Source organism: Sceloporus occidentalis, unplaced genomic scaffold (genome assembly GCF_023333645.1).
Source record: "Sceloporus occidentalis isolate IW3139 unplaced genomic scaffold, rSceOcc1.0.p SCAF_2, whole genome shotgun sequence".
Classification (NCBI taxonomy): domain Eukaryota; kingdom Metazoa; phylum Chordata; class Lepidosauria; order Squamata; family Phrynosomatidae; genus Sceloporus; species Sceloporus occidentalis.
In genome coordinates this window covers 127,025,150-127,169,328 of record NW_028316982.1, presented here as the reverse complement: position 1 = coordinate 127,169,328, position 144,179 = coordinate 127,025,150, and positions in this window count along the sequence as shown.

Below are 144,179 nucleotides of genomic sequence, written 5' to 3'. Positions count from 1 at the left end.
TCACACCAAGGATTAAGATCAAGGTTCAAAAAAACAATTCAAGGTACAGAATAAGGATTCAGATCAAGGTTCAGACCTCGGATTCCGATCACGTTTCAGAAGAAGGATTCAGATCAAGGTGCAGACCAAGCAGTAATAGAAAGGTGATCTGAATCCAAGGTCTGAACCTTGATCAGAATCCTTATTCTGTAACCTTGAATTGTTTTTCTGAAAGTTGATCTGAATCCTTGGTTTGAACATTATCTGAATCCTTGGAATGAACCTTGATCTGAATTGTTTTTCTAAACCTTGATTTGAATCCTTGGTTTGAACATTATCTGAATCCTTCTAATGAACGTTGATCTGAATCCTTGGTCTGAACCTTTATATGAATACTTTGTTTGGAAATTGATCTGAATCCTTCTTCTGAAACGTGATCTGATTCCTTGGTCTGAATCTTGATCGGAATCCTTATTCGGTACCTTGAATTGTTTTTCAGAACCTTGATCTGAATCCTTGGTGTGAACATTATCTGAATTGTTCTAATGAACCTTGATCTGAATCCTTGGTCTGCACCTTTATCTGAATCCTTGTTCTGAAACGTGATCTGAATCCTTGGTCTGCACCTTTATCTGAATCCTTGTTCTGAAACGTGATCTGAATCCTTGGTCTGCAGTTTGATCTGAATCCTTGGTCTGAAACTTCCTATTAATCCTTTGTATGAAACTTGACCTGAATCCTTCTTCTGAAACGTGATCTGATTCCTTGGTCTGAACCTTGATCAGAATCCTTATTCTGTACCTTGAATTGTTTTTCAGAACCTTGATCTGAATCCTTGGTGTGAACATTATCTGAATCCTTCTAATGAACCTTGATCTGAATCCTTGGTGTCCAACTTTATCTGAATCCTTGTTCTGAAAACGTCATCTGAATCCTTCCTCTGAACCTTTCTATTAATGCTTGGTCTCCACCTAGATCTGAATCCTTATTCTGAAACGTGATCTGAATCCTAGGTCTGAACCTTGATCAGAATCCTTGGTCTAAACCTTTATATGAATCCTTTGTATCAAACTTGGTCTGAATCCTTCTTCTGAATCCAGGGTCTGAACCTTGAATAGAATCCTTATTCTGTACCTTGAATTGTTTTTCTGAAAGTTGATCGGAATCCTTGGTCTGCACCTTGATCTGAATCCTTGGTCTAAACCTTTATATGAATCCTTTGTATCAAACTTGGTCTGAATCCTTCTTCTGAATCCAGGGTCTGAACCTTGAATAGAATCCTTATTCTGTACCTTGAATTGTTTTTCTGAACCTTGATCTGAATCCTTGGTTTGAACATGATCTGAATCCTTGGAATGAACCTTGATCTGAATCCTTATTCTGAAACGTGATCTGAATCCTAGGTCTGAACCTTGATCAGAATCCTTATTCTGTACCTTGAATTGTTTTTCTGAAAGTTGATCTGAATCCTTGGTCTGCACCTTGATCTGAATCCTTGGTCTAAACCTTTATATGAATCCTTTGTATCAAACTTGGTCTGAATCCTTCTTCTGAATCCAGGGTCTGAACCTTGAATAGAATCCTTATTCTGTACCTTATCTGAATCCTTGTTCTGAAAATGTCATCTGAATCCTTGGTCTAAACCTTTCTATTAATGCTTGGTCTGCACCTTGATCTGAATCCTTCTTCTGAAACGTGATCTGAATCAGAGGACTGAACCTTGATCTGAATCCTTGCTCTGAACATTATCTGAATCCTTCTAATGAACCTTGATCTGAATCCTTGGTCTGCACCTTGATCTGAATTCTTGATCTGCACCTTGATCTTAATCCTTGGTCTGAAACTTGATCTGAATCCTTCTTCTGAAATGTGATCTGAATCCAAGGTCTGAACCTTGATCAGAATCCTTATTCTGTAACCTTGAATTGTTTTTCTGAAAGTTGATCTGAATCCTTGCTTTGAACATTATCTGAATCCTTGGAATGAACCTTGATCTGAATTGTTTTTCTAAACCTTGATTTGAATCCTTGGTTTGAACATTATCTGAATCCTTCTAATGAACGTTGATCTGAATCCTTGGTCTGAACCTTTATATGAATGCTTTGTATGGAAATTGATCTGAATCCTTCTTCTGAAACGTGATCTGATTCCTTGGTCTGAATCTTGATCAGAATCCTTATTCTGTACCTTGAATTGTTTTTCAGAACCTTGATCTGAATCCTTGGTGTGAACATTATCTGAATCCTTCTAATGAACCTTGATCTGAATCTTTGGTCTGCACCTTGATCTGAATCCTTGGTCTAAACATTTATATGAATCCTTTGTATCAAACTTGGTCTGAACCTTGAATAGAACCCTTATTCTGTACCTTATCTGAATCCTTGTTCTGAAAACGTCATCTGAATCCTTGGTCTAAACCTTTCTATTAATGCTTGGTCTGCACCTCGATCTGAATCCTTCTTCTGAAACGTGATCTGAATCAGAGGACTGAACCTTGATCTGAATCCTTGGTCTGAACATTATCTGAATCCTTCTAATGAACCTTGATCTGAATCCTTGGTCTGCACCTTGATCTGAATTCTTGATCTGCACCTTGATCTTAATCCTTGGTCTGAAACTTGATCTGAATCCTTCTTCTGAAATGTGATCTGAATCCAAGGTCTGAACCTTGATCAGAATCCTTATTCTGTAACCTTGAATTGTTTTTCTGAAAGTTGATCTGAATCCTTGGTTTGAACATTATCTGAATCCTTGGAATGAACCTTGATCTGAATTGTTTTTCTAAACCTTGATTTGAATCCTTGGTTTGAACATTATCTGAATCCTTCTAATGAACGTTGATCTGAATCCTTGGTCTGAACCTTTATATGAATGCTTTGTATGGAAATTGATCTGAATCCTTCTTCTGAAACGTGATCTGATTCCTTGGTCTGAATCTTGATCAGAATCCTTATTCTGTACCTTGAATTGTTTTTCAGAACCTTGATCTGAATCCTTGGTGTGAACATTATCTGAATCCTTCTAATGAACCTTGATCTGAATCTTTGGTCTGCACCTTGATCTGAATCCTTGGTCTAAACATTTATATGAATCCTTTGTATCAAACTTCGTCTGAATCCTTCTTCTGAAACGTGATCTGAATCGTAGGTCTGAACCTTGAATAGAATCCTTATACTGTACCTTAAATTGTTTTTCTGAACCTTGATCTGAATCCTTGGTGTGAACATTATCTGAATACTTCTAATGAACCTTGATCTGAATCCTTGGTCTGCACCTTTATCTGAATCCTTGTTCTGAAATGTGATCTGAATCCTTGGTCTGCAGTTTGATCTGAATCCTTGGTCAGAAACTTTCTATGAATCCTTTGTATGAAACTTGACCTGAATCCTTCTTCTGAAACGTGATCTGATTCCTTGGTCTGAACCTTGATCAGAATACTTATTCTGTACCTTGAATTGTTTTTCAGAACCTTGATCTGAATCCTTGGTCTGAACATTATCTGAATCCTTCTAATGAACCTTGATCTGAATCCTTGGTCTGCACCTTGAACTGAATTCGTGATCTGCACCTTGATCTTAATCCTTGGTCTGAAACTTGATCTGAATCCTGGGTCTGAATCTTGATCAGAATCCTTATTCTGTACCTTGAATTGTTTTTCAGAACCTTGATCTGAATCCTTGGTGTGAACATTATCTGAATCCTTGTTCTGAAACGTGATCTGAATCCTTGGTCTGCAGTTTGATCTGAATCCTTGGTCTGAAACTTTCTATGAATCCTTTGTATGAAACTTGACCTGAATCCTTCTTCTGAAACGTGATCTGATTCCTTGGTCTGAACCTTGATCAGAATCCTTATTCTGTACCTTGAATTGTTTTTCAGAACCTTGATCTGAATCCTTGGTCTGAACATTATCTGAATCCTTCTAATGAACCTTGATCTGAATCCTTGGTCTGCACCTTGAACTGAATTCTTGATCTGCACCTTGATCTTAATCCTTGGTCTGAAACTTGATCTGAATCCTTCTTCTGAAGTGTGATCTGAATCCGAGGTCTGCACCTTGATCTGAATCCTTATTCTGTACCTTGAATTGTTTTTCTGAACCTTGATCTGAATCCTTGGTGTGAACATTATCTGAATCCTTGGAATGAACCTTTATCTAAATTGTTTTTTCTGAACCTTGATCTGAATACTTGGTGTCAACATTATCTGAATCCTTCTAATGAACGTTGACCTGAATCCTTGGTCTGAACCTTTATATGAATCCTTTGTTTGGAAATTGATCTGAATCCTTCTTCTGAAACGTGATCTGATTCCTTGGTCTGAATCTTGATCAGAATCCTTATTCGGTACCTTGAATTGTTTTTCAGAACCTTGATCTGAATCCTTGGTGTGAACATTATCTGAATTCTTCTAATGAACCGTGATCTGAATCCTTGGTCTGCACCTTTATCTGAATCCTTGTTCTGAAACGTGATCTGAATCCTTGGTCTGCACCTTTATCTGAATCCTTGTTCTGAAACGTGATCTGAATCCTTGGTCTGCAGTTTGATCTGAATCCTTGGTCTGAAACTTCCTATGAATCCTTTGTATGAAACTTGACCTGAATCCTTCTTCTGAAACGTGATCTGATTCCTTGGTCTGAACCTTGATCAGAATCCTTATTCTGTACCTTGAATTGTTTTTCAGAACCTTGATCTGAATCCTTGGTGTGAACATTATCTGAATCCTTCTAATGAACGTTTCAGAAGAAGGATTCAGATCAAGGTGCAGACCAAGCAGTAATAGAAAGGTTCAGACCAAGGATTCAGATGACGTTTTCAGACCAAGAATTCAGATCAAGGTTCATTCCAAGGATTTATCTCAAGGTTCAGACCTAGGAATCAGATCACGTTTCAGAAGAAGGATTCAGATCAAGTTTCATATAAAGGATTCATGTAAAGGTTCAGACCAAGGATTCAGATCAAGGTTCATTAGAAGGATTCAGATAATGTTGACACCAAGGATTCAGATCAAGGTTCAGAAAAACAATTCAAGGTACAAAATAAGGATTCTGATCTAGGTACAGACCTAGGATTCAGATCACGTTTCAGAAGAAGGATTCAGATCAAGTTTCATATAAAGTATTCATATAAAGGTTCAGACCAGGGATTCAGATCAAGGTGCAGACCATGCATTCCGATCAAGGTTCATTAGAAGGATTCAATTAATGTTCACAACAAGGAACCAGATCAAGGTTCAGAAAAACAATTCAGGTTCATTCCAAGGATTTAGCTCAAGGTTCAGACGTAGGAATCAGATCCCCTTTCAGAAGAAGGATTCAGCTCATGTTTGATACAAAAGATTCATATAAAGGTTCAGACCTAGGATTCAGATCCCATTTCAGAAGGATTCAGATCAAGTTTCATACAAAGCATTCATATAAAGGTTTACACCAAGGATTCAGATCAAAGTTCAGAAAAACAATTCAAGGTACAGAAAAGGATTGAGATCAAGGTTCAGACCGCGGATTCAGATCACACTTCAGAAGAAGGATTGAGATCAAGTTTCAGACCAAGGATTAAGATCAAGGTGCAGATCAAGAATTCAGTTCAAGGTGCAGACCAAGGATTCAGATCAAGGTTCCTTAGAAGGATTCAGATAATGTTCAGACCAAGGATTCAGATCAAGGTTCTGAAAAACAATTCAAGGTACAGAATAAGTATTCTGATCAAGGTTCAGACCAAGGAATCAGATCACGTTTCAGAAGAAGGATTCAGGTCAAGTTTCATACAAAGGATTCATAGAAAGTTTCTGACCAAGGATTCAGATCAAACTGCAGACCAAGGATTCAGATCACATTTCAGAACAAGGATTCAGATAAAGGTGCAGACCAAGGATTCAGATCAAGGTTCATTAGAAGGATTCAGATAATGTTCACACCAAGGATTCAGATCCAGGTTCTGAAAAACAATTCAAGGTACAGAATAAGGATTCTGATCAAGATTCAGACCAAGGAATCAGATCACGTTTCAGAAGAAGGATTCAGATCAATTTCCATACAAAGGATTCATATAAAGGTTCAGACCAAGGATTCAGATCAACGTTCATTAGAAGGATTCAGATAATGTTCAAACCAAGGATTCAAATCAAGGTTTAGAAAAACAATTCAGATCAAGGTTGATTCCAAGGATTCAGATAATGTTCAAACCAAGGATTCAGATCAACTTTCAGAAAAACAATTCAAGGTTACAGAATAAGGATTCTGATCAAGGTTCAGACCTTGGATTCAGATCACAATTCAGAAGAAGGATTCAGATCAAGTTTCAGACCAAGGATTAAGATCAAGGTGCAGATCAAGAATTCAGATCAAGGTGCAGACCAAGGATTCAGATCAAGGTTCATTAGAAGGATTCAGATAATGTTCAGACCAAGGATTCAGATCAAGGTTCAGTCCTCTGATTCAGATCACGTTTCAGAAGAAGGATTCAGATCAAGGTGCAGACCAAGCATTAATAGAAAGGTTTAGACCAAGGATTCAGATCAAGTTTCATTCCAAGGATTCAGATCCTGTTCAAACCAAGGATTCAGATCAAGGTTCAGAAAAACAATTCAAGGTACAGAATAAGGATTCTATTCAAGGTTCAGACCCTGGATTCAGATCACGTTTCAGAAGAAGGATTCAGACCAAGTTTGATACAAAGGATTCATATAAAGGTTTAGACCAAGGATTCAGATCAAGGTGCAGACCAAGGATTCAGATCAACTTTGAGAATAACAATTCAAGGTACAGAATAAGGATTCTGATCAAGGTTCAGACCTAGGATTCAGATCACGTTTCAGAATAAGGATTCAGATATAGGTGGAGACCAAGCATTAATAGAAAGGTTCAGAGGAAGGATTCAGATGACGTTTTCAGAACAAGGATTCAGATAAAGGTGGACACCAAGGATTCAGATCAAGGTTCATTAGAAGGATTCAGATAATGTTCACACCAAGGATTCAGATCAAGGTTCTGAAAAACAATTCAAGGTACAGAATAAGGATTCTGATCAAGGTTCAGACCAAGGAATCAGATCACGTTTCAGAAGAAGGATTCAGGTCAAGTTTCATACAAAGGATTCATAGAAAGTTTCAGACCAAGGATTCAGATCAAACTGCAGACCAAGGATTCAGATCACGTTTCAGAACAAGGATTCAGATAAAGGTGCAGACCAAGGATTCAGATCAAGGTTCATTAGAAGGATTCAGATAATGTTCACACCAAGGATTCAGATCAAGGTTCAGACCTCGGATTCCGATCACGTTTCAGAAGAAGGATTCAGATCAAGGTGCAGACCAAGCAGTAATAGAAAGGTTCAGACCAAGGATTCAGATGACGTTTTCAGACCAAGAATTCAGATCAAGGTTCATTCCAAGGATTTAGCTCAAGGTTCAGACCTAGGAATCAGATCACGTTTCAGAAGAAGGATTCAGATCAAGTTTCATATAAAGGATTCATGTAAAGGTTCAGACCAAGGATTCAGATCAAGGTTCATTAGAAGGATTCAGATAATATTGACACCAAGGATTCAGATCAAGGTTCTGAAAAACAATTCAAGGTACAAAATAAGGATTCTGATCTAGGTACAGACCTAGGATTCAGATCACGTTTCAGAAGAAGGATTCAGATCAAGGTGCAGATCAAGAATTCAGATCGAGGTGCAGACCATGGATTCAGATCAAGGTTCATTAGAAGGATTCAGATAATGTTCAGACCAAGGATTCAGATCAAGTTTCAGAAAAACAATTTAGATAAAGGTTCATTCCAAGGATTCAGATAATGTTCACACCAAGGATTCAGATCAAGGTTCAGAAAAACAATTCAAGGTACAGAATAAGGATTCTATTCAAGGTTCAGACCCTGGATTCAGATCACGTTTCAGAAGAAGGATTCAGACCAAGTTTGATACAAAGGATTCATATAAAGGTTTAGACCAAGGATTCAGATCAAGGTGCAGACCAAGGATTCAGATCAACTTTCAGAAAAACAATTCAAGGTACAGAATAAGGATTCTGATCAAGGTTCAGACCTAGGATTCAGATCACGTTTCAGAATAAGGATTCAGATCTAGGTGGAGACCAAGCATTAATAGAAAGGTTCAGACGAAGGATTCAGATGACGTTTTCAGAACAAGGATTCAGAAAAGGTGGAGACCAAGGATTCAGATCAAGGTTCATTAGAAGGATTCAGATAATGTTCACACCAAGGATTCAGATCAAGGTTCTGAAAAACAATTCAAGGTACAGAATAAGGATTCTGATCAAGGTTCAGACCAAGGAATCAGATCACGTTTCAGAAGAAGGATTCAGATCAAGTTTCATACAAAGGATTCATAGAAAGTTTCAGACCAAGGATTCAGATCAAACTGCAGACCAAGGATTCAGATCACGTTTCAGAACAAGGATTCAGATAATGTTCACACCAAGGATTCAGATCAAGGTTCTGAAAAACAATTCAAGGTACAGAATAAGGATTCTGATCAAGGTTCAGACCAAGGAATCATATCACGTTTCAGAAGAAGGATTCAGATCAAGTTTCATACAAAGGATTCATATAAAGGTTTAGACCAAAGATTCAGATCAAGGTTCAGACCAAGAATTCAGATGACGTTTTCAGAACAAGGATTCAGATCAAGTTTCTTACAAATGATTAATATAAAGGTTCAGACCAAGGATTCAGATCAAGGTTCATTAGAAGGATTCAGATAATGTTGAAACCAAGGATTCAGTTCAAGGTACAGGAAAAAAAATTCAGATCACAGTTCATTTCAAGGATTTAGCTCTTGGTTCAGACCAAGGAATCAGATCACGTTTCAGAAGAAGGATTCAGATCAAGGTGCAGATCAAGCATTAATAGAAAGGTTCAGACCACGGATTCAGATGACGTTTTCAGACCAAGGATTCAGATCAAGGTTCAGAAAAACAATTAAAGGTACAGAATCAGGATTCTATTCAAGGTTCAGACGGAGGATTCAGATCACGTTTCAGAAGAAGGATTCAGATCAAGTTTCATACAAACATTTCATATAAGGTTCAGACCAAGGATTCAGATCAAGCTGCAGAACAAAGTTTCAGATCAAGGTTCAGAAAAACAATGTAAGGTACAGTATAAGGATTCTATTCCAGGTTCAGACCTACGATTCAGATCATGTTTCAGAAGAAGGATTCAGACCAAGTTTGATACAAAGGATTCATATAAATGTTTAGACCAAGGATTCAGATCAAGGTTCAGACCAAGGTTCATTAGAAGGATTCAGATAATGTTCACACCAAGGATTCAGGTCAAGGTTCAGAAAAACAATGTAAGGTACAGTATAAGGATTCTATTCAAGGTTCAGACCTACGATTCAGATCATGTTTCAGAAGAAGGATTCAGACCAAGTTTGATACAAAGGATTCATATAAATGTTCACACCAAGGATTCAGATCAAGGTTCAGAAAAACAATTCAAGGTACAGAATAAGGATTCAGATCAAGGTGCAGACCTAGGAATCAGATCACGTTTCAGAAAAAAAATTCAGATCACGGTTCATTCCAAGGATTTAGCTCAAGGTTCAGACCTAGGATTCAGGTCAAGGTGCACACCAAGGATTCAGATCAAGGTTCATTAGAAGGATTCAGATAATGTTGACCCCAAGGATTCAGATCAAGGTTCAGAAAAACAATTTAAAATACAGAATAAGGATTCTGATCAAGGTTCAGACCTAGGATTCAGATCATGTTTCAGAAGTAGGTTTCAGATCAAGGTGCAGACAAAGCATTAATAGAAAGGTTCAGACCAAGGATTCAGATGACGTTTTCAGAACAAAGATTCAGATCAAGGTTCATTAGAAGGATTCAGCTCAAGGTTCAGACCTAAGATTCAGATCAAGGTCAAGACCAAGGGCGCATATCAAGGTGCAGACCAAGGATTTAGCTGAAGGTTCAGACCTAGGAATCAGAAGAAGGATTCAGATCAATTTTCATACAAAGGATTCATATAAAGGTTCAGACCAAGGATTCAGATCAAGGTGCAGACCAAGGATTCAGATCAAGGTTCATTAGAAGGATTCAGAAAATGTTGACACCAAGGATTCAGATCAAGGTTCAGAAAAAACAATTTAGATAAAGGTTCATTCCAAGGATTCAGATAATGTTCACACCAAGGATTCAGATCAAGGTTCAAAAAAACAATTCAAGTTACAGAATAAGGATTCAGATCAAGGTTCAGACCTCTGATTCAGATCACGTTTCAGAAGAAGGATTGAGATCAAGGTGCAGACAAGCATTAATAGAAAGGTTCAGACCAAGGATTCAGATGACGTTTTCAGACCAAGGATTCAGATCAAGGTTCATTCCAAGGATTTAGCTCAAGGTTCAGACCTAGGAATCAGATCACGTTTCAGAAGAAGGATTCAGATCAAGTTTCATATAAAGGATTCATGTAAAGGTTCAGACCAAGGATTCAGATCAACGTTCATTAGAAGGATTCAGATAATGTTGACACCAAGGATTCAGATCAAGGTTCAGAAAAACAATTCAAGGTACAAAATAAGGATTCTGATCTAGGTACAGACCTAGGATTCAGATCACGTTTCAGAAGAAGGATTCAGGTCAAGTTTCATATAAAGTATTCATATAAAGGTTCAGACCAGGGATTCAGATCAAGGTGCAGACCAAGCATTCCGATCAAGGTTCATTAGAAGGATTCAATTAATGTTCACAACAAGGAATCAGATCAAGGTTCAGAAAAACAATTCAGGTTCATTCCAAGGATTTAGCTCAAGGTTCAGACCTAGGAATCAGATCACCTTTCAGAAGAAGGATTCAGCTCAAGTTTGATACAAAAGATTCATATAAAGGTTCAGACCTAGGATTCAGATCCCATTTCAGAAGGATTCAGATCAAGTTTCATACAAAGCATTCATATAAAGGTTTACACCAAGGATTCAGATCAAAGTTCAGAAAAACAATTCAAGGTACAGAAAAGGATTCAGATCAAGGTTCAGACCTCGGATTCAGATCACATTTCAGAAGAAGGATTCAGATCATGTTTCAGACCAAGGATTAAGATCAAGGTGCAGATCAAGAATTCAGATCAAGGTGCAGACCAAGGATTCAGATCAAGGTGCAGACCAAGGATTCAGATCAACTTTCAGAAAAACAATTCAAGGTACAGAATAAGGATTCTGATCAAGGTTCAGACCTAGGATTCAGATCACGTTTCAGAATAAGGATTCAGATCTAGGTGGAGACCAAGCATTAATAGAAAGGTTCAGACGAAGGATTCAGATGACGTTTTCAGAACAAGGATTCAGAAAAGGTGGAGACCAAGGATTCAGATCAAGGTTCATTAGAAGGATTCAGATAATGTTCACACCAAGGATTCAGATCAAGGTTCTGAAAAACAATTCAAGGTACAGAATAAGGATTCTGATCAAGGTTCAGACCAAGGAATCAGATCACGTTTCAGAAGAAGGATTCAGATCAAGTTTCATACAAAGGATTCATAGAAAGTTTCAGACCAAGGATTCAGATCAAACTGCAGACCAAGGATTCAGATCACGTTTCAGAACAAGGATTCAGATAATGTTCACACCAAGGATTCAGATCAAGGTTCTGAAAAACAATTCAAGGTACAGAATAAGGATTCTGATCAAGGTTCAGACCAAGGAATCATATCACGTTTCAGAAGAAGGATTCAGATCAAGTTTCATACAAAGGATTCATATAAAGGTTTAGACCAAAGATTCAGATCAAGGTTCAGACCAAGAATTCAGATGACGTTTTCAGAACAAGGATTCAGATCAAGTTTCTTACAAATGATTAATATAAAGGTTCAGACCAAGGATTCAGATCAAGGTTCATTAGAAGGATTCAGATAATGTTGAAACCAAGGATTCAGTTCAAGGTACAGGAAAAAAAATTCAGATCACAGTTCATTTCAAGGATTTAGCTCTTGGTTCAGACCAAGGAATCAGATCACGTTTCAGAAGAAGGATTCAGATCAAGGTGCAGATCAAGCATTAATAGAAAGGTTCAGACCACGGATTCAGATGACGTTTTCAGACCAAGGATTCAGATCAAGGTTCAGAAAAACAATTAAAGGTACAGAATCAGGATTCTATTCAAGGTTCAGACGGAGGATTCAGATCACGTTTCAGAAGAAGGATTCAGATCAAGTTTCATACAAACATTTCATATAAGGTTCAGACCAAGGATTCAGATCAAGCTGCAGAACAAAGTTTCAGATCAAGGTTCAGAAAAACAATGTAAGGTACAGTATAAGGATTCTATTCCAGGTTCAGACCTACGATTCAGATCATGTTTCAGAAGAAGGATTCAGACCAAGTTTGATACAAAGGATTCATATAAATGTTTAGACCAAGGATTCAGATCAAGGTTCAGACCAAGGTTCATTAGAAGGATTCAGATAATGTTCACACCAAGGATTCAGGTCAAGGTTCAGAAAAACAATGTAAGGTACAGTATAAGGATTCTATTCAAGGTTCAGACCTACGATTCAGATCATGTTTCAGAAGAAGGATTCAGACCAAGTTTGATACAAAGGATTCATATAAATGTTCACACCAAGGATTCAGATCAAGGTTCAGAAAAACAATTCAAGGTACAGAATAAGGATTCAGATCAAGGTGCAGACCTAGGAATCAGATCACGTTTCAGAAAAAAAATTCAGATCACGGTTCATTCCAAGGATTTAGCTCAAGGTTCAGACCTAGGATTCAGGTCAAGGTGCACACCAAGGATTCAGATCAAGGTTCATTAGAAGGATTCAGATAATGTTGACCCCAAGGATTCAGATCAAGGTTCAGAAAAACAATTTAAAATACAGAATAAGGATTCTGATCAAGGTTCAGACCTAGGATTCAGATCATGTTTCAGAAGTAGGTTTCAGATCAAGGTGCAGACAAAGCATTAATAGAAAGGTTCAGACCAAGGATTCAGATGACGTTTTCAGAACAAAGATTCAGATCAAGGTTCATTAGAAGGATTCAGCTCAAGGTTCAGACCTAAGATTCAGATCAAGGTCAAGACCAAGGGCGCATATCAAGGTGCAGACCAAGGATTTAGCTGAAGGTTCAGACCTAGGAATCAGAAGAAGGATTCAGATCAATTTTCATACAAAGGATTCATATAAAGGTTCAGACCAAGGATTCAGATCAAGGTGCAGACCAAGGATTCAGATCAAGGTTCATTAGAAGGATTCAGAAAATGTTGACACCAAGGATTCAGATCAAGGTTCAGAAAAAACAATTTAGATAAAGGTTCATTCCAAGGATTCAGATAATGTTCACACCAAGGATTCAGATCAAGGTTCAAAAAAACAATTCAAGTTACAGAATAAGGATTCAGATCAAGGTTCAGACCTCTGATTCAGATCACGTTTCAGAAGAAGGATTGAGATCAAGGTGCAGACAAGCATTAATAGAAAGGTTCAGACCAAGGATTCAGATGACGTTTTCAGACCAAGGATTCAGATCAAGGTTCATTCCAAGGATTTAGCTCAAGGTTCAGACCTAGGAATCAGATCACGTTTCAGAAGAAGGATTCAGATCAAGTTTCATATAAAGGATTCATGTAAAGGTTCAGACCAAGGATTCAGATCAACGTTCATTAGAAGGATTCAGATAATGTTGACACCAAGGATTCAGATCAAGGTTCAGAAAAACAATTCAAGGTACAAAATAAGGATTCTGATCTAGGTACAGACCTAGGATTCAGATCACGTTTCAGAAGAAGGATTCAGGTCAAGTTTCATATAAAGTATTCATATAAAGGTTCAGACCAGGGATTCAGATCAAGGTGCAGACCAAGCATTCCGATCAAGGTTCATTAGAAGGATTCAATTAATGTTCACAACAAGGAATCAGATCAAGGTTCAGAAAAACAATTCAGGTTCATTCCAAGGATTTAGCTCAAGGTTCAGACCTAGGAATCAGATCACCTTTCAGAAGAAGGATTCAGCTCAAGTTTGATACAAAAGATTCATATAAAGGTTCAGACCTAGGATTCAGATCCCATTTCAGAAGGATTCAGATCAAGTTTCATACAAAGCATTCATATAAAGGTTTACACCAAGGATTCAGATCAAAGTTCAGAAAAACAATTCAAGGTACAGAAAAGGATTCAGATCAAGGTTCAGACCTCGGATTCAGATCACATTTCAGAAGAAGGATTCAGATCATGTTTCAGACCAAGGATTAAGATCAAGGTGCAGATCAAGAATTCAGATCAAGGTGCAGACCAAGGATTCAGATCAAGGTTCATTAGAAGGATTCAGATAATGTTAAGACCAAGGATTCAGATCAAGGTTCAGAAAAACAATTTAGATAAAGTTTCATTCCAAGGATTCAAATAATGTTCACACCAAGGATTCAGATCAAGGTTCAGAAAAACAATTCAAGGTACAGAATAAGGATTCAGATCAAGGTGCAGACCTCGGTTTCAGATCACGTTTCAGAAGAAGGATTCAGATCAATGTGCAGACCAAGCATTAATAGAAAGGTTTAGACCAAGGATTCAGATCAAGGTTCATTCCAATGATTCAGATCATGTTCAAACCAAGGATTCAGATCAAGGTTCAGAAAAACAATTCAAGGTACAGAATAAGGATTCAGATCAAGGTGCAGACCTCGGATTCAGATCACATTTCAGAAGAAGGATTCAGATCATGTTTCAGACCAAGGATTCAGATCAAGGTTCATTAGAAGGATTCAGATAATGTTCACACCAAGGATTCAGATCAACTTTCAGAAAAACAATTCAAGGTACAGAATAAGGATTCTGATCAAGGTTCAGACCCAGGATTCAGATCACGTTTCAGAAGAAGGATTCAGATCAAGGTGGAGACCAACCATTAATAGAAAGGTTCAGACGAAGGATGCAGATGACGTTTTCAGAACACGGATTCAGATAAAGGTGCAGACCAAGTTTTCAGACCAAGGTTCATTAGAAGGATTCAGATAATGTTGACACCAAGGATTCAGATCAAGGTTCTGAAAAACAATTCACGGTACAGAATAAGGATTCTGATCAAGGTTCAGACCAAGGAATCAGATCACGTTTCAGAAGAAGGATTCAGATCAAGTTTCATACAAACGATTCATAGAAAGGTTCAGACCAAGGATTCAGATCAAACTGCAGACCAAAGATTCAGATCACGTTTCAGAAGAAGGATTCAGATCAAGGTGCAGACCAAGCAGTAATAGAAAGGTTCAGACCAAGGATTCAGATGACGTGTTCAGAACAAGGATTCAGATCAAGTTTCTTACAAATGATTGATATAAAGGTTCAGACCAAGATAACGTTGAAACCAAGGATTCAGATCAAGGTACAGGAAAAAAAATTCAGATCACGGTTCATTTCAAGGATTTAGCTCAAGGTTCAGACCAAGGAATCAGATCACGTTTCAGAAGAAGGATTCAGATAAAGGTGCAGATCAAGCATTAATAGAAAGGTTCAGACCAAGGATTCAGATGACGTTTTCAGACCAAGGATTCAGATCAAGGTTCAGACCAAGGTTCATTAGAAGGATTCAGATAATGTTCACACCAAGGATTCAGATCAAGGTTCAGAAAAACAATTAAAGGTACCGAATAAGCATTTTATTCAAGGTTCAGACCTATGATTCAGATCACGTTTCAGAAGAAGGATTCAGATCAGGTTTCATACAAAGGATTCATGTCAAGTTTAAGACCAAGTATTCAGATCAAGGTGCAGACCAAGATTTCAGATCAAGGTTGATTAGAAGGATTGAGATAATGTTCACACCAAGGATTCAGATCAAGGTTCTGAAAAACAATTCAAGGTACAGAATGAGGATTCTGATCAAGGTTCAGACCAAGGAATCAGATCACGTTTCAGAAGAAGGATTCAGATCAATTTACGTACCAAGGATTCATATAAACGTTCAGTCTAAGGATTCAGATAAAGGTGCAGACCAAGGATTCAGATCAAGGTTCTGAAAAACAATTCAAGGTAAAGAATAAGGATTCTGAAAAAGGTTGACACCAAGGAATGAGATCACGTTTCACAAGAAGGATTCAGATCAATTTTCATAGAAAGGATTCATAAAAAAGTTTAGACCAAGGATTCAGATCAAGGTTCAGAAAAACAATTCAAGGTGCAGAATAAGGATTCAGATCAAGGTTCTTCTGAATCCTTGGAATGAACCTTGATCTGAATTGTTTTTCCAAACCTTGATCTAAATCCTTGCTGTGAACATTATCTGAATCCTTCTAAGGAACCTTGATCTGAATCTTTGTTCTGCTGCTTGATCTGAATCCTTGCTCTGAACCTTTATATGAATCCTTTGTATGAAACTTGATGTCTATCCTTCTTCTGAAACGTGATCTGATTACTAGGTCTGAACCTGGAGCTAAATCCTTGGAATGAACCGTGATCTGAATTGTTTTTCTGAACCTTGATCTGAATCCTTGGTGTGAACACTATCTGTACCATTCTAATGAACCTTGATCTGAATCCTCGGTCTGCACATTGATCTGAATCCTTGCTTTAAACCTTTATATGAATCCTTTGTATGAAAGTTGATCTGAATCCTTCTTATAAAACGTGATCTGAATCCGAGGTCTGAACCTTGATCAGAATCCTTATTCTGTACCTTGAATTGTTTTTCAGAACCTTAATCTGAATCCTTGGTTTCAACATTATCTGAATCCTTGTAATGAACCTTGATCTGAATCCTTGGTCTGCACCTTTATCTGAATCCTTGGTCTGAACCTTTATATCAATCATTTGTATGAAACTTTATCTGAATCCTTTTTCTCAAATGGGATCTGATTCCTTAGTTTGAACCTTGATCAGAATCCTTATTCTGTACCTTGAATTGCTTTTCAGAACCTTGATCTGAATCCTTCTTGTGAAACGTGATCTGAATCTGAGGTCTGAACCTTGATCAGAATCCTTATTCTGTACCTTGAATTGTTTTTCAGAACCTTAATCTGAATCCTTGGAATGAACCTTGATCTGAATCCTTGGTCTGCACCTTTATCTGAATCCGTGGTCTGAAGCTTTATATCAATCATTTGTAGGAAACTTGATCTGAATCCTTGTTCTGAAAACGTCATCTGAATCCTTGGTCTGAACCTTTCTATTACTACTTGGTCTGCACCTTGATCTGAATCTTTCTTCTGAAACGTGATCGGAATCCTAGGTCTGAACCTTGATCAGAATCCTTATTCTGTACCTTGAATTGTTTTTCAGAACCTTAATCTAAATCCTTGGTTTCAACATTATCTGAATCCTTGTAATGAACCTTGATCTGAATCCTTGGTCTGCACCTTTATCTGAACCCTTGGTCTGAACCTTAATATCAATCATTTGTAGGAAACTTGATCTGAATCCTTGTTCTGAAAACGTCATCTGAATCCTTGGTCTGAACCTTTCTATTAATGCTTGGTCTGCACCTTGATCTGAATCCTTCTTCTGAAACGTGATCGGAATCCTAGGTCTGAACCTTGATCAGAATCCTTATTCTGTACCTTGAATTGTTTCTCAGAACCTTAATCTGAATCCTTGGTTTCAACATTATCGGAATCCTTGTAATGGGCCTTGATCTGAATCCTTGGTCTGCAGCTTGATCTGAATCCTTGGTCTGAACCTTTAGATGAATCCTTTGTATGAAACTTCATCTGAATCCTTTTTCTCAAATGGGATCTGATTCCTTAGTTTGAACCTTGATCAGAATCCTTATTCTGTACCTTGAATTGCTTTTTAGAACCTTGTTCTGAATCCTTCTTGTGAAACGTGATCTGAATCCGAGGTCTGAACCTTGATCTGAATCCTTACTCTATACCTTGAATTGTTTTTCTGAACCTTGATTTGAATCCTTGGTTTGAACATAATCTGAATCCATGGAATGAACCTTGATGTGAACTGTTTTTCCAAACCTTGATCTAAATCCTTGCTGTGAACATTATCTGAATCCTTCTAAGGAACCTTGATCTGAATCTTTGTTCTGCTGCTTGATCTGAATCCTTGCTCTGAACCTTTATATGAATCCTTTGTATGAAACTTGATGTCTATCCTTCTTCTGAAACGTGATCTGATTACTAGGTCTGAACCTTGAGCTAAATCCTTGGAATGAACCGTGATCTGAATTGTTTTTCTGAACCTTGATCTGAATCCTTGGTGTGAACACTATCTGTACCATTCTAATGAACCTTGATCTGAATCCTCGGTCTGCACCTTGATCTGAATCCTTGGTTTAAACCTTTATATGAATCCTTTGTATGAAAGTTGATCTGAATCCTTCTTATAAAACGTGATCTGAATCCGAGGTCTGAACCTTGATCAGAATCCTTATTCTGTACCTTGAATTGTTTTTCAGAACCTTAATCTGAATCCTTGGTTTCAACATTATCTGAATCCTTGTAATGAACCTTGATCTGAATCCTTGGTCTGCACCTTTATCTGAACCCTTGGTCTGAACCTTAATATCAATCATTTGTAGGAAACTTGATCTGAATCCTTGTTCTGAAAACGTCATCTGAATCCTTGGTCTGAACCTTTCTATTAATGCTTGGTCTGCACCTTGATCTGAATCCTTCTTCTGAAACATGATCGGAATCCTAGGTCTGAACCTTGATCAGAATCCTTATTCTGTACCTTGAATTGTTTCTCAGAACCTTAATCTGAATCCTTGGTTTCAACATTATCGGAATCCTTGTAATGGACCTTGATCTGAATCCTTGGTCTGCAGCTTGATCTGAATCCTTGGTCTGAACCTTTAGATGAATCCTTTGTATGAAACTTCATCTGAATCCTTTTTCTCAAATGGGATCTGATTCCTTAGTTTGAACCTTGATCAGAATCCTTATTCTGTACCTTGAATTGCTTTTTAGAACCTTGTTCTGAATCCTTCTTGTGAAACGTGATCTGAATCCGAGGTCTGAACCTTGATCTGAATCCTTACTCTGTACCTTGAATTGTTTTTCTGAACCTTGATTTGAATCCTTGGTTTGAACATAATCTGAATCCATGGAATGAACCTTGATGTGAATTGTTTTTCCAAACCTTGATCTAAATCCTTGCTGTGAACATTATCTGAATCCTTCTAAGGAACCTTGATCTGAATCTTTGTTCTGCTGCTTGATCTGAGTCCTTGCTCTGAACCTTTATATGAATCCTTAGTATGAAACTTGATGTCTATCCTTCTTCTGAAACGTCATCTGATTACTAGGTCTGAACCTTGAGCTAAATCCTTGGAATGAACCGTGATCTGAATTGTTTTTCTGAACCTTGATCTGAATCCTTGGTGTGAACACTATCTGTACCATTCTAATGAACCTTGATCTGAATCCTCGGTCTGCACCTTGATCTGAATCCTTGGTTTAAACCTTTATATGAATCCTTTGTATGAAAGTTGATCTGAATCCTTCTTATAAAACGTGATCTGAATCCGAGATCTGAACCTTGATCAGAATCCTTATTCTGTACCTTGAATTGTTTTTCAGAACCTTAATCTGAATCCTTGGTTTCAACATTATCTGAATCCTTGTAATGAACCTTGATCTGAATCCTTGGTCTGCACCTTTATCTGAATCCTTGGTCTGAAGCTTTATATCAATCATTTGTATGAAACTTCATCTGAATCCTTTTTCTCAAATGGGATCTGATTCCTTAGTTTGAACCTTGATCAGAATCCTTATTCTGTACCTTGAATTGCTTTTCAGAACCTTCATCTGAATCCTTCTTGTGAAACGTGATCTGAATCTGAGGTCTGAACCTTGATCAGAATCCTTATTCTGTACCTTGAATTGTTTTTCAGAACCTTAATCTGAACCCTTGGTTTCAACATTATCGGAATCCTTGTAATGAACCTTGATCTGAATCCTTGGTCTGCAGCTTGATCTGAATCCTTGGTCTGAACCTTTAGATGAATCCTTTGTATGAAACTTCATCTGAATCCTTTTTCTCAAATCGGATCTGATTCCTTAGTTTGAACCTTGATCAGAATCCTTATTCTGTACCTTGAATTGCTTTTCAGAACCTTGTTCTGAATCCTTCTTGTGAAACATGATCTGAATCTGAGGTCTGAACCTTGATCTGAATCCTTACTCTGTACCTTGAATTGTTTTTCTGAACCTTGATTTGAATCCTTGGTTTGAACATAATCTGAATCCATGGAATGAACCTTGATGTGAATTGTTTTTCCAAACCTTGATCTAAATCCTTGCTGTGAACATTATCTGAATCCTTCTAAGGAACCTTGATCTGAATCTTTGTTCTGCTGCTTGATCTGAATCCTTGCTCTGAACCTTTATATGAATCCTTTGTATGAAACTTGATGTCTATCCTTCTTCTGAAACGTGATCTGATTACTAGGTCTGAACCTTGAGCTAAATCCTTGGAATGAACCGTGATCTGAATTGTTTTTCTGAACCTTGATCTGAATCCTTGGTGTGAACACTGTCTGTACCATTCTAATGAACCTTCATCTGAATCCTCGGTCTGCACCTTGATCTGAATCCTTGGTTTAAACCTTTATATGAATCCTTTGTATGAAAGTTGATCTGAATCCTTCTTATAAAACGTGATCTGAATCCGAGGTCTGAACCTTGATCAGAATCCTTATTCTGTACCTTGAATTGTTTTTCAGAACCTTAATCTGAATCCTTGGTTTCAACATTATCTGAATCCTTGTAATGAACCTTGATCTGAATCCTTGGTCTGCACCTTTATCTGAACCCTTGGTCTGATCCTTAATATCAATCATTTGTAGGAAACTTGATCTGAATCCTTGTTCTGAAAACGTCATCTGAATCCTTGGTCTGAACCTTTCTATTAATGCTTGGTCTGCACCTTGATCTGAATCCTTCTTCTGAAACGTGATCAGAATCCTAGGTCTGAACCTTGATCAGAATCCTTATTCTGTACCTTGAATTGTTTTTCAGAACCTTAATCTGAATCCTTGGTTTCAACATTATCGGAATCCTTGTAATGATCCTTGATCTGAATCCTTGGTCTGCAGCTTGATCTGAATCCTTGGTCTGAACCTTTAGATGAATCCTTTGTATGAAACTTCATCTGAATCCATTTTCTGAAACGGGATCTGATTCCTTAGTTTGAACCTTGATCAGAATCCTTATTCTGTACCTTGAATTGCTTTTCAGAACCTTGATCTGAATCCTTCTTGTGAAACGTGATCTGAATCCGAGGTCTGAACCTTGATCAGAATCCTTATTCTGTACCTTGAATTGTTTTTCAGAACCTTAATCTGAATCCTTGGTTTCAACGTTATCGGAATCCTTGTAATGAACCTTGATCTGAATCCTTGGTCTGCAGCTTGATCTGAATCCTTGGTCTGAAGCTTTATATCAATCATTTGTATGAAACTTCATCTGAATCCTTTTTCTCAAATGGGATCTGATTCCTTAGTTTGAACCTTGATCAGAATCCTTATTCTGTACCTTGAATTGCTTTTCAGAACCTTGTTCTGAATCCTTCTTGTGAAACGTGATCTGAATCTGAGGTCTGAACCTTGATCTGTATCTTTACTCTGTACCTTGAATTGTTTTTCTGAACCTTGATTTGAATCCTTGGTTTGAACATAATCTGAATCCATGGAATGAACCTTGATGTGAATTGTTTTTCCAAACCTTGATCTAAATCCTTGCTGTGAACATTATCTGAATCCTTCTAAGGAACCTTGATCTGAATCTTTGTTCTGCTGCTTGATCTGAATCCTTGCTCTGAACCTTTATATGAATCCTTTGTATGAAACTTGATGTCTATCCTTCTTCTGAAACGTGATCTGATTACTAGGTCTGAACCTTGAGCTAAATCCTTGGAATGAACCGTGATCTGAATTGTTTTTCTGAACCTTGATCTGAATCCTTGGTGTGAACACTATCTGTACCATTCTAATGAACCTTGATCTGAATCCTCGGTCTGCACCTTGATCTGAATCCTTGGTTTAAACCTTTATATGAATCCTTTGTATGAAAGTTGATCTGAATCCTTCTTATAAAACGTGATCTGAATCCGAGGTCTGAACCTTGATCAGAATCCTTATTCTGTACCTTGAATTGTTTTTCAGAACCTTAATCTGAATCCTTGGTTTCAACATTATCGGAATCCTTGTAATGAACCTTGATCTGAATCCTTGGTCTGCAGCTTGATCTGAATCCTTGGTCTGAACCTTTAGATGAATCCTTTGTATGAAACTTCATCTGAATCCTTTTTCTCAAATCGGATCTGATTCCTTAGTTTGAACCTTGATCAGAATCCTTATTCTGTACCTTGAATTGCTTTTCAGAACCTTGTTCTGAATCCTTCTTGTGAAACGTGATCTGAATCTGAGGTCTGAACCTTGATCTGAATCCTTACTCTGTACCTTGAATTGTTTTTCTGAACCTTGATTTGAATCCTTGGTTTGAACATAATCTGAATCCATGGAATGAACCTTGATGTGAATTGTTTTTCCAAACCTTGATCTAAATCCTTGCTGTGAACATCATCTGAATCCTTCTAAGGAACCTTGATCTGAATCTTTGTTCTGCTGCTTGATCTGAATCCTTGCTCTGAACCTTTATATGAATCCTTTGTATGAAACTTGATGTCTATCCTTCTTCTGAAACGTGATCTGATTACTAGGTCTGAACCTTGAGCTAAATCCTTGGAATGAACCGTGATCTGAATTGTTTTTCTGAACCTTGATCTGAATCCTTGGTGTGAACACTATCTGTACCATTCTAATGAACCTTAATCTGAATCCTCGGTCTGCACCTTGATCTGAATCCTTGGTTTAAACCTTTATATGAATCCTTTGTATGAAAGTTGATCTGAATCCTTCTTATAAAACGTGATCTGAATCCGAGGTCTGAACCTTGATCAGAATCCTTATTCTGTACCTTGAATTTTTTTTCAGAACCTTAATCTGAATCCTTGGTTTCAACATTATCTGAATCCTTGTAATGAACCTTGATCTGAATCCTTGGTCTGCACCTTTATCTGAACCCTTGGTCTGAACCTTAATATCAATCATTTGTAGGAAACTTGATCTGAATCCTTGTTCTGAAAACGTCATCTGAATCCTTGGTCTGAACCTTTCTATTAATGCTTGGTCTGCACCTTGATCTGAATCCTTCTTCTGAAACGTGATCAGAATCCTAGGTCTGAACCTTGATCAGAATCCTTATTCTGTACCTTGAATTGTTTTTCAGAACCTTAATCTGAATCCTTGGTTTCAACATTATCGGAATCCTTGTAATGATCCTTGATCTGAATCCTTGGTCTGCAGCTTGATCTGAATCCTTGGTCTGAACCTTTAGATGAATCCTTTGTATGAAACTTCATCTGAATCCTTTTTCTGAAACGGGATCTGATTCCTTAGTTTGAACCTTGATCAGAATCCTTATTCTGTACCTTGAATTGCTTTTCAGAACCTTGATCTGAATCCTTCTTGTGAAACGTGATCTGAATCCGAGGTCTGAACCTTGATCTGAATCCTTACTCTATACCTTGAATTGTTTTTCTGAACCTTGATTTGAATCCTTGGTTTGAACATAATCTGAATCCTTGGAATGAACCTTGATCTGAATTGTTTTTCCAAACCTTGATCTAAATCCTTGCTGTGAACATTATCTGAATCCTTCTAATGAACCTTGATCTGAATCTTTGTTCTGCTGCTTGATCTGAATCCTTCCTCTGAACCTTTATATGAATCCTTTGTATGAAACTTTATGTCTATCCGTCTTCTGAAACGTGATCTGATTACTAGGTCTGAACCTTGAGCTAAATCCTTGGAAAGAACCGTGATCTGAATTGTTTTTCTGAACCTTCATCTGAATCCTTGGTGTGAACACTATCTGTACCATTCTAATGAACCTTGATCTGAATCCTCGGTCTGCACCTTGATCTGAATCCTTGGTTTAAACCTTTATATGAATCCTTTGTATGAAAGTTGATCTGAATCCTTCTTATAAAACGTGATCTGAATCCGAGGTCTGAACCTTGATCAGAATCCTTATTCGTTACCTTGAATTTTTTTTCAGAACCTTAATCTGAATCCTTGGTTTCAACATTATCGGAATCCTTGTAATGAACCTTGATCTGAATCCTTGGTCTGCAGCTTGATCTGAATCCTTGGTCTGAAGCTTTATATCAATCATTTGTATGAAACTTCATCTGAATCCTTTTTCTCAAATGCGATCTGATTCCTTAGTTTGAACCTTGATCAGAATCCTTATTCTGTACCTTGAATTGCTTTTCAGAACCTTGATCTGAATCCTTCTTGTGAAACGTGATCTGAATCTGAGGTCTGAACCTTGATCAGAATCCTTATTCTGTACCTTGAATTGTTTTTCAGAACCTTAATCTGAATCCTTGGTTTCAACATTATCGGAATCCTTGTAATGAACCTTGATCTGAATCCTTGGTCTGCAGCTTGATCTGAATCCTTGGTCTGAACCTTTAGATGAATCCTTTGTATGAAACTTCATCTGAATCCTTTTTCTCAAATCGGATCTGATTCCTTAGTTTGAACCTTGATCAGAATCCTTATTCTGTACCTTGAATTGCTTTTCAGAACCTTGTTCTGAATCCTTCTTGTGAAACGTGATCTGAATCTGAGGTCTGAACCTTGATCTGAATCCTTACTCTGTACCTTGAATTGTTTTTCTGAACCTTGATTTGAATCCTTGGTTTGAACATAATCTGAATCCATGGAATGAACCTTGATGTGAATTGTTTTTCCAAACCTTGATCTAAATCCTTGCTGTGAACATCATCTGAATCCTTCTAAGGAACCTTGATCTGAATCTTTGTTCTGCTGCTTGATCTGAATCCTTGCTCTGAACCTTTATATGAATCCTTTGTATGAAACTTGATGTCTATCCTTCTTCTGAAACGTGATCTGATTACTAGGTCTGAACCTTGAGCTAAATCCTTGGAATGAACCGTGATCTGAATTGTTTTTCTGAACCTTGATCTGAATCCTTGGTGTGAACACTGTCTGTACCATTCTAATGAACCTTGATCTGAATCCTCGGTCTGCACCTTGATCTGAATCCTTGGTTTAAACCTTTATATGAATCCTTTGTATGAAAGTTGATCTGAATCCTTCTTATAAAACGTGATCTGAATCCGAGGTCTGAACCTTGATCAGAATCCTTATTCTGTACCTTGAATTGTTTTTCAGAACCTTAATCTGAATCCTTGGTTTCAACATTATCTGAATCCTTGTAATGAACCTTGATCTGAATCCTTGGTCTGCACCTTTATCTGAATCCTTGGTCTGAAGCTTTATATCAATCATTTGTATGAAACTTCATCTGAATCCTTTTTCTCAAATGGGATCTGATTCCTTAGTTTGAACCTTGATCAGAATCCTTATTCTGTACCTTGAATTGCTTTTCAGAACCTTGATCTGAATCCTTATTGTGAAACGTGATCTGAATCTGAGGTCTGAACCTTGATCAGAATCCTTATTCTGTACCTTGAATTGTTTTTCAGAACCTTAATCTGAATCCTTGGTTTCAACATTATCGGAATCCTTGTAATGAACCTTGATCTGAATCCTTGGTCTGCAGCTTGATCTGAATCCTTGGTCTGAACCTTTAGATGAATCCTTAGTATGAAACTTCATCTGAATCCTTTTTCTCAAATGGGATCTGATTCCTTAGTTTGAACCTTGATCAGAATCCTTATTCTGTACCTTGAATTGCTTTTCAGAACCTTGATCTGAATCCTTCTTGTGAAACGTGATCTGAATCTGAGGTCTGAACCTTGATCAGAATCCTTACTCTGTACCTTGAATTGTTTTTCTGAACCTTGATTTGAATCCTTGGTTTGAACATAATCTGAATCCATGGAATGAACCTTGATGTGAATTGTTTTTCCAAACCTTGATCTAAATCCTTGCTGTGAACATTATCTGAATCCTTCTAAGGAACCTTGATCTGAATCTTTGTTCTGCTGCTTGATCTGAATCCTTGCTCTGAACCTTTATATGAATCCTTTGTATGAAACTTGATGTCTATCCTTCTTCTGAAACGTGATCTGATTACTAGGTCTGAACCTTGAGCTAAATCCTTGGAATGAACCGTGATCTGAATTGTTTTTCTGAACCTTGATCTCAATCCTTGGTGTGAACACTATCTGTACCATTCTAATGAACCTTGATCTGAATCCTCGGTCTGCACCTTGATCTGAATCCTTGGTTTAAACCTTTATATGAATCCTTTGTATGAAAGTTGATCTGAATCCTTCTTATAAAACGTGATCTGAATCCGAGGTCTGAACCTTGATCAGAATCCTTATTCTGTACCTTGAATTGTTTTTCAGAACCTTAATCTGAATCCTTGGTTTCAACATTATCTGAATCCTTGTAATGAACCTTGATCTGAATCCTTGGTCTGCACCTTTATCTGAACCCTTGGTCTGAACCTTAATATCAATCATTTGTAGGAAACTTGATCTGAATCCTTGTTCTGAAAACGTCATCTGAATCCTTGGTCTGAACCTTTCTATTAATGCTTGGTCTGCACCTTGATCTGAATCCTTCTTCTGAAACGTGATCAGAATCCTAGGTCTGAACCTTGATCAGAATCCTTATTCTGTACCTTGAATTGTTTTTCAGAACCTTAATCTGAATCCTTGGTTTCAACATTATCGGAATCCTTGTAATGATCCTTGATCTGAATCCTTGGTCTGAAGCTTTATATCAATCATTTGTATGAAACTTCATCTGAATCCTTTTTCTCAAATGGGATCTGATTCCTTAGTTTGAACCTTGATCAGAATCCTTATTCTGTACCTTGAATTGCTTTTCAGAACCTTGATCTGAATCCTTATTGTGAAACGTGATCTGAATCTGAGGTCTGAACCTTGATCAGAATCCTTATTCTGTACCTTGAATTGTTTTTCAGAACCTTAATCTGAATCCTTGGTTTCAACATTATCGGAATCCTTGTAATGAACCTTGATCTGAATCCTTGGTCTGCAGCTTGATCTGAATCCTTGGTCTGAACCTTTAGATGAATCCTTAGTATGAAACTTCATCTGAATCCTTTTTCTCAAATGGGATCTGATTCCTTAGTTTGAACCTTGATCAGAATCCTTATTCTGTACCTTGAATTGCTTTTCAGAACCTTGATCTGAATCCTTCTTGTGAAACGTGATCTGAATCTGAGGTCTGAACCTTGATCAGAATCCTTACTCTGTACCTTGAATTGTTTTTCTGAACCTTGATTTGAATCCTTGGTTTGAACATAATCTGAATCCATGGAATGAACCTTGATGTGAATTGTTTTTCCAAACCTTGATCTAAATCCTTGCTGTGAACATTATCTGAATCCTTCTAAGGAACCTTGATCTGAATCTTTGTTCTGCTGCTTGATCTGAATCCTTGCTCTGAACCTTTATATGAATCCTTTGTATGAAACTTGATGTCTATCCTTCTTCTGAAACGTGATCTGATTACTAGGTCTGAACCTTGAGCTAAATCCTTGGAATGAACCGTGATCTGAATTGTTTTTCTGAACCTTGATCTCAATCCTTGGTGTGAACACTATCTGTACCATTCTAATGAACCTTGATCTGAATCCTCGGTCTGCACCTTGATCTGAATCCTTGGTTTAAACCTTTATATGAATCCTTTGTATGAAAGTTGATCTGAATCCTTCTTATAAAACGTGATCTGAATCCGAGGTCTGAACCTTGATCAGAATCCTTATTCTGTACCTTGAATTGTTTTTCAGAACCTTAATCTGAATCCTTGGTTTCAACATTATCTGAATCCTTGTAATGAACCTTGATCTGAATCCTTGGTCTGCACCTTTATCTGAACCCTTGGTCTGAACCTTAATATCAATCATTTGTAGGAAACTTGATCTGAATCCTTGTTCTGAAAACGTCATCTGAATCCTTGGTCTGAACCTTTCTATTAATGCTTGGTCTGCACCTTGATCTGAATCCTTCTTCTGAAACGTGATCAGAATCCTAGGTCTGAACCTTGATCAGAATCCTTATTCTGTACCTTGAATTGTTTTTCAGAACCTTAATCTGAATCCTTGGTTTCAACATTATCGGAATCCTTGTAATGATCCTTGATCTGAATCCTTGGTCTGCAGCTTGATCTGAATCCTTGGTCTGAACCTTTAGATGAATCCTTTGTATGAAACTTCATCTGAATCCTTTTTCTGAAACGGGATCTGATTCCTTAGTTTGAACCTTGATCAGAATCCTTATTCTGTACCTTGAATTGCTTTTCAGAACCTTGATCTGAATCCTTCTTGTGAAACGTGATCTGAATCCGAGGTCTGAACCTTGATCTGAATCCTTACTCTATACCTTGAATTGTTTTTCTGAACCTTGATTTGAATCCTTGGTTTGAACATAATCTGAATCCATGGAATGAACCTTGATGTGAATTGTTTTTCCAAACCTTGATCTAAATCCTTGCTGTGAACATTATCTGAATCCTTCTAAGGAACCTTGATCTGAATCTTTGTTCTGCTGCTTGATCTGAATCCTTCTTATAAAACGTGATCTGAATCCGAGGTCTGAACCTTGATCAGAATCCTTATTCTGTACCTTGAATTGTTTTTCAGAACCTTAATCTGAATCCTTGGTTTCAACATTATCTGAATCCTTGTAATGAACCTTGATCTGAATCCTTGGTCTGCACCTTTATCTGAATCCTTGGTCTGAAGCTTTATATCAATCATTTGTATGAAACTTCATCTGAATCCTTTTTCTCAAATGGGATCTGATTCCTTAGTTTGAACCTTGATCAGAATCCTTATTCTGTACCTTGAATTGCTTTTCAGAACCTTGATCTGAATCCTTCTTGTGAAACGTGATCTGAATCTGAGGTCTGAACCTTGATCAGAATCCTTATTCTGTACCTTGAATTGTTTTTCAGAACCTTAATCTGAATCCTTGGTTTCAACATTATCGGAATCCTTGTAATGAACCTTGATCTGAATCCTTGGTCTGCAGCTTGATCTGAATCCTTGGTCTGAACCTTTAGATGAATCCTTTGTATGAAACTTCATCTGAATCCTTTTTCTCAAATGGGATCTGATTCCTTAGTTTGAACCTTGATCAGAATCCTTATTCTGTACCTTGAATTGCTTTTCAGAACCTTGATCTGAATCTTTCTTGTGAAACGTGATCTGAATCTGAGGTCTGAACCTTGATCTGAATCCTTACTCTGTACCTTGAATTGTTTTTCTGAACCTTGATTTGAATCCTTGGTTTGAACATAATCTGAATCCATGGAATGAACCTTGATGTGAATTGTTTTTCCAAACCTTGATCTAAATCCTTGCTGTGAACATTATCTGAATCCTTCTAAGGAACCTTGATCTGAATCTTTGTTCTGCTGCTTGATCTGAATCCTTGCTCTGAACCTTTATATGAATCCTTTGTATGAAACTTGATGTCTATCCTTCTTCTGAAACGTGATCTGATTACTAGGTCTGAACCTTGAGCTAAATCCTTGGAATGAACCGTGATCTGAATTGTTTTTCTGAACCTTGATCTGAATCCTTGGTGTGAACACTATCTGTACCATTCTAATGAACCTTGATCTGAATCCTCGGTCTGCACCTTGATCTGAATCCTTGGTTTAAACCTTTATATGAATCCTTTGTATGAAAGTTGATCTGAATCCTTCTTATAAAACGTGATCTGAATCCGAGGTCTGAACCTTGATCAGAATCCTTATTCTGTACCTTGAATTGTTTTTCAGAACCTTAATCTGAATCCTTGGTTTCAACATTATCTGAATCCTTGTAATGAACCTTGATCTGAATCCTTGGTCTGCACCTTTATCTGAACCCTTGGTCTGAACCTTAATATCAATCATTTGTAGGAAACTTGATCTGAATCCTTGTTCTGAAAACGTCATCTGAATCCTTGGTCTGAACCTTTCTATTAATGCTTGGTCTGCACCTTGATCTGAATCCTTCTTCTGAAACGTGATCAGAATCCTAGGTCTGAACCTTGATCAGAATCCTTATTCTGTACCTTGAATTGTTTTTCAGAACCTTAATCTGAATCCTTGGTTTCAACATTATCGGAATCCTTGTAATGATCCTTGATCTGAATCCTTGGTCTGCAGCTTGATCTGAATCCTTGGTCTGAACCTTTAGATGAATCCTTTGTATGAAACTTCATCTGAATCCTTTTTCTGAAACGGGATCTGATTCCTTAGTTTGAACCTTGATCAGAATCCTTATTCTGTACCTTGAATTGCTTTTCAGAACCTTGATCTGAATCCTTCTTGTGAAATGTGATCTGAATCCGAGGTCTGAACCTTGATCTGAATCCTTACTCTATACCTTGAATTGTTTTTCTGAACCTTGATTTGAATCCTTGGTTTGAACATAATCTGAATCCTTGGAATGAACCTTGATCTGAATTGTTTTTCCAAACCTTGATCTAAATCCTTGCTGTGAACATTATCTGAATCCTTCTAATGAACCTTGATCTGAATCTTTGTTCTGCTGCTTGATCTGAATCCTTGCTCTGAACCTTTATATGAATCCTTTGTATGAAACTTGATGTCTATCCTTCTTCTGAAACGTGATCTGATTACTAGGTCTGAACCTTGAGCTAAATCCTTGGAATGAACCGTGATCTGAATTGTTTTTCTGAACCTTGATCTCAATCCTTGGTGTGAACACTATCTGTACCATTCTAATGAACCTTGATCTGAATCCTCGGTCTGCACCTTGATCTGAATCCTTGGTTTAAACCTTTATATGAATCCTTTGTATGAAAGTTGATCTGAATCCTTCTTATAAAACGTGATCTGAATCCGAGGTCTGAAACTTGATCAGAATCCTTATTCTGTACCTTGAATTGTTTTTCAGAACCTTAATCTGAATCCTTGGTTTCAACATTATCTGAATCCTTGTAATGAACCTTGATCTGAATCCTTGGTCTGCACCTTTATCTGAACCCTTGGTCTGAACCTTAATATCAATCATTTGTAGGAAACTTGATCTGAATCCTTGTTCTGAAAACGTCATCTGAATCCTTGGTCTGAACCTTTCTATTAATGCTTGGTCTGCACCTTGATCTGAATCCTTCTTCTGAAACGTGATCAGAATCCTAGGTCTGAACCTTGATCAGAATCCTTATTCTGTACCTTGAATTGTTTTTCAGAACCTTAATCTGAATCCTTGGTTTCAACATTATCGGAATCCTTGTAATGATCCTTGATCTGAATCCTTGGTCTGCAGCTTGATCTGAATGCTTGGTCTGAACCTTTAGATGAATCCTTTGTATGAAACTTCATCTGAATCCTTTTTCTGAAACGGGATCTGATTCCTTAGTTTGAACCTTGATCAGAATCCTTATTCTGTACCTTGAATTGCTTTTCAGAACCTTGATCTGAATCCTTCTTGTGAAACGTGATCTGAATCCGAGGTCTGAACCTTGATCTGAATCCTTACTCTATACCTTGAATTGTTTTTCTGAACCTTGATTTGAATCCTTGGTTTGAACATAATCTGAATCCTTGGAATGAACCTTGATCTGAATTGTTTTTCCAAACCTTGATCTAAATCCTTGCTGTGAACATTATCTGAATCCTTCTAATGAACCTTGATCTGAATCTTTGTTCTGCTGCTTGATCTGCATCCTTCCTCTGAACCTTTATATGAATCCTTTGTATGAAACTTGATGTCTATCCTTCTTCTGAAACGTGATCTGATTACTAGGTCTGAACCTTGAGCTAAATCCTTGGAATGAACCGTGATCTGAATTGTTTTTCTGAACCTTCATCTGAATCCTTGGTGTGAACACTATCTGTACCATTCTAATGAACCTTGATCTGAATCCTCGGTCTGCACCTTGATCTGAATCCTTGGTTTAAACCTTTATATGAATCCTTTGTATGAAAGTTGATCTGAATCCTTCTTATAAAACGTGATCTGAATCCGAGGTCTGAACCTTGATCTGAATCCTTATTCGTTACCTTGAATTGTTTTTCAGAACCTTAATCTGAATCCTTGGTTTCAACATTATCGGAATCCTTGTAATGAACCTTGATCTGAATCCTTGGTCTGCAGCTTGATCTGAATCCTTGGTCTGAAGCTTTATATCAATCATTTGTATGAAACTTCATCTGAATCCTTTTTCTCAAATGGGATCTGATTCCTTAGTTTGAACCTTGATCAGAATCCTTATTCTGTACCTTGAATTGCTTTTCAGAACCTTGATCTGAATCCTTCTTGTGAAACGTGATCTGAATCTGAGGTCTGAACCTTGATCAGAATCCTTATTCTGTACCTTGAATTGTTTTTCAGAACCTTAATCTGAATCCTTGGTTTCAACATTATCGGAATCCTTGTAATGATCCTTGATCTGAATCCTTGGTCTGCAGCTTGATCTGAATCCTCGGTCTGAACCTTTAGATGAATCCTTTGTATGAAACTTCATCTGAATCCTTTTTCTCAAATCGGATCTGATTCCTTAGTTTGAACCTTGATCAGAATCCTTATTCTGTACCTTGAATTGCTTTTCAGAACCTTGTTCTGAATCCTTCTCGTGAAACGTGATCTGAATCTGAGGTCTGAACCTTGATCTGAATCCTTACTCTGTACCTTGAATTGTTTTTCTGAACCTTGATTTGAATCCTTGGTTTGAACATAATCTGAATCCATGGAATGAACCTTGATGTGAATTGTTTTTCCAAACCTTGATCTAAATCCTTGCTGTGAACATCATCTGAATCCTTCTAAGGAACCTTGATCTGAATCTTTGTTCTGCTGCTTGATCTGAATCCTTGCTCTGAACCTTTATATGAATCCTTTGTATGAAACTTGATGTCTATCCTTCTTCTGAAACGTGATCTGATTACTAGGTCTGAACCTTGAGCTAAATCCTTGGAATGAACCGTGATCTGAATTGTTTTTCTGAACCTTGATCTGAATCCTTGGTGTGAACACTATCTGTACCATTCTAATGAACCTTAATCTGAATCCTCGGTCTGCACCTTGATCTGAATCCTTGGTTTAAACCTTTATATGAATCCTTTGTATGAAAGTTGATCTGAATCCTTCTTATAAAACGTGATCTGAATCCGAGGTCTGAACCTTGATCAGAATCCTTATTCTGTACCTTGAATTTTTTTTCAGAACCTTAATCTGAATCCTTGGTTTCAACATTATCTGAATCCTTGTAATGAACCTTGATCTGAATCCTTGGTCTGCACCTTTATCTGAACCCTTGGTCTGAACCTTAATATCAGTCATTTGTAGGAAACTTGATCTGAATCCTTGTTCTGAAAACGTCATCTGAATCCTTGGTCTGAACCTTTCTATTAATGCTTGGTCTGCACCTTGATCTGAATCCTTCTTCTGAAACGTGATCAGAATCCTAGGTCTGAACCTTGATCAGAATCCTTATTCTGTACCTTGAATTGTTTTTCAGAACCTTAATCTGAATCCTTGGTTTCAACATTATCGGAATCCTTGTAATGATCCTTGATCTGAATCCTTGGTCTGCAGCTTGATCTGAATCCTTGGTCTGAACCTTTAGATGAATCCTTTGTATGAAACTTCATCTGAATCCTTTTTCTGAAACGGGATCTGATTCCTTAGTTTGAACCTTGATCAGAATCCTTATTCTGTACCTTGAATTGCTTTTCAGAACCTTGATCTGAATCCTTCTTGTGAAACGTGATCTGAATCCGAGGTCTGAACCTTGATCTGAATCCTTACTCTATACCTTGAATTGTTTTTCTGAACCTTGATTTGAATCCTTGGTTTGAACATAATCTGAATCCTTGAAATGAACCTTGATCTGAATTGTTTTTCCAAACCTTGATCTAAATCCTTGCTGTGAACATTATCTGAATCCTTCTAATGAACCTTGATCTGAATCTTTGTTCTGCTGCTTGATCTGCATCCTTCCTCTGAACCTTTATATGAATCCTTTGTATGAAACTTGATGTCTATCCTTCTTCTGAAACGTGATCTGATTACTAGGTCTGAACCTTGAGCTAAATCCTTGGAATGAACCGTGATCTGAATTGTTTTTCTGAACCTTCATCTGAATCCTTGGTGTGAACACTATCTGTACCATTCTAATGAACCTTGATCTGAATCCTCGGTCTGCACCTTGATCTGAATCCTTGGTTTAAACCTTTATATGAATCCTTTGTATGAAAGTTGATCTGAATCCTTCTTATAAAACGTGATCTGAATCCGAGGTCTGAACCTTGATCTGAATCCTTATTCGTTACCTTGAATTTTTTTTCAGAACCTTAATCTGAATCCTTGGTTTCAACATTATCGGAATCCTTGTAATGAACCTTGATCTGAATCCTTGGTCTGCAGCTTGATCTGAATCCTTGGTCTGAAGCTTTATATCAATCATTTGTATGAAACTTCATCTGAATCCTTTTTCTCAAATGGGATCTGATTCCTTAGTTTGAACCTTGATCAGAATCCTTATTCTGTACCTTGAATTGCTTTTCAGAACCTTGATCTGAATCCTTCTTGTGAAACGTGATCTGAATCTGAGGTCTGAACCTTGATCAGAATCCTTATTCTGTACCTTGAATTGTTTTTCAGAACCTTAATCTGAATCCTTGGTTTCAACATTATCGGAATCCTTGTAATGATCCTTGATCTGAATCCTTGGTCTGCAGCTTGATCTGAATCCTTGGTCTGAACCTTTAGATGAATCCTTTGTATGAAACTTCATCTGAATCCTTTTTCTCAAATCGGATCTGATTCCTTAGTTTGAACCTTGATCAGAATCCTTATTCTGTACCTTGAATTGCTTTTCAGAACCTTGTTCTGAATCCTTCTCGTGAAACGTGATCTGAATCTGAGGTCTGAACCTTGATCTGAATCCTTACTCTGTACCTTGAATTGTTTTTCTGAACCTTGATTTGAATCCTTGGTTTGAACATAATCTGAATCCATGGAATGAACCTTGATGTGAATTGTTTTTCCAAACCTTGATCTAAATCCTTGCTGTGAACATCATCTGAATCCTTCTAAGGAACCTTGATCTGAATCTTTGTTCTGCTGCTTGATCTGAATCCTTGCTCTGAACCTTTATATGAATCCTTTGTATGAAACTTGATGTCTATCCTTCTTCTGAAACGTGATCTGATTACTAGGTCTGAACCTTGAGCTAAATCCTTGGAATGAACCGTGATCTGAATTGTTTTTCTGAACCTTGATCTCAATCCTTGGTGTGAACACTATCTGTACCATTCTAATGAACCTTAATCTGAATCCTCGGTCTGCACCTTGATCTGAATCCTTGGTTTAAACCTTTATATGAATCCTTTGTATGAAAGTTGATCTGAATCCTTCTTATAAAACGTGATCTGAATCCGAGGTCTGAACCTTGATCAGAATCCTTATTCTGTACCTTGAATTGTTTTTCAGAACCTTAATCTGAATCCTTGGTTTCAACATTATCTGAATCCTTGTAATGAACCTTGATCTGAATCCTTGGTCTGCACCTTTATCTGAACCCTTGGTCTGAACCTTAATATCAATCATTTGTAGGAAACTTGATCTGAATCCTTGTTCTGAAAACGTCATCTGAATCCTTGGTCTGAACCTTTCTATTAATGCTTGGTCTGCACCTTGATCTGAATCCTTCTTCTGAAACGTGATCAGAATCCTAGGTCTGAACCTTGATCAGAATCCTTATTCTGTACCTTGAATTGTTTTTCAGAACCTTAATCTGAATCCTTGGTTTCAACATTATCGGAATCCTTGTAATGATCCTTGATCTGAATCCTTGGTCTGCAGCTTGATCTGAATCCTTGGTCTGAACCTTTAGATGAATCCTTTGTATGAAACTTCATCTGAATCCTTTTTCTGAAACGGGATCTGATTCCTTAATTTGAACCTTGATCAGAATCCTTATTCTGTACCTTGAATTGCTTTTCAGAACCTTGATCTGAATCCTTCTTGTGAAACGTGATCTGAATCCGAGGTCTGAACCTTGATCTGAATCCTTACTCTATACCTTGAATTGTTTTTCTGAACCTTGATTTGAATCCTTGGTTTGAACATAATCTGAATCCTTGGAATGAACCTTGATCTGAATTGTTTTTCCAAACCTTGATCTAAATCCTTGCTGTGAACATTATCTGAATCCTTCTAATGAACCTTGATCTGAATCTTTGTTCTGCTGCTTGATCTGAATCCTTCCTCTGAACCTTTATATGAATCCTTTGTATGAAACTTTATGTCTATCCTTCTTCTGAAACGTGATCTGATTACTAGGTCTGAACCTTGAGCTAAATCCTTGGAATGAACCGTGATCTGAATTGTTTTTCTGAACCTTCATCTGAATCCTTGGTGTGAACACTATCTGTACCATTCTAATGAACCTTGATCTGAATCCTCGGTCTGCACCTTGATCTGAATCCTTGGTTTAAACCTTTATATGAATCCTTTGTATGAAAGTTGATCTGAATCCTTCTTATAAAACGTGATCTGAATCCGAGGTCTGAACCTTGATCTGAATCCTTATTCGTTACCTTGAATTTTTTTTCAGAACCTTAATCTGAATCCTTGGTTTCAACATTATCGGAATCCTTGTAATGAACCTTGATCTGAATCCTTGGTCTGCAGCTTGATCTGAATCCTTGGTCTGAAGCTTTATATCAATCATTTGTATGAAACTTCATCTGAATCCTTTTTCTCAAATGGGATCTGATTCCTTAGTTTGAACCTTGATCAGAATCCTTATTCTGTACCTTGAATTGCTTTTCAGAACCTTGATCTGAATCCTTCTTGTGAAACGTGATCTGAATCTGAGGTCTGAACCTTGATCAGAATCCTTATTCTGTACCTTGAATTGTTTTTCAGAACCTTAATCTGAATCCTTGGTTTCAACATTATCGGAATCCTTGTAATGAACCTTGATCTGAATCCTTGGTCTGCAGCTTGATCTGAATCCTTGGTCTGAACCTTTAGATGAATCCTTTGTATGAAACTTCATCTGAATCCTTTTTCTCAAATCGGATCTGATTCCTTAGTTTGAACCTTGATCAGAATCCTTATTCTGTACCTTGAATTGCTTTTCAGAACCTTGTTCTGAATCCTTCTTGTGAAACGTGATCTGAATCTGAGGTCTGAACCTTGATCTGAATCCTTACTCTGTACCTTGAATTGTTTTTCTGAACCTTGATTTGAATCCTTGGTTTGAACATAATCTGAATCCATGGAATGAACCTTGATGTGAATTGTTTTTCCAAACCTTGATCTAAATCCTTGCTGTGAACATCATCTGAATCCTTCTAAGGAACCTTGATCTGAATCTTTGTTCTGCTGCTTGATCTGAATCCTTGCTCTGAACCTTTATATGAATCCTTTGTCTGAAACTTGATGTCTATCCTTCTTCTGAAACGTGATCTGATTACTAGGTCTGAACCTTGAGCTAAATCCTTGGAATGAACCGTGATCTGAATTGTTTTTCTGAACCTTGATCTCAATCCTTGGTGTGAACACTATCTGTACCATTCTAATGAACCTTAATCTGAATCCTCGGTCTGCACCTTGATCTGAATCCTTGGTTTAAACCTTTATATGAATCCTTTGTATGAAAGTTGATCTGAATCCTTCTTATAAAACGTGATCTGAATCCGAGGTCTGAACCTTGATCAGAATCCTTATTCTGTACCTTGAATTGTTTTTCAGAACCTTAATCTGAATCCTTGGTTTCAACATTATCTGAATCCTTGTAATGAACCTTGATCTGAATCCTTGGTCTGCACCTTTATCTGAACCCTTGGTCTGAACCTTAATATCAATCATTTGTAGGAAACTTGATCTGAATCCTTGTTCTGAAAACGTCATCTGAATCCTTGGTCTGAACCTTTCTATTAATGCTTGGTCTGCACCTTGATCTGAATCCTTCTTCTGAAACGTGATCAGAATCCTAGGTCTGAACCTTGATCAGAATCCTTATTCTGTACCTTGAATTGTTTTTCAGAACCTTAATCTGAATCCTTGGTTTCAACATTATCGGAATCCTTGTAATGATCCTTGATCTGAATCCTTGGTCTGCAGCTTGATCTGAATCCTTGGTCTGAACCTTTAGATGAATCCTTTGTATGAAACTTCATCTGAATCCTTTTTCTGAAACGGGATCTGATTCCTTAGTTTGAACCTTGATCAGAATCCTTATTCTGTACCTTGAATTGCTTTTCAGAACCTTGATCTGAATCCTTCGTGTGAAACGTGATCTGAATCTGAGGTCTGAACCTTGATCTGAATCCTTACTCTATACCTTGAATTGTTTTTCTGAACCTTGATTTGAATCCTTGGTTTGAACATAATCTGAATCCTTGGAATGAACCTTGATCTGAATTGTTTTTCCAAACCTTGATCTAAATCCTTGCTGTGAACATTATCTGAATCCTTCTAAGGAACCTTGATCTGAATCTTTGTTCTGCTGCTTGATCTGAATCCTTGCTCTGAACCTTTATATGAATCCTTTGTATGAAACTTGATGTCTATCCTTCTTCTGAAACGTGATCTGATTACTAGGTCTGAACCTTGAGCTAAATCCTTGGAATGAACCGTGATCTGAATTGTTTTTCTGAACCTTGATCTGAATCCTTGGTGTGAACACTATCTGTACCATTCTAATGAACCTTGATCTGAATCCTCGGTCTGCACCTTGATCTGAATCCTTGGTTTAAACCTTTATATGAATCTTTTGTATGAAAGTTGATCTGAATCCTTCTTATAAAACGTGATCTGAATCCGAGGTCTGAACCTTGATCAGAATCCTTATTCTGTACCTTGAATTGTTTTTCAGAACCTTAATCTGAATCCTTGGTTTCAACATTATCTGAATCCTTGTAATGAACCTTGATCTGAATCCTTGGTCTGCACCTTTATTTGAATCCTTGGTCTGAAGCTTTATATCAATCATTTGTATGAAACTTCATCTGAATCCTTTTTCTCAAATGGGATCTGATTCCTTAGTTTGAACCTTGATCAGAATCCTTATTCTATACCTTGAATTGCTTTTCAGAACCTTGATCTTAATCCTTCTTGTGAAACGTGATCTGAATCTGAGGTCTGAACCTTGATCAGAATCCTTATTCTGTACCTTGAATTGTTTTTCAGAACCTTAATCTGAATCCTTGGAATGAACCTTGATCTGAATCCTTGGTCTGCACCTTTATCTGAATCCGTGGTCTGAAGCTTTATATCAATCATTTGTAGGAAACATGATCTGAATCCTTGTTCTGAAAACGTCATCTGAATCCTTGGTCTGAACCTTTCTATTACTACTTGGTCTGCACCTTGATCTGAATCTTTCTTCTGAAACGTGATCGGAATCCTAGGTCTGAACCTTGATCAGAATCCTTATTCTGTACCTTGAATTGTTTTTCAGAACCTTAATCTGAATCCTTGGTTTCAACATTATCTTAATCCTTGTAATGAACCTTGATCTGAATCCTTGGTCTGCACCTTTATCTGAACCCTTGGTCTGAACCTTAATATCAATCATTTGTAGGAAACTTGATCTGAATCCTTGTTCTGAAAATGTCATCTGAATCCTTGGTCTGAACCTTTCTATTACTACTTGGTCTGCACCTTGATCTGAATCTTTCTTCTGAAACGTGATGTGAATCCTTGGTCTGAACCTTTCTATTAATGCTTGGTCTGCACCTTGATCTGAATCCTTCTTCTCAAATGTGATCGGAATCCTAGGTCTGAACCTTGATCAGAATCCTTATTCTGTACCTTGAATTGTTTTTCAGAACCTTAATCTGAATCCTTGGTTTCAACATTATCTGAATCCTTGTAATGAACCTTGATCTGAATCCTTGGTCTGCACCTTAATATCAATCATTTGTAGGAAACTTGATCTGAATCCTTGTTCTGAACCTTTCTATTAATGCTTGGTGTGCACCTTGATCTGAATCCTTCTTCTGAAACGTGATCGGAATCCAAGCTCTGAACCTTGATCTGAATCCTTATTCTGTACCTTGAATTGTTTTTCTGAACCTTGATCTGAATCCTTTGTGTGAAAATTATCTGAATCCTTACAATGAAGTTTTATATAAATTGTTTTTCTGAACCTTGGTCTGAATCCTTGGTGTGAACATTATCTGAATCCTTCTAATGAACCTTGATCTGAATCCTTGGTCTGTAGCTTGATCTGAATCCTGGGTCTGAAGCTTGATCTGAATCCTTGGTCTAAACCTTTCTATGAATCCTTTGTATGAAAATTGATCTGAATCCTTTTTCTGAAACGGTATCTGATTCCTTAGTCTGAACCTTGACCAGAATCCTTATTCTGTACCTTGAATTGTTTTTCTGAACCTTGATCTGAATCCTTTGTTTGAACGTTATCTGAATCCTTGGAATGAACCTTGATCTGAAATGTTTTTCTGAACCTGGTTCTGAATCCTTGCTTCAACATTATCTGAATCCTTGTAATGAACCTTGATCTGAATCCTTGGTCTGAACTTTATATCAATCATTTGTAGGAAACGTGATCTGAATCCTTGTTCTGAAAATGTCATCTGAATCCTTGGTCTGAACCTTTCTATTACTACTTGGTCTGCACCTTGATCTGAATCCTTGTTCTGAAAACGTCATCTGAATTCTTGGTCTGAACCTTTCTATTACTACTTGGTCTGAACCTTGATCAGAATCCTTATTCTGTACCTTGAATTGTTTTTGAGAACCTTAATCTGAATCCTTGGTTTGAACATTATCTGAATCCTTGGAATGAACCGTGATCTGAATCCTTGGTCTGCACCTTTATCTGAATCCGTGGTCTGAAGCTTTATATCAATCATTTGTAGGAAACTTGATCTGAATCCTTGTTCTGAAAACGTCATCTGCATCCTTGGTCTGAACCTTTCTATTAATGCTTGGTCTGCACCTTGATCTGAATCCTTCTTCTGAAACGTGATCGGAATCCTAGGTCTGCACCTTGATCTGAATCCTTGGTCTGAACATTTATATGAATCCTTTGTATGAAACTTGATCTGAATCCTTGTTCTGAAACGTGATCTGAATCCTTGTTCTGCACCTTGATCAGAAGCCTAGGTCTGAACCTTGTTCTGAAATGTGATCTGAATCCTTGTTCTGAACCTTGATCTTAATCCATCTAATGAACCTTGATCTGAATACCTGTTCTAAAACGTGATCTGAATCCTTGGTCTGCACCTTGATCTGAATCCTAGGTCTGAACCTTGTTCTGAAACGTGATCTGAATCCTAGGTCTGCAACTTGATCTGAATCCTTGGTCTGAAACGTGATCTGAATCGTTATTCTGAAACGTGATCTGAATCCTTGGTCTGCACCTTGATCTGAATCCTTGGTCTGAACTTTTATATGAATCCTAGATTTGGAGCTTGATCTGAATCCTTTGTATGAAACTTGATCTGAATCCTTCTTCTGAAACGTGATGTGAATCCTAGGTCTACACGATATGAATCCATGGTCTCAACCTTGATCTGAATCCGTCTAATGAACCTTGATCTGAATCGTTGGTCTGAAACGTGATGTGAATCCTTGGTCTGCACCTTGATCTGAATCCTTGTTCTACACCTTGATCTGAAGCCTAGGTCTGAACCTTGTTCTGAAAAGTGATCTGAATCCTCGTTCTGAACCTTGATCTGAATCCTTGGTCTGCACCTTTATCTGAATCCTAGGTCTCAACCTTGTTCTGAAACGTGATGTGAATCCTAGGTCTACACGTTATGAATCCATGGTCTCAACCATGATCTCAATCCGTCTCATGAACCTTGATCTGAATCCTTGGTCTGCACCTTGATCTGAATCCTAGGTCTGAACCTTGTTCTGAAACGTCATCTGAATCCTAGGTCTTCAACTTGATCTGAATCTTTGTTCTGAACCTTTATAAGAATCCTTTGTATGAAACTTGATCTGGATCCTTGTTCTGAAACGTGATGTGAATCCTAGGTCTACACGATATGAATCCATGGTCTCAACCTTGATCTGAATCCGTCTAATGAACCTTGATCTGAATCCTTGGTCTGAACTTTTATATGAATCCTAGGTTTGGACCTTGATCTGAATCCTTGGTCTGTACCTTGATCTGAATCCTGGGTCTGAAACGTGATCTGAATCGTTGTGCTGAAACGTGATCTGAATCCTTGGAATGAACCTTGATCTGAATCCTGCATCTGGACGTTGATCTGAATCCTTATTCTGAACCTTAATTTGCTTTTCTGAACTTTGATCTCAATCCTTGATTAGAACATTATCTGAATCCTACTAATCAACCTTGATCTGAATCCGACTGATGAACCTTGATCTGAATCCTTGTTCTGCACCTTGATCTTAATCCATCTAATGAACCTTGATATGAATCCATGGTCTCAACCTTGATCTGAATCCGTCTAATGAACCTTGATCTGAATCCTTGGTCTGAAACGTGATCTGAATCCTTGGTCTGCACCTTGATCTGTATCCTTTCTATGAAACTTGATCTGAATACCCGTTCTAAAACGTGATCTGAATCCTTGGTCTGCACCTTGATCTGAATCCTAGGTCTGCAAATTGATCTGAATCCTGGGTCTGAAGCGTGATCTGAATCGTTGTGCTGAAACGCGATCTGAATCCTTGGAATGAACCTTGATCTGAATCCTGCATCTGGACGTTGATCTGAGTCCTTATTCTGAACCTTGAATTGTTTTTCTCAACCTTGACCTCAGTCCTTGATTTGAACATTATCTGAATCCTAATAATCAACCTTGATCTGAATCCTTGGTCTGAAACGTGATCTGAATCCTTGGTCTGAACTTTTATATGAATCCTAGGTGTGGCCATTGATCTGGATCCTTGGACTCCACCTTGATCTGAATCCTGGGTCTGAAACGTGATCTGAATCGCTGTGCTGAAACGTGATCTGAATCCTTGGAATGAACCTTGATCTTAATCCTGCATCTGGACGTTGATCTGAATCCTTATTCTGAACCTTGAATTTTTTTTCTCAACCTTGACCTCAGTCCTTGATTTGAACATTATCTGAATCCTAATAATCAACCTTGATCTGAATCCTTGTTCTGAAACTTTATATGAATCCTTTGTATGAAACTTGATCTGAATCCTTCTTCTGAAAGGTGATCTGAATCCTTGGTCTGAACTTTTATATGAATCCTAGGTGTGGCCATTGATCTGAATCCTTGGACTCCACCTTGATCTGAATCCTGGGTCTGAAACGTGATCTGAATCACTGTGCTGAAACGTGATCTGAATCCTTGGAATGAACCTTGATTTTAATCCTGCATCTGGACGTTTATCTGAATCCTTATTCTGAACCTTGAATTGTTTTTCTCAAACTTGACCTCAGTCCTTGATTTGAACATTATCTGAATCCTAATAATCAACCTTGATCTGAATCCTTGGTCTGAAACGTGATTTGAATTCTTGGTGTGCACCTTGATCTGAATCCTTGGTCTGAACATTTATATGAATCCTTTGTATGAAAACTTGATCTGAATCCTTGTTCTGAAATGTGATCTGAATACTTGTTCTGAACCTTTATATGAATCCTTTGTATGAAACGGGATCTGAATCCTTGGTCTGAACTTTTATATGAATCCTATGTTTGGACCTTGATCTGAATCCTTGGTCTGCACCTTGATCTGAATCCTTGGTCTGAAACGTGATTTGAATCTTTGTTCTGAAACGTGATCTGAATCCTTGGAATGAACCTTGATCTGAATCCTGCATCTGGACACTGGTCTGAATCCTCATTCTGAACCTTGAATTGTTTTTGTGAACCTTGATCTCAATGCTTGATTAGAACATTATCTGAATCCTACTAATCAACCTTGATCTGAATCCGACTGATGAACCTTGATCTGAATCCTTCATCTGGACCTTGATCTGAAGCCTAGGTCTTAACCTTGTTCTGAAATGTGATCTGAATCCTTGTTCTGAACCATGATCTGAATACATCTAATGAACCTTGATCTGAATCCTTGGTCTGAAACGCGATCTGAATCCTTGGTCAGCACCTTGATCTGAATCCTTGGTGTGCACCTTGATCTGAATCCTAGGTCTGAACCTTGTTCTGAAACGTGATCTGAATCCTAGGTCTGCAACTTGATCTGAATCCTTGTTCTGAACCTTTATAAGAATCCTTTGTATGAAACTTGATCTGAATCCTTGGTCTGAAACGTGATCTGAATCGTTGTTCTGAAACGTGATCTGAATCCTTGGTCTGCACCTTGATCTGAATCCTTGGTCTGAACTTTTATATGAATGCTAGGTGTGGCCATTGATCTGAATCCTTGGACTCCACCTTGATCTGAATCCTGGGTCTGAAACGTGATCTGAATCGTTGTGCTGAAACGTGATCTGAATCCATGGAATGAACCTTGATCTGAATCCTGCATCTAGACGTTGATCTGAATCCTTATTCTGAACCTTGAATTGTTTTTCTGAACCTTGACCTCAGTCCTTGATTTTGAACATTATCTGAATCCTAATAATCAACCTTGATCTGAATCCTCGGTCTGAAACGTGATCTGAATCCTTGGTCTGCACCTTGATCTGAATCCTTGGTCTGAACATTTATATGAATCCTTTGTATGAAACTTGATCTGAATCCTTGTTCTGAAACGTGATCTGAATCCTTGTTCTGCACCTTGATCAGAAGCCTAGGTGTGAACCTTGTTCTGAAATGTGATCTGAATACTTGTTCTGAACCTTGATCTTAATCCATCTAATGAACCTTGATCTGAATCCTTGGTCTGAAACGTGATCTGAATCCTTTCTATGAAACTTGATCTGAATACCTGTTCTAAAACGTGATCTGAATCCTTGGTCTGCACCTTGATCTGAATCGTTGGTCTGAAACGTGATCTGAATCGTTATTCTGAAACGTGATCTGAATCCTTGGTCTGCACCTTGATCTGAATCCTTGGTCTGAACTTTTATATGAATCCTAGGTTTGGACCTTGATCTGAATCCTTCTTCTGAAACGTGATGTGAATCCTAGGTCTACACGATATGAATCCATGGTCTCAACCTTGATCTGAATCCGTCTAATGAACCTTGATCTGAATCCTTGGTCTGAAACGTGATGTGAATCCTTGGTCTGCACCTTTATCTGAATCCTTGTTCTGAACCTTGATCTGAATCCTTGGTCTGCACCTTGATCTGAATCCTAGGTCTCAACCTTGTTCTGAAACGTGATGTGAATCCTAGGTCTACACGTTCTGAATCCATGGTCTCAACCTTGATCTCAATCCCTCTCATGAACCTTGATCTGAATCCTTGGTCTGCACCTTGATCTGAATCCTAGGTCTGAACCTTGTTCTGAAACGTGATCTGAATCCTAGGTCTTCAGCTTGATCTGAATCCTTTTTCTGACCCTTTATAAGAATCCTTTGTATGAAACTTGATCTGAATCCTTCTTCTGAAACGTGATGTGAATCCTAGGTCTACACGATATGAATCCATGGTCTCAACCTTGATCTGAATCCGTCTAATGAACCTTGATCTGAATCCTTGGTCTGAAACGTGATGTGAATCCTTGGTCTGCACCTTTATCTGAATCCTTGTTCTGAACCTTGATCTGAATCCTTGGTCTGCACCTTGATCTGAATCCTAGGTCTCAACCTTGTTCTGAAACGTGATGTGAATCCTAGGTCTACACGTTCTGAATCCATGGTCTCAACCTTGATCTCAATCCCTCTCATGAACCTTGGTCTGAATCCTTGGTCTGCACCTTGATCTGAATCCTAGGTCTGAACCTTGTTCTGAAACGTGATCTGAATCCTAGGTCTTCAGCTTGATCTGAATCCTTTTTCTGACCCTTTATAAGAATCCTTTGTATGAAACTTGATCTGGATCCTTGTTCTGAAACGTGATGTGAATCCTAGGTCTACACGATATGAATCCATGGTCTCAACCTTGATCTGAATCCGTCTAATGAACCTTGATCTGAATCCTTGGTCTGAAACGTGATGTGAATCCTTGGTCTGAACTTTTATATGAATCCTAGGTTTGGACCTTGATCTGTATCCTTGGTCTGCACCTTGATCTGAATCCTGGGTCTGAAACGTGATCTGAATCGTTGTGCTGAAACGTGATCTGAATCCTTGGAATGAACCTTGATCTGAATCCTGCATCTGGACGTTGATCTGAATCCTTATTCTGAACCTTAATTTGCTTTTCTGAACTTTGATCTCAATCCTTGATTAGAACATTATCTGAATCCTACTAATCAACCTTGATCTGAATCCGACTGATGAACCTTGATCTGAATCCTTGTTCTGCACCTTGATCTGAAGCCTAGGTCTGAACCTTGTTCTGAAATGTGATCTGAATCCTTGTTCTGAACCATGATCTGAATCCACCTAATTAACCTTGATCTGAATCCTTGGTCTGAAACGTGATGTGAATCCTTGGTCTGCACCTTGATCTGAATCCTTGGTGTGCACCTTGATCTGAATCCTAGGTCTGAACCTGATTCTGAAACGTGATCTGAATCCTAGGTCTGCAAGTTGATCTGAATCCTTGTTCTGAACCTTTATAAGAATCCTTTGTATGAAACTTGATCTGAATCCTTGGTCTGAAACGTGATCTGAATCGTTGTTCTGAAACGTGATCTGAATCCTTGGTCTGCACCTTGATCTGAATCCTTGGTCTGAACTTTTATATGAATCCTAGGTGTGGCCATTGATCTGAATCCTTGGACTCCACCTTGATCTGAATCCTGGGTCTGAAACGTGATCTGAATCGTTGTGCTGAAACGTGATCTGAATCCTTGGAATGAACCTTGATCTGAATCCTGCATCTGGACGTTGATCTGAATCCTTATTCTGAACCTTGAATTGTTTTTCTGAACCTTGACCTCAGTCCTTGATTTTGAACATTATCTGAATCCTAATAATCAACCTTGATCTGAATCCTTGGTCTGAAACGTGATCTGAATCCTTGGTCTGCACCTTGATCTGAATCCTTGGTCTGAACATTTATATGAATCCTTAGTATGAAACTTGATCTGAATCCTTGTTCTGAAAAGTGATCTGAATCCTAGTACTGCACCTTGATCAGAAGCCTAGGTCTGAACCTTGTTCTGAAATGTGATATGAATCCATGGTCTCAACCTTGATCTGAATCCGTCTAATGAACCTTGATCTGAATCCTTGGTCTGAAACGTGATGTGAATCCTTGGTCTGAACTTTTATATGAATCCTAGGTTTGGACCGTGATCTAAATCCTTGGTCTGCACCTTGATCTGAATCCTGGGTCTGAAACGTGATCTGAATCGTTGTGCTGAAACGTGATCTGAATCCTTGGAGTGAACCTTGATCTGAATCCTGCATCTGGACGTTGATCTGAATCCTTATTCTGAACCTTAATTTGCTTTTCTGAACTTTGATCTCAATCCTTGATTAGAACATTATCTGAATCCTACTAATCAACCTTGATCTGAATCCGACTGATGAACCTTGATCTGAATCCTTGTTCTGCACCTTGATCTGAAGCCTAGGTCTGAACCTTGTTCTGAAATGTGATCTGAATCCTTGTTCTGAACCATGATCTGAATCCACCTAATGAACCTTGATCTGAATCCTTGGTCTGAAACGTGATGTGAATCCTTGGTCAGCACCTTGATCTGAATCCTTGGTGTGCACCTTGATCTGAATCCTAGGTCTGAAACTTGTTCTGAAACGTGATCTGAATCCTAGGTCTGCAACTTGATCTGAATCCTTGTTCTGAACCTTTATAAGAATCCTTTGTATGAAACTTGATCTGAATCCTTGGTCTGAAACGTGATCTGAATCGTTGTTCTGAAACGTGATCTGAATCCTTGGTCTGCACCTTGATCTGAATCCTTGGTCTGAACTTTTATATGAATCCTAGGTGTGGCCATTGATCTGAATCCTTGGACTCCACCTTGATCTGAATCCTGGGTCTGAAACGTGATCTGAATCGTTGTGCTGAAACGTGATCTGAATCCTTGGAATGAACCTTGATTTTAATCCTGCATCTGGACGTTTATCTGAATCCTTATTCTGAACCTTGAATTGTTTTTCTCAAACTTGACCTCAGTCCTTGATTTGAACATTATCTGAATCCTAATAATCAACCTTGATCTGAATCCTTGGTCTGAAACGTGATTTGAATTCTTGGTGTGCACCTTGATCTGAATCCTTGGTCTGAACATTTATATGAATCCTTTGTATGAAAACTTGATCTGAATCCTTGTTCTGAAATGTGATCTGAATACTTGTTCTGAACCTTTATATGAATCCTTTGTATGAAACGGGATCTGAATCCTTGGTCTGAACTTTTATATGAATCCTATGTTTGGACCTTGATCTGAATCCTTGGTCTGCACCTTGATCTGAATCCTTGGTCTGAAACGTGATTTGAATCTTTGTTCTGAAACGTGATCTGAATCCTTGGAATGAACCTTGATCTGAATCCTGCATCTGGACACTGGTCTGAATCCTCATTCTGAACCTTGAATTGTTTTTGTGAACCTTGATCTCAATGCTTGATTAGAACATTATCTGAATCCTACTAATCAACCTTGATCTGAATCCGACTGATGAACCTTGATCTGAATCCTTCATCTGGACCTTGATCTGAAGCCTAGGTCTTAACCTTGTTCTGAAATGTGATCTGAATCCTTGTTCTGAACCATGATCTGAATACATCTAATGAACCTTGATCTGAATCCTTGGTCTGAAACGCGATCTGAATCCTTGGTCAGCACCTTAATCTGAATCCTTGGTGTGCACCTTGATCTGAATCCTAGGTCTGAACCTTGTTCTGAAACGTGATCTGAATCCTAGGTCTGCAACTTGATCTGAATCCTTGTTCTGAACCTTTATAAGAATCCTTTGTATGAAACTTGATCTGAATCCTTTGTCTGAAACGTGATCTGAATCGTTGTTCTGAAACGTTATCTGAATCCTTGGTCTGCACCTTGATCTGAATCCTTGGTCTGAACTTTTATATGAATCCTAGGTTTGGACCTTGATCTGAATCCTTCTTCTGAAACGTGATGTGAATCCTAGGTCTACACGATATGAATCCATGGTCTCAACCTTGATCTGAATCCGTCTAATGAACCTTGATCTGAATCCTTGGTCTGAAACGTGATGTGAATCCTTGGTCTGCACCTTTATCTGAATCCTTGTTCTGAACCTTGATCTGAATCCTTGGTCTGCACCTTGATCTGAATCCTAGGTCTCAACCTTGTTCTGAAACGTGATGTGAATCCTAGGTCTACACGTTCTGAATCCATGGTCTCAACCTTGATCTCAATCCCTCTCATGAACCTTGATCTGAATCCTTGGTCTGCACCTTGATCTGAATCCTTGGTCTGAACTTTTATATGAATGCTAGGTGTGGCCATTGATCTGAATCCTTGGACTCCACCTTGATCTGAATCCTGGGTCTGAAACGTGATCTGAATCGTTGTGCTGAAACGTGATCTGAATCCATGGAATGAACCTTGATCTGAATCCTGCATCTAGACGTTGATCTGAATCCTTATTCTGAACCTTGAATTGTTTTTCTGAACCTTGACCTCAGTCCTTGATTTTGAACATTATCTGAATCCTAATAATCAACCTTGATCTGAATCCTCGGTCTGAAACGTGATCTGAATCCTTGGTCTGCACCTTGATCTGAATCCTTGGTCTGAACATTTATATGAATCCTTTGTATGAAACTTGATCTGAATCCTTGTTCTGAAACGTGATCTGAATCCTTGTTCTGCACCTTGATCAGAAGCCTAGGTGTGAACCTTGTTCTGAAATGTGATCTGAATACTTGTTCTGAACCTTGATCTTAATCCATCTAATGAACCTTGATCTGAATCCTTGGTCTGAAACGTGATCTGAATCCTTTCTATGAAACTTGATCTGAATACCTGTTCTAAAACGTGATCTGAATCCTTGGTCTGCACCTTGATCTGAATCGTTGGTCTGAAACGTGATCTGAATCGTTATTCTGAAACGTGATCTGAATCCTTGGTCTGCACCTTGATCTGAATCCTTGGTCTGAACTTTTATATGAATCCTAGGTTTGGACCTTGATCTGAATCCTTCTTCTGAAACGTGATGTGAATCCTAGGTCTACACGATATGAATCCATGGTCTCAACCTTGATCTGAATCCGTCTAATGAACCTTGATCTGAATCCTTGGTCTGAAACGTGATGTGAATCCTTGGTCTGCACCTTTATCTGAATCCTTGTTCTGAACCTTGATCTGAATCCTTGGTCTGCACCTTGATCTGAATCCTAGGTCTCAACCTTGTTCTGAAACGTGATGTGAATCCTAGGTCTACACGTTCTGAATCCATGGTCTCAACCTTGATCTCAATCCCTCTCATGAACCTTGATCTGAATCCTTGGTCTGCACCTTGATCTGAATCCTAGGTCTGAACCTTGTTCTGAAACGTGATCTGAATCCTAGGTCTTCAGCTTGATCTGAATCCTTTTTCTGACCCTTTATAAGAATCCTTTGTATGAAACTTGATCTGAATCCTTCTTCTGAAACGTGATGTGAATCCTAGGTCTACACGATATGAATCCATGGTCTCAACCTTGATCTGAATCCGTCTAATGAACCTTGATCTGAATCCTTGGTCTGAAACGTGATGTGAATCCTTGGTCTGCACCTTTATCTGAATCCTTGTTCTGAACCTTGATCTGAATCCTTGGTCTGCACCTTGATCTGAATCCTAGGTCTCAACCTTGTTCTGAAACGTGATGTGAATCCTAGGTCTACACGTTCTGAATCCATGGTCTCAACCTTGATCTCAATCCCTCTCATGAACCTTGGTCTGAATCCTTGGTCTGCACCTTGATCTGAATCCTAGGTCTGAACCTTGTTCTGAAACGTGATCTGAATCCTAGGTCTTCAGCTTGATCTGAATCCTTTTTCTGACCCTTTATAAGAATCCTTTGTATGAAACTTGATCTGGATCCTTGTTCTGAAACGTGATGTGAATCCTAGGTCTACACGATATGAATCCATGGTCTCAACCTTGATCTGAATCCGTCTAATGAACCTTGATCTGAATCCTTGGTCTGAAACGTGATGTGAATCCTTGGTCTGAACTTTTATATGAATCCTAGGTTTGGACCTTGATCTGTATCCTTGGTCTGCACCTTGATCTGAATCCTGGGTCTGAAACGTGATCTGAATCGTTGTGCTGAAACGTGATCTGAATCCTTGGAATGAACCTTGATCTGAATCCTGCATCTGGACGTTGATCTGAATCCTTATTCTGAACCTTAATTTGCTTTTCTGAACTTTGATCTCAATCCTTGATTAGAACATTATCTGAATCCTACTAATCAACCTTGATCTGAATCCGACTGATGAACCTTGATCTGAATCCTTGTTCTGCACCTTGATCTGAAGCCTAGGTCTGAACCTTGTTCTGAAATGTGATCTGAATCCTTGTTCTGAACCATGATCTGAATCCACCTAATGAACCTTGATCTGAATCCTTGGTCTGAAACGTGATGTGAATCCTTGGTCTGCACCTTGATCTGAATCCTTGGTGTGCACCTTGATCTGAATCCTAGGTCTGAACCTGGTTCTGAAACGTGATCTGAATCCTAGGTCTGCAAGTTGATCTGAATCCTTGTTCTGAACCTTTATAAGAATCCTTTGTATGAAACTTGATCTGAATCCTTGGTCTGAAACGTGATCTGAATCGTTGTTCTGAAACGTGATCTGAATCCTTGGTCTGCACCTTGATCTGAATCCTTGGTCTGAACTTTTATATGAATCCTAGGTGTGGCCATTGATCTGAATCCTTGGACTCCACCTTGATCTGAATCCTGGGTCTGAAACGTGATCTGAATCGTTGTGCTGAAACGTGATCTGAATCCTTGGAATGAACCTTGATCTGAATCCTGCATCTGGACGTTGATCTGAATCCTTATTCTGAACCTTGAATTGTTTTTCTGAACCTTGACCTCAGTCCTTGATTTTGAACATTATCTGAATCCTAATAATCAACCTTGATCTGAATCCTTGGTCTGAAACGTGATCTGAATCCTTGGTCTGCACCTTGATCTGAATCCTTGGTCTGAACATTTATATGAATCCTTAGTATGAAACTTGATCTGAATCCTTGTTCTGAAAAGTGATCTGAATCCTAGTACTGCACCTTGATCAGAAGCCTAGGTCTGAACCTTGTTCTGAAATGTGATATGAATCCATGGTCTCAACCTTGATCTGAATCCGTCTAATGAACCTTGATCTGAATCCTTGGTCTGAAACGTGATGTGAATCCTTGGTCTGAACTTTTATATGAATCCTAGGTTTGGACCGTGATCTGAATCCTTGGTCTGCACCTTGATCTGAATCCTGGGTCTGAAACGTGATCTGAATCGTTGTGCTGAAACGTGATCTGAATCCTTGGAGTGAACCTTGATCTGAATCCTGCATCTGGACGTTGATCTGAATCCTTATTCTGAACCTTAATTTGCTTTTCTGAACTTTGATCTCAATCCTTGATTAGAACATTATCTGAATCCTACTAATCAACCTTGATCTGAATCCGACTGATGAACCTTGATCTGAATGCTTGTTCTGCACCTTGATCTGAAGCCTAGGTCTGAACCTTGTTCTGAAATGTGATCTGAATCCTTGTTCTGAACCATGATCTGAATCCACCTAATGAACCTTGATCTGAATCCTTGGTCTGAAACGTGATGTGAATCCTTGGTCAGCACCTTGATCTGAATCCTTGGTGTGCACCTTGATCTGAATCCTAGGTCTGAACCTTGTTCTGAAACGTGATCTGAATCCTAGGTCTGCAACTTGATCTGAATCCTTGTTCTGAACCTTTATAAGAATCCTTTGTATGAAACTTGATCTGAATCCTTGGTCTGAAACGTGATCTGAATCGTTGTTCTGAAACGTGATCTGAATCCTTGGTCTGCACCTTGATCTGAATCCTTGGTCTGAACTTTTATATGAATCCTAGGTGTGGCCATTGATCTGAATCCTTGGACTCCACCTTGATCTGAATCCTGGGTCTGAAACGTGATCTGAATCGTTGTGCTGAAACGTGATCTGAATCCTTGGAATGAACCTTGATCTGAATCCTACATCTGGACGTTGATCTGAATCCTTATTCTGAACCTTGAATTGTTTTTCTGAACCTTGACCTCAGTCCTTGATTTTGAACATTATCTGAATCCTAATAATCAACCTTGATCTGAATCCTTGGTCTGAAACGTGATCTGAATCCTTGGTCTGCACCTTGATCTGAATCCTTGGTCTGAACATTTATATGAATCCTTTGTATGAAACTTGATCTGAATCCTTGTTCTGAAAAGTGATCTGAATCCTAGTACTGCACCTTGATCAGAAGCCTAGGTCTGAACCTTGTTCTGAAATGTGATCTGAATCCTTGTTCTGAACCTTGATCTTAATCCATCTAATGAACCTTGATATGAATCCATGGTCTCAACCTTGATCTGAATCCGTCTAATGAACCTTGATCTGAATCCTTGGTCTGAAACGTGATGTGAATCCTTGGTCTGAACTTTTATATGAATCCAAGGTTTGGACCTTGATCTGAATCCTTGGTCTGCACGTTGATCTGAATCCTGGGTCTGAAACGTGATCTGAATCGTTGTGCTGAAACGTGATCTGAATCCTTGGAGTGAACCTTGATCTGAATCCTGCATCTGGACGTTGATCTGAATCCTTATTCTGAACCTTAATTTGCTTTTCTGAACTTTGATCGCAATCCTTCATTAGAACATTATCTGAATCCTACTAATCAACCTTGATCTGAATCCGACTGATGAACCTTGATCTGAATCCTTGTTCTGCACCTTGATCTGAAGCCTAGGTCTGAACCTTGTTCTGAAATGTGATCTGAATCCTTGTTCTGAACCATGATCTGAATCCACCTAATGAACCTTGATCTGAATCCTTGGTCTGAAACGTGATGTGAATCCTTGGTCAGCACCTTGATCTGAATCCTTGGTGTGCACCTTGATCTGAATCCTAGGTCTGAAACTTGTTCTGAAACGTGATCTGAATCCTAGGTCTGCAACTTGATCTGAATCCTTGTTCTGAACCTTTATAAGAATCCTTTGTATGAAACTTGATCTGAATCCTTGGTCTGAAACGTGATCTGAATCGTTGTTCTGAAACGTGATCTGAATCCTTGGTCTGCACCTTGATCTGAATCCTTGGTCTGCACCTTGATCTGAATCGTAGGTCTGAACCTCGTTCTGAAACGTGATCTGAATCCTAGGTCTGCAACTTGATCTGAATCCTGGGTCTGAAACGTGATCTCAATCGTTGTGCTGAAACGCGATCTGAATCCTTGGAATGAACCTTGATCTGAATCCTGCATCTGGACGTTGATCTGAGTCCTTATTCTGAACATTGAATTGTTTTTCTCAACCTTGACCTCAGTCCTTGATTTGAACATTATCTGAATCCTAATAATCAACCTTGATCTGAATCCTTGGTCTGAAACGTGATCTGAATCCTTGTTCTGAACCTTTATATGAATCCTTTGTATAAAACTTGATCTGAATCCTTCTTCTGAAACGTGATCTGAATCCTTGGTCTGAACTTTTATATGAATCCTAGGTGTGGCCATTGATCTGGATCCTTGGACTCCACCTTGATCTGAATCCTGGGTCTGAAACGTAATCTGAATCGCTGTGCTGAAACATGATCTAAATCCTTGGAATGAACCTTGATCTTAATCCTGCATCTGGACGTTGATCTGAATCCTTATTCTGAACCTTGAATTGTTTTTATCAACCTTGACCTCAGTCCTTGATTTGAACATTATCTGAATCCTAATAATCAACCTTGATCTGAATCCTTGGTCTGAAACGTGATCTGAATCCTTGTTCTGAAACTTTATATGAATCCTTTGTATGAAACGTGATCTGAATCCTTGGTCTGCACCTTGATCTGAATCCTTGGTCTGAACTTTTATATGAATCCTAGGTGTGGCCATTGATCTGAATCCTTGGACTCCACCTTGATCTGAATCCTGGGTCTGAAACGTGATCTGAATCGTTGTGCTGAAACGTGATCTGAATCCTTGGAATGAACCTTGATCTGAATCCTGCATCTGGACATTGATCTGAATCCTTATTCTGAACCTTGAATTGTTTTTCTGAACCTTGACCTCAGTCCTTGATTTTGAACATTATCTGAATCCTAATAATCAACCTTGATCTGAATCCTTGGTCTGAAACGTGATCTGAATCCTTGGTCTGCACCTTGATCTGAATCCTTGGTCTGAACATTTATATGAATCCTTTGTATGAAACTTGATCTGAATCCTTGTTCTGAAAAGTGATCTGAATCCTAGTACTGCACCTTGATCAGAAGCCTAGGTCTGAACCTTGTTCTGAACTGTGATCTGAATCCTTGTTCTGAACCTTGATCTTAATCCATCTAATGAACCTTGATATGAATCCATGGTCTCAACCTTGATCTGAATCCGTCTAATGAACCTTGATCTGAATCCTTGGTCTGAAACGTGATGTGAATCCTTGGTCTGAACTTTTATATGAATCCTAGGTTTCTACCTTGATCTGAATCCTTGGTCTGCACCTTGATCTGAATCCTGGGTATGAAACGTGATCTGAATCGTTGTGCTGAAACGTGATCTGAATCCTTGGAGTGAACCTTGATCTGAATCCTGCATCTGGACGTTGATCTGAATCCTTATTCTGAACCTTAATTTGCTTTTCTGAACTTTGATCTCAATCCTTCATTAGAACATTATCTGAATCCTACTAATCAACCTTGATCTGAATCCGACTGATGAACCTTGATCTGAATCCTTGTTCTGCACCTTGATCTGAAGCCTAGGTCTGAACCTTGTTCTGAAATGTGATCTGAATCCTTGTTCTGAACCATGATCTGAATCCACCTAATGAACCTTGATCTGAATCCTTGGTCTGAAACGTGATGTGAATCCTTGGTCAGCACCTTGATCTGAATCCTTGGTGTGCACCTTGATCTGAATCCTAGGTCTGAAACTTGTTCTGAAACGTGATCTGAATCCTAGGTCTGCAACTTGATCTGAATCCTTGTTCTGAACCTTTATAAGAATCCTTTGTATGAAACTTGATCTGAATCCTTGGTCTGAAACGTGATCTGAATCGTTGTTCTGAAACGTGATCTGAATCCTTGTTCTGCACCTTGATCTGAATCCTTGGTCTGAACTTTTATATGAATCCTAGGTGTGGCCATTGATCTGAATCCTTGGACTCCACCTTGATCTGAATCCTGGGTCTGAAACGTGATCTGAATCGTTGTGCTGAAACGTGATCTGAATCCTTGGAATGAACCTTGATCTGAATCCTGCATCTGGACGTTGATCTGAATCCTTATTCTGAACCTTGAATTGTTTTTCTGAACCTTGACCTCAGTCCTTGATTTTGAACATTATCTGAATCCTAATAATCAACCTTGATCTGAATCCTTGGTCTGAAACGTGATCTGAATCCTTGGTCTGCACCTTGATCTGAATCCTTGGTCTGAACATTTATATGAATCCTTTGTATGAAACTTGATCTGAATCCTTGTTCTGAAAAGTGATCTGAATCCTAGTACTGCACCTTTATCAGAAGCCTAGGTCTGAACCTTGTTCTGAAATGTGATCTGAATCCTTGTTCTGAACCTTGATCTTAATCCATCTAATGAACCTTGATATGAATCCATGGTCTCAACCTTGATCTGAATCCGTCTAATGAACCTTGATCTGAATCCTTGGTCTGAAACGTGATCTGAATCCTTGGTCTGCACCTTGATCTGAATCCTTTCTATGAAACTTGATCTGAATACCCGTTCTAAAACGTGATCTGAATCCTTGGTCTGCACCTTGATCTGAATCCTTGGTCTGCACCTTGATCTGAATCGTAGGTCTGAACCTTGTTCTGAAACGTGATCTGAATCCTAGGTCTGCAACTTGATCTGAATCCTGGGTCTGAAACGTGATCTCAATCGTTGTGCTGAAACGCGATCTGAATCCTTGGAATGAACCTTGATCTGAATCCTGCATCTGGACGTTGATCTGAGTCCTTATTCTGAACATTGAATTGTTTTTCTCAACCTTGACCTCAGTCCTTGATTTGAACATTATCTGAATCCTAATAATCAACCTTGATCTGAATCCTTGGTCTGAAACGTGATCTGAATCCTTGTTCTGAACCTTTATATGAATCCTTTGTATAAAACTTGATCTGAATCCTTCTTCTGAAACGTGATCTGAATCCTTGGTCTGAACTTTTATATGAATCCTAGGTGTGGCCATTGATCTGGATCCTTGGACTCCACCTTGATCTGAATCCTGGGTCTGAAACGTAATCTGAATCGCTGTGCTGAAACGTGATCTGAATCCTTGGAATGAACCTTGATCTTAATCCTGCATCTGGACGTTGATCTGAATCCTTATTCTGAACCTTGAATTGTTTTTATCAACCTTGACCTCAGTCCTTGATTTGAACATTATCTGAATCCTAATAATCAACCTTGATCTGAATCCTTGGTCTGAAACGTGATCTGAATCCTTGTTCTGAAACTTTATATGAATCCTTTGTATGAAACGTGATCTGAATCCTTGGTCTGCACCTTGATCTGAATCCTTGGTCTGAACTTTTATATGAATCCTAGGTGTGGCCATTGATCTGAATCCTTGGACTCCACCTTGATCTGAATCCTGGGTCTGAAACGTGATCTGAATCGTTGTGCTGAAACGTGATCTGAATCCTTGGAATAAACCTTGATCTGAATCCTGCATCTAGACGTTGATCTGAATCCTTATTCTGAACCTTGAATTGTTTTTCTGAACCTTGACCTCAGTCCTTGATTTTGAACATTATCTGAATCCTAATAATCAACCTTGATCTGAATCCTTGGTCTGAAACGTGATCTGAATCCTTGGTCTGCACCTTGATCTGAATCCTTGGTCTGAACATTTATATGAATCCTTTGTATGAAACTTGATCTGAATCCTTGTTCTGAAAAGTGATCTGAATCCTAGTACTGCACCTTGATCAGAAGCCTAGGTCTGAACATTGTTCTGAAATGTGATCTGAATCCTTGTTCTGAACCTTGATCTTAATCCATCTAATGAACCTTGATATGAATCCATGGTCTCAACCTTGATCTGAATCCGTCTAATGAACCTTGATCTAAATCCTTGGTCTGAACTTTTATATGAATCCTAGGTTTTGACCTTGATCTGAATCCTTGGTCTGCACCTTGATCTGAATCCTGGGTCTGAAACGTGATCTGAATCGTTGTGCTGAAACGTGATCTGAATCCTTGGAATGAACCTTGATCTGAATCCTGCATCTGGACGTTGATCTGAATCCTTATTCTGAACCTTAATTTGCTTTTCTGAACTTTGATCTCAATCCTTGATTAGAACATTATCTGAATCCTACTAATCAACCTTGATCTGAATCCGACTGATGAACCTTGATCTGAATCCTTGTTCTGCACCTTGATCTGAAGCCTAGGTCTGAACCTTGTTCTGAAATGTGATCTGAATCCTTGTTCTGAACCATGATCTGAATCCACCTAATGAACCTTGATCTGAATCCTTGGTCTGAAACGTGATGTGAATTCTTGGTCTGCACCTTGATCTGAATCCTTGGTGTGCACCTTGATCTGAATCCTAGGTCTGAACCTGGTTCTGAAACGTGATCTGAATCCTAGGTCTGCAAGTTGATCTGAATCCTTGTTCTGAACCTTTATAAGAATCCTTTGTATGAAACTTGATCTGAATCCTTGGTCTGAAACGTGATCTGAATCGTTGTTCTGAAACGTGATCTGAATCCTTGGTCTGCACCTTGATCTGAATCCTTGGTCTGAACTTTTATATGAATCCTAGGTGTGGCCATTGATCTGAATCCTTGGACTCCACCTTGATCTGAATCCTGGGTCTGAAACGTGATCTGAATCGTTGTGCTGAAACGTGATCTGAATCCTTGGAATGAACCTTGATCTGAATCCTGCATCTGGACGTTGATCTGAATCCTTATTCTGAACCTTGAATTGTTTTTCTGAACCTTGACCTCAGTCCTTGATTTTGAACATTATCTGAATCCTAATAATCAACCTTGATCTGAATCCTTGGTCTGAAACGTGATCTGAATCCTTGGTCTGCACCTTGATCTGAATCCTTGGTCTGAACATTTATATGAATCCTTAGTATGAAACTTGATCTGAATCCTTGTTCTGAAAAGTGATCTGAATCCTAGTACTGCACCTTGATCAGAAGCCTAGGTCTGAACCTTGTTCTGAAATGTGATATGAATCCATGGTCTCAACCTTGATCTGAATCCGTCTAATGAACCTTGATCTGAATCCTTGGTCTGAAACGTGATGTGAATCCTTGGTCTGAACTTTTATATGAATCCTAGGTTTGGACCTTGATCTGAATCCTTGGTCTGCACCTTGATCTGAATCCTGGGTCTGAAACGTGATCTGAATCGTTGTGCTGAAACGTGATCTGAATCCTTGGAGTGAACCTTGATCTGAATCCTGCATCTGGACGTTGATCTGAATCCTTATTCTGAACCTTAATTTGCTTTTCTGAACTTTGATCTCAATCCTTGATTAGAACATTATCTGAATCCTACTAATCAACCTTGATCTGAATCCGACTGATGAACCTTGATCTGAATGCTTGTTCTGCACCTTGATCTGAAGCCTAGGTCTGAACCTTGTTCTGAAATGTGATCTGAATCCTTGTTCTGAACCATGATCTGAATCCACCTAATGAACCTTGATCTGAATCCTTGGTCTGAAACGTGATGTGAATCCTTGGTCTGCACCTTGATCTGAATCCTTGGTGTGCACCTTGATCTGAATCCTAGGTCTGAACCTTGTTCTGAAACGTGATCTGAATCCTAGGTCTGCAACTTGATCTGAATCCTTGTTCTGAACCTTTATAAGAATCCTTTGTATGAAACTTGATCTGAATCCTTGATCTGAAACGTGATCTGAATCGTTGTTCTGAAACGTGATCTGAATCCTTGGTCTGCACCTTGATCTGAATCCTTGGTCTGAACTTTTATATGAATCCTAGGTGTGGCCATTGATCTGAATCCTTGGACTCCACCTTGATCTGAATCCTGGGTCTGAAACGTGATCTGAATCGTTGTGCTGAAACGTGATCTGAATCCTTGGAATGAACCTTGATCTGAATCCTGCATCTGGACGTTGATCTGAATCCTTATTCTGAACCTTGAATTGTTTTTCTGAACCTTGACCTCAGTCCTTGATTTTGAACATTATCTGAATCCTAATAATCAACCTTGATCTGAATCCTTGGTCTGAAACGTGATCTGAATCCTTGGTCTGCACCTTGATCTGAATCCTTGGTCTGAACATTTATATGAATCCTTTGTATGAAACTTGATCTGAATCCTTGTTCTGAAAAGTGATCTGAATCCTAGTACTGCACCTTGATCAGAAGCCTAGGTCTGAACATTGTTCTGAAATGTGATCTGAATCCTTGTTCTGAACCTTGATCTTAATCCATCTAATGAACCTTGATATGAATCCATGGTCTCAACCTTGATCTGAATCCGTCTAATGAACCTTGATCTAAATCCTTGGTCTGAACTTTTATATGAATCCTAGGTTTTGACCTTGATCTGAATCCTTGGTCTGCACCTTGATCTGAATCCTGGGTCTGAAACGTGATCTGAATCGTTGTGCTGAAACGTGATCTGAATCCTTGGAATGAACCTTGATCTGAATCCTGCATCTGGACGTTGATCTGAATCCTTATTCTGAACCTTAATTTGCTTTTCTGAACTTTGATCTCAATCCTTGATTAGAACATTATCTGAATCCTACTAATCAACCTTGATCTGAATCCGACTGATGAACCTTGATCTGAATCCTTGTTCTGCACCTTGATCTGAAGCCTAGGTCTGAACCTTGTTCTGAAATGTGATCTGAATCCTTGTTCTGAACCATGATCTGAATCCACCTAATGAACCTTGATCTGAATCCTTGGTCTGAAACGTGATGTGAATTCTTGGTCTGCACCTTGATCTGAATCCTTGGTGTGCACCTTGATCTGAATCCTAGGTCTGAACCTGGTTCTGAAACGTGATCTGAATCCTAGGTCTGCAAGTTGATCTGAATCCTTGTTCTGAACCTTTATAAGAATCCTTTGTATGAAACTTGATCTGAATCCTTGGTCTGAAACGTGATCTGAATCGTTGTTCTGAAACGTGATCTGAATCCTTGGTCTGCACCTTGATCTGAATCCTTGGTCTGAACTTTTATATGAATCCTAGGTGTGGCCATTGATCTGAATCCTTGGACTCCACCTTGATCTGAATCCTGGGTCTGAAACGTGATCTGAATCGTTGTGCTGAAACGTGATCTGAATCCTTGGAATGAACCTTGATCTGAATCCTGCATCTGGACGTTGATCTGAATCCTTATTCTGAACCTTGAATTGTTTTTCTGAACCTTGACCTCAGTCCTTGATTTTGAACATTATCTGAATCCTAATAATCAACCTTGATCTGAATCCTTGGTCTGAAACGTGATCTGAATCCTTGGTCTGCACCTTGATCTGAATCCTTGGTCTGAACATTTATATGAATCCTTAGTATGAAACTTGATCTGAATCCTTGTTCTGAAAAGTGATCTGAATCCTAGTACTGCACCTTGATCAGAAGCCTAGGTCTGAACCTTGTTCTGAAATGTGATATGAATCCATGGTCTCAACCTTGATCTGAATCCGTCTAATGAACCTTGATCTGAATCCTTGGTCTGAAACGTGATGTGAATCCTTGGTCTGAACTTTTATATGAATCCTAGGTTTGGACCTTGATCTGAATCCTTGGTCTGCACCTTGATCTGAATCCTGGGTCTGAAACGTGATCTGAATCGTTGTGCTGAAACGTGATCTGAATCCTTGGAGTGAACCTTGATCTGAATCCTGCATCTGGACGTTGATCTGAATCCTTATTCTGAACCTTAATTTGCTTTTCTGAACTTTGATCTCAATCCTTGATTAGAACATTATCTGAATCCTACTAATCAACCTTGATCTGAATCCGACTGATGAACCTTGATCTGAATGCTTGTTCTGCACCTTGATCTGAAGCCTAGGTCTGAACCTTGTTCTGAAATGTGATCTGAATCCTTGTTCTGAACCATGATCTGAATCCACCTAATGAACCTTGATCTGAATCCTTGGTCTGAAACGTGATGTGAATCCTTGGTCTGCACCTTGATCTGAATCCTTGGTGTGCACCTTGATCTGAATCCTAGGTCTGAACCTTGTTCTGAAACGTGATCTGAATCCTAGGTCTGCAACTTGATCTGAATCCTTGTTCTGAACCTTTATAAGAATCCTTTGTATGAAACTTGATCTGAATCCTTGATCTGAAACGTGATCTGAATCGTTGTTCTGAAACGTGATCTGAATCCTTGGTCTGCACCTTGATCTGAATCCTTGGTCTGAACTTTTATATGAATCCTAGGTGTGGCCATTGATCTGAATCCTTGGACTCCACCTTGATCTGAATCCTGGGTCTGAAACGTGATCTGAATCGTTGTGCTGAAACGTGATCTGAATCCTTGGAATGAACCTTGATCTGAATCCTGCATCTGGACGTTGATCTGAATCCTTATTCTGAACCTTGAATTGTTTTTCTGAACCTTGACCTCAGTCCTTGATTTTGAACATTATCTGAATCCTAATAATCAACCTTGATCTGAATCCTTGGTCTGAAACGTGATCTGAATCCTTGGTCTGCACCTTGATCTGAATCCTTGGTCTGAACATTTATATGAATCCTTTGTATGAAACTTGATCTGAATCCTTGTTCTGAAAAGTGATCTGAATCCTAGTACTGCACCTTGATCAGAAGCCTAGGTCTGAACCTTGTTCTGAAATGTGATCTGAATCCTTGTTCTGAACCTTGATCTTAATCCATCTAATGAACCTTGATATGAATCCATGGTCTCAACCTTGATCTGAATCCGTCTAATGAACCTTGATCTGAATCCTTGGTCTGAAACGTGATGTGAATCCTTGGTCTGAACTTTTATATGAATCCTAGGTTTGGACCTTGATCTGAATCCTTGGTCTGCACCTTGATCTGAATCCTGGGTCTGAAACGTGATCTGAATCGTTGTGCTGAAACGTGATCTGAATCCTTGGAGTGAACCTTGATCTGAATCCTGCATCTGGACGTTGATCTGAATCCTTATTCTGAACCTTAATTTGCTTTTCTGAACTTTGATCTCAATCCTTGATTAGAACATTATCTGAATCCTACTAATCAACCTTGATCTGAATCCGACTGATGAACCTTGATCTGAATCCTTGTTCTGCACCTTGATCTGAAGCCTAGGTCTGAACCTTGTTCTGAAATGTGATCTGAATCCTTGTTCTGAACCATGATCTGAATCCACCTAATGAACCTTGATCTGAATCCTTGGTCTGAAACGTGATGTGAATCCTTGGTCAGCACCTTGATCTGAATCCTTGGTGTGCACCTTGATCTGAATCCTAGGTCTGAAACTTGTTCTGAAACGTGATCTGAATCCTAGGTCTGCAACTTGATCTGAATCCTTGTTCTGAACCTTTATAAGAATCCTTTGTATGAAACTTGATCTGAATCCTTGGTGTGAAACGTGATCTGAATCGTTGTTCTGAAACGTGATCTGAATCCTTGGTCTGCACCTTGATCTGAATCCTTGGTCTGAACTTTTATATGAATCCTAGGTGTGGCCATTGATCTGAATCCTTGGACTCCACCTTGATCTGAATCCTGGGTCTGAAACGTGATCTGAATCGTTGTGCTGAAACATGATCTGAATCCTTGGAATGAACCTTGATCTGAATCCTGCATCTGGACGTTGATCTGAATCCTTATTCTGAACCTTGAATTGTTTTTCTGAACCTTGACCTCAGTCCTTGATTTTGAACATTATCTGAATCCTAATAATCAACCTTGATCTGAATCCTTGGTCTGAAACGTGATCTGAATCCTTGGTCTGCACCTTGATCTGAATCCTTGGTCTGAACATTTATATGAATCCTTTGTATGAAACTTGATCTGAATCCTTGTTCTGAAAAGTGATCTGAATCCTAGTACTGCACCTTTATCAGAAGCCTAGGTCTGAACCTTGTTCTGAAATGTGATCTGAATCCTTGTTCTGAACCTTGATCTTAATCCATCTAATGAACCTTGATATGAATCCATGGTCTCAGCCTTGATCTGAATCCGTCTAATGAACCTTGATCTGAATCCTTGGTCTGAAACGTGATCAGAATCCTTGGTCTGAACTTTTATATGAATCCTAGGTTTTGACCTTGATCTGAATCCTTGGTCTGCACCTTGATCTGAATCCTGGGTCTGAAACGTGATCTGAATCGTTGTGCTGAAACGTGATCTGAATCCTTGGAATGAACCTTGATCTGAATCCTGCATTCATATAAAAGTTCAGACCAAGGTTTCAGATCAAGGTGCCGACCAAGGATTCAGAACAAAGATTCAGATCACGTTTCAGACCAAGGATTCAGATCAAGTTTCATACAAAGTATTCTTATAAAGGTTCAGAACAAGGATTCAGATCAAGTTGCAGACCTAGGATTCAGATCACATTTCAGAACAAGGTTCAGACCTAGGATTCAGATCAAGGTGCAGACCAAGGATTCAGATCAAGGTGCAGACCAAGGATTCACATCACGTTTCAGACCAAGGATTCAGATCAGGGTTCATTAGATGGATTCAGATCATGGTTCAGAACAAGGATTCAGATTACATTTCAGAACAAGGTTCAGACCTAGGCTTCAGATCAAGGTGCAGAACAAGGATTCACATCACGTTTCAGACCAAGGATTCAGATCGCGTTTCAGACCAAGGATTCAGATCAAGGTTCATTAGGTGGATTCAGATCATGGTTCAGAACAAGGATTCAGATCACATTTCAGAACAAGGTTCAGACCTAGGCTTCAGATCAAGGTGCAGAACAAGGATTCAGATCAAGGTTCATCAGTCGTATTCTGATCAAGGTTGATTAGTAGAATTCAGATAATGTTCTAATCAAGGATTGAGATCAAGGTTAAGAAAAACAATTCAAGGTTCAGAATAAGGATTCAGATCAACGTCCAGATACAGGATTCAGATCAAGGTTCATTCCAAGGATTCAGATCACGTTTCAGCACAGCGATTCAGATCACGTTTCAGACCCAGGATTCAGATCAAGGTGGAGTCCAAGGATTCAGATCAATGGCCACACCTAGGATTCATATAAAAGTTCAGACCAAGGTTTCAGATCAAGGTGCAGACCAAGGATTCAGAACAAAGATTCAGATCACGTTTCAGACCAAGGATTCAGATCAAGTTTCATACAAAGGATTCTTATAAAGGTTCAGATCAAGGATTCAGATCAAGTTGCAGACCTAGGATTGAGATCACGTTTCAGAACAAGGTTCAGACCTAGGGTTCAGATCAAGGTGCAGACCAAGGATTCACATCAAGGTGCAGACCAAGGATTCACATCACGGTTCAGACCAAGGATTCAGATCAGTGTTCATTAGATGGATTCAGATCATGGTTCAGAACAATGATTCAGATTACATTTCAGAACAAGGTTCAGACCTAGGCTTCAGATCAAGGTGCAGAAAAAGGATTCACATCACGTTTCAGACCAAGGATTCAGATCACGGTTCATTAGATGGATTCAGATCATGGTTCAGAACAAGGATTCAGATCACATGTCAGAAAAAGGTTCAGACCTAGGCTTCAGATCAAGGTGCAGACCAAGGATTCACATCACGTTTCAGACCAAGGATTCAGATCAAGGTTCATTAGGTGGATTCAGATCATGGTTCAGAACAAGGATTCAGATCACATTTCAGAACAAGGTTCAGACCTAGGCTTCAGATCAAGGTGCAGAACAAGCATTCAGATCAAGGTTCATCAGTCGGATTCAGATCAAGGTTGATTAGTAGGATTCAGATAATGTTCTAATCAAGGATTGAGATCAAGGTTCAGAAAAACAATTCAAGGTTCAGAATAAGAATTCAGATCAACGTCCAGATGCAGGATTCAGATCAAGGTTCATTCCAAGGATTCAGAACACGTTTCCGCACAACGATTCAGATCACGTTTCAGACCCAGGATTCAAACCAAGGTGGAGTCCAAGGATTCAGATCAATGGCCACACCTAGGATTCATATAAAAGTTCAGACCAAGGTTTCAGATCAAGGGACAGACCAAGGATTCATAACAAAGATTCAGATCACGTTTCAGACCAAGGATTCAGATCAAGTTTCATACAAAGGATTCTTATAAAGGTTCAGAACAAGGATTCAGATCAAGTTGCAGACCGAGGATTCAGATCAAGTTTCAGAACAAGGTTCAGACCTAGGATTCAGATCAAGGTGCAGACCAAGGATTCAGATCAAGGTGCAGACCAAGGATTCACATCACGTTTCAGACCAAGGATTCAGATCAAGGTTCATTAGGTGGATTCAGATCATGGTTCAGAACAAGGATTCAGATCACATTTCAGAACAAGTTTCAGACGTAGGCTTCAGATCAAGATTCAGACCTAGGCTTCAGATCAAGGTGCAGACCAAGGATTCACATCACGTTTCAGACCAAGGATTCAGATCAAGGTTCATTAGGTGGATTCAGATCATGGTTCAGAACAAGGATTCAGATCACATTTCAGAATAAGGTTCAGACCTAGGCTTCAGATCAAGGTGCAGACCAAGGATTCAGATCAAGGTTCATCAGTCGGATTCAGATCAAGTTTGATTAGTAGGATTCAGATAATGTTCTAATCAAGGATTGAGATCAAGGTTCAGAAAAACAATTCAAGGTTCAGAATAAGGATTCAGATCAACGTCCAGATGCAGGATTCAGATCAAGGTTCATTCCAAGGATTCAGATCACGTTTCAGCACAACGATTCAGATCACATTTCAGACCCAGGATTCAGACCGTGGAGTCCAAGGATTCAGATCAATGGCCACACCTAGGATTCATATAAAAGTTCAGACCAAGGTTTCAGATCAAGGTGCAGACCAAGGATTCACATCACGTTTCAGACCAAGGATTCAGACCAAGGTGGAGTCCAAGGATTCAGATCAATGGCCACACCAAGGATTCATATAAAAGTTCAGACCTAGGCTTCAGATCAAGGTGCAGACCAAGGATTCACATCACTTTTCAGACCCAGGATTCAGACCAAGGTGGAGTCCAAGGATTCAGATCAATGGCCACACCTAGGATTCATATAAAAGTTCAGACCTAGGCTTCAGATCAAGGTGCAGACCAAGGATTCACATCACGTTTCAGACCAAGGATTCAGATCAGTGTTCATTAGATGGATTCAGATCATGGTTCAGAACAAGGATTCAGATAACATTTCAGAACAAGGTTCAGACCTAGGCTTCAGATCAAGGTGCAGACCAAGGAATCCCCACACATTTCAGACCAAGGATTCAGATCACGTTTTAGACCAAGGATTCAGATGAGGGTTCATTAGATGGATTCAGATCATGGTTCAGAACAAGGATTCAGATTACATTTCAGAACAAGGTTCAGACCTAGGCTTCAGATCAAGGTGCAGAACAAGGATTCACAACACGTTTCAGACCAAGGATTCAGATCACGGTTCATTAGATGGATTCAGATCATGGTTGAGAACAAGGATTCAGATCACATTTCAGAACAAGGTTCAGACCTAGGCTTCAGATCAAGATTCCGACCTAGGCTTCAGATAAAGGTGCAGACCAAGGATTCACATCACGTTTCAGACCAAGGATTCAGATCACGGTTCATTAGATGGATTCAGATCATGGTTCAGAACAAGGATTCAGATCACATTTCAGAACAAGGTTCAGACCTAGGCTTCAGATCAAGGTGCAGAACAAGCATTCAGATCAAGGTTCATCAGTCGGATTCAGATCAAGTTTGATTAGTAGGATTCAGATAATGTTCTAATCAAGGATTGAGATCAAGGTTCAGAAAAACAATTCATGGTTCAGAATAAGGATTCAGATCAACGTCCAGATGCAGGATTCAGATCAAGGTTAATTCCAAGGATTCAGATCACGTTTCAGCACAACGATTCAGATCACGTTTCAGACCCAGGATTCAGATCAAGGTTGATTAGTAGGATTCAGATAATGTTCTAATCAAGGATTGAGATCAAGGTTCAGAAAAACAATTCAAGGGTCAGAATAAGGATTCAGATCAACGTCCAGATGCAGGATTCAGATCAAGGTTCATTCCAAGGATTCAGATCACGTTTCAGCACAACGATTCAGATCACATTTCAGACCGAGGATTCAGACCAAGGTGGAGTCCAAGGATTCAGATCAATGGCCACACCTAGGATTCATATAAAAGTTCAGACCAAGGTTTCAGATCAATGTGCAGACCAAGGATTCACATCACGTTTCAGACCAAGGATTCAGACCAAGGTGGAGTCCAAGGATTCAGATCAATGGCCACACCTAGGATTCATATAAAAGTTCAGACCTAGGCTTCAGATCAAGGTGCAGACCGAGGATTCACATCACGTTTCAGACCAAGGATTCAGATCAGTGTTCATTAGATGGATTCAGATCATGGTTCAGAACAAGGATTCAGATAACATTTCAGAACAAGGTTCAGACCTAGGCTTCAGATCAAGGTGCAGACCCAGGAATCCCCACACATTTCAGACCAAGGATTCAGATCACGTTTTAGACCAAGGATTCAGATCAAGGTTCATTAGACGGATTCAGATCAAGGTTGAGACTATGGATTCATATCACATTTCAGAACAAGGTTCAGACCTAGGCTTCAGATCAAGGTGCAGAACAAGGATTCACAACACGTTTCAGACCAAGGATTCAGATCACGGTTCATTAGATGGATTCAGATCATGGTTGAGAACAAGGATTCAGATCACATTTCAGAACAAGGTTCAGGCCTAGGCTTCAGATCAAAATTCCGACCTAGGCTTCAGATAAAGGTGCAGACCAAGGATTCACATCACGTTTCAGACCAAGGATTCAGATCACGGTTCATTAGATGGATTCAGATCATGGTTCAGAACAAGGATTCAGATCACATTTCAGAACAAGGTTCAGACCTAGGCTTCAGATCAAGGTGCAGAACAAGCATTCAGATCAAGGTTCATCAGTCGGATTCAGATCAAGTTTGATTAGTAGGATTCAGATAATGTTCTAATCAAGGATTGAGATCAAGGTTCAGAAAAACAATTCATGGTTCAGAATAAGGATTCAGATCAACGTCCAGATGCAGGATTCAGATCAAGGTTAATTCCAAGGATTCAGATCACGTTTCAGCACAACGATTCAGATCACGTTTCAGACCCAGGATTCAGATCAAGGTTGATTAGTAGGATTCAGATAATGTTCTAATCAAGGATTGAGATCAAGGTTCAGAAAAACAATTCAAGGTTCAGAATAAGGATTCAGATCAACGTCCAGATGCAGGATTCAGATCAAGGTTCATTCCAAGGATTCAGATCACGTTTCAGCACAACGATTCAGATCACGTTTCAGACCCAGGGTTCAGACCAAGGTGGAGTCCAAGGATTCAGATCAATGGCCACACCTAGGATTCATATAAAAGTTCAGACCAAGGTTTCAGATCAAGGTGCAGACCAAGGATTCACATCACGTTTCAGACCAAGGATTCAGACCAAGGTGGAGTCCAAGGATTCAGATCAATGGCCACACCTAGGATTCATATAAAAGTTCAGACCTAGGCTTCAGATCAAGGTGCAGACCAAGGATTCACATCACTTTTCAGACCCAGGATTCAGACCAAGGTGGAGTCCAAGGATTCAGATCAATGGCCACACCTAGGATTCATATAAAAGTTCAGACCTAGGCTTCAGATCAAGGTGCAGACCAAGGATTCACATCACGTTTCAGACCAAGGATTCAGATCAGTGTTCATTAGATGGATTCAGATCAGTGTTCATTAGATGGATTCAGATCATGGTTCAGAACAAGGATTCAGATAACATTTCAGAACAAGGTTCAGACCTAGGCTTCAGATCAAGGTGCAGACCAAGGAATCCCCACACATTTCAGACCAAGGATTCAGATCACGTTTTAGACCAAGGATTCAGATCAGGGTTCATTAGATGGATTCAGATCATGGTTCAGAACAAGGATTCAGATTACATTTCAGAACAAGGTTCAGACCTAGGCTTCAGATCAAGGTGCAGAACAAGGATTCACATCACGTTTCAGACCAAGGATTCAGATCACGGTTCATTAGATGCATTCAGATCATGGTTGAGAACAAGGATTCAGATCACATTTCAGAACAAGGTTCAGACCTAGGCTTCAGATCAAGATTCAGACCTAGGCTTCAGATCAAGGTGAAGACCAAGGATTCACATCACGTTTCAGACCAAGGATTCAGATCACGGTTCATTAGATGGATTCAGATCATGGTTCAGAACAAGGATTCAGATCACATTTCAGAACAAGGTTCAGACCTAGGCTTCAGATCAAGGTGCAGAACAAGCATTCAGATCAAGGTTCATCAGTCGGATTCAGATCAAGTTTGATTAGTAGGATTCAGATAATGTTCTAATCAAGGATTGTGATCAAGGTTCAGAAAAACAATTCAAGGTTCAGAATAAAGATTCAGATCAACGTCCAGATGCAGGATTCAGATCAAGGTTCATTCCAAGGATTCAGATCACGTTTCAGCACAACGATTCAGATCACATTTCAGACCCAGGATTCAGATCAAGGTGGAGTCCAAGGATTCAGATCAATGGCCACACCTAGGATTCATATAAAAGTTCACACCAAGGTTTCAGATCAAGGTGGCGACCAAGCATTCAGAACAAAGATTCAGATCACGTTTCAGACCAAGGATTCAGATCAAGTTTCATACAAAGGATTCTTATAAAGGTTCAGAACAAGGATTCAGATCAAGTTGCAGACCTAGGATTCAGATCACGTTTCAGAACAAGGTTCAGACCTAGGCTTCAGATCAAGGTGCAGAACAAGGATTCACATCACGTTTCAGACCAAGGATTCAGATCACGGTTCATTAGATGCATTCAGATCATGGTTGAGAACAAGGATTCAGATCACATTTCAGAACAAGGTTCAGACCTAGGCTTCAGATCAAGATTCAGACCTAGGCTTCAGATCAAGGTGAAGACCAAGGATTCACATCACGTTTCAGACCAAGGATTCAGATCACGGTTCATTAGATGGATTCAGATCATGGTTCAGAACAAGGATTCAGATCACATTTCAGAACAAGGTTCAGACCTAGGCTTCAGATCAAGGTGCAGAACAAGCATTCAGATCAAGGTTCATCAGTCGGATTCAGATCAAGTTTGATTAGTAGGATTCAGATAATGTTCTAATCAAGGATTGTGATCAAGGTTCAGAAAAACAATTCAAGGTTCAGAATAAAGATTCAGATCAACGTCCAGATGCAGGATTCAGATCAAGGTTCATTCCAAGGATTCAGATCACGTTTCAGCACAACGATTCAGATCACATTTCAGACCCAGGATTCAGATCAAGGTGGAGTCCAAGGATTCAGATCAATGGCCACACCTAGGATTCATATAAAAGTTCACACCAAGGTTTCAGATCAAGGTGGCGACCAAGCATTCAGAACAAAGATTCAGATCACGTTTCAGACCAAGGATTCAGATCAAGTTTCATACAAAGGATTCTTATAAAGGTTCAGAACAAGGATTCAGATCAAGTTGCAGACCTAGGATTCAGATCACGTTTCAGAACAAGGTTCAGACCTAGGATTCAGATCAAGGTGTAGACCAAGGATTCAGATCAAGGTGCAGACCAAGGATTCACATCACGTTTCAGACCAAGGATTCAGATCAGTGTTCATTAGATGGATTCAGATCATGGTTCAGAACAAGGATTCAGATCACATTTCAGAACAAGGTTCAGACCTAGGCTTCAGGTCAAGGTGCAGAACAAGGATTCACATCACGTTTCAGACCAAGGATTCAGATCAGGTTTCATTAGATGGATTCAGATCATGGTTCAGAACAAGGATTCAGATCACATTTCAGAACAAGGTTCAGACCTAGGCTTCAGATCAAGATTCAGACCTAGGTTTCAGATCAAAGTGCAGACCAAGGATTCACATCACGTTTCAGACCAAGTATTCAGATCAAGGTTCATTAGATGGATTCAGATCATGGTTCAGAACAAGGATTCAGATCACATTTCAGAACAAGGTTCAGACCTAGGCTTCAGATCAAGGTGCAGAACAAGCATTCAGATCAAGGTTCATCAGTCGGATTCAGATCAAGGTTGATTAGTAGGATTCAGATAATGTTCTAATCAAGGATTGAGATCAAGGTTCAGAAAAACAATTCAAGGTTCAGTATAAGGATTCAGATCAACGTCCAGATGCAGGATTCAGATCAAGGTTCATTCCAAGGATTCAGATCACGTTTCAGACCCAGGATTCAGATCAAGGTGGAGTCCAAGGATTCAGATCAATGGCCACACCTAGGATTCATATAAAAGTTCAGATCAAGGTTTCAGATCAAGGTGCAGACCAAGGATTCAGAACAAAGATTCAGATGACGTTTCAGACCAAGGATTCAGAACAAGTTTCATACAAAGGATTCTTATAAAAATTCAGAACAAGGATTCAGATCAAGTTGCAGACCGATGATTTAGATCAAGTTTCAGAAGAAGGTTCAGACCTAGGATTCAGATCAAGGTGCAGACCTAGGATTCAGATCAAGGTGCAGACCAAGGATTCACATCACGTTTCAGACCAAGGATTCAGATCAGGGTTCATTAGATGGATTCAGATCATGGTTCAGAACAAGGATTCAGATCACATTTCAGAACAAGGTTCAGACCTAGGCTTCAGATCAAGGTGCAGAACAAGGATTCACATCACGTTTCAGACCAAGGATTCAGATCAAGGTTCATTAGGTGGATTCAGATCATGGTTCAGAACAAGGATTCAGATCACATTTCAGAACAAGGTTCAGACCTACGCTTCAGATCAAGGTGCAGAACAAGGATTCAGATCAAGGTTCATCAGTCGGATTCAGATCAAGGTTGATTAGTAGGATTCAGATAATGTTCTAATCAAGGATTGAGATCAAGGGTCAGAAAAACAATTCAAGGTTCAGAATAAGGATTCAGATCAACGTCCAGATGCAGGATTCAGATCAAGGTTCATTCCAAGGATTCAGATCACGTTTCAGCACAACGATTGAGATCACATTTCAGACCCAGGATTCAGACCAAGGTGGAGTCCAAGTATTCAGATCAATGGCCACACCTAGGATCCATATAAAAGTTCAGACCAAGGTTTCAGATCAAGGTGCAGACCAAGGATTCAGAAGAAAGATTCAGATCACGTTTCAGACCAAGGATTCAGATCAAGTTTCATACAAAGGATTCTTATCAAGGTTCAGAACAAGGATTCAGATCAAGTTGCAGACCTAGGATTCAGCTCACGTTTCAGAACAAGGTTCAGACCTAGGATTCAGATCAAGGTGCAGACCTAGGCTTCAGATCAAGGTGCAGACCAAGCATTCACATCACGTTTCAGACCAAAGATTCGGATCAGGGTTCATTAGATGGATTCAGATCATGGTTCAGAACAAGGATTCAGATCACATTTCAGAACAAGGTTCAGACCTAGGCTTCAGATCAAGGTGCAGAACAAGGATTCAGATCAAGGTGTAGACAAAGGATTCACATCACGTTTCAGACCAAGGATTCAGATCAAGGTTCATTAGGTGGATTCAGATCATGGTTCAGAACAAGGATTCAGATCACATTTCAGAACAAGGTTCAGACCTACGCTTCAGATCAAGGTGCAGAACAAGGATTCAGATCAAGGTTCATCAGTCGGATTCAGATCAAGGTTGATTAGTAGGATTCAGATAATGTTCTAATCAAGGATTGAGATCAAGGTTCAGAAAAACAATTCAAGGTTCAGAATAAGGATTCAGATCAACGTCCAGATGCAGGATTCAGATCAAGGTTTATTCCAAGGATTCAGATCACGTTTCAGCACAACGATTCAGATCACATTTCAGACCCAGGGTTCAGACCAAGGTGGAGTCCAAGGATTCAGATCAATGGCCACACCTAGGATTCATATAAAAGTTCAGACCAAGGTTTCAGATCAAGGTGCAGACCAAGGATTCAGAACAGAGATTCAGATCACGTTTCAGACCAAGGATTCAGATCAAGTTTCATACAAAGGATTCTTATAAAGGTTCAGAACAAGGATTCAGATCAAGTTGCAGACCTAGGATTCAGCTCACGTTTCAGAAGAAGGTTCAGACCTAGGATTCAGATCAAGGTGCAGACCTAGGCTTCAGATCAAGGTGCAGACCAAGGATTCACATTACGTTTCAGACCAAAGATTCGGATCAGGGTTCATTAGATGGATTCAGATCATGGTTCAGAACAAGGATTCAGATCACATTTCAGAACAAGGTTCAGACCTAGGCTTCAGATCAAGGTGCAGAACAAGGATTCAGATCAAGGTGTAGACAAAGGATTCACATCACGTTTCAGACCAAGGATTCAGATCAAGGTTCATTAGGTGGATTCAGATCATGGTTCAGAACAAGGATTCAGATCACATTTCAGAACAAGGTTCAGACCTACGCTTCAGATCAAGGTGCAGAACAAGGATTCAGATCAAGGTTCATCAGTCGGATTCAGATCAAGGTTGATTAGTAGGATTCAGATAATGTTCTAATCAAGGATTGAGATCAAGGTTCAGAAAAACAATTCAAGGTTCAGAATAAGGATTCAGATCAACGTCCAGATGCAGGATTCAGATCAAGGTTCATTCCAAGGATTCAGATCACGTTTCAGCACAACGATTCAGATCACATTTCAGACCCAGGGTTCAGACCAAGGTGGAGTCCAAGGATTCAGATCAATGGCCACACCTAGGATCCATATAAAAGTTCAGACCAAGGTTTCAGATCAAGGTGCAGACCAAGGATTCAGAACAGAGATTCTGATCACGTTTCAGACCAAGGATTCAGATCAAGTTTCATACAAAGGATTCTTATAAAGGTTCAGAACAAGGATTCAGAACAAGGTGTAGACCAAGGATTCAGATCAAGGAGCAGACCAAAGATTCACATCACGTTTCAGACCAAGGATTCAGATCAGGGTTCACTAGATGGATTCAGATCATGGTTCACAACAAGGATTCAGATAACATTTCAGCACACGGTTCAGACCTAGGCTTCAGATCAAGGTGCAGACCAAGGATTCACATCAGGTTTCAGAGCAAGGATTCAGATCAAGGTTCATTAGGTGGATTCAGATCACGTTTCAGAACAAGTTTCAGACCTAGGATTCAGATCAAGATGCAGACCAAGGATTCAGATCAAGGTGCAGACCAAGGATTCACATCACGTTTCAGAGCAAGGATTCAGATCAGTGTTCATTAGATGGATTCAGATCATGGTTCAGAAAAAGGATTCAGATTACATTTCAGAACAAGGTTCAGACCTAGGCTTCAGATCAAGGTGCAGCAAAAGGATTCAGATCAAGGTGCAGACCAAGGATTCACATCACGTTTCAGACCAAGGATTCAGATCAGGGTTCATTAGATGTATTCAGAACATGGTTCAGAACAAGGATTCAGATCACATTTCAGAACAAGGTTCAGACCTAGGCTTCAGATCAAGGTGCAGAACAAGGATTCACATCACGTTTCAGACCAAGGATTCAGATCAAGGTTCATTAGGTGGATTCAGATCATGGTTCAGAACAAGGATTCAGATCACATTTCAGAACAAGGTTCAGACGTACGCTTCAGATCAAGGTGCAGAACAAGGATTCAGATCAAGGTTCATCAGTCGGATTCAGATCAAGGTTGATTAGTAGGATTCAGATAATGTTCTAATCAAGGATTGAGATCAAGGTTCAGAAAAACAATTCAAGGTTCAGAATAAGGATTCAGATCAACGTCCAGATGCAGGATTCAGATCAAGGTTTATTCCAAGGATTCAGATCACGTTTCAGCACAACGATTCAGATCACATTTCAGACCCAGGGTTCAGACCAAGGTGGAGTCCAAGGATTCAGATCAATGGCCACACCTAGGATTCATATAAAAGTTCAGACCAAGGTTTCAGATCAAGGTGCAGACCAAGGATTCAGAACAGAGATTCAGATCACGTTTCAGACCAAGGATTCAGATCAAGTTTCATACAAAGGATTCTTATAAAGGTTCAGAACAAGGATTCAGATCAAGTTGCAGACCTAGGATTCAGCTCACGTTTCAGAAGAAGGTTCAGACCTAGGATTCAGATCAAGGTGCAGACCTAGGCTTCAGATCAAGGTGCAGACCAAGGATTCACATTACGTTTCAGACCAAAGATTCGGATCAGGGTTCATTAGATGGATTCAGATCATGGTTCAGAACAAGGATTCAGATCACATTTCAGAACAAGGTTCAGACCTAGGCTTCAGATCAAGGTGCAGAACAAGGATTCAGATCAAGGTGTAGACAAAGGATTCACATCACGTTTCAGACCAAGGATTCAGATCAAGGTTCATTAGGTGGATTCAGATCATGGTTCAGAACAAGGATTCAGATCACATTTCAGAACAAGGTTCAGACCTACGCTTCAGATCAAGGTGCAGAACAAGGATTCAGATCAAGGTTCATCAGTCGGATTCAGATCAAGGTTGATTAGTAGGATTCAGATAATGTTCTAATCAAGGATTGAGATCAAGGTTCAGAAAAACAATTCAAGGTTCAGAATAAGGATTCAGATCAACGTCCAGATGCAGGATTCAGATCAAGGTTCATTCCAAGGATTCAGATCACGTTTCAGCACAACGATTCAGATCACATTTCAGACCCAGGGTTCAGACCAAGGTGGAGTCCAAGGATTCAGATCAATGGCCACACCTAGGATCCATATAAAAGTTCAGACCAAGGTTTCAGATCAAGGTGCAGACCAAGGATTCAGAACAGAGATTCTGATCACGTTTCAGACCAAGGATTCAGATCAAGTTTCATACAAAGGATTCTTATAAAGGTTCAGAACAAGGATTCAGAACAAGGTGTAGACCAAGGATTCAGATCAAGGAGCAGACCAAAGATTCACATCACGTTTCAGACCAAGGATTCAGATCAGGGTTCACTAGATGGATTCAGATCATGGTTCACAACAAGGATTCAGATAACATTTCAGCACACGGTTCAGACCTAGGCTTCAGATCAAGGTGCAGACCAAGGATTCACATCAGGTTTCAGAGCAAGGATTCAGATCAAGGTTCATTAGGTGGATTCAGATCACGTTTCAGAACAAGTTTCAGACCTAGGATTCAGATCAAGATGCAGACCAAGGATTCAGATCAAGGTGCAGACCAAGGATTCACATCACGTTTCAGAGCAAGGATTCAGATCAGTGTTCATTAGATGGATTCAGATCATGGTTCAGAAAAAGGATTCAGATTACATTTCAGAACAAGGTTCAGACCTAGGCTTCAGATCAAGGTGCAGCAAAAGGATTCAGATCAAGGTGCAGACCAAGGATTCACATCACGTTTCAGACCAAGGATTCAGATCAGGGTTCATTAGATGTATTCAGAACATGGTTCAGAACAAGGATTCAGATCACATTTCAGAACAAGGTTCAGACCTAGGCTTCAGATCAAGGTGCAGAACAAGGATTCACATCACGTTTCAGACCAAGGATTCAGATCAAGGTTCATTAGGTGGATTCAGATCATGGTTCAGAACAAGGATTCAGATCACATTTCAGAACAAGGTTCAGACCTAGGCTGCAGATCAAGGTGCAGAACAAGCATTCAGATCAAGGTTCATCAGTCGGATTCAGAACAAGGTTGATTAGTAGGATTCAGATAATGTTCTAATCAAGGATTGAGATCAAGGTTCAGAAAAACAATTCAAGGTTCAGAATAAGGATTCTGATCAACGTCCAGATGCAGGATTCAGATCAAGGTTCATTCCAAGGATTCAGATCACGTTTCAGCACAACGATTCAGATCACGTTTCAGACCCAGGATTCAGATCAAGGTGGAGTCCAAGGATTCAGATCAATGGCCACACCTAGGATTCATATACAAGTTCAGACCAAGGTTTCAGATCAAGGGACAGACCAAGGATTCAGAACAAAGATTCAGATCACGTTTCAGACCAAGGATTCAGATCAAGTTTCATACAAAGGATTCTTATAAAGGTTCAGAACAAGGATTCAGATCAAGTTGCAGACCTAGGATTCAGATCACGTTTCAGAACAAGGTTCAGACCTAGGATTCAGATCAAGGTGCAGACCAAGGATTCACATCACGTTTCAGACCAAGGATTCAGATCAATGTTCATTAGATGGATTCAGATCATGGTTCAGAACAAGGATTCAGATCACATTTCAGAACAAGGTTCAGACCTAGGCTTCAGATCAAGGTGCAGAAAAAGGATTCAGATCAAGGTGCAGACCAAGGATTCACATCACGTTTCAGACCAAGGATTCAGATCAGGGTTCATTAGATGGATGCAGATCATGGTTCAGAACAAGGATTCAGATCACATTTCAGAACAAGGTTCAGACCTAGGCTTCAGATCATGGTTCAGAACAAGGATTCAGATCACATTTCAGAACAAGGTTCAGACATAGGCTTCAGATCAAGGTGCAGAACAAGGATTCACATCACGTTTCAGACCAAGGATTCAGATCAAGGTTCATTAGGTGGATTCAGATCATGGTTCAGAACAAGGATTCAGATCACATTTCAGAACAAGGTTCAGACCTAGGATTCAGATCAAGATGCAGACCAAGGATTGAGATCAAGGTGCAGACCAAGGATTCACATCACGTTTCAGACCAAGGATTCAGATCAGGGTTCATTAGATGGATTCAGATCATGGTTCAGAACAAGGATTCAGATCACATTTCAGAACAAGGTTCAGACCTAGGCTTCAGATCAAGGTGCAGAACAAGGATTCACATCACGTTTCAGACCAAGGATTCAGATCAAGGTTCATTAGGTAGATTCAGATCATGGTTCAGAACAAGGATTCAGATCACATTTCAGAACTAGGTTTAGACCTAGGATTCAGATCAAGATGCAGACCAAGGATTCAGATCAAGGTGCAGACCAAGGATTCACATCACGTTTCAGACCAAGGATTCAGATCGATGTTCATTACATGGATTCAGATCATGGTTCAGAACAAGGATTCAGATCACATTTCAGAACAAGGTTCAGACCTAGGCTTCAGATCAAGGTGCAGAAAAAGGATTCAGATCAAGGTTCAGACCAAGGATTCACATCACGTTTCAGACCAAGGATTCAGATCAATGTTCATTAGATGGATTCAGATCCTGGTTCAGAACAAGGATTCAGATCACATTTCAGAACAAGGTTAAGACCTAGGCTTCAGATCAAGGTGCAGAAAGAGGATTCAGATCAAGGTGCAGACCAAGGATTCACATCACGTTTCAGACCAAGGATTCAGATCAGGGTTCACTAGATGGATTCAGATCATGGTTCAGAACAAGGATTCAGATCACATTTCAGAACAAGGTTCAGACCTAGGATTCAGATCAAGGTGCAGAACAAGGATTCAGATCAAGGTTCATCAGTCGGATTCAGATCAAGGTTGATTATTAGGATTCAGATAATGTTCTAATCAAGGATTGAGATCAAGGTTCAGAAAAACAATTCAAGGTTCAGAATAGGGATTCTGATCAACGTCCAGATGCAGGATTCAGATCAAGGTTCATTCCAACGATTCAGATCACATTTCAGACCCAGGATTCAGATCAAGGTGGAGTCCAAGGATTCAGATCAATGGCCACACCTAGGATTCATATACAAGTTCAGACCAAGGTTTCAGATCAACGTGCAGACCAAGGATTCAGAAGAAAGATTCAGATCACGTTTCAGACCAAGGATTCAGATCAAGTTTCATACAAAGGATTCTTATAAAGGTTCAGAACGAGGATTCAGATCACGTTTAAGAACAAGGTTCAGACCTAGGATTCAGATCACGTTTCAGAACAAGGTTCTGACCTAGGATTCCGATCAAGGTTCAGACCTAGGCTTCAGATCAAGGTGCAGAACAAGGATTCACATCACGTTTCAGAGCAAGGATTCAGATCAAGGTTCATTAGGTGGATTCAGATCATGGTTCAGAACAAGGATTCAGATCACATTTCAGAACAAGGTTCAGACCTAGGCTTCAGATCATGGTTCAGAACAAGGATTCAGATCACATTTCAGAACAAGGTTCAGACATAGGCTTCAGATCAAGGTGCAGAACAAGGATTCACATCACGTTTCAGACCAAGGATTCAGATCAACGTTCATTAGGTGGATTCAGATCATGGTTCAGAACAAGGATTCAGATCACATTTCAGAACAAGGTTCAGACCTAGGATTCAGATCAAGATGCAGACCAAGGATTCAGATCAAGGTGCAGACCAAGGATTCACATCACCTTTCAGACCAAGGATTCAGATCAGGGTTCATTAGATGGATTCAGATCATGGTTCAGAACAAGGATTCAGATCACATTTCAGAACAAGGTTCAGACGTAGGCTTCAGATCAAGGTGCAGAACAAGGATTCACATCACGTTTCAGACCAAGGATTCAGATCAAGGTTCATTAGGTGGATTCAGATCATGGTTCAGAACAAGGATTCAGATCACATTTCAGAACTAGGTTCAGACCTAGGATTCAGATCAAGATGCAGACCAAGGATTCAGATCAAGGTGCAGACCAAGGATTCACATCACGTTTCAGACCAAGGATTCAGATCGATGTTCATTAGATGGATTCAGATCATGGTTCAGAACAAGGATTCAGATCACATTTCAGAACAAGGTTAAGACCTAGGCTTCAGATCAAGGTGCAGAAAAAGGATTCAGATCAAGGTGCAGACCAAGGATTCACATCACGTTTCAGACCAAGGATTCAGATCAATGTTCATTAGATGGATTCAGATCCTGGTTCAGAACAAGGATTCAGATCACATTTCAGAACAAGGTTCAGACCTAGGCTTCAGATCAAGGTGCAGAAAAAGGATTCAGATCAAGGTGCAGACCAAGGATTCACATCACGTTTCAGACCAAGGATTCAGATCAGGGTTCATTAGATGGATTCAGATCATGGTTCAGAACAAGGATTCAGATCACATTTCAGAACAAGGTTCAGACCTAGGATTCAGATCAAGGTGCAGAACAAGGATTCAGATCAAGGTTCATCAGTCGGATTCAGATCAAGGTTGATTATTAGGATTCAGATAATGTTCTAATCAAGGATTGAGATCAAGGTTCAGAAAAACAATTAAAGGTTCAGAATAAGGATTCTGATCAACGTCCAGATGCAGGATTCAGATCAAGGTTCATTCCAACGATTCAGATCACATTTCAGACCCAGGATTCAGATCAAGGTGGAGTCCAAGGATTCAGATCAATGGCCACACCTAGGATTCATATAAAAGTTCAGACCAAGGTTTCAGATCAACGTGCAGACCAAGGATTCAGAAGAAAGATTCATATCACGTTTCAGACCAAGGATTCAGATCAAGTTTCATACAAAGGATTCTTATAAAGGTTCAGAACGAGGATTCAGATCACGTTTAAGAACAAGGTTCAGACCTAGGATTCAGATCACGTTTCAGAACAAGGTTCTGACCTAGGATTCAGATCAAGGTTAAGACCTAGGCTTCAGATCAAGGTGCAGACCAAGGATTCACATCACGTTTCAGAGCAAGGATTCAGATCAAGGTTCATTAGGTGGATTCAGATCACGTTTCAGAACAAGGTTCAGACCTAGGATTCAGATCAAGATGCAGACCAAGGATTCAGATCAAGGTGCAGACCAAGGATTCACATCACGTTTCAGACCAAGGATTCAGATCAGGGTTCATTAGATGGATTCAGATCATGGTTCAGAACAAGGATTCAGATCACATTTCAGAACAAGGTTCAGACCTAGGCTTCAGATCAAGGTGCAGAACAAGGATTCACATCACGTTTCAGACCAAGGATTCAGATCAAGGTTCATTAGGTGGATTCAGATCATGGTTCAGAACAAGGATTCAGATCACATTTCAGAACAAGGTTCAGACCTAGGATTCAGATCAAGGTTCAGACCTAGGCTTCAGAACAAGGTGCAGACCATGGATTTACATCACGTTTCAGACCAATGATTCAGATCAAAGTTCATTAGGTGAATTCAGATCATGGTTCAGAACAAGGATTCAGATCACATTTCAGACCCAGGATTCAGATCAAGGTGGAGTCCAAGGATTCAGATCAATGGCCACACCTAGGATTCATATAAAAGTTAGGACCAAGGTTTCAGATCAAGGTGGCGACCAAGCATTCAGAACAAAGATTCAGATCACGTTTCAGACCAAGGATTCAGATCAAGTTTCATACAAAGGATTCTTATAAAGGTTCAGAACAAGGATTCAGATCAAGTTGCAGACCTAGGATTCAGATCACGTTTCAGAACAAGGTTCAGACCTAGGATTCAGATCAAGGTGTAGACCAAGGATTCAGATCAAGGTGCAGACCAAGGATTCACATCACGTTTCAGACCAAGGATTCAGATCAGTGTTCATTAGATGGATTCAGATCATGGTTCAGAACAAGGATTCAGATCACATTTCAGAACAAGGTTCAGACCTAGGCTTCAGGTCAAGGTGCAGAACAAGGATTCACATCACGTTTCAGACCAAGGATTCAGATCAGGGTTCATTAGATGGATTCAGATCATGGTTCAGAACAAGGATTCAGATCACATTTCAGAACAAGGTTCAGACCTAGGCTTCAGATCAAGATTCAGACCTAGGTTTCAGATGAAAGTGCAGACCAAGGATTCACATCACGTTTCAGACCAAGTATTCAGATCAAGGTTCATTAGATGGATTCAGATCATGGTTCAGAACAAGGATTCAGTTCACATTTCAGAACAAGGTTCAGACCTAGGCTTCAGATCAAGGTGCAGAACAAGGATTCACATCACGTTTCAGACCAAGGATTCAGATCACGGTTCATTAGATGCATTCAGATCATGGTTGAGAACAAGGATTCAGATCACATTTCAGAACAAGGTTCAGACCTAGGCTTCAGATCAAGATTCAGACCTAGGCTTCAGATCAAGGTGCAGACCAAGGATTCACATCACGTTTCAGACCAAGGATTCAGATCACGGTTCATTAGATGGATTCAGATCATGGTTCAGAACAAGGATTCAGATCACATTTCAGAACAAGGTTCAGACCTAGGCTTCAGATCAAGGTGCAGAACAAGCATTCAGATCAAGGTTCATCAGTCGGATTCAGATCAAGTTTGATTAGTAGGATTCAGATAATGTTCTAATCAAGGATTGTGATCAAGGTTCAGAAAAACAATTCAAGGTTCAGAATAAGGATTCAGATCAACGTCCAGATGCAGGATTCAGATCAAGGTTCATTCCAAGGATTCAGATCACGTTTCAGCACAACGATTCAGATCACATTTCAGACCCAGGATTCAGATCAAGGTGGAGTCCAAGGATTCAGATCAATGGCCACACCTAGGATTCATATAAAAGTTCAGACCAAGGTTTCAGATCAAGGTGGCGACCAAGCATTCAGAACAAAGATTCAGATCACGTTTCAGACCAAGGATTCAGATCAAGTTTCATACAAAGGATTCTTATAAAGGTTCAGAACAAGGATTCAGATCAAGTTGCAGACCTAGGATTCAGCTCACGTTTCAGAACAAGGTTCAGACCTAGGATTCAGATCAAGGTGTAGACCAAGGATTCAGATCAAGGTGCAGACCAAGGATTCACATCACGTTTCAGACCAAGGATTCAGATCAGTGTTCATTAGATGGATTCAGATCATGGTTCAGAACAAGGATTCAGATCACATTTCAGAACAAGGTTCAGACCTAGGCTTCAGATCAAGATTCAGACCTAGGTTTCAGATCAAAGTGCAGACCAAGGATTCACATCACGTTTCAGACCAAGTATTCAGATCAAGGTTCATTAGATGGATTCAGATCATAGTTCAGAACAAGGATTCAGTTCACATTTCAGAACAAGGTTCAGACCTAGGCTTCAGATCAAGGTGCAGAACAAGCATTCAGATCAAGGTTCATCAGTCGGATTCAGATCAAGGTTGATTAGTAGGATTCAGATCATGTTCTAATCAAGGATTGAGATCAAGGTTCAGAAAAACAATTCAAGGTTCAGTATAAAGATTCAGATCAACGTCCAGATGCAGGATTCAGATCAAGGTTCATTCCAAGGATTCAGATCACGTTTCAGACCCAGGATTCAGATCAAGGTGGAGTCCAAGGATTCAGATCAATGGCCACACCTAGGATTCATATAAAAGTTCAGATCAAGGTTTCAGATCAAGGTGCAGACCAAGGATTCAGAACAAAGATTCAGATGACGTTTCAGACCAAGGATTCAGAACAAGTTTCATACAAAGGATTCTTATAAAGGTTCAGAACAAGGATTCAGATCAAGTTGCAGACCGATGATTTAGATCAAGTTTCAGAAGAAGGTTCAGACCTAGGATTCAGATCAAGGTGCAGACCGAGGATTCAGATCAAGGTGCAGACCAAGGATTCACATCACGTTTCAGACCAAGGATTCAGATCAGGGTTCATTAGATGGATTCAGATCATGGTTCAGAACAAGGATTCAGATCACATTTCAGAACAAGGTTCAGACCTAGGCTTCAGATCAAGGTGCAGAACAAGGATTCACATCACGTTTCAGACCAAGGATTCAGATCAAGGTTCATTAGGTGGATTCAGATCATGGTTCAGAACAAGGATTCAGATCACATTTCAGAACAAGGTTCAGACCTACGCTTCAGATCAAGGTGCAGAACAAGGATTCAGATCAAGGTTCATCAGTCGGATTCAGATCAAGGTTGATTAGTAGGATTCAGATAATGTTCTAATCAAGGATTGAGATCAAGGTTCAGAAAAACAATTCAAGGTTCAGAATAAGGATTCAGATCAACGTCCAGATGCAGGATTCAGATCAAGGTTCATTCCAAGGATTCAGATCACGTTTCAGCACAACGATTGAGATCATACTTTCAGACCCAGGATTCAGACCAAGGTGGAGTCCAAGGATTCAGATCAATGGCCACACCTAGGATCCATATAAAAGTTCAGACCAAGGTTTCAGATCAAGGTGCAGACCAAGGATTCAGAAGAAAGATTCAGATCACGTTTCAGACCAAGGATTCAGATCAAGTTTCATACAAAGGATTCTTATCAAGGTTCAGAACAAGGATTCAGATCAAGTTGCAGACCTAGGATTCAGCTCACGTTTCAGAACAAGGTTCAGACCTAGGATTCAGATCAAGGTGCAGACCTAGGCTTCAGATCAAGGTGCAGACCAAGCATTCACATCACGTTTCAGACCAAAGATTCGGATCAGGGTTCATTAGATGGATTCAGATCATGGTTCAGAACAAGGATTCAGATCACATTTCAGAACAAGGTTCAGACCTAGGCTTCAGATCAAGGTGCAGAACAAGGATTCAGATCAAGGTGTAGACAAAGGATTCACATCACGTTTCAGACCAAGGATTCAGATCAAGGTTCATTAGGTGGATTCAGATCATGGTTCAGAACAAGGATTCAGATCACATTTCAGAACAAGGTTCAGACGTACGCTTCAGATCAAGGTGCAGAACAAGGATTCAGATCAAGGTTCATCAGTCGGATTCAGATCAAGGTTGATTAGTAGGATTCAGATAATGTTATAATCAAGGATTGAGATCAAGGTTCAGAAAAACAATTCAAGGTTCAGAATAAGGATTCAGATCAACGTCCAGATGCAGGATTCAGATCAAGGTTTATTCCAAGGATTCAGATCACGTTTCAGCACAACGATTCAGATCACATTTCAGACCCAGGGTTCAGACCAAGGTGGAGTCCAAGGATTCAGATCAATGGCCACACCTAGGATTCATATAAAAGTTCAGACCAAGGTTTCAGATCAAGGTGGCGACCAAGCATTCAGAACAGAGATTCAGATCACGTTTCAGACCAAGGATTCAGATCAAGTTTCATACAAAGGATTCTTATAAAGGTTCAGAACAAGGATTCAGATCAAGTTGCAGACCTAGGATTCAGATCACGTTTCAGAACAAGGTTCAGACCTAGGATTCAGATCAAGGTGTAGACCAAGGATTCAGATCAAGGTGCAGACCAAGGATTCACATCACGTTTCAGACCAAGGATTCGGATCAGTGTTCATTAGATGGATTCAGATCATGGTTCAGAACAAGGATTCAGATCACATTTCAGAACAAGGTTCAGACCTAGGCTTCAGGTCAAGGTGCAGAACAAGGATTCACATCACGTTTCAGACCAAGGATTCAGATCAGGGTTCATTAGATGGATTCAGATCATGGTTCAGAACAAGGATTCAGATCACATTTCAGAACAAGGTTCAGACCTAGGCTTCAGATCAAGATTCAGACCTAGGTTTCAGATCAAAGTGCAGACCAAGGATTCACATCACGTTTCAGACCAAGTATTCAGATCAAGGTTCATTAGATGGATTCAGATCATAGTTCAGAACAAGGATTCAGTTCACATTTCAGAACAAGGTTCAGACCTAGGCTTCAGATCAAGGTGCAGAACAAGCATTCAGATCAAGGTTCATCAGTCGGATTCAGATCAAGGTTGATTAGTAGGATTCAGATCATGTTCTAATCAAGGATTGAGATCAAGGTTCAGAAAAACAATTCAAGGTTCAGTATAAAGATTCAGATCAACGTCCAGATGCAGGATTCAGATCAAGGTTCATTCCAAGGATTCAGATCACGTTTCAGACCCAGGATTCAGATCAAGGTGGAGTCCAAGGATTCAGATCAATGGCCACACCTAGGATTCATATAAAAGTTCAGATCAAGGTTTCAGATCAAGGTGCAGACCAAGGATTCAGAACAAAGATTCAGATGACGTTTCAGACCAAGGATTCAGAACAAGTTTCATACAAAGGATTCTTATAAAGGTTCAGAACAAGGATTCAGATCAAGTTGCAGACCGATGATTTAGATCAAGTTTCAGAAGAAGGTTCAGACCTAGGATTCAGATCAAGGTGCAGACCTAGGATTCAGATCAAGGTGCAGACCTAGGATTCAGATCAAGATGCAGACCAAGGATTCACATCACGTTTCAGACCAAGGATTCAGATAAGGGTTCATTAGATGGATTCAGATCATGGTTCAGAACAAGGATTCAGATCACATTTCAGAACAAGGTTCAGACCTAGGCTTCAGATCAAGGTGCAGAACAAGGATTCACATCACGTTTCAGACCAAGGATTCAGATCAAGGTTCATTAGGTGGATTCAGATCATGGTTCAGAACAAGGATTCAGATCACATTTCAGAACAAGGTTCAGACCTACGCTTCAGATCAAGGTGCAGAACAAGGATTCAGATCAAGGTTCATCAGTCGGATTCAGATCAAGGTTGATTAGTAGGATTCAGATAATGTTCTAATCAAGGATTGAGATCAAGGTTCAGAAAAACAATTCAAGGTTCAGAATAAGGATTCAGATCAACGTCCAGATGCAGGATTCAGATCAAGGTTCATTCCAAGGATTCAGATCACGTTTCAGCACAACGATTGAGATCACATTTCAGACCCAGGATTCAGACCAAGGTGGAGTCCAAGGATTCAGATCAATGGCCACACCTAGGATCCATATAAAAGTTCAGACCAAGGTTTCAGATCAAGGTGCAGACCAAGGATTCAGAAGAAAGATTCAGATCACGTTTCAGACCAAGGATTCAGATCAAGTTTCATACAAAGGATTCTTATCAAGGTTCAGAACAAGGATTCAGATCAAGTTGCAGACCTAGGATTCAGCTCACGTTTCAGAACAAGGTTCAGACCTAGGATTCAGATCAAGGTGCAGACCTAGGCTTCAGATCAAGGTGCAGACCAAGCATTCACATCACGTTTCAGACCAAAGATTCGGATCAGGGTTCATTAGATGGATTCAGATCATGGTTCAGAACAAGGATTCAGATTACATTTCAGAACAAGGTTCAGACCTAGGCTTCAGATCAAGGTGCAGAACAAGGATTCAGATCAAGGTGTAGACAAAGGATTCACATCACGTTTCAGACCAAGGATTCAGATCAAGGTTCATTAGGTGGATTCAGATCATGGTTCAGAACAAGGATTCAGATCACATTTCAGAACAAGGTTCAGACGTACGCTTCAGATCAAGGTGCAGAACAAGGATTCAGATCAAGGTTCATCAGTCGGATTCAGATCAAGGTTGATTAGTAGGATTCAGATAATGTTCTAATCAAGGATTGAGATCAAGGTTCAGAAAAACAATTCAAGGTTCAGAATAAGGATTCAGATCAACGTCCAGATGCAGGATTCAGATCAAGGTTTATTCCAAGGATTCAGATCACGTTTCAGCACAACGATTCAGATCACATTTCAGACCCAGGGTTCAGACCAAGGTGGAGTCCAAGGATTCAGATCAATGGCCACACCTAGGATTCATATAAAAGTTCAGACCAAGGTTTCAGATCAAGGTGCAGACCAAGGATTCAGAACAGAGATTCAGATCACGTTTCAGACCAAGGATTCAGATCAAGTTTCATACAAAGGATTCTTATAAAGGTTCAGAACAAGGATTCAGATCAAGTTGCAGACCTAGGATTCAGCTCACGTTTCAGAAGAAGGTTCAGACCTAGGATTCAGATCAAGGTGCAGACCTAGGCTTCAGATCAAGGTGCAGACCAAGGATTCACATTACGTTTCAGACCAAACATTCGGATCAGGGTTCATTAGATGGATTCAGATCATGGTTCAGAACAAGGATTCAGATCACATTTCAGAACAAGGTTCAGACCTAGGCTTCAGATCAAGATTCAGACCTAGGTTTCAGATCAAAGTGCAGACCAAGGATTCACATCACGTTTCAGACCAAGTATTCAGATCAAGGTTCATTAGATGGATTCAGATCATAGTTCAGAACAAGGATTCAGTTCACATTTCAGAACAAGGTTCAGACCTAGGCTTCAGATCAAGGTGCAGAACAAGCATTCAGATCAAGGTTCATCAGTCGGATTCAGATCAAGGTTGATTAGTAGGATTCAGATCATGTTCTAATCAAGGATTGAGATCAAGGTTCAGAAAAACAATTCAAGGTTCAGTAAAAAGATTCAGATCAACGTCCAGATGCAGGATTCAGATCAAGGTTCATTCCAAGGATTCAGATCACGTTTCAGACCCAGGATTCAGATCAAGGTGGAGTCCAAGGATTCAGATCAATGGCCACACCTAGGATTCATATAAAAGTTCAGATCAAGGTTTCAGATCAAGGTGCAGACCAAGGATTCAGAACAAAGATTCAGATCACGTTTCAGACCAAGGATTCAGAACAAGTTTCATACAAAGGATTCTTATAAAGGTTCAGAACAAGGATTCAGATCAAGTTGCAGACCGATGATTTAGATCAAGTTTCAGAAGAAGGTTCAGACCTAGGATTCAGATCAAGGTGCAGACCGAGGATTCAGATCAAGGTGCAGACCAAGGATTCACATCACGTTTCAGACCAAGGATTCAGATCAGGGTTCATTAGATGGATTCAGATCATGGTTCAGAACAAGGATTCAGATCACATTTCAGAACAAGGTTCAGACCTAGGCTTCAGATCAAGGTGCAGAACAAGGATTCACATCACGTTTCAGACCAAGGATTCAGATCAAGGTTCATTAGGTGGATTCAGATCATGGTTCAGAACAAGGATTCAGATCACATTTCAGAACAAGGTTCAGACCTACGCTTCAGATCAAGGTGCAGAACAAGGATTCAGATCAAGGTTCATCAGTCGGATTCAGATCAAGGTTGATTAGTAGGATTCAGATAATGTTCTAATCAAGGATTGAGATCAAGGTTCAGAAAAACAATTCAAGGTTCAGAATAAGGATTCAGATCAACGTCCAGATGCACGATTCAGATCAAGGTTCATTCCAAGGATTCAGATCACGTTTCAGCACAACGATTGAGATCACATTTCAGACCCAGGATTCAGACCAAGGTGGAGTCCAAGGATTCAGATCAATGGCCACACCTAGGATCCATATAAAAGTTCAGACCAAGGTTTCAGATCAAGGTGCAGACCAAGGATTCAGAAGAAAGATTCAGATCACGTTTCAGACCAAGGATTCAGATCAAGTTTCATACAAAGGATTCTTATCAAGGTTCAGAACAAGGATTCAGATCAAGTTGCAGACCTAGGATTCAGCTCACGTTTCAGAACAAGGTTCAGACCTAGGATTCAGATCAAGGTGCAGACCTAGGCTTCAGATCAAGGTGCAGACCAAGCATTCACATCACGTTTCAGACCAAAGATTCGGATCAGGGTTCATTAGATGGATTCAGATCATGGTTCAGAACAAGGATTCAGATCACATTTCAGAACAAGGTTCAGACCTAGGCTTCAGATCAAGGTGCAGAACAAGGATTCAGATCAAGGTGTAGACAAAGGATTCACATCACGTTTCAGACCAAGGATTCAGATCAAGGTTCATTAGGTGGATTCAGATCATGGTTCAGAACAAGGATTCAGATCACATTTCAGAACAAGATTCAGACCTAGGCTTCAGATCAAGGTGCAGACCAAGGATTCACATCACGTTTCAGACCAAGGATTCAGATCACGGTTCATTAGATGGATTCAGATCATGGTTCAGAACAAGGATTCAGATCACATTTCAGAACAAGGTTCAGACCTAGGCTTCAGATCAAGGTGCAGAACAAGCATTCAGATCAAGGTTCATCAGTCGGATTCAGATCAAGTTTGATTAGTAGGATTCAGATAATGTTCTAATCAAGGATTGTGATCAAGGTTCAGAAAAACAATTCAAGGTTCAGAATAAGGATTCAGATCAACGTCCAGATGCAGGATTCAGATCAAGGTTCATTCCAAGGATTCAGATCACGTTTCAGCACAACGATTCAGATCACATTTCAGACCCAGGATTCAGATCAAGGTGGAGTCCAAGGATTCAGATCAATGGCCACACCTAGGATTCATATAAAAGTTCAGACCAAGGTTTCAGATCAAGGTGGCGACCAAGCATTCAGAACAAAGATTCAGATCACGTTTCAGACCAAGGATTCAGATCAAGTTTCATACAAAGGATTCTTATAAAGGTTCAGAACAAGGATTCAGATCAAGTTGCAGACCTAGGATTCAGCTCACGTTTCAGAACAAGGTTCAGACCTAGGATTCAGATCAAGGTGTAGACCAAGGATTCAGATCAAGGTGCAGACCAAGGATTCACATCACGTTTCAGACCAAGGATTCAGATCAGTGTTCATTAGATGGATTCAGATCATGGTTCAGAACAAGGATTCAGATCACATTTCAGAACAAGGTTCAGACCTAGGCTTCAGGTCAAGGTGCAGAACAAGGATTCACATCACGTTTCAGACCAAGGATTCAGATCAGGGTTCATTAGATGGATTCAGATCATGGTTCAGAACAAGGATTCAGATCACATTTCAGAACAAGGTTCAGACCTAGGCTTCAGATCAAGATTCAGACCTAGGTTTCAGATCAAAGTGCAGACCAAGGATTCACATCACGTTTCAGACCAAGTATTCAGATCAAGGTTCATTAGATGGATTCAGATCATAGTTCAGAACAAGGATTCAGTTCACATTTCAGAACAAGGTTCAGACCTAGGCTTCAGATCAAGGTGCAGAACAAGCATTCAGATCAAGGTTCATCAGTCGGATTCAGATCAAGGTTGATTAGTAGGATTCAGATCATGTTCTAATCAAGGATTGAGATCAAGGTTCAGAAAAACAATTCAAGGTTCAGTATAAAGATTCAGATCAACGTCCAGATGCAGGATTCAGATCAAGGTTCATTCCAAGGATTCAGATCACGTTTCAGACCCAGGATTCAGATCAAGGTGGAGTCCAAGGATTCAGATCAATGGCCACACCTAGGATTCATATAAAAGTTCAGATCAAGGTTTCAGATCAAGGTGCAGACCAAGGATTCAGAACAAAGATTCAGATGACGTTTCAGACCAAGGATTCAGAACAAGTTTCATACAAAGGATTCTTATAAAGGTTCAGAACAAGGATTCAGATCAAGTTGCAGACCGATGATTTAGATCAAGTTTCAGAAGAAGGTTCAGACCTAGGATTCAGATCAAGGTGCAGACCGAGGATTCAGATCAAGGTGCAGACCAAGGATTCACATCACGTTTCAGACCAAGGATTCAGATCAGGGTTCATTAGATGGATTCAGATCATGGTTCAGAACAAGGATTCAGATCACATTTCAGAACAAGGTTCAGACCTAGGCTTCAGATCAAGGTGCAGAACAAGGATTCACATCACGTTTCAGACCAAGGATTCAGATCAAGGTTCATTAGGTGGATTCAGATCATGGTTCAGAACAAGGATTCAGATCACATTTCAGAACAAGGTTCAGACCTACGCTTCAGATCAAGGTGCAGAACAAGGATTCAGATCAAGGTTCATCAGTCGGATTCAGATCAAGGTTGATTAGTAGGATTCAGATAATGTTCTAATCAAGGATTGAGATCAAGGTTCAGAAAAACAATTCAAGGTTCAGAATAAGGATTCAGATCAACGTCCAGATGCAGGATTCAGATCAAGGTTCATTCCAAGGATTCAGATCACGTTTCAGCACAACGATTGAGATCATACTTTCAGACCCAGGATTCAGACCAAGGTGGAGTCCAAGGATTCAGATCAATGGCCACACCTAGGATCCATATAAAAGTTCAGACCAAGGTTTCAGATCAAGGTGCAGACCAAGGATTCAGAAGAAAGATTCAGATCACGTTTCAGACCAAGGATTCAGATCAAGTTTCATACAAAGGATTCTTATCAAGGTTCAGAACAAGGATTCAGATCAAGTTGCAGACCTAGGATTCAGCTCACGTTTCAGAACAAGGTTCAGACCTAGGATTCAGATCAAGGTGCAGACCTAGGCTTCAGATCAAGGTGCAGACCAAGCATTCACATCACGTTTCAGACCAAAGATTCGGATCAGGGTTCATTAGATGGATTCAGATCATGGTTCAGAACAAGGATTCAGATCACATTTCAGAACAAGGTTCAGACCTAGGCTTCAGATCAAGGTGCAGAACAAGGATTCAGATCAAGGTGTAGACAAAGGATTCACATCACGTTTCAGACCAAGGATTCAGATCAAGGTTCATTAGGTGGATTCAGATCATGGTTCAGAACAAGGATTCAGATCACATTTCAGAACAAGGTTCAGACGTACGCTTCAGATCAAGGTGCAGAACAAGGATTCAGATCAAGGTTCATCAGTCGGATTCAGATCAAGGTTGATTAGTAGGATTCAGATAATGTTATAATCAAGGATTGAGATCAAGGTTCAGAAAAACAATTCAAGGTTCAGAATAAGGATTCAGATCAACGTCCAGATGCAGGATTCAGATCAAGGTTTATTCCAAGGATTCAGATCACGTTTCAGCACAACGATTCAGATCACATTTCAGACCCAGGGTTCAGACCAAGGTGTAGTCCAAGGATTCAGATCAATGGCCACACCTAGGATTCATATAAAAGTTCAGACCAAGGTTTCAGATCAAGGTGGCGACCAAGCATTCAGAACAGAGATTCAGATCACGTTTCAGACCAAGGATTCAGATCAAGTTTCATACAAAGGATTCTTATAAAGGTTCAGAACAAGGATTCAGATCAAGTTGCAGACCTAGGATTCAGATCACGTTTCAGAACAAGGTTCAGACCTAGGATTCAGATCAAGGTGTAGACCAAGGATTCAGATCAAGGTGCAGACCAAGGATTCACATCACGTTTCAGACCAAGGATTCGGATCAGTGTTCATTAGATGGATTCAGATCATGGTTCAGAACAAGGATTCAGATCACATTTCAGAACAAGGTTCAGACCTAGGCTTCAGGTCAAGGTGCAGAACAAGGATTCACATCACGTTTCAGACCAAGGATTCAGATCAGGGTTCATTAGATGGATTCAGATCATGGTTCAGAACAAGGATTCAGATCACATTTCAGAACAAGGTTCAGACCTAGGCTTCAGATCAAGATTCAGACCTAGGTTTCAGATCAAAGTGCAGACCAAGGATTCACATCACGTTTCAGACCAAGTATTCAGATCAAGGTTCATTAGATGGATTCAGATCATAGTTCAGAACAAGGATTCAGTTCACATTTCAGAACAAGGTTCAGACCTAGGCTTCAGATCAAGGTGCAGAACAAGCATTCAGATCAAGGTTCATCAGTCGGATTCAGATCAAGGTTGATTAGTAGGATTCAGATCATGTTCTAATCAAGGATTGAGATCAAGGTTCAGAAAAACAATTCAAGGTTCAGTATAAAGATTCAGATCAACGTCCAGATGCAGGATTCAGATCAAGGTTCATTCCAAGGATTCAGATCACGTTTCAGACCCAGGATTCAGATCAAGGTGGAGTCCAAGGATTCAGATCAATGGCCACACCTAGGATTCATATAAAAGTTCAGATCAAGGTTTCAGATCAAGGTGCAGACCAAGGATTCAGAACAAAGATTCAGATGACGTTTCAGACCAAGGATTCAGAACAAGTTTCATACAAAGGATTCTTATAAAGGTTCAGAACAAGGATTCAGATCAAGTTGCAGACCGATGATTTAGATCAAGTTTCAGAAGAAGGTTCAGACCTAGGATTCAGATCAAGGTGCAGACCTAGGATTCAGATCAAGGTGCAGACCTAGGATTCAGATCAAGATGCAGACCAAGGATTCACATCACGTTTCAGACCAAGGATTCAGATAAGGGTTCATTAGATGGATTCAGATCATGGTTCAGAACAAGGATTCAGATCACATTTCAGAACAAGGTTCAGACCTAGGCTTCAGATCAAGGTGCAGAACAAGGATTCACATCACGTTTCAGACCAAGGATTCAGATCAAGGTTCATTAGGTGGATTCAGATCATGGTTCAGAACAAGGATTCAGATCACATTTCAGAACAAGGTTCAGACCTACGCTTCAGATCAAGGTGCAGAACAAGGATTCAGATCAAGGTTCATCAGTCGGATTCAGATCAAGGTTGATTAGTAGGATTCAGATAATGTTCTAATCAAGGATTGAGATCAAGGTTCAGAAAAACAATTCAAGGTTCAGAATAAGGATTCAGATCAACGTCCAGATGCAGGATTCAGATCAAGGTTCATTCCAAGGATTCAGATCACGTTTCAGCACAACGATTGAGATCACATTTCAGACCCAGGATTCAGACCAAGGTGGAGTCCAAGGATTCAGATCAATGGCCACACCTAGGATCCATATAAAAGTTCAGACCAAGGTTTCAGATCAAGGTGCAGACCAAGGATTCAGAAGAAAGATTCAGATCACGTTTCAGACCAAGGATTCAGATCAAGTTTCATACAAAGGATTCTTATCAAGGTTCAGAACAAGGATTCAGATCAAGTTGCAGACCTAGGATTCAGCTCACGTTTCAGAACAAGGTTCAGACCTAGGATTCAGATCAAGGTGCAGACCTAGGCTTCAGATCAAGGTGCAGACCAAGCATTCACATCACGTTTCAGACCAAAGATTCGGATCAGGGTTCATTAGATGGATTCAGATCATGGTTCAGAACAAGGATTCAGATTACATTTCAGAACAAGGTTCAGACCTAGGCTTCAGATCAAGGTGCAGAACAAGGATTCAGATCAAGGTGTAGACAAAGGATTCACATCACGTTTCAGACCAAGGATTCAGATCAAGGTTCATTAGGTGGATTCAGATCATGGTTCAGAACAAGGATTCAGATCACATTTCAGAACAAGGTTCAGACGTACGCTTCAGATCAAGGTGCAGAACAAGGATTCAGATCAAGGTTCATCAGTCGGATTCAGATCAAGGTTGATTAGTAGGATTCAGATAATGTTCTAATCAAGGATTGAGATCAAGGTTCAGAAAAACAATTCAAGGTTCAGAATAAGGATTCAGATCAACGTCCAGATGCAGGATTCAGATCAAGGTTTATTCCAAGGATTCAGATCACGTTTCAGCACAACGATTCAGATCACATTTCAGACCCAGGGTTCAGACCAAGGTGGAGTCCAAGGATTCAGATCAATGGCCACACCTAGGATTCATATAAAAGTTCAGACCAAGGTTTCAGATCAAGGTGCAGACCAAGGATTCAGAACAGAGATTCAGATCACGTTTCAGACCAAGGATTCAGATCAAGTTTCATACAAAGGATTCTTATAAAGGTTCAGAACAAGGATTCAGATCAAGTTGCAGACCTAGGATTCAGCTCACGTTTCAGAAGAAGGTTCAGACCTAGGATTCAGATCAAGGTGCAGACCTAGGCTTCAGATCAAGGTGCAGACCAAGGATTCACATTACGTTTCAGACCAAAGATTCGGATCAGGGTTCATTAGATGGATTCAGATCATGGTTCAGAACAAGGATTCAGATCACATTTCAGAACAAGGTTCAGACCTAGGCTTCAGATCAAGGTGCAGAACAAGGATTCAGATCAAGGTGTAGACAAAGGATTCACATCACGTTTCAGACCAAGGATTCAGATCAAGGTTCATTAGGTGGATTCAGATCATGGTTCAGAACAAGGATTCAGATCATATTTCAGAACAAGGTTCAGACCTAGGCTTCAGATCAAGGTGCAGAACAAGGATTCAGATCAAGGTGCAGACCAAGGATTCACATCACGTTTCACACCAAGGATTCAGATCAGGGTTCATTAGATGGATTCAGATCATAGTTCAGAACAAGGATTCAGATCACATTTCAGAACAAGGTTCACACCTAGGCTTCAGATCAAGGTGCAGAAAAAGGATTCAGAACAAGGTGCAGACCAAGGATTCACATCACGTTTCAGACCAAGGATTCAGATCAGGGTTCATTAGATGGATTCAGATCATGGTTCAGAACAAGGATTCAGATCACATTTCAGAACAAGGTTCAGACCTAGGCTTCAGATCAAGGTGCAGAACAAGGATTCACATCACGTTTCAGACCAAGGATTCAGATCAAGGTTCATTAGGTGGATTCAGATCATGGTTCAGAACAAGGATTCAGATCACATTTCAGAACAAGGTTCAGACCTAGGCTTCAGATCAAGGTGCAGAACAAGGATTCACATCACGTATCAGACCAAGGATTCAGATCAAGGTTCATTAGGTGGATTCAGATCATGGTTCAGAACAAGGATTCAGATCACATTTCAGAACAAGGTTCAGACCTAGGCTTCAGATCAAGGTGCAGAACAAGGATTCAGATCAAGGTGCAGACCAAGGATTCACATCACGTTTCACACCAAGGATTCAGATCAGGGTTCATTAGATGGATTCAGATCATAGTTCATAACAAGGATTCAGATAACATTTCAGAACAAGGTTCAGACCTAGGTTTCAGATCAAGGTACAGAACAAGGATTCAGATCAAGTTGCAGACCTAGGATTCAGATCACGTTTCAGAACAAGGTTCAGACCTAGGATTCAGATCAAGATGCAGACCAAGGATTCAGATCAAGGTGCAGACCAAGGATTCACATCACGTTTCAGACCAAGGATTCAGATCAAGGTTCATTAGGTGGATTCAGATCATGGTTCAGAACAAGGATTCAGATCACATTTCAGAACAAGGTTAAGACCTAGGCTTCAGATCAAGGTGCAGAACAAGCATTCAGATCAAGGTGCAGACAAAGGATTCACATCACGTTTCAGACCAAGGATTGAGATCAGGGTTCATTAGATGGATTCAAATCATGGTTCAGAACAGGTTCAGATCACATTTCAGAACAAGGTTCAGACCTAGGCTTCAGATCAAGGTGCAAAACAAGGATTCACATCACGTTTCAGACCAAGGATTCAGATCAAGGTTCATTAGGTGGATTCAGATCATGGTTCAGAACAAGGATTCAGATCACATTTCAGAACAAGGTTCAGACCTAGGCTTCAGATCAAGGTGCAGAACAAGGATTCACATCACGTTTCAGACCAAGGATTCAGATCAAGGTTCATTAGGTGGATTCAGATCATGGTTCAGAACAAGGATTCAGATCACATTTCAGAACAAGGTTCAGACCTAGGCTTCAGATCAAGGTGCAGAACAAGCACTCAGATCAAGGTTCATCAGTAGGATTCAGATCAAGGTTGATTAGTAGGATTCAGATAATGTTCTAATCAAGGATTGAGATCAAGGTTCAGAAAAACAATTCAAGGTTCAGAATAAGGATTCAGATCAACGTCCAGATGCAGGATTCAGATCAAGGTTCATTCCAAGGATTCAGATCACGTTTCAGACCCAGGATTCAGATCAAGGTGGAGTCCAAGGATTCAGATCAATGGCCACACCTAGGATTCATATAAACGTTCAGACCAAGGTTTCAGATCAAGGTGCAGACCAAGGATTCAGAACAAAGATTCAGATCACATTTCAGACCAAGGATTCAGAACAAGTTTCATACAAAGGATTCTTATAAAGGTTCAGAACAAGGATTCAGATCAAGTTGCAGACCGAGGATTCAGATCAAGTTTCAGAAGAAGGTTCAGACCTAGGATTCAGATCAAGGTGCAGACCAAGGATTCAGATCAAGGTGCAGACCAAGGATTCACATCACGTTTCAGACCAAGGATTCAGATCAGGGTTCATTAGATGGATTCAGATGATGGTTCAGAACAAGGATTCAGATCACATTTCAGAACAAGGTTCAGACCTAGGCTTCAGATCAAGGTGCAGAAAAAGGATTCAGAACAAGGTGCAGACCAAGGATTCACATCACGTTTCAGACCAAGGATTCAGATCAAGGTTCATTAGGTGGATTCAGATCATGGTTCAGAACAAGGATTCAGATCACATTTCAGAACAAGGTTCAGACCTAGGATTCAGATCAAGGTGCAGAACAAGGATTCAGATCAAGGTTCATCAGTCGGATTCAGATCAAGGTTGATTATTAGGATTCAGATAATGTTCTAATCAAGGATTGAGATCAAGGTTCAGAAAAACAATTCAAGGTTCAGAATAAGGATTCTGATCAACGTCCAGATGCAGGATTCAGATCAAGGTTCATTCCAACGATTCAGATCACATTTCAGACCCAGGATTCAGATCAAGGTGGAGTCCAAGGATTCAGATCAATGGCCACACCTAGGATTCATATAAAAGTTCAGACCAAGGTTTCAGATCAACGTGCAGACCAAGGATTCAGAAGAAAGATTCAGATCACGTTTCTGACCAAGGATTCAGACAAGTTTCATACAAAGGATTCTTATAAAGGTTCATCACGTTTAAGAACAAGGTTCAGACCTAGGATTCAGATCACGTTTCAGAACAAGTTTCTGACCTAGGATTCAGATCAAGGTTCAGACCTAGGCTTCAGATCAAGGTGCAGACCAAGGATTCAGAACAAAGATTCAGATCACATTTCAGACCAAGGATTCAGAACAAGTTTCATACAAAGGATTCTTATAAAGGTTCAGAACAAGGATTCAGATCAAGTTGCAGACCGAGGATTCAGATCAAGTTTCAGAAGAAGGTTCAGACCAAGGATTCAGATCAAGGTTCATTAGATGTATTCAGATCATAGTTCAGAACAAGGATTCAAATCACATTTCAGAACAAGGTTCAGACCTAGGCTTCAGATCAAGGTGCAGAAAAAGGATTCAGAACAAGGTGCAGACCAAGGATTCACATCACGTTTCAGACCAAGGATTCAGATCAGGGTTCATTAGATGGATTCAGATCATGTTTCAGAACAAGGATTCAGATCACATTTCAGAACAAGGTTCAGACCTAGGCTTCAGATCAAGGTGCAGAACAAGGATTCACATCACGTTTCAGACCAAGGATTCAGATCAAGGTTCATTAGGTGGATTCAGATCATGATTCAGAACAAGGATTCAGATCACATTTCAGAACAAGGTTCAGACCTAGGCTTCAGATCAAGGTGCAGAACAAGGATTCACAGCACGTTTCAGAGCAAGGATTCAGATCAAGGTTCATTAGGTGGATTCAGATCATGGTTCAGAACAAGGATTCAGATCATATTTCAGAACAAGGTTCAGACCTAGGCTTCAGATCAAGGTGCAGAACAAGGATTCAGATCAAGGTGCAGACCAAGGATTCACATCACGTTTCAGAACAAGGTTCACACCTAGGCTTCAGATCAAGGTGCAGAAAAAGGATTCAGAACAAGGTGCAGACCAAGGATTCACATCACGTTTCAGACCAAGGATTCAGATCAGGGTTCATTAGATGGATTCAGATCATGGTTCAGAACAAGGATTCAGATCACATTTCAGAACAAGGTTCAGACCTACGCTTCAGATCAAGGTGCAGAACAAGGATTCAGATCAAGGTTCATCAGTCGGATTCAGATCAAGGTTGATTAGTAGGATTCAGATAATGTTCTAATCAAGGATTGAGATCAAGGTTCAGAAAAACAATTCAAGGTTCAGAATAAGGATTCAGATCAACGTCCAGATGCAGGATTCAGATCAAGGTTCATTCCAAGGATTCAGATCACGTTTCAGCACAACGATTGAGATCACATTTCAGACCCAGGATTCAGACCAAGGTGGAGTCCAAGGATTCAGATCAATGGCCACACCTAGGATCCATATAAAAGTTCAGACCAAGGTTTCAGATCAAGGTGCAGACCAAGGATTCAGAAGAAAGATTCAGATCACGTTTCAGACCAAGGATTCAGATCAAGTTTCATACAAAGGATTCTTATCAAGGTTCAGAACAAGGATTCAGATCAAGTTGCAGACCTAGGATTCAGCTCACGTTTCAGAACAAGGTTCAGACCTAGGATTCAGATCAAGGTGCAGACCTAGGCTTCAGATCAAGGTGCAGACCAAGCATTCACATCACGTTTCAGACCAAAGATTCGGATCAGGGTTCATTAGATGGATTCAGATCATGGTTCAGAACAAGGATTCAGATCACATTTCAGAACAAGGTTCAGACCTAGGCTTCAGATCAAGGTGCAGAACAAGGATTCAGATCAAGGTGTAGACAAAGGATTCACATCACGTTTCAGACCAAGGATTCAGATCAAGGTTCATTAGGTGGATTCAGATCATGGTTCAGAACAAGGATTCAGATCACATTTCAGAACAAGGTTCAGACCTACGCTTCAGATCAAGGTGCAGAACAAGGATTCAGATCAAGGTTCATCAGTCGGATTCAGATCAAGGTTGATTAGTAGGATTCAGATAATGTTCTAATCAAGGATTGAGATCAAGGTTCAGAAAAACAATTCAAGGTTCAGAATAAGGATTCAGATCAACGTCCAGATGCAGGATTCAGATCAAGGTTTATTCCAAGGATTCAGATCACGTTTCAGCACAACGATTCAGATCACATTTCAGACCCAGGGTTCAGACCAAGGTGGAGTCCAAGGATTCAGATCAATGGCCACACCTAGGATTCATATAAAAGTTCAGACCAAGGTTTCAGATCAAGGTGGCGACCAAGCATTCAGAACAGAGATTCAGATCACGTTTCAGACCAAGGATTCAGATCAAGTTTCATACAAAGGATTCTTATAAAGGTTCAGAACAAGGATTCAGATCAAGTTGCAGACCTAGGATTCAGATCACGTTTCAGAACAAGGTTCAGACCTAGGATTCAGATCAAGGTGTAGACCAAGGATTCAGATCAAGGTGCAGACCAAGGATTCACATCACGTTTCAGACCAAGGATTCGGATCAGTGTTCATTAGATGGATTCAGATCATGGTTCAGAACAAGGATTCAGATCACATTTCAGAACAAGGTTCAGACCTAGGCTTCAGGTCAAGGTGCAGAACAAGGATTCACATCACGTTTCAGACCAAGGATTCAGATCAGGGTTCATTAGATGGATTCAGATCATGGTTCAGAACAAGGATTCAGATCACATTTCAGAACAAGGTTCAGACCTAGGCTTCAGATCAAGATTCAGACCTAGGTTTCAGATCAAAGTGCAGACCAAGGATTCACATCACGTTTCAGACCAAGTATTCAGATCAAGGTTCATTAGATGGATTCAGATCATAGTTCAGAACAAGGATTCAGTTCACATTTCAGAACAAGGTTCAGACCTAGGCTTCAGATCAAGGTGCAGAACAAGCATTCAGATCAAGGTTCATCAGTCGGATTCAGATCAAGGTTGATTAGTAGGATTCAGATCATGTTCTAATCAAGGATTGAGATCAAGGTTCAGAAAAACAATTCAAGGTTCAGTATAAAGATTCAGATCAACGTCCAGATGCAGGATTCAGATCAAGGTTCATTCCAAGGATTCAGATCACGTTTCAGACCCAGGATTCAGATCAAGGTGGAGTCCAAGGATTCAGATCAATGGCCACACCTAGGATTCATATAAAAGTTCAGATCAAGGTTTCAGATCAAGGTGCAGACCAAGGATTCAGAACAAAGATTCAGATGACGTTTCAGACCAAGGATTCAGAACAAGTTTCATACAAAGGATTCTTATAAAGGTTCAGAACAAGGATTCAGATCAAGTTGCAGACCGATGATTTAGATCAAGTTTCAGAAGAAGGTTCAGACCTAGGATTCAGATCAAGGTGCAGACCTAGGATTCAGATCAAGGTGCAGACCTAGGATTCAGATCAAGATGCAGACCAAGGATTCACATCACGTTTCAGACCAAGGATTCAGATAAGGGTTCATTAGATGGATTCAGATCATGGTTCAGAACAAGGATTCAGATCACATTTCAGAACAAGGTTCAGACCTAGGCTTCAGATCAAGGTGCAGAACAAGGATTCACATCACGTTTCAGACCAAGGATTCAGATCAAGGTTCATTAGGTGGATTCAGATCATGGTTCAGAACAAGGATTCAGATCACATTTCAGAACAAGGTTCAGACCTACGCTTCAGATCAAGGTGCAGAACAAGGATTCAGATCAAGGTTCATCAGTCGGATTCAGATCAAGGTTGATTAGTAGGATTCAGATAATGTTCTAATCAAGGATTGAGATCAAGGTTCAGAAAAACAATTCAAGGTTCAGAATAAGGATTCAGATCAACGTCCAGATGCAGGATTCAGATCAAGGTTCATTCCAAGGATTCAGATCACGTTTCAGCACAACGATTGAGATCACATTTCAGACCCAGGATTCAGACCAAGGTGGAGTCCAAGGATTCAGATCAATGGCCACACCTAGGATCCATATAAAAGTTCAGACCAAGGTTTCAGATCAAGGTGCAGACCAAGGATTCAGAAGAAAGATTCAGATCACGTTTCAGACCAAGGATTCAGATCAAGTTTCATACAAAGGATTCTTATCAAGGTTCAGAACAAGGATTCAGATCAAGTTGCAGACCTAGGATTCAGCTCACGTTTCAGAACAAGGTTCAGACCTAGGATTCAGATCAAGGTGCAGACCTAGGCTTCAGATCAAGGTGCAGACCAAGCATTCACATCACGTTTCAGACCAAAGATTCGGATCAGGGTTCATTAGATGGATTCAGATCATGGTTCAGAACAAGGATTCAGATTAGATTTCAGAACAAGGTTCAGACCTAGGCTTCAGATCAAGGTGCAGAACAAGGATTCAGATCAAGGTGTAGACAAAGGATTCACATCACGTTTCAGACCAAGGATTCAGATCAAGGTTCATTAGGTGGATTCAGATCATGGTTCAGAACAAGGATTCAGATCACATTTCAGAACAAGGTTCAGACGTACGCTTCAGATCAAGGTGCAGAACAAGGATTCAGATCAAGGTTCATCAGTCGGATTCAGATCAAGGTTGATTAGTAGGATTCAGATAATGTTCTAATCAAGGATTGAGATCAAGGTTCAGAAAAACAATTCAAGGTTCAGAATAAGGATTCAGATCAACGTCCAGATGCAGGATTCAGATCAAGGTTTATTCCAAGGATTCAGATCACGTTTCAGCACAACGATTCAGATCACATTTCAGACCCAGGGTTCAGACCAAGGTGGAGTCCAAGGATTCAGATCAATGGCCACACCTAGGATTCATATAAAAGTTCAGACCAAGGTTTCAGATCAAGGTGCAGACCAAGGATTCAGAACAGAGATTCAGATCACGTTTCAGACCAAGGATTCAGATCAAGTTTCATACAAAGGATTCTTATAAAGGTTCAGAACAAGGATTCAGATCAAGTTGCAGACCTAGGATTCAGCTCACGTTTCAGAAGAAGGTTCAGACCTAGGATTCAGATCAAGGTGCAGACCTAGGCTTCAGATCAAGGTGCAGACCAAGGATTCACATTACGTTTCAGACCAAAGATTCGGATCAGGGTTCATTAGATGGATTCAGATCATGGTTCAGAACAAGGATTCAGATCACATTTCAGAACAAGGTTCAGACCTAGGCTTCAGATCAAGGTGCAGAACAAGGATTCAGATCAAGGTGTAGACAAAGGATTCACATCACGTTTCAGACCAAGGATTCAGATCAAGGTTCATTAGGTGGATTCAGATCATGGTTCAGAACAAGGATTCAGATCATATTTCAGAACAAGGTTCAGACCTAGGCTTCAGATCAAGGTGCAGAACAAGGATTCAGATCAAGGTGCAGACCAAGGATTCACATCACGTTTCACACCAAGGATTCAGATCAGGGTTCATTAGATGGATTCAGATCATAGTTCAGAACAAGGATTCAGATCACATTTCAGAACAAAGTTCACACCTAGGCTTCAGATCAAGGTGCAGAAAAAGGATTCAGAACAAGGTGCAGACCAAGGATTCACATCACGTTTCAGACCAAGGATTCAGATCAGGGTTCATTAGATGGATTCAGATCATGGTTCAGAACAAGGATTCAGATCACATTTCAGAACAAGGTTCAGACCTAGGCTTCAGATCAAGGTGCAGAACAAGGATTCACATCACGTTTCAGACCAAGGATTCAGATCAAGGTTCATTAGGTGGATTCAGATCATGGTTCAGAACAAGGATTCAGATCACATTTCAGAACAAGGTTCAGACCTAGGCTTCAGATCAAGGTGCAGAACAAGGATTCACATCACGTATCAGACCAAGGATTCAGATCAAGGTTCATTAGGTGGATTCAGATCATGGTTCAGAACAAGGATTCAGATCACATTTCAGAACAAGGTTCAGACCTAGGCTTCAGATCAAGGTGCAGAACAAGGATTCAGATCAAGGTGCAGACCAAGGATTCACATCACGTTTCACACCAAGGATTCAGATCAGGGTTCATTAGATGGATTCAGATCATAGTTCATAACAAGGATTCAGATAACATTTCAGAACAAGGTTCAGACCTAGGTTTCAGATCAAGGTACAGAACAAGGATTCAGATCAAGTTGCAGACCTAGGATTCAGCTCACGTTTCAGAAGAAGGTTCAGACCTAGGATTCAGATCAAGGTGCAGACCTAGGCTTCAGATCAAGGTGCAGACCAAGGATTCACATTACGTTTCAGACCAAAGATTCGGATCAGGGTTCATTAGATGGATTCAGATCATGGTTCAGAACAAGGATTCAGATCACATTTCAGAACAAGGTTCAGACCTAGGCTTCAGATCAAGGTGCAGAACAAGGATTCAGATCAAGGTGTAGACAAAGGATTCACATCACGTTTCAGACCAAGGATTCAGATCAAGGTTCATTAGGTGGATTCAGATCATGGTTCAGAACAAGGATTCAGATCATATTTCAGAACAAGGTTCAGACCTAGGCTTCAGATCAAGGTGCAGAACAAGGATTCAGATCAAGGTGCAGACCAAGGATTCACATCACGTTTCACACCAAGGATTCAGATCAGGGTTCATTAGATGGATTCAGATCATAGTTCAGAACAAGGATTCAGATCACATTTCAGAACAAAGTTCACACCTAGGCTTCAGATCAAGGTGCAGAAAAAGGATTCAGAACAAGGTGCAGACCAAGGATTCACATCACGTTTCAGACCAAGGATTCAGATCAGGGTTCATTAGATGGATTCAGATCATGGTTCAGAACAAGGATTCAGATCACATTTCAGAACAAGGTTCAGACCTAGGCTTCAGATCAAGGTGCAGAACAAGGATTCACATCACGTTTCAGACCAAGGATTCAGATCAAGGTTCATTAGGTGGATTCAGATCATGGTTCAGAACAAGGATTCAGATCACATTTCAGAACAAGGTTCAGACCTAGGCTTCAGATCAAGGTGCAGAACAAGGATTCACATCACGTATCAGACCAAGGATTCAGATCAAGGTTCATTAGGTGGATTCAGATCATGGTTCAGAACAAGGATTCAGATCACATTTCAGAACAAGGTTCAGACCTAGGCTTCAGATCAAGGTGCAGAACAAGGATTCAGATCAAGGTGCAGACCAAGGATTCACATCACGTTTCACACCAAGGATTCAGATCAGGGTTCATTAGATGGATTCAGATCATAGTTCATAACAAGGATTCAGATAACATTTCAGAACAAGGTTCAGACCTAGGTTTCAGATCAAGGTACAGAACAAGGATTCAGATCAAGTTGCAGACCTAGGATTCAGCTCACGTTTCAGAAGAAGGTTCAGACCTAGGATTCAGATCAAGGTGCAGACCTAGGCTTCAGATCAAGGTGCAGACCAAGGATTCACATTACGTTTCAGACCAAAGATTCGGATCAGGGTTCATTAGATGGATTCAGATCATGGTTCAGAACAAGGATTCAGATCACATTTCAGAACAAGGTTCAGACCTAGGCTTCAGATCAAGGTGCAGAACAAGGATTCAGATCAAGGTGTAGACAAAGGATTCACATCACGTTTCAGACCAAGGATTCAGATCAAGGTTCATTAGGTGGATTCAGATCATGGTTCAGAACAAGGATTCAGATCATATTTCAGAACAAGGTTCAGACCTAGGCTTCAGATCAAGGTGCAGAACAAGGATTCAGATCAAGGTGCAGACCAAGGATTCACATCACGTTTCACACCAAGGATTCAGATCAGGGTTCATTAGATGGATTCAGATCATAGTTCAGAACAAGGATTCAGATCACATTTCAGAACAAGGTTAAGACCTAGGCTTCAGATCAAGGTGCAGAACAAGCATTCAGATCAAGGTGCAGACAAAGGATTCACATCACGTTTCAGACCAAGGATTGAGATCAGGGTTCATTAGATGGATTCAAATCATGGTTCAGAACAGGTTCAGATCACATTTCAGAACAAGGTTCAGACCTAGGCTTCAGATCAAGGTGCAAAACAAGGATTCACATCACGTTTCAGACCAAGGATTCAGATCAAGGTTCATTAGGTGGATTCAGATCATGGTTCAGAACAAGGATTCAGATCACATTTCAGAACAAGGTTCAGACCTAGGCTTCAGATCAAGGTGCAGAACAAGGATTCACATCACGTTTCAGACCAAGGATTCAGATCAAGGTTCATTAGGTGGATTCAGATCATGGTTCAGAACAAGGATTCAGATCACATTTCAGAACAAGGTTCAGACCTAGGGTTCAGATCAAGGTGCAGAACAAGCATTCAGATCAAGGTTCATCAGTCGGATTCAGATCAAGGTTGATTAGTAGGATTCAGATAATGTTCTAATCAAGGATTGAGATCAAGGTTCAGAAAAACAATTCAAGGTTCAGAATAAGGATTCAGATCAACGTCCAGATGCAGGATTCAGATCAAGGTTCATTCCAAGGATTCAGATCACGTTTCAGACCCAGGATTCAGATCAAGGTGGAGTCCAAGGATTCAGATCAATGGCCACACCTAGGATTCATATAAACGTTCAGACCAAGGTTTCAGATCAAGGTGCAGACCAAGGATTCAGAACAAAGATTCAGATCACATTTCAGACCAAGGATTCAGAACAAGTTTCATACAAAGGATTCTTATAAAGGTTCAGAACAAGGATTCAGATCAAGTTGCAGACCGAGGATTCAGATCAAGTTTCAGAAGAAGGTTCAGACCTAGGATTCAGATCAAGGTGCAGACCAAGGATTCAGATCAAGGTGCAGACCAAGGATTCACATCACGTTTCAGACCAAGGATTCAGATCAGGGTTCATTAGATGGATTCAGATGATGGTTCAGAACAAGGATTCAGATCACATTTCAGAACAAGGTTCAGACCTAGGCTTCAGATCAAGGTGCAGAAAAAGGATTCAGAACAAGGTGCAGACCAAGGATTCACATCACGTTTCAGACCAAGGATTCAGATCAAGGTTCATTAGGTGGATTCAGATCATGGTTCAGAACAAGGATTCAGATCACATTTCAGAACAAGGTTCAGACCTAGGATTCAGATCAAGGTGCAGAACAAGGATTCAGATCAAGGTTCATCAGTCGGATTCAGATCAAGGTTGATTATTAGGATTCAGATAATGTTCTAATCAAGGATTGAGATCAAGGTTCAGAAAAACAATTCAAGGTTCAGAATAAGGATTCTGATCAACGTCCAGATGCAGGATTCAGATCAAGGTTCATTCCAACGATTCAGATCACATTTCAGACCCAGGATTCAGATCAAGGTGGAGTCCAAGGATTCAGATCAATGGCCACACCTAGGATTCATATAAAAGTTCAGACCAAGGTTTCAGATCAACGTGCAGACCAAGGATTCAGAAGAAAGATTCAGATCACGTTTCTGACCAAGGATTCAGACAAGTTTCATACAAAGGATTCTTATAAAGGTTCATCACGTTTAAGAACAAGGTTCAGACCTAGGATTCAGATCACGTTTCAGAACAAGTTTCTGACCTAGGATTCAGATCAAGGTTCAGACCTAGGCTTCAGATCAAGGTGCAGACCAAGGATTCAGAACAAAGATTCAGATCACATTTCAGACCAAGGATTCAGAACAAGTTTCATACAAAGGATTCTTATAAAGGTTCAGAACAAGGATTCAGATCAAGTTGCAGACCGAGGATTCAGATCAAGTTTCAGAAGAAGGTTCAGACCAAGGATTCAGATCAAGGTTCATTAGATGTATTCAGATCATAGTTCAGAACAAGGATTCAAATCACATTTCAGAACAAGGTTCAGACCTAGGCTTCAGATCAAGGTGCAGAAAAAGGATTCAGAACAAGGTGCAGACAAAGGATTCACATCACGTTTCAGACCAAGGATTCAGATCAGGGTTCATTAGATGGATTCAGATCATGTTTCAGAACAAGGATTCAGATCACATTTCAGAACAAGGTTCAGACCTAGGCTTCAGATCAAGGTGCAGAACAAGGATTCACATCACGTTTCAGACCAAGGATTCAGATCAAGGTTCATTAGGTGGATTCAGATCATGATTCAGAACAAGGATTCAGATCACATTTCAGAACAAGGTTCAGACCTAGGCTTCAGATCAAGGTGCAGAACAAGGATTCACAGCACGTTTCAGAGCAAGGATTCAGATCAAGGTTCATTAGGTGGATTCAGATCATGGTTCAGAACAAGGATTCAGATCATATTTCAGAACAAGGTTCAGACCTAGGCTTCAGATCAAGGTGCAGAACAAGGATTCAGATCAAGGTGCAGACCAAGGATTCACATCACGTTTCACACCAAGGATTCAGATCAGGGTTCATTAGATGGATTCAGATCATAGTTCAGAACAAGGATTCAGATCACATTTCAGAACAAGGTTCACACCTAGGCTTCAGATCAAGGTGCAGAAAAAGGATTCAGAACAAGGTGCAGACCAAGGATTCACATCACGTTTCAGACCAAGGATTCAGATCAGGGTTCATTAGATGGATTCAGATCATGGTTCAGAACAAGGATTCAGATCACATTTCAGAACAAGGTTCAGACCTACGCTTCAGATCAAGGTGCAGAACAAGGATTCAGATCAAGGTTCATCAGTCGGATTCAGATCAAGGTTGATTAGTAGGATTCAGATAATGTTCTAATCAAGGATTGAGATCAAGGTTCAGAAAAACAATTCAAGGTTCAGAATAAGGATTCAGATCAACGTCCAGATGCAGGATTCAAATCAAGGTTCATTCCAAGGATTCAGATCACGTTTCAGCACAACGATTGAGATCACATTTCAGACCCAGGATTCAGACCAAGGTGGAGTCCAAGGATTCAGATCAATGGCCACACCTAGGATCCATATAAAAGTTCAGACCAAGGTTTCAGATCAAGGTGCAGACCAAGGATTCAGAAGAAAGATTCAGATCACGTTTCAGACCAAGGATTCAGATCAAGTTTCATACAAAGGATTCTTATCAAGGTTCAGAACAAGGATTCAGATCAAGTTGCAGACCTAGGATTCAGCTCACGTTTCAGAACAAGGTTCAGACCTAGGATTCAGATCAAGGTGCAGACCTAGGCTTCAGATCAAGGTGCAGACCAAGCATTCACATCACGTTTCAGACCAAAGATTCGGATCAGGGTTCATTAGATGGATTCAGATCATGGTTCAGAACAAGGATTCAGATCACATTTCAGAACAAGGTTCAGACCTAGGCTTCAGATCAAGGTGCAGAACAAGGATTCAGATCAAGGTGTAGACAAAGGATTCACATCACGTTTCAGACCAAGGATTCAGATCAAGGTTCATTAGGTGGATTCAGATCATGGTTCAGAACAAGGATTCAGATCACATTTCAGAACAAGGTTCAGACCTACGCTTCAGATCAAGGTGCAGAACAAGGATTCAGATCAAGGTTCATCAGTCGGATTCAGATCAAGGTTGATTAGTAGGATTCAGATAATGTTCTAATCAAGGATTGAGATCAAGGTTCAGAAAAACAATTCAAGGTTCAGAATAAGGATTCAGATCAACGTCCAGATGCAGGATTCAGATCAAGGTTTATTCCAAGGATTCAGATCACGTTTCAGCACAACGATTCAGATCACATTTCAGACCCAGGGTTCAGACCAAGGTGGAGTCCAAGGATTCAGATCAATGGCCACACCTAGGATTCATATAAAAGTTCAGACCAAGGTTTCAGATCAAGGTGGCGACCAAGCATTCAGAACAGAGATTCAGATCACGTTTCAGACCAAGGATTCAGATCAAGTTTCATACAAAGGATTCTTATAAAGGTTCAGAACAAGGATTCAGATCAAGTTGCAGACCTAGGATTCAGATCACGTTTCAGAACAAGGTTCAGACCTAGGATTCAGATCAAGGTGTAGACCAAGGATTCAGATCAAGGTGCAGACCAAGGATTCACATCACGTTTCAGACCAAGGATTCGGATCAGTGTTCATTAGATGGATTCAGATCATGGTTCAGAACAAGGATTCAGATCACATTTCAGAACAAGGTTCAGACCTAGGCTTCAGGTCAAGGTGCAGAACAAGGATTCACATCACGTTTCAGACCAAGGATTCAGATCAGGGTTCATTAGATGGATTCAGATCATGGTTCAGAACAAGGATTCAGATCACATTTCAGAACAAGGTTCAGACCTAGGCTTCAGATCAAGATTCAGACCTAGGTTTCAGATCAAAGTGCAGACCAAGGATTCACATCACGTTTCAGACCAAGTATTCAGATCAAGGTTCATTAGATGGATTCAGATCATAGTTCAGAACAAGGATTCAGTTCACATTTCAGAACAAGGTTCAGACCTAGGCTTCAGATCAAGGTGCAGAACAAGCATTCAGATCAAGGTTCATCAGTCGGATTCGGATCAAGGTTGATTAGTAGGATTCAGATCATGTTCTAATCAAGGATTGAGATCAAGGTTCAGAAAAACAATTCAAGGTTCAGTATAAAGATTCAGATCAACGTCCAGATGCAGGATTCAGATCAAGGTTCATTCCAAGGATTCAGATCACGTTTCAGACCCAGGATTCAGATCAAGGTGGAGTCCAAGGATTCAGATCAATGGCCACACCTAGGATTCATATAAAAGTTCAGATCAAGGTTTCAGATCAAGGTGCAGACCAAGGATTCAGAACAAAGATTCAGATGACGTTTCAGACCAAGGATTCAGAACAAGTTTCATACAAAGGATTCTTATAAAGGTTCAGAACAAGGATTCAGATCAAGTTGCAGACCGATGATTTAGATCAAGTTTCAGAAGAAGGTTCAGACCTAGGATTCAGATCAAGGTGCAGACCTAGGATTCAGATCAAGGTGCAGACCTAGGATTCAGATCAAGATGCAGACCAAGGATTCACATCACGTTTCAGACCAAGGATTCAGATAAGGGTTCATTAGATGGATTCAGATCATGGTTCAGAACAAGGATTCAGATCACATTTCAGAACAAGGTTCAGACCTAGGCTTCAGATCAAGGTGCAGAACAAGGATTCACATCACGTTTCAGACCAAGGATTCAGATCAAGGTTCATTAGGTGGATTCAGATCATGGTTCAGAACAAGGATTCAGATCACATTTCAGAACAAGGTTCAGACCTACGCTTCAGATCAAGGTGCAGAACAAGGATTCAGATCAAGGTTCATCAGTCGGATTCAGATCAAGGTTGATTAGTAGGATTCAGATAATGTTCTAATCAAGGATTGAGATCAAGGTTCAGAAAAACAATTCAAGGTTCAGAATAAGGATTCAGATCAACGTCCAGATGCAGGATTCAGATCAAGGTTCATTCCAAGGATTCAGATCACGTTTCAGCACAACGATTGAGATCACATTTCAGACCCAGGATTCAGACCAAGGTGGAGTCCAAGGATTCAGATCAATGGCCACACCTAGGATCCATATAAAAGTTCAGACCAAGGTTTCAGATCAAGGTGCAGACCAAGGATTCAGAAGAAAGATTCAGATCACGTTTCAGACCAAGGATTCAGATCAAGTTTCATACAAAGGATTCTTATCAAGGTTCAGAACAAGGATTCAGATCAAGTTGCAGACCTAGGATTCAGCTCACGTTTCAGAACAAGGTTCAGACCTAGGATTCAGATCAAGGTGCAGACCTAGGCTTCAGATCAAGGTGCAGACCAAGCATTCACATCACGTTTCAGACCAAAGATTCGGATCAGGGTTCATTAGATGGATTCAGATCATGGTTCAGAACAAGGATTCAGATCACATTTCAGAACAAGGTTCAGACCTAGGCTTCAGATCAAGGTGCAGAACAAGGATTCAGATCAAGGTGTAGACAAAGGATTCACATCACGTTTCAGACCAAGGATTCAGATCAAGGTTCATTAGGTGGATTCAGATCATGGTTCAGAACAAGGATTCAGATCACATTTCAGAACAAGGTTCAGACCTACGCTTCAGATCAAGGTGCAGAACAAGGATTCAGATCAAGGTTCATCAGTCGGATTCAGATCAAGGTTGATTAGTAGGATTCAGATAATGTTCTAATCAAGGATTGAGATCAAGGTTCAGAAAAACAATTCAAGGTTCAGAATAAGGATTCAGATCAACGTCCAGATGCAGGATTCAGATCAAGGTTTATTCCAAGGATTCAGATCACGTTTCAGCACAACGATTCAGATCACATTTCAGACCCAGGGTTCAGACCAAGGTGGAGTCCAAGGATTCAGATCAATGGCCACACCTAGGATTCATATAAAAGTTCAGACCAAGGTTTCAGATCAAGGTGGCGACCAAGCATTCAGAACAGAGATTCAGATCACGTTTCAGACCAAGGATTCAGATCAAGTTTCATACAAAGGATTCTTATAAAGGTTCAGAACAAGGATTCAGATCAAGTTGCAGACCTAGGATTCAGATCACGTTTCAGAACAAGGTTCAGACCTAGGATTCAGATCAAGGTGTAGACCAAGGATTCAGATCAAGGTGCAGACCAAGGATTCACATCACGTTTCAGACCAAGGATTCGGATCAGTGTTCATTAGATGGATTCAGATCATGGTTCAGAACAAGGATTCAGATCACATTTCAGAACAAGGTTCAGACCTAGGCTTCAGGTCAAGGTGCAGAACAAGGATTCACATCACGTTTCAGACCAAGGATTCAGATCAGGGTTCATTAGATGGATTCAGATCATGGTTCAGAACAAGGATTCAGATCACATTTCAGAACAAGGTTCAGACCTAGGCTTCAGATCAAGATTCAGACCTAGGTTTCAGATCAAAGTGCAGACCAAGGATTCACATCACGTTTCAGACCAAGTATTCAGATCAAGGTTCATTAGATGGATTCAGATCATAGTTCAGAACAAGGATTCAGTTCACATTTCAGAACAAGGTTCAGACCTAGGCTTCAGATCAAGGTGCAGAACAAGCATTCAGATCAAGGTTCATCAGTCGGATTCAGATCAAGGTTGATTAGTAGGATTCAGATCATGTTCTAATCAAGGATTGAGATCAAGGTTCAGAAAAACAATTCAAGGTTCAGTATAAAGATTCAGATCAACTTCCAGATGCAGGATTCAGATCAAGGTTCATTCCAAGGATTCAGATCACGTTTCAGACCCAGGATTCAGATCAAGGTGGAGTCCAAGGATTCAGATCAATGGCCACACCTAGGATTCATATAGAAGTTCAGATCAAGGTTTCAGATCAAGGTGCAGACCAAGGATTCAGAACAAAGATTCAGATGACGTTTCAGACCAAGGATTCAGAACAAGTTTCATACAAAGGATTCTTATAAAGGTTCAGAACAAGGATTCAGATCAAGTTGCAGACCGATGATTTAGATCAAGTTTCAGAAGAAGGTTCAGGCCTAGGATTCAGATCAAGGTGCAGACCTAGGATTCAGATCAAGGTGCAGACCTAGGATTCAGATCAAGATGCAGACCAAGGATTCACATCACGTTTCAGACCAAGGATTCAGATAAGGGTTCATTAGATGGATTCAGATCATGGTTCAGAACAAGGATTCAGATCACATTTCAGAACAAGGTTCAGACCTAGGCTTCAGATCAAGGTGCAGAACAAGGATTCACATCACGTTTCAGACCAAGGATTCAGATCAAGGTTCATTAGGTGGATTCAGATCATGGTTCAGAACAAGGATTCAGATCACATTTCAGAACAAGGTTCAGACCTACGCTTCAGATCAAGGTGCAGAACAAGGATTCAGATCAAGGTTCATCAGTCGGATTCAGATCAAGGTTGATTAGTAGGATTCAGATAATGTTCTAATCAAGGATTGAGATCAAGGTTCAGAAAAACAATTCAAGGTTCAGAATAAGGATTCAGATCAACGTCCAGATGCAGGATTCAGATCAAGGTTCATTCCAAGGATTCAGATCACGTTTCAGCACAACGATTGAGATCACATTTCAGACCCAGGATTCAGACCAAGGTGGAGTCCAAGGATTCAGATCAATGGCCACACCTAGGATCCATATAAAAGTTCAGACCAAGGTTTCAGATCAAGGTGCAGACCAAGGATTCAGAAGAAAGATTCAGATCACGTTTCAGACCAAGGATTCAGATCAAGTTTCATACAAAGGATTCTTATCAAGGTTCAGAACAAGGATTCAGATCAAGTTGCAGACCTAGGATTCAGCTCACGTTTCAGAACAAGGTTCAGACCTAGGATTCAGATCAAGGTGCAGACCTAGGCTTCAGATCAAGGTGCAGACCAAGCATTCACATCACGTTTCAGACCAAAGATTCGGATCAGGGTTCATTAGATGGATTCAGATCATGGTTCAGAACAAGGATTCAGATTAGATTTCAGAACAAGGTTCAGACCTAGGCTTCAGATCAAGGTGCAGAACAAGGATTCAGATCAAGGTGTAGACAAAGGATTCACATCACGTTTCAGACCAAGGATTCAGATCAAGGTTCATTAGGTGGATTCAGATCATGGTTCAGAACAAGGATTCAGATCACATTTCAGAACAAGGTTCAGACGTACGCTTCAGATCAAGGTGCAGAACAAGGATTCAGATCAAGGTTCATCAGTCGGATTCAGATCAAGGTTGATTAGTAGGATTCAGATAATGTTCTAATCAAGGATTGAGATCAAGGTTCAGAAAAACAATTCAAGGTTCAGAATAAGGATTCAGATCAACGTCCAGATGCAGGATTCAGATCAAGGTTTATTCCAAGGATTCAGATCACGTTTCAGCACAACGATTCAGATCACATTTCAGACCCAGGGTTCAGACCAAGGTGGAGTCCAAGGATTCAGATCAATGGCCACACCTAGGATTCATATAAAAGTTCAGACCAAGGTTTCAGATCAAGGTGCAGACCAAGGATTCAGAACAGAGATTCAGATCACGTTTCAGACCAAGGATTCAGATCAAGTTTCATACAAAGGATTCTTATAAAGGTTCAGAACAAGGATTCAGATCAAGTTGCAGACCTAGGATTCAGCTCACGTTTCAGAAGAAGGTTCAGACCTAGGATTCAGATCAAGGTGCAGACCTAGGCTTCAGATCAAGGTGCAGACCAAGGATTCACATTACGTTTCAGACCAAAGATTCGGATCAGGGTTCATTAGATGGATTCAGATCATGGTTCAGAACAAGGATTCAGATCACATTTCAGAACAAGGTTCAGACCTAGGCTTCAGATCAAGGTGCAGAACAAGGATTCAGATCAAGGTGTAGACAAAGGATTCACATCACGTTTCAGACCAAGGATTCAGATCAAGGTTCATTAGGTGGATTCAGATCATGGTTCAGAACAAGGATTCAGATCATATTTCAGAACAAGGTTCAGACCTAGGCTTCAGATCAAGGTGCAGAACAAGGATTCAGATCAAGGTGCAGACCAAGGATTCACATCACGTTTCACACCAAGGATTCAGATCAGGGTTCATTAGATGGATTCAGATCATAGTTCAGAACAAGGATTCAGATCACATTTCAGAACAAAGTTCACACCTAGGCTTCAGATCAAGGTGCAGAAAAAGGATTCAGAACAAGGTGCAGACCAAGGATTCACATCACGTTTCAGACCAAGGATTCAGATCAGGGTTCATTAGATGGATTCAGATCATGGTTCAGAACAAGGATTCAGATCACATTTCAGAACAAGGTTCAGACCTAGGCTTCAGATCAAGGTGCAGAACAAGGATTCACATCACGTTTCAGACCAAGGATTCAGATCAAGGTTCATTAGGTGGATTCAGATCATGGTTCAGAACAAGGATTCAGATCACATTTCAGAACAAGGTTCAGACCTAGGCTTCAGATCAAGGTGCAGAACAAGGATTCACATCACGTATCAGACCAAGGATTCAGATCAAGGTTCATTAGGTGGATTCAGATCATGGTTCAGAACAAGGATTCAGATCACATTTCAGAACAAGGTTCAGACCTAGGCTTCAGATCAAGGTGCAGAACAAGGATTCAGATCAAGGTGCAGACCAAGGATTCACATCACGTTTCACACCAAGGATTCAGATCAGGGTTCATTAGATGGATTCAGATCATAGTTCATAACAAGGATTCAGATAACATTTCAGAACAAGGTTCAGACCTAGGTTTCAGATCAAGGTACAGAACAAGGATTCAGATCAAGTTGCAGACCTAGGATTCAGCTCACGTTTCAGAAGAAGGTTCAGACCTAGGATTCAGATCAAGGTGCAGACCTAGGCTTCAGATCAAGGTGCAGACCAAGGATTCACATTACGTTTCAGACCAAAGATTCGGATCAGGGTTCATTAGATGGATTCAGATCATGGTTCAGAACAAGGATTCAGATCACATTTCAGAACAAGGTTCAGACCTAGGCTTCAGATCAAGGTGCAGAACAAGGATTCAGATCAAGGTGTAGACAAAGGATTCACATCACGTTTCAGACCAAGGATTCAGATCAAGGTTCATTAGGTGGATTCAGATCATGGTTCAGAACAAGGATTCAGATCATATTTCAGAACAAGGTTCAGACCTAGGCTTCAGATCAAGGTGCAGAACAAGGATTCAGATCAAGGTGCAGACCAAGGATTCACATCACGTTTCACACCAAGGATTCAGATCAGGGTTCATTAGATGGATTCAGATCATAGTTCAGAACAAGGATTCAGATCACATTTCAGAACAAAGTTCACACCTAGGCTTCAGATCAAGGTGCAGAAAAAGGATTCAGAACAAGGTGCAGACCAAGGATTCACATCACGTTTCAGACCAAGGATTCAGATCAGGGTTCATTAGATGGATTCAGATCATGGTTCAGAACAAGGATTCAGATCACATTTCAGAACAAGGTTCAGACCTAGGCTTCAGATCAAGGTGCAGAACAAGGATTCACATCACGTTTCAGACCAAGGATTCAGATCAAGGTTCATTAGGTGGATTCAGATCATGGTTCAGAACAAGGATTCAGATCACATTTCAGAACAAGGTTCAGACCTAGGCTTCAGATCAAGGTGCAGAACAAGGATTCACATCACGTATCAGACCAAGGATTCAGATCAAGGTTCATTAGGTGGATTCAGATCATGGTTCAGAACAAGGATTCAGATCACATTTCAGAACAAGGTTCAGACCTAGGCTTCAGATCAAGGTGCAGAACAAGGATTCAGATCAAGGTGCAGACCAAGGATTCACATCACGTTTCACACCAAGGATTCAGATCAGGGTTCATTAGATGGATTCAGATCATAGTTCATAACAAGGATTCAGATAACATTTCAGAACAAGGTTCAGACCTAGGTTTCAGATCAAGGTACAGAACAAGGATTCAGATCAAGTTGCAGACCTAGGATTCAGATCACGTTTCAGAACAAGGTTCAGACCTAGGATTCAGATCAAGATGCAGACCAAGGATTCAGATCAAGGTGCAGAACAAGGATTCACATCACGTTTCAGACCAAGGATTCAGATCAAGGTTCATTAGGTGGATTCAGATCATGGTTCAGAACAAGGATTCAGATCACATTTCAGAACAAGGTTAAGACCTAGGCTTCAGATCAAGGTGCAGAACAAGCATTCAGATCAAGGTGCAGACAAAGGATTCACATCACGTTTCAGACCAAGGATTGAGATCAGGGTTCATTAGATGGATTCAAATCATGGTTCAGAACAGGTTCAGATCACATTTCAGAACAAGGTTCAGACCTAGGCTTCAGATCAAGGTGCAAAACAAGGATTCACATCACGTTTCAGACCAAGGATTCAGATCAAGGTTCATTAGGTGGATTCAGATCATGGTTCAGAACAAGGATTCAGATCACATTTCAGAACAAGGTTCAGACCTAGGCTTCAGATCAAGGTGCAGAACAAGGATTCACATCACGTTTCAGACCAAGGATTCAGATCAAGGTTCATTAGGTGGATTCAGATCATGGTTCAGAACAAGGATTCAGATCACATTTCAGAACAAGGTTCAGACCTAGGGTTCAGATCAAGGTGCAGAACAAGCATTCAGATCAAGGTTCATCAGTCGGATTCAGATCAAGGTTGATTAGTAGGATTCAGATAATGTTCTAATCAAGGATTGAGATCAAGGTTCAGAAAAACAATTCAAGGTTCAGAATAAGGATTCAGATCAACGTCCAGATGCAGGATTCAGATCAAGGTTCATTCCAAGGATTCAGATCACGTTTCAGACCCAGGATTCAGATCAAGGTGGAGTCCAAGGATTCAGATCAATGGCCACACCTAGGATTCATATAAACGTTCAGACCAAGGTTTCAGATCAAGGTGCAGACCAAGGATTCAGAACAAAGATTCAGATCACATTTCAGACCAAGGATTCAGAACAAGTTTCATACAAAGGATTCTTATAAAGGTTCAGAACAAGGATTCAGATCAAGTTGCAGACCGAGGATTCAGATCAAGTTTCAGAAGAAGGTTCAGACCTAGGATTCAGATCAAGGTGCAGACCAAGGATTCAGATCAAGGTGCAGACCAAGGATTCACATCACGTTTCAGACCAAGGATTCAGATCAGGGTTCATTAGATGGATTCAGATGATGGTTCAGAACAAGGATTCAGATCACATTTCAGAACAAGGTTCAGACCTAGGCTTCAGATCAAGGTGCAGAAAAAGGATTCAGAACAAGGTGCAGACCAAGGATTCACATCACGTTTCAGACCAAGGATTCAGATCAAGGTTCATTAGGTGGATTCAGATCATGGTTCAGAACAAGGATTCAGATCACATTTCAGAACAAGGTTCAGACCTAGGATTCAGATCAAGGTGCAGAACAAGGATTCAGATCAAGGTTCATCAGTCGGATTCAGATCAAGGTTGATTATTAGGATTCAGATAATGTTCTAATCAAGGATTGAGATCAAGGTTCAGAAAAACAATTCAAGGTTCAGAATAAGGATTCTGATCAACGTCCAGATGCAGGATTCAGATCAAGGTTCATTCCAACGATTCAGATCACATTTCAGACCCAGGATTCAGATCAAGGTGGAGTCCAAGGATTCAGATCAATGGCCACACCTAGGATTCATATAAAAGTTCAGACCAAGGTTTCAGATCAACGTGCAGACCAAGGATTCAGAAGAAAGATTCAGATCACGTTTCTGACCAAGGATTCAGACAAGTTTCATACAAAGGATTCTTATAAAGGTTCATCACGTTTAAGAACAAGGTTCAGACCTAGGATTCAGATCACGTTTCAGAACAAGTTTCTGACCTAGGATTCAGATCAAGGTTCAGACCTAGGCTTCAGATCAAGGTGCAGACCAAGGATTCAGAACAAAGATTCAGATCACATTTCAGACCAAGGATTCAGAACAAGTTTCATACAAAGGATTCTTATAAAGGTTCAGAACAAGGATTCAGATCAAGTTGCAGACCGAGGATTCAGATCAAGTTTCAGAAGAAGGTTCAGACCAAGGATTCAGATCAAGGTTCATTAGATGTATTCAGATCATAGTTCAGAACAAGGATTCAAATCACATTTCAGAACAAGGTTCAGACCTAGGCTTCAGATCAAGGTGCAGAAAAAGGATTCAGAACAAGGTGCAGACAAAGGATTCACATCACGTTTCAGACCAAGGATTCAGATCAGGGTTCATTAGATGGATTCAGATCATGTTTCAGAACAAGGATTCAGATCACATTTCAGAACAAGGTTCAGACCTAGGCTTCAGATCAAGGTGCAGAACAAGGATTCACATCACGTTTCAGACCAAGGATTCAGATCAAGGTTCATTAGGTGGATTCAGATCATGATTCAGAACAAGGATTCAGATCACATTTCAGAACAAGGTTCAGACCTAGGCTTCAGATCAAGGTGCAGAACAAGGATTCACAGCACGTTTCAGAGCAAGGATTCAGATCAAGGTTCATTAGGTGGATTCAGATCATGGTTCAGAACAAGGATTCAGATCATATTTCAGAACAAGGTTCAGACCTAGGCTTCAGATCAAGGTGCAGAACAAGGATTCAGATCAAGGTGCAGACCAAGGATTCACATCACGTTTCACACCAAGGATTCAGATCAGGGTTCATTAGATGGATTCAGATCATAGTTCAGAACAAGGATTTAGATCACATTTCAGAACAAGGTTCACACCTAGGCTTCAGATCAAGGTGCAGAAAAAGGATTCAGAACAAGGTGCAGACCAAGGATTCACATCACGTTTCAGACCAAGGATTCAGATCAGGGTTCATTAGATGGATTCAGATCATGGTTCAGAACAAGGATTCAGATCACATTTCAGAACAAGGTTCAGACCTACGCTTCAGATCAAGGTGCAGAACAAGGATTCAGATCAAGGTTCATCAGTCGGATTCAGATCAAGGTTGATTAGTAGGATTCAGATAATGTTCTAATCAAGGATTGAGATCAAGGTTCAGAAAAACAATTCAAGGTTCAGAATAAGGATTCAGATCAACGTCCAGATGCAGGATTCAGATCAAGGTTCATTCCAAGGATTCAGATCACGTTTCAGCACAACGATTGAGATCACATTTCAGACCCAGGATTCAGACCAAGGTGGAGTCCAAGGATTCAGATCAATGGCCACACCTAGGATCCATATAAAAGTTCAGACCAAGGTTTCAGATCAAGGTGCAGACCAAGGATTCAGAAGAAAGATTCAGATCACGTTTCAGACCAAGGATTCAGATCAAGTTTCATACAAAGGATTCTTATCAAGGTTCAGAACAAGGATTCAGATCAAGTTGCAGACCTAGGATTCAGCTCACGTTTCAGAACAAGGTTCAGACCTAGGATTCAGATCAAGGTGCAGACCTAGGCTTCAGATCAAGGTGCAGACCAAGCATTCACATCACGTTTCAGACCAAAGATTCGGATCAGGGTTCATTAGATGGATTCAGATCATGGTTCAGAACAAGGATTCAGATCACATTTCAGAACAAGGTTCAGACCTAGGCTTCAGATCAAGGTGCAGAACAAGGATTCAGATCAAGGTGTAGACAAAGGATTCACATCACGTTTCAGACCAAGGATTCAGATCAAGGTTCATTAGGTGGATTCAGATCATGGTTCAGAACAAGGATTCAGATCACATTTCAGAACAAGGTTCAGACCTACGCTTCAGATCAAGGTGCAGAACAAGGATTCAGATCAAGGTTCATCAGTCGGATTCAGATCAAGGTTGATTAGTAGGATTCAGATAATGTTCTAATCAAGGATTGAGATCAAGGTTCAGAAAAACAATTCAAGGTTCAGAATAAGGATTCAGATCAACGTCCAGATGCAGGATTCAGATCAAGGTTTATTCCAAGGATTCAGATCACGTTTCAGCACAACGATTCAGATCACATTTCAGACCCAGGGTTCAGACCAAGGTGGAGTCCAAGGATTCAGATCAATGGCCACACCTAGGATTCATATAAAAGTTCAGACCAAGGTTTCAGATCAAGGTGGCGACCAAGCATTCAGAACAGAGATTCAGATCACGTTTCAGACCAAGGATTCAGATCAAGTTTCATACAAAGGATTCTTATAAAGGTTCAGAACAAGGATTCAGATCAAGTTGCAGACCTAGGATTCAGATCACGTTTCAGAACAAGGTTCAGACCTAGGATTCAGATCAAGGTGTAGACCAAGGATTCAGATCAAGGTGCAGACCAAGGATTCACATCACGTTTCAGACCAAGGATTCGGATCAGTGTTCATTAGATGGATTCAGATCATGGTTCAGAACAAGGATTCAGATCACATTTCAGAACAAGGTTCAGACCTAGGCTTCAGGTCAAGGTGCAGAACAAGGATTCACATCACGTTTCAGACCAAGGATTCAGATCAGGGTTCATTAGATGGATTCAGATCATGGTTCAGAACAAGGATTCAGATCACATTTCAGAACAAGGTTCAGACCTAGGCTTCAGATCAAGATTCAGACCTAGGTTTCAGATCAAAGTGCAGACCAAGGATTCACATCACGTTTCAGACCAAGTATTCAGATCAAGGTTCATTAGATGGATTCAGATCATAGTTCAGAACAAGGATTCAGTTCACATTTCAGAACAAGGTTCAGACCTAGGCTTCAGATCAAGGTGCAGAACAAGCATTCAGATCAAGGTTCATCAGTCGGATTCGGATCAAGGTTGATTAGTAGGATTCAGATCATGTTCTAATCAAGGATTGAGATCAAGGTTCAGAAAAACAATTCAAGGTTCAGTATAAAGATTCAGATCAACGTCCAGATGCAGGATTCAGATCAAGGTTCATTCCAAGGATTCAGATCACGTTTCAGACCCAGGATTCAGATCAAGGTGGAGTCCAAGGATTCAGATCAATGGCCACACCTAGGATTCATATAAAAGTTCAGATCAAGGTTTCAGATCAAGGTGCAGACCAAGGATTCAGAACAAAGATTCAGATGACGTTTCAGACCAAGGATTCAGAACAAGTTTCATACAAAGGATTCTTATAAAGGTTCAGAACAAGGATTCAGATCAAGTTGCAGACCGATGATTTAGATCAAGTTTCAGAAGAAGGTTCAGACCTAGGATTCAGATCAAGGTGCAGACCTAGGATTCAGATCAAGGTGCAGACCTAGGATTCAGATCAAGATGCAGACCAAGGATTCACATCACGTTTCAGACCAAGGATTCAGATAAGGGTTCATTAGATGGATTCAGATCATGGTTCAGAACAAGGATTCAGATCACATTTCAGAACAAGGTTCAGACCTAGGCTTCAGATCAAGGTGCAGAACAAGGATTCAGATCAAGGTGTAGACAAAGGATTCACATCACGTTTCAGACCAAGGATTCAGATCAAGGTTCATTAGGTGGATTCAGATCATGGTTCAGAACAAGGATTCAGATCATATTTCAGAACAAGGTTCAGACCTAGGCTTCAGATCAAGGTGCAGAACAAGGATTCAGATCAAGGTGCAGACCAAGGATTCACATCACGTTTCACACCAAGGATTCAGATCAGGGTTCATTAGATGGATTCAGATCATAGTTCAGAACAAGGATTCAGATCACATTTCAGAACAAAGTTCACACCTAGGCTTCAGATCAAGGTGCAGAAAAAGGATTCAGAACAAGGTGCAGACCAAGGATTCACATCACGTTTCAGACCAAGGATTCAGATCAGGGTTCATTAGATGGATTCAGATCATGGTTCAGAACAAGGATTCAGATCACATTTCAGAACAAGGTTCAGACCTACGCTTCAGATCAAGGTGCAGAACAAGGATTCAGATCAAGGTTCATCAGTCGGATTCAGATCAAGGTTGATTAGTAGGATTCAGATAATGTTCTAATCAAGGATTGAGATCAAGGTTCAGAAAAACAATTCAAGGTTCAGAATAAGGATTCAGATCAACGTCCAGATGCAGGATTCAGATCAAGGTTCATTCCAAGGATTCAGATCACGTTTCAGCACAACGATTGAGATCACATTTCAGACCCAGGATTCAGACCAAGGTGGAGTCCAAGGATTCAGATCAATGGCCACACCTAGGATCCATATAAAAGTTCAGACCAAGGTTTCAGATCAAGGTGCAGACCAAGGATTCAGAAGAAAGATTCAGATCACGTTTCAGACCAAGGATTCAGATCAAGTTTCATACAAAGGATTCTTATCAAGGTTCAGAACAAGGATTCAGATCAAGTTGCAGACCTAGGATTCAGCTCACGTTTCAGAACAAGGTTCAGACCTAGGATTCAGATCAAGGTGCAGACCTAGGCTTCAGATCAAGGTGCAGACCAAGCATTCACATCACGTTTCAGACCAAAGATTCGGATCAGGGTTCATTAGATGGATTCAGATCATGGTTCAGAACAAGGATTCAGATCACATTTCAGAACAAGGTTCAGACCTAGGCTTCAGATCAAGGTGCAGAACAAGGATTCAGATCAAGGTGTAGACAAAGGATTCACATCACGTTTCAGACCAAGGATTCAGATCAAGGTTCATTAGGTGGATTCAGATCATGGTTCAGAACAAGGATTCAGATCACATTTCAGAACAAGGTTCAGACCTACGCTTCAGATCAAGGTGCAGAACAAGGATTCAGATCAAGGTTCATCAGTCGGATTCAGATCAAGGTTGATTAGTAGGATTCAGATAATGTTCTAATCAAGGATTGAGATCAAGGTTCAGAAAAACAATTCAAGGTTCAGAATAAGGATTCAGATCAACGTCCAGATGCAGGATTCAGATCAAGGTTTATTCCAAGGATTCAGATCACGTTTCAGCACAACGATTCAGATCACATTTCAGACCCAGGGTTCAGACCAAGGTGGAGTCCAAGGATTCAGATCAATGGCCACACCTAGGATTCATATAAAAGTTCAGACCAAGGTTTCAGATCAAGGTGGCGACCAAGCATTCAGAACAGAGATTCAGATCACGTTTCAGACCAAGGATTCAGATCAAGTTTCATACAAAGGATTCTTATAAAGGTTCAGAACAAGGATTCAGATCAAGTTGCAGACCTAGGATTCAGATCACGTTTCAGAACAAGGTTCAGACCTAGGATTCAGATCAAGGTGTAGACCAAGGATTCAGATCAAGGTGCAGACCAAGGATTCACATCACGTTTCAGACCAAGGATTCGGATCAGTGTTCATTAGATGGATTCAGATCATGGTTCAGAACAAGGATTCAGATCACATTTCAGAACAAGGTTCAGACCTAGGCTTCAGGTCAAGGTGCAGAACAAGGATTCACATCACGTTTCAGACCAAGGATTCAGATCAGGGTTCATTAGATGGATTCAGATCATGGTTCAGAACAAGGATTCAGATCACATTTCAGAACAAGGTTCAGACCTAGGCTTCAGATCAAGATTCAGACCTAGGTTTCAGATCAAAGTGCAGACCAAGGATTCACATCACGTTTCAGACCAAGTATTCAGATCAAGGTTCATTAGATGGATTCAGATCATAGTTCAGAACAAGGATTCAGTTCACATTTCAGAACAAGGTTCAGACCTAGGCTTCAGATCAAGGTGCAGAACAAGCATTCAGATCAAGGTTCATCAGTCGGATTCGGATCAAGGTTGATTAGTAGGATTCAGATCATGTTCTAATCAAGGATTGAGATCAAGGTTCAGAAAAACAATTCAAGGTTCAGTATAAAGATTCAGATCAACGTCCAGATGCAGGATTCAGATCAAGGTTCATTCCAAGGATTCAGATCACGTTTCAGACCCAGGATTCAGATCAAGGTGGAGTCCAAGGATTCAGATCAATGGCCACACCTAGGATTCATATAAAAGTTCAGATCAAGGTTTCAGATCAAGGTGCAGACCAAGGATTCAGAACAAAGATTCAGATGACGTTTCAGACCAAGGATTCAGAACAAGTTTCATACAAAGGATTCTTATAAAGGTTCAGAACAAGGATTCAGATCAAGTTGCAGACCGATGATTTAGATCAAGTTTCAGAAGAAGGTTCAGACCTAGGATTCAGATCAAGGTGCAGACCTAGGATTCAGATCAAGGTGCAGACCTAGGATTCAGATCAAGATGCAGACCAAGGATTCACATCACGTTTCAGACCAAGGATTCAGATAAGGGTTCATTAGATGGATTCAGATCATGGTTCAGAACAAGGATTCAGATCACATTTCAGAACAAGGTTCAGACCTAGGCTTCAGATCAAGGTGCAGAACAAGGATTCACATCACGTTTCAGACCAAGGATTCAGATCAAGGTTCATTAGGTGGATTCAGATCATGGTTCAGAACAAGGATTCAGATCACATTTCAGAACAAGGTTCAGACCTACGCTTCAGATCAAGGTGCAGAACAAGGATTCAGATCAAGGTTCATCAGTCGGATTCAGATCAAGGTTGATTAGTAGGATTCAGATAATGTTCTAATCAAGGATTGAGATCAAGGTTCAGAAAAACAATTCAAGGTTCAGAATAAGGATTCAGATCAACGTCCAGATGCAGGATTCAGATCAAGGTTCATTCCAAGGATTCAGATCACGTTTCAGCACAACGATTGAGATCACATTTCAGACCCAGGATTCAGACCAAGGTGGAGTCCAAGGATTCAGATCAATGGCCACACCTAGGATCCATATAAAAGTTCAGACCAAGGTTTCAGATCAAGGTGCAGACCAAGGATTCAGAAGAAAGATTCAGATCACGTTTCAGACCAAGGATTCAGATCAAGTTTCATACAAAGGATTCTTATCAAGGTTCAGAACAAGGATTCAGATCAAGTTGCAGACCTAGGATTCAGCTCACGTTTCAGAACAAGGTTCAGACCTAGGATTCAGATCAAGGTGCAGACCTAGGCTTCAGATCAAGGTGCAGACCAAGCATTCACATCACGTTTCAGACCAAAGATTCGGATCAGGGTTCATTAGATGGATTCAGATCATGGTTCAGAACAAGGATTCAGATTAGATTTCAGAACAAGGTTCAGACCTAGGCTTCAGATCAAGGTGCAGAACAAGGATTCAGATCAAGGTGTAGACAAAGGATTCACATCACGTTTCAGACCAAGGATTCAGATCAAGGTTCATTAGGTGGATTCAGATCATGGTTCAGAACAAGGATTCAGATCACATTTCAGAACAAGGTTCAGACGTACGCTTCAGATCAAGGTGCAGAACAAGGATTCAGATCAAGGTTCATCAGTCGGATTCAGATCAAGGTTGATTAGTAGGATTCAGATAATGTTCTAATCAAGGATTGAGATCAAGGTTCAGAAAAACAATTCAAGGTTCAGAATAAGGATTCAGATCAACGTCCAGATGCAGGATTCAGATCAAGGTTTATTCCAAGGATTCAGATCACGTTTCAGCACAACGATTCAGATCACATTTCAGACCCAGGGTTCAGACCAAGGTGGAGTCCAAGGATTCAGATCAATGGCCACACCTAGGATTCATATAAAAGTTCAGACCAAGGTTTCAGATCAAGGTGCAGACCAAGGATTCAGAACAGAGATTCAGATCACGTTTCAGACCAAGGATTCAGATCAAGTTTCATACAAAGGATTCTTATAAAGGTTCAGAACAAGGATTCAGATCAAGTTGCAGACCTAGGATTCAGCTCACGTTTCAGAAGAAGGTTCAGACCTAGGATTCAGATCAAGGTGCAGACCTAGGCTTCAGATCAAGGTGCAGACCAAGGATTCACATTACGTTTCAGACCAAAGATTCGGATCAGGGTTCATTAGATGGATTCAGATCATGGTTCAGAACAAGGATTCAGATCACATTTCAGAACAAGGTTCAGACCTAGGCTTCAGATCAAGGTGCAGAACAAGGATTCAGATCAAGGTGTAGACAAAGGATTCACATCACGTTTCAGACCAAGGATTCAGATCAAGGTTCATTAGGTGGATTCAGATCATGGTTCAGAACAAGGATTCAGATCATATTTCAGAACAAGGTTCAGACCTAGGCTTCAGATCAAGGTGCAGAACAAGGATTCAGATCAAGGTGCAGACCAAGGATTCACATCACGTTTCACACCAAGGATTCAGATCAGGGTTCATTAGATGGATTCAGATCATAGTTCAGAACAAGGATTCAGATCACATTTCAGAACAAAGTTCACACCTAGGCTTCAGATCAAGGTGCAGAAAAAGGATTCAGAACAAGGTGCAGACCAAGGATTCACATCACGTTTCAGACCAAGGATTCAGATCAGGGTTCATTAGATGGATTCAGATCATGGTTCAGAACAAGGATTCAGATCACATTTCAGAACAAGGTTCAGACCTAGGCTTCAGATCAAGGTGCAGAACAAGGATTCACATCACGTTTCAGACCAAGGATTCAGATCAAGGTTCATTAGGTGGATTCAGATCATGGTTCAGAACAAGGATTCAGATCACATTTCAGAACAAGGTTCAGACCTAGGCTTCAGATCAAGGTGCAGAACAAGGATTCACATCACGTATCAGACCAAGGATTCAGATCAAGGTTCATTAGGTGGATTCAGATCATGGTTCAGAACAAGGATTCAGATCACATTTCAGAACAAGGTTCAGACCTAGGCTTCAGATCAAGGTGCAGAACAAGGATTCAGATCAAGGTGCAGACCAAGGATTCACATCACGTTTCACACCAAGGATTCAGATCAGGGTTCATTAGATGGATTCAGATCATAGTTCATAACAAGGATTCAGATAACATTTCAGAACAAGGTTCAGACCTAGGTTTCAGATCAAGGTACAGAACAAGGATTCAGATCAAGTTGCAGACCTAGGATTCAGCTCACGTTTCAGAAGAAGGTTCAGACCTAGGATTCAGATCAAGGTGCAGACCTAGGCTTCAGATCAAGGTGCAGACCAAGGATTCACATTACGTTTCAGACCAAAGATTCGGATCAGGGTTCATTAGATGGATTCAGATCATGGTTCAGAACAAGGATTCAGATCACATTTCAGAACAAGGTTCAGACCTAGGCTTCAGATCAAGGTGCAGAACAAGGATTCAGATCAAGGTGTAGACAAAGGATTCACATCACGTTTCAGACCAAGGATTCAGATCAAGGTTCATTAGGTGGATTCAGATCATGGTTCAGAACAAGGATTCAGATCATATTTCAGAACAAGGTTCAGACCTAGGCTTCAGATCAAGGTGCAGAACAAGGATTCAGATCAAGGTGCAGACCAAGGATTCACATCACGTTTCACACCAAGGATTCAGATCAGGGTTCATTAGATGGATTCAGATCATAGTTCAGAACAAGGATTCAGATCACATTTCAGAACAAAGTTCACACCTAGGCTTCAGATCAAGGTGCAGAAAAAGGATTCAGAACAAGGTGCAGACCAAGGATTCACATCACGTTTCAGACCAAGGATTCAGATCAGGGTTCATTAGATGGATTCAGATCATGGTTCAGAACAAGGATTCAGATCACATTTCAGAACAAGGTTCAGACCTAGGCTTCAGATCAAGGTGCAGAACAAGGATTCACATCACGTTTCAGACCAAGGATTCAGATCAAGGTTCATTAGGTGGATTCAGATCATGGTTCAGAACAAGGATTCAGATCACATTTCAGAACAAGGTTCAGACCTAGGCTTCAGATCAAGGTGCAGAACAAGGATTCACATCACGTATCAGACCAAGGATTCAGATCAAGGTTCATTAGGTGGATTCAGATCATGGTTCAGAACAAGGATTCAGATCACATTTCAGAACAAGGTTCAGACCTAGGCTTCAGATCAAGGTGCAGAACAAGGATTCAGATCAAGGTGCAGACCAAGGATTCACATCACGTTTCACACCAAGGATTCAGATCAGGGTTCATTAGATGGATTCAGATCATAGTTCATAACAAGGATTCAGATAACATTTCAGAACAAGGTTCAGACCTAGGTTTCAGATCAAGGTACAGAACAAGGATTCAGATCAAGTTGCAGACCTAGGATTCAGCTCACGTTTCAGAAGAAGGTTCAGACCTAGGATTCAGATCAAGGTGCAGACCTAGGCTTCAGATCAAGGTGCAGACCAAGGATTCACATTACGTTTCAGACCAAAGATTCGGATCAGGGTTCATTAGATGGATTCAGATCATGGTTCAGAACAAGGATTCAGATCACATTTCAGAACAAGGTTCAGACCTAGGCTTCAGATCAAGGTGCAGAACAAGGATTCAGATCAAGGTGTAGACAAAGGATTCACATCACGTTTCAGACCAAGGATTCAGATCAAGGTTCATTAGGTGGATTCAGATCATGGTTCAGAACAAGGATTCAGATCATATTTCAGAACAAGGTTCAGACCTAGGCTTCAGATCAAGGTGCAGAACAAGGATTCAGATCAAGGTGCAGACCAAGGATTCACATCACGTTTCACACCAAGGATTCAGATCAGGGTTCATTAGATGGATTCAGATCATAGTTCAGAACAAGGATTCAGATCACATTTCAGAACAAGGTTAAGACCTAGGCTTCAGATCAAGGTGCAGAACAAGCATTCAGATCAAGGTGCAGACAAAGGATTCACATCACGTTTCAGACCAAGGATTGAGATCAGGGTTCATTAGATGGATTCAAATCATGGTTCAGAACAGGTTCAGATCACATTTCAGAACAAGGTTCAGACCTAGGCTTCAGATCAAGGTGCAAAACAAGGATTCACATCACGTTTCAGACCAAGGATTCAGATCAAGGTTCATTAGGTGGATTCAGATCATGGTTCAGAACAAGGATTCAGATCACATTTCAGAACAAGGTTCAGACCTAGGCTTCAGATCAAGGTGCAGAACAAGGATTCACATCACGTTTCAGACCAAGGATTCAGATCAAGGTTCATTAGGTGGATTCAGATCATGGTTCAGAACAAGGATTCAGATCACATTTCAGAACAAGGTTCAGACCTAGGGTTCAGATCAAGGTGCAGAACAAGCATTCAGATCAAGGTTCATCAGTCGGATTCAGATCAAGGTTGATTAGTAGGATTCAGATAATGTTCTAATCAAGGATTGAGATCAAGGTTCAGAAAAACAATTCAAGGTTCAGAATAAGGATTCAGATCAACGTCCAGATGCAGGATTCAGATCAAGGTTCATTCCAAGGATTCAGATCACGTTTCAGACCCAGGATTCAGATCAAGGTGGAGTCCAAGGATTCAGATCAATGGCCACACCTAGGATTCATATAAACGTTCAGACCAAGGTTTCAGATCAAGGTGCAGACCAAGGATTCAGAACAAAGATTCAGATCACATTTCAGACCAAGGATTCAGAACAAGTTTCATACAAAGGATTCTTATAAAGGTTCAGAACAAGGATTCAGATCAAGTTGCAGACCGAGGATTCAGATCAAGTTTCAGAAGAAGGTTCAGACCTAGGATTCAGATCAAGGTGCAGACCAAGGATTCAGATCAAGGTGCAGACCAAGGATTCACATCACGTTTCAGACCAAGGATTCAGATCAGGGTTCATTAGATGGATTCAGATGATGGTTCAGAACAAGGATTCAGATCACATTTCAGAACAAGGTTCAGACCTAGGCTTCAGATCAAGGTGCAGAAAAAGGATTCAGAACAAGGTGCAGACCAAGGATTCACATCACGTTTCAGACCAAGGATTCAGATCAAGGTTCATTAGGTGGATTCAGATCATGGTTCAGAACAAGGATTCAGATCACATTTCAGAACAAGGTTCAGACCTAGGATTCAGATCAAGGTGCAGAACAAGGATTCAGATCAAGGTTCATCAGTCGGATTCAGATCAAGGTTGATTATTAGGATTCAGATAATGTTCTAATCAAGGATTGAGATCAAGGTTCAGAAAAACAATTCAAGGTTCAGAATAAGGATTCTGATCAACGTCCAGATGCAGGATTCAGATCAAGGTTCATTCCAACGATTCAGATCACATTTCAGACCCAGGATTCAGATCAAGGTGGAGTCCAAGGATTCAGATCAATGGCCACACCTAGGATTCATATAAAAGTTCAGACCAAGGTTTCAGATCAACGTGCAGACCAAGGATTCAGAAGAAAGATTCAGATCACGTTTCTGACCAAGGATTCAGACAAGTTTCATACAAAGGATTCTTATAAAGGTTCATCACGTTTAAGAACAAGGTTCAGACCTAGGATTCAGATCACGTTTCAGAACAAGTTTCTGACCTAGGATTCAGATCAAGGTTCAGACCTAGGCTTCAGATCAAGGTGCAGACCAAGGATTCAGAACAAAGATTCAGATCACATTTCAGACCAAGGATTCAGAACAAGTTTCATACAAAGGATTCTTATAAAGGTTCAGAACAAGGATTCAGATCAAGTTGCAGACCGAGGATTCAGATCAAGTTTCAGAAGAAGGTTCAGACCAAGGATTCAGATCAAGGTTCATTAGATGTATTCAGATCATAGTTCAGAACAAGGATTCAAATCACATTTCAGAACAAGGTTCAGACCTAGGCTTCAGATCAAGGTGCAGAAAAAGGATTCAGAACAAGGTGCAGACAAAGGATTCACATCACGTTTCAGACCAAGGATTCAGATCAGGGTTCATTAGATGGATTCAGATCATGTTTCAGAACAAGGATTCAGATCACATTTCAGAACAAGGTTCAGACCTAGGCTTCAGATCAAGGTGCAGAACAAGGATTCACATCACGTTTCAGACCAAGGATTCAGATCAAGGTTCATTAGGTGGATTCAGATCATGATTCAGAACAAGGATTCAGATCACATTTCAGAACAAGGTTCAGACCTAGGCTTCAGATCAAGGTGCAGAACAAGGATTCACAGCACGTTTCAGAGCAAGGATTCAGATCAAGGTTCATTAGGTGGATTCAGATCATGGTTCAGAACAAGGATTCAGATCATATTTCAGAACAAGGTTCAGACCTAGGCTTCAGATCAAGGTGCAGAACAAGGATTCAGATCAAGGTGCAGACCAAGGATTCACATCACGTTTCACACCAAGGATTCAGATCAGGGTTCATTAGATGGATTCAGATCATAGTTCAGAACAAGGATTCAGATCACATTTCAGAACAAGGTTCACACCTAGGCTTCAGATCAAGGTGCAGAAAAAGGATTCAGAACAAGGTGCAGACCAAGGATTCACATCACGTTTCAGACCAAGGATTCAGATCAGGGTTCATTAGATGGATTCAGATCATGGTTCAGAACAAGGATTCAGATCACATTTCAGAACAAGGTTCAGACCTACGCTTCAGATCAAGGTGCAGAACAAGGATTCAGATCAAGGTTCATCAGTCGGATTCAGATCAAGGTTGATTAGTAGGATTCAGATAATGTTCTAATCAAGGATTGAGATCAAGGTTCAGAAAAACAATTCAAGGTTCAGAATAAGGATTCAGATCAACGTCCAGATGCAGGATTCAAATCAAGGTTCATTCCAAGGATTCAGATCACGTTTCAGCACAACGATTGAGATCACATTTCAGACCCAGGATTCAGACCAAGGTGGAGTCCAAGGATTCAGATCAATGGCCACACCTAGGATCCATATAAAAGTTCAGACCAAGGTTTCAGATCAAGGTGCAGACCAAGGATTCAGAAGAAAGATTCAGATCACGTTTCAGACCAAGGATTCAGATCAAGTTTCATACAAAGGATTCTTATCAAGGTTCAGAACAAGGATTCAGATCAAGTTGCAGACCTAGGATTCAGCTCACGTTTCAGAACAAGGTTCAGACCTAGGATTCAGATCAAGGTGCAGACCTAGGCTTCAGATCAAGGTGCAGACCAAGCATTCACATCACGTTTCAGACCAAAGATTCGGATCAGGGTTCATTAGATGGATTCAGATCATGGTTCAGAACAAGGATTCAGATCACATTTCAGAACAAGGTTCAGACCTAGGCTTCAGATCAAGGTGCAGAACAAGGATTCAGATCAAGGTGTAGACAAAGGATTCACATCACGTTTCAGACCAAGGATTCAGATCAAGGTTCATTAGGTGGATTCAGATCATGGTTCAGAACAAGGATTCAGATCACATTTCAGAACAAGGTTCAGACCTACGCTTCAGATCAAGGTGCAGAACAAGGATTCAGATCAAGGTTCATCAGTCGGATTCAGATCAAGGTTGATTAGTAGGATTCAGATAATGTTCTAATCAAGGATTGAGATCAAGGTTCAGAAAAACAATTCAAGGTTCAGAATAAGGATTCAGATCAACGTCCAGATGCAGGATTCAGATCAAGGTTTATTCCAAGGATTCAGATCACGTTTCAGCACAACGATTCAGATCACATTTCAGACCCAGGGTTCAGACCAAGGTGGAGTCCAAGGATTCAGATCAATGGCCACACCTAGGATTCATATAAAAGTTCAGACCAAGGTTTCAGATCAAGGTGGCGACCAAGCATTCAGAACAGAGATTCAGATCACGTTTCAGACCAAGGATTCAGATCAAGTTTCATACAAAGGATTCTTATAAAGGTTCAGAACAAGGATTCAGATCAAGTTGCAGACCTAGGATTCAGATCACGTTTCAGAACAAGGTTCAGACCTAGGATTCAGATCAAGGTGTAGACCAAGGATTCAGATCAAGGTGCAGACCAAGGATTCACATCACGTTTCAGACCAAGGATTCGGATCAGTGTTCATTAGATGGATTCAGATCATGGTTCAGAACAAGGATTCAGATCACATTTCAGAACAAGGTTCAGACCTAGGCTTCAGGTCAAGGTGCAGAACAAGGATTCACATCACGTTTCAGACCAAGGATTCAGATCAGGGTTCATTAGATGGATTCAGATCATGGTTCAGAACAAGGATTCAGATCACATTTCAGAACAAGGTTCAGACCTAGGCTTCAGATCAAGATTCAGACCTAGGTTTCAGATCAAAGTGCAGACCAAGGATTCACATCACGTTTCAGACCAAGTATTCAGATCAAGGTTCATTAGATGGATTCAGATCATAGTTCAGAACAAGGATTCAGTTCACATTTCAGAACAAGGTTCAGACCTAGGCTTCAGATCAAGGTGCAGAACAAGCATTCAGATCAAGGTTCATCAGTCGGATTCGGATCAAGGTTGATTAGTAGGATTCAGATCATGTTCTAATCAAGGATTGAGATCAAGGTTCAGAAAAACAATTCAAGGTTCAGTATAAAGATTCAGATCAACGTCCAGATGCAGGATTCAGATCAAGGTTCATTCCAAGGATTCAGATCACGTTTCAGACCCAGGATTCAGATCAAGGTGGAGTCCAAGGATTCAGATCAATGGCCACACCTAGGATTCATATAAAAGTTCAGATCAAGGTTTCAGATCAAGGTGCAGACCAAGGATTCAGAACAAAGATTCAGATGACGTTTCAGACCAAGGATTCAGAACAAGTTTCATACAAAGGATTCTTATAAAGGTTCAGAACAAGGATTCAGATCAAGTTGCAGACCGATGATTTAGATCAAGTTTCAGAAGAAGGTTCAGACCTAGGATTCAGATCAAGGTGCAGACCTAGGATTCAGATCAAGGTGCAGACCTAGGATTCAGATCAAGATGCAGACCAAGGATTCACATCACGTTTCAGACCAAGGATTCAGATAAGGGTTCATTAGATGGATTCAGATCATGGTTCAGAACAAGGATTCAGATCACATTTCAGAACAAGGTTCAGACCTAGGCTTCAGATCAAGGTGCAGAACAAGGATTCACATCACGTTTCAGACCAAGGATTCAGATCAAGGTTCATTAGGTGGATTCAGATCATGGTTCAGAACAAGGATTCAGATCACATTTCAGAACAAGGTTCAGACCTACGCTTCAGATCAAGGTGCAGAACAAGGATTCAGATCAAGGTTCATCAGTCGGATTCAGATCAAGGTTGATTAGTAGGATTCAGATAATGTTCTAATCAAGGATTGAGATCAAGGTTCAGAAAAACAATTCAAGGTTCAGAATAAGGATTCAGATCAACGTCCAGATGCAGGATTCAGATCAAGGTTCATTCCAAGGATTCAGATCACGTTTCAGCACAACGATTGAGATCACATTTCAGACCCAGGATTCAGACCAAGGTGGAGTCCAAGGATTCAGATCAATGGCCACACCTAGGATCCATATAAAAGTTCAGACCAAGGTTTCAGATCAAGGTGCAGACCAAGGATTCAGAAGAAAGATTCAGATCACGTTTCAGACCAAGGATTCAGATCAAGTTTCATACAAAGGATTCTTATCAAGGTTCAGAACAAGGATTCAGATCAAGTTGCAGACCTAGGATTCAGCTCACGTTTCAGAACAAGGTTCAGACCTAGGATTCAGATCAAGGTGCAGACCTAGGCTTCAGATCAAGGTGCAGACCAAGCATTCACATCACGTTTCAGACCAAAGATTCGGATCAGGGTTCATTAGATGGATTCAGATCATGGTTCAGAACAAGGATTCAGATCACATTTCAGAACAAGGTTCAGACCTAGGCTTCAGATCAAGGTGCAGAACAAGGATTCAGATCAAGGTGTAGACAAAGGATTCACATCACGTTTCAGACCAAGGATTCAGATCAAGGTTCATTAGGTGGATTCAGATCATGGTTCAGAACAAGGATTCAGATCACATTTCAGAACAAGGTTCAGACCTACGCTTCAGATCAAGGTGCAGAACAAGGATTCAGATCAAGGTTCATCAGTCGGATTCAGATCAAGGTTGATTAGTAGGATTCAGATAATGTTCTAATCAAGGATTGAGATCAAGGTTCAGAAAAACAATTCAAGGTTCAGAATAAGGATTCAGATCAACGTCCAGATGCAGGATTCAGATCAAGGTTTATTCCAAGGATTCAGATCACGTTTCAGCACAACGATTCAGATCACATTTCAGACCCAGGGTTCAGACCAAGGTGGAGTCCAAGGATTCAGATCAATGGCCACACCTAGGATTCATATAAAAGTTCAGACCAAGGTTTCAGATCAAGGTGGCGACCAAGCATTCAGAACAGAGATTCAGATCACGTTTCAGACCAAGGATTCAGATCAAGTTTCATACAAAGGATTCTTATAAAGGTTCAGAACAAGGATTCAGATCAAGTTGCAGACCTAGGATTCAGATCACGTTTCAGAACAAGGTTCAGACCTAGGATTCAGATCAAGGTGTAGACCAAGGATTCAGATCAAGGTGCAGACCAAGGATTCACATCACGTTTCAGACCAAGGATTCGGATCAGTGTTCATTAGATGGATTCAGATCATGGTTCAGAACAAGGATTCAGATCACATTTCAGAACAAGGTTCAGACCTAGGCTTCAGGTCAAGGTGCAGAACAAGGATTCACATCACGTTTCAGACCAAGGATTCAGATCAGGGTTCATTAGATGGATTCAGATCATGGTTCAGAACAAGGATTCAGATCACATTTCAGAACAAGGTTCAGACCTAGGCTTCAGATCAAGATTCAGACCTAGGTTTCAGATCAAAGTGCAGACCAAGGATTCACATCACGTTTCAGACCAAGTATTCAGATCAAGGTTCATTAGATGGATTCAGATCATAGTTCAGAACAAGGATTCAGTTCACATTTCAGAACAAGGTTCAGACCTAGGCTTCAGATCAAGGTGCAGAACAAGCATTCAGATCAAGGTTCATCAGTCGGATTCAGATCAAGGTTGATTAGTAGGATTCAGATCATGTTCTAATCAAGGATTGAGATCAAGGTTCAGAAAAACAATTCAAGGTTCAGTATAAAGATTCAGATCAACTTCCAGATGCAGGATTCAGATCAAGGTTCATTCCAAGGATTCAGATCACGTTTCAGACCCAGGATTCAGATCAAGGTGGAGTCCAAGGATTCAGATCAATGGCCACACCTAGGATTCATATAGAAGTTCAGATCAAGGTTTCAGATCAAGGTGCAGACCAAGGATTCAGAACAAAGATTCAGATGACGTTTCAGACCAAGGATTCAGAACAAGTTTCATACAAAGGATTCTTATAAAGGTTCAGAACAAGGATTCAGATCAAGTTGCAGACCGATGATTTAGATCAAGTTTCAGAAGAAGGTTCAGGCCTAGGATTCAGATCAAGGTGCAGACCTAGGATTCAGATCAAGGTGCAGACCTAGGATTCAGATCAAGATGCAGACCAAGGATTCACATCACGTTTCAGACCAAGGATTCAGATAAGGGTTCATTAGATGGATTCAGATCATGGTTCAGAACAAGGATTCAGATCACATTTCAGAACAAGGTTCAGACCTAGGCTTCAGATCAAGGTGCAGAACAAGGATTCACATCACGTTTCAGACCAAGGATTCAGATCAAGGTTCATTAGGTGGATTCAGATCATGGTTCAGAACAAGGATTCAGATCACATTTCAGAACAAGGTTCAGACCTACGCTTCAGATCAAGGTGCAGAACAAGGATTCAGATCAAGGTTCATCAGTCGGATTCAGATCAAGGTTGATTAGTAGGATTCAGATAATGTTCTAATCAAGGATTGAGATCAAGGTTCAGAAAAACAATTCAAGGTTCAGAATAAGGATTCAGATCAACGTCCAGATGCAGGATTCAGATCAAGGTTCATTCCAAGGATTCAGATCACGTTTCAGCACAACGATTGAGATCACATTTCAGACCCAGGATTCAGACCAAGGTGGAGTCCAAGGATTCAGATCAATGGCCACACCTAGGATCCATATAAAAGTTCAGACCAAGGTTTCAGATCAAGGTGCAGACCAAGGATTCAGAAGAAAGATTCAGATCACGTTTCAGACCAAGGATTCAGATCAAGTTTCATACAAAGGATTCTTATCAAGGTTCAGAACAAGGATTCAGATCAAGTTGCAGACCTAGGATTCAGCTCACGTTTCAGAACAAGGTTCAGACCTAGGATTCAGATCAAGGTGCAGACCTAGGCTTCAGATCAAGGTGCAGACCAAGCATTCACATCACGTTTCAGACCAAAGATTCGGATCAGGGTTCATTAGATGGATTCAGATCATGGTTCAGAACAAGGATTCAGATTAGATTTCAGAACAAGGTTCAGACCTAGGCTTCAGATCAAGGTGCAGAACAAGGATTCAGATCAAGGTGTAGACAAAGGATTCACATCACGTTTCAGACCAAGGATTCAGATCAAGGTTCATTAGGTGGATTCAGATCATGGTTCAGAACAAGGATTCAGATCACATTTCAGAACAAGGTTCAGACGTACGCTTCAGATCAAGGTGCAGAACAAGGATTCAGATCAAGGTTCATCAGTCGGATTCAGATCAAGGTTGATTAGTAGGATTCAGATAATGTTCTAATCAAGGATTGAGATCAAGGTTCAGAAAAACAATTCAAGGTTCAGAATAAGGATTCAGATCAACGTCCAGATGCAGGATTCAGATCAAGGTTTATTCCAAGGATTCAGATCACGTTTCAGCACAACGATTCAGATCACATTTCAGACCCAGGGTTCAGACCAAGGTGGAGTCCAAGGATTCAGATCAATGGCCACACCTAGGATTCATATAAAAGTTCAGACCAAGGTTTCAGATCAAGGTGCAGACCAAGGATTCAGAACAGAGATTCAGATCACGTTTCAGACCAAGGATTCAGATCAAGTTTCATACAAAGGATTCTTATAAAGGTTCAGAACAAGGATTCAGATCAAGTTGCAGACCTAGGATTCAGCTCACGTTTCAGAAGAAGGTTCAGACCTAGGATTCAGATCAAGGTGCAGACCTAGGCTTCAGATCAAGGTGCAGACCAAGGATTCACATTACGTTTCAGACCAAAGATTCGGATCAGGGTTCATTAGATGGATTCAGATCATGGTTCAGAACAAGGATTCAGATCACATTTCAGAACAAGGTTCAGACCTAGGCTTCAGATCAAGGTGCAGAACAAGGATTCAGATCAAGGTGTAGACAAAGGATTCACATCACGTTTCAGACCAAGGATTCAGATCAAGGTTCATTAGGTGGATTCAGATCATGGTTCAGAACAAGGATTCAGATCATATTTCAGAACAAGGTTCAGACCTAGGCTTCAGATCAAGGTGCAGAACAAGGATTCAGATCAAGGTGCAGACCAAGGATTCACATCACGTTTCACACCAAGGATTCAGATCAGGGTTCATTAGATGGATTCAGATCATAGTTCAGAACAAGGATTCAGATCACATTTCAGAACAAAGTTCACACCTAGGCTTCAGATCAAGGTGCAGAAAAAGGATTCAGAACAAGGTGCAGACCAAGGATTCACATCACGTTTCAGACCAAGGATTCAGATCAGGGTTCATTAGATGGATTCAGATCATGGTTCAGAACAAGGATTCAGATCACATTTCAGAACAAGGTTCAGACCTAGGCTTCAGATCAAGGTGCAGAACAAGGATTCACATCACGTTTCAGACCAAGGATTCAGATCAAGGTTCATTAGGTGGATTCAGATCATGGTTCAGAACAAGGATTCAGATCACATTTCAGAACAAGGTTCAGACCTAGGCTTCAGATCAAGGTGCAGAACAAGGATTCACATCACGTATCAGACCAAGGATTCAGATCAAGGTTCATTAGGTGGATTCAGATCATGGTTCAGAACAAGGATTCAGATCACATTTCAGAACAAGGTTCAGACCTAGGCTTCAGATCAAGGTGCAGAACAAGGATTCAGATCAAGGTGCAGACCAAGGATTCACATCACGTTTCACACCAAGGATTCAGATCAGGGTTCATTAGATGGATTCAGATCATAGTTCATAACAAGGATTCAGATAACATTTCAGAACAAGGTTCAGACCTAGGTTTCAGATCAAGGTACAGAACAAGGATTCAGATCAAGTTGCAGACCTAGGATTCAGCTCACGTTTCAGAAGAAGGTTCAGACCTAGGATTCAGATCAAGGTGCAGACCTAGGCTTCAGATCAAGGTGCAGACCAAGGATTCACATTACGTTTCAGACCAAAGATTCGGATCAGGGTTCATTAGATGGATTCAGATCATGGTTCAGAACAAGGATTCAGATCACATTTCAGAACAAGGTTCAGACCTAGGCTTCAGATCAAGGTGCAGAACAAGGATTCAGATCAAGGTGTAGACAAAGGATTCACATCACGTTTCAGACCAAGGATTCAGATCAAGGTTCATTAGGTGGATTCAGATCATGGTTCAGAACAAGGATTCAGATCATATTTCAGAACAAGGTTCAGACCTAGGCTTCAGATCAAGGTGCAGAACAAGGATTCAGATCAAGGTGCAGACCAAGGATTCACATCACGTTTCACACCAAGGATTCAGATCAGGGTTCATTAGATGGATTCAGATCATAGTTCAGAACAAGGATTCAGATCACATTTCAGAACAAAGTTCACACCTAGGCTTCAGATCAAGGTGCAGAAAAAGGATTCAGAACAAGGTGCAGACCAAGGATTCACATCACGTTTCAGACCAAGGATTCAGATCAGGGTTCATTAGATGGATTCAGATCATGGTTCAGAACAAGGATTCAGATCACATTTCAGAACAAGGTTCAGACCTAGGCTTCAGATCAAGGTGCAGAACAAGGATTCACATCACGTTTCAGACCAAGGATTCAGATCAAGGTTCATTAGGTGGATTCAGATCATGGTTCAGAACAAGGATTCAGATCACATTTCAGAACAAGGTTCAGACCTAGGCTTCAGATCAAGGTGCAGAACAAGGATTCACATCACGTATCAGACCAAGGATTCAGATCAAGGTTCATTAGGTGGATTCAGATCATGGTTCAGAACAAGGATTCAGATCACATTTCAGAACAAGGTTCAGACCTAGGCTTCAGATCAAGGTGCAGAACAAGGATTCAGATCAAGGTGCAGACCAAGGATTCACATCACGTTTCACACCAAGGATTCAGATCAGGGTTCATTAGATGGATTCAGATCATAGTTCATAACAAGGATTCAGATAACATTTCAGAACAAGGTTCAGACCTAGGTTTCAGATCAAGGTACAGAACAAGGATTCAGATCAAGTTGCAGACCTAGGATTCAGATCACGTTTCAGAACAAGGTTCAGACCTAGGATTCAGATCAAGATGCAGACCAAGGATTCAGATCAAGGTGCAGAACAAGGATTCACATCACGTTTCAGACCAAGGATTCAGATCAAGGTTCATTAGGTGGATTCAGATCATGGTTCAGAACAAGGATTCAGATCACATTTCAGAACAAGGTTAAGACCTAGGCTTCAGATCAAGGTGCAGAACAAGCATTCAGATCAAGGTGCAGACAAAGGATTCACATCACGTTTCAGACCAAGGATTGAGATCAGGGTTCATTAGATGGATTCAAATCATGGTTCAGAACAGGTTCAGATCACATTTCAGAACAAGGTTCAGACCTAGGCTTCAGATCAAGGTGCAAAACAAGGATTCACATCACGTTTCAGACCAAGGATTCAGATCAAGGTTCATTAGGTGGATTCAGATCATGGTTCAGAACAAGGATTCAGATCACATTTCAGAACAAGGTTCAGACCTAGGCTTCAGATCAAGGTGCAGAACAAGGATTCACATCACGTTTCAGACCAAGGATTCAGATCAAGGTTCATTAGGTGGATTCAGATCATGGTTCAGAACAAGGATTCAGATCACATTTCAGAACAAGGTTCAGACCTAGGGTTCAGATCAAGGTGCAGAACAAGCATTCAGATCAAGGTTCATCAGTCGGATTCAGATCAAGGTTGATTAGTAGGATTCAGATAATGTTCTAATCAAGGATTGAGATCAAGGTTCAGAAAAACAATTCAAGGTTCAGAATAAGGATTCAGATCAACGTCCAGATGCAGGATTCAGATCAAGGTTCATTCCAAGGATTCAGATCACGTTTCAGACCCAGGATTCAGATCAAGGTGGAGTCCAAGGATTCAGATCAATGGCCACACCTAGGATTCATATAAACGTTCAGACCAAGGTTTCAGATCAAGGTGCAGACCAAGGATTCAGAACAAAGATTCAGATCACATTTCAGACCAAGGATTCAGAACAAGTTTCATACAAAGGATTCTTATAAAGGTTCAGAACAAGGATTCAGATCAAGTTGCAGACCGAGGATTCAGATCAAGTTTCAGAAGAAGGTTCAGACCTAGGATTCAGATCAAGGTGCAGACCAAGGATTCAGATCAAGGTGCAGACCAAGGATTCACATCACGTTTCAGACCAAGGATTCAGATCAGGGTTCATTAGATGGATTCAGATGATGGTTCAGAACAAGGATTCAGATCACATTTCAGAACAAGGTTCAGACCTAGGCTTCAGATCAAGGTGCAGAAAAAGGATTCAGAACAAGGTGCAGACCAAGGATTCACATCACGTTTCAGACCAAGGATTCAGATCAAGGTTCATTAGGTGGATTCAGATCATGGTTCAGAACAAGGATTCAGATCACATTTCAGAACAAGGTTCAGACCTAGGATTCAGATCAAGGTGCAGAACAAGGATTCAGATCAAGGTTCATCAGTCGGATTCAGATCAAGGTTGATTATTAGGATTCAGATAATGTTCTAATCAAGGATTGAGATCAAGGTTCAGAAAAACAATT